Source organism: Perognathus longimembris, chromosome 28 (assembly GCF_023159225.1).
Source record: "Perognathus longimembris pacificus isolate PPM17 chromosome 28, ASM2315922v1, whole genome shotgun sequence".
Taxonomy (NCBI): domain Eukaryota; kingdom Metazoa; phylum Chordata; class Mammalia; order Rodentia; family Heteromyidae; genus Perognathus; species Perognathus longimembris.
In genome coordinates this window covers 2,226,937-2,371,115 of record NC_063188.1, presented here as the reverse complement: position 1 = coordinate 2,371,115, position 144,179 = coordinate 2,226,937, and the positions used below count along the sequence as shown (strand labels likewise).

Below are 144,179 nucleotides of genomic sequence, written 5' to 3'. Positions count from 1 at the left end.
TTGCCCCACATTTTAATTTTTTTATTAAACTGTTTTCTTTATTGTCAAAGTGTGGTACAGAGGGATTACAGATCCATATGCAAGGCAGTGAGTACATTTCTTGTTCAACTTGTATCCTCCTCCCTCATTTCCTACCCTCCCCCCTCTCCTTCTCTCCCCTCAAGAATTGTGCGGTTGATTTACACCAGATGGTTTTGTAAGTATTGTTTTTAGAATGGTTTGTCTTTTGTCCTTTGTCTCTCAATTTTGATATTCCCTTTCCCTTCCCCAGTTCTAATACCCATATAAACAGTTTCCAGGGTATACGGATGAGATATAGTGGTAGCGAGGGTACAACCACAGGAAGGGACTACAAGAGAAACAAACTAAACACAATAATCAAACAGACAAGAAAAAAATTACAAAAGGTACAGTTTTATATGGTATGTTGATAATAATTACAACAGTGGATAACACTCATTTCCATAACATGGAGCTCATTTCACTTGGTGTCATCTTATGTGATCATACGGGTGTAGCTATAGGGGTATTTTGATCTTCTACCATGACTAGCCTAATCATTTACTAGCTATTCTCTATGAGGGACACCATAGGGCTTATGTTTCTTTGGGTCTGGGTCACTTCACAAAATATGATTTTTTCCAAGTCCTTCCATTTCCTTGTAAATGGGGCAGTGTCATTCCTTCTGATAGAGGCATAGAATTCCACTTTGTATATGTGCCACATTTTCCTGATCCACTCATCTACTGAGGGGCATCTAGGTGGGTTCCATGTTTTAGCAATAACAAGTTGTGATGCAATGAACATAGGTGTGTTGGTGGCTTTAGTGTGGTCTTGCTTGTAGTCTTTTGGGTAGATGCCCCAAAGTGGGGCAGCTGGGTCATAGGGGAGCTCTATGTTTATCCTTCTTAAGAACCTCCTCACTGCTTTCCAGAGGGGTTGAACAAGTTTGCATTCCCACCAACAATGTAGTAGGGTTCCCTTTTGGCCACATCCTCTCCAGCATTTGTTATTATTGGATTTCCTGGTAATGGCCATTCTTACTGAAGTAAGGTGGAATCTCAATCTTTTTTTTTGTTGTTGTTTTGTTTTTGGTTTTTTTTGGCCAGTCCTGGGGCTTTTTCCCTCAAGGCTAGCACCCTGCCACTTGAGCCACAGCGCCACTTCTGGCCATTTTATGTATATGTGGTGCTGGGGAATTGAACCCAGGGCCTCATGTATAGGAGGCAAGCACTCTTGCCACTAGGCCATATCCCCAGCCCCTCAATGTTGTTTTGATTTGCATTTCTTTTATGGCCAGTGATGTAGAGCACTTCTTCATGTGTCTCTTGGCCATTCTCATTTCCTCTTCAGAGAAGTCTCTTTTTAGGTCATTAGCCCATTTGTTGAGAAGGCCATTGGTTCTTTGAATATTTGCTTCAGAGGATTTTAACTTTTTGAGTTCTGTGTATATTTTAGATATGAGGCCTTTGTCTGTTGTATGGCTGGTAAAGATCTTCTCCCAATCTGTGGGCTTTCTGTTTATCTTGGAAACTATGTCCTTTGCTCCGCAGAAGATCTGCAGTTTGATACAGTCCCACTTGTGCAACCTTTCTTTGATTTGTTGCATTTCTGGGCCTTTGTTGAGGAAGTTTCTTCCAGTGCCAAGGAGTCCTAGAGTTTCTCCAATTCCTTCTTGTAGTGTTTTCAGGCTATCTGATTTTATTTCTAGGTCTTTGATCCATTTGGAATTGATTTTGGTGCAGGGTGATAAATAGGGATCTAGTTTTATTTTGTCACAGGTGTTGACCCAGTTTTGTCAGCACCATTTGTTGAAGAGGCTGTCTTTGTTCCAACCTGTATTTTTAGCTCCTTTGTCAAAGATTAGGTAGCCGTAGGTCTTATGGGTCTTCAGTTCTGTTCCATTGGTCCTCGGGTCTGTTCTTGTGCCAGTACCAAGCTGTTTTTATTACTATAGTTTTGTAATACATCTTAAAGTTTGGTATTAAGATTCTTCCTGCGCTGTTCTTTCTACTTAGCATTGTGTTTGTTATTCGGGTTTGTTTGTTGTTGTTGTTTTCTGTTCCATATGAATTTCTTAATTGCTTCCTCTATTTCCTTGAAGAATGGTGTTGGGATATTGATGGATATTACATTGAATTTGTAGATAGCTTTTAGTAATATTGCCATTTTCACTATGTTAATCCTCCCAATCCAGAAACATGGGAGGTTTTCCCATTGCTTGAGTTCTGCCTTAATTTCCTTTTTTTCAGGTTTTTAAAGTTCTGATCATAGAGTTCTTTCACTTCTTTGGTTAAGGTTATTCTTGGATATTTTATGTTTTTTGAGGTTATTGCAAAAAGTGTTGCTTTTCTGATTTCATCCTCGCTCTTCTGGTTCTTGGCATATATAAAAGCCATTGATTTTTGAGGATTTATTTTATATCCTGCTACTTTGCCAAGGTTTTGGATCAGCTGTAGTAGCTTGGGAGTAGAGTCTATGGGGTTCTTGAGATATAGGATCATGTCGTCTGCAAAGAGAGAAAGTTTAACTTCATCTTTTCCAATTTGGATCCCCTTTATATTTTCTTCTTGCCTCATTGCTCTGGCTAGGAATTCTAGTACTATGTTGAAGAGAAGGGGAGAGAGTGGACATCCCTGTCTTGCTCCTGATTTTAAAGGGAATGGCTTTAGCTTTTCACCATTTAGTATTATCCTCACTGGTGGTTTGTCATAGACAGCCTTTATTATATTCAGGCATGTTCCCTGGAATCCCAGTTTTTCCAGGGCTTTTATCATAAATGGGTGCTGGATTTTATTGAACGCCTTTTCCACATCTAGGGATATAACCATGTGATTCTTTACCTTGCTCCAGTTGATGTGGTGGATTACATTAATTGACTTGCATATATGAAACCAACTTTGCATCCCTGGAATGAATCCAGTTTGGTCATAATGTATGATTTTTTTTTTGATGACTTGTTGAAGTCGGTTGGCCAGAATTTTGTTCAGAAGCTTTGCAACAATGTTCATCAAGGAGATGGGTCTATAGTTCTCTTTCCTTGATGGGTCCCTGTCTGATTTTGATAATAAGGATATACTAGCATCATAGAATGTGTTTGGTAGTGAGCTTTTACTCTCTATTTCATTCAAGAGTTTGAGGAGTGCTGGTGTAAGATCTGTTTTGAAGGCCTTGTAGAATTCCGTTTTGAATCCATCTGGACCTGGGCTTTTCTTGGAAGGGAGATCTCTTATTACAGTTTCAATTTCATTGCTGAATATGGTTCTGTTCAGTAGGATTTAAATCTTCTTGGTTGAGTTTGGGCATATCAATTTTTGTTAGGAATTTGTCCATTTCTTTCAGGTTCTTGAATTTGTTGGCATACATGTTTGCAAAATAGTCCCTTATTATATTCTGGATCTTTGTTGTTTCTGTGGTGATGTTACCTGTTTTGTCTCTGATCTTGTTTATTTGAGGGTGCTGTCTTCATTTTTTGGTCAAGTTTGCTAGGGGTCTGTCTATCTTGTTAATTTTTTCAAAGAGCCAACTCTTGGTTTTGTTGATTCTATGTTTTTTTTGGGGGGGGGGATTCTAAGTCATTTAATTCTGATTTGATTTTAATTATTTGCTTCCGCTTATTGGCTTGGGGTTTGGTTTGTTGTTCTCTTTCGAGGAGCTTAAGGTGCTTTGTTAAGTTGTTGAATTGAGATTTCTCCAATTTGTTGATGTAGATGCTCAGGGCTATAAATTTTCCTCTGAGTACTGCCTTTCCTGTGTCCCAGAGAAACTGGTAATTTGTGTGTTAATCTTGGTTTAATTCCATAAACATTTGAAATTCTGTTCTTATTTCCTCAATGATCCATTGGTCATTCAGCAATGTATTGTTGGGTCTCCATGAGTTGTGGGATTTTCTTTGGTGGCCTTTGGCATTGAGCTCTAGTTTTATCCCATCCACATTTCTTATTAACCTCTTTAGTGAGATTCTGGCCTTGATGCTATAACAGAGAGCTTCATTACCAATTTATAAGCAACTTCATTGGACAAATGCCAATCTCACACATCCCTTCAGGAGGTGATCCCTTCTCTAACTTGAATTCATTGTGACCCAGTCAAGTTATGAGAATGTCCTCAAAATTGCAGAAATCCTACTGTTTAACAGACAATGCTAGAACTTGCACCCCTTAAGATTTAAAGGAAACATTTTTTTCTACTTGACAAGGCTTTTCAAGTTCCACCTTAAATATTCTGATGTCTTAAGAACTTTGTATTTATATCTTTAGTTTCATCTTTATCCCAAGACTATGTTTTCCTGACAATATTGGATTATCTTGAGAATACATTAATGCCTAGAAATACTTTCCTGGATTCTGTCCTATTTCTTCCAAACTCATCTCTTTTTTTAATTTTAATTTTTTTCCAGTCTTGGGCTTGAGTTCATGGCTTGGGTACTCTCCTTGAGCATCTGTCTGCTCAAGGCTAGTGCTCTATCACTTGAGCAGTAGCACCACTTGTGGCTTTTTTAAAAAAATTATTTTATTGTCAAAGTGAAATACTGAGGGGTTAGAGTTTCATTTGTAATCTAGTGAGTTCATTTGTTATCCAACTTGTTACTTGCTCCCTCATTTTCCTTCACCTCCCCCTTCCCATTTCCCTCTCCCCACCATGAGTTGTACAGCTGTTTTAGAGCATAAAGTTTTGTAAGTATTGCTGTTGCATTGATTTGTCTTTTTATCCTTTGTCTCTTGATTTTGATGCTCTCTTTCCCTTTCCTAATTCCAATACATGTATATACAATATCCAGGGTATTAAAAGCATTTACAGTACTATTAGGGGTAAAACCATGTGAAGGAAATACAGAAAAAGAACAAAAAAAAGAAGGGCACAGTTTCACATGGCACATTGAAAGTAACTACAACAGTGATATACTACTTGTATTTGTAACTTGAAGTTCATTTCACTTAGGGTCATCTTATATGCTCATATGGACATAGGTATTGAGCTATTGTGATCTTCTGCTAGGACTATGCTAGACATGTACTAATTATTCCCTATGAGGGAGACCATAGAGTTCATGTTTCTTTGGGTCTGGCTTATTTAACTTAGTATGATTTTTTTCCAAATCCTTCCATTTCCTTATGAATGGGGCAGTTTCATTCTTTTTTAAGTAGTTCATTGAAGATAAGAGTCTCATAAGGACTTTCCTGCCTGGGCTGGCTTCAAACCACAATGCTCAGATCTCAGACTCCAGAGTAGCTAGGATTACAGTCATGAATCACCAGAACCTGGCTCCAAACTCATCTTTGAAAATGCACAACTGTTACTGTTCCTTATCTAATTGTCTTAATCAAAGCCCAGACTGAAACACTAACTTACTGTAAACTATTGGCCGAGCTTATGGACATACACAAAATATGAGCTCCTCACATAATCATTGCTGCTTGGAAAACTGACAGTAGGGAACAGCAATGAAGACTATGAATCTACTAGGAAAGAGTGGGGCACCCAAGAGAATGAAAATTTAGCAACATTCCCTAAAATAAATCTCATGATAAAAGTATTGTAATCTTCTCCAGTGTCTTTCCCACGTTGCTTCTTGATATTTTAAATGGTGAGCCTTCACACGTGGGACATGGAAAGTGGCACTATACCTATATGTTTCTTTCAAAAAAGAACCTTTCTTTATCATCTGCTGAGGAGTCCACATCCAGCTCTAGCTTAGAAATTTTCAAAGGCTAGGCACTCATCAACTGTGCCATTCTGAGGGGAATACACAAAGATAATGCCAGTGAGGCATCAATGTCTAAATAGTTCCTCTTAGTGCAAAAACCTGTGACGTATCTTTATATTTTTTAATAGTCTCTTCTGGAGGACAAACCTTTAATTTTTCTATGTAGCCTAATTTGCGTATCATTTACATTATAGCTTTAAAATCTTCTCCTACACCAAGGTCCTGTAAATATTCTCTGATCAGATGAATTGTCTTACTTTTCTCATTTACACTTACAATACACCTGGAGTCACTAATTTCAGCTGAGTCAAACTTCATTTTTAAGCAAATATATCCAATGAAACTGGACTAATGCCCTGAAAATATCTGGTTTGCCCTGATTATCAGCACTGTGAGAAATAAGCTCTTCAAATAGAGTCTACTTTCACATTATTTCCCTTATGTTTGTCTGTTTATCTATCTTGTACCAATATTAATATGTAAATTAGAATTGCTTTTGTAATTTTACAAAATTTATTGTTATTGTAAAGGTGTTGTACAGAAGGGCTACAGTTACATAGGTCAGGTAATGAGTACATTTCTTTTTGAACAATGTCACCTCTTCCTTTGTTTTCTCACAATTGTTTTCCTCCTAAATCTCCTTCCCTCCAAGTTATATAGTTCATTTTTTAACATAGTATCTAGAGAATATCACTGTTGAGTTAGTTTACCCTTTGTCCTACTATTTCTCTTCTTCCCCTTACCCTCCCCCAAAGAAATAAACTTGCATACAAGACAAAATGTACTGAAATTAAAAACAGTGACAAAAGGGGAAAAACAAAAAAAATCACAGAAAGTAAAGTAAAAAATCCTTTTGCTTTCATTTTTTGGACTCAATTTTGACAAACACAATTTTATATGAGCATATGCACATAGCTATTGATCTTTGTGATCTTTTCCTAGGAATAGCCTCATTTGGTCTCCCTGTGTGAATATTTAGAGTCCTGTTGTTATCATGTCCAAATGTAATTTTTTTGTCCTTTACCGCCCATTGTGTTTACTTGTAGATTTATAGGCACAGCCTAAAGGAAATGGAAGATTTGGAAAACATTATATTAAGCTAAGTAAGCCAGACTCAAGAAAGATATGGTGAATGGCTTCCCGCATTTATAGTAAATGGACTGTAAGTTAATTAGTACATACTTTATGTGTAACAAAGATTATCCATTTTAAGCATGTAACTTGAGTTTTGACAATTGAATACAGTTGATTAAAATACAATCCCAAACCCAAGCTTATCTATGTGGTCTGCTGTGAGATCTTCTAGAAGGTTTACAATTCTACCCTTTACATTTATGTCTCTGATTCATTTTGCATTTGTTTATGTGCAAAATGTAAGATATATCAAAGGATTCTGGGAGTATTTTACATGTGGATGGCAACACATTCCAGCATCATTTGGTGAAAGTCTATTGTTTTCCCATTGAATTCCCTGTGCTCTTTTGTCATAGATCAATTGAGTACATTTGAGTGGATCTATTTGTAGCTTCTCTATTCTGTTAATTTAATCTACTTGTCTATTTTTCAATAAATACCACACTGTCCTAATTATTGCAGCTGTGTAATAAGCCTTGGCATCAGACAATGTCAATCCTTTCACTTTGTTCTCCCTCAATATCCTGTTGGGCATCTTTGGTATTTGCTTCTCCATATAAACTTTACCTTCAACTTTTCCATAGCTACAAAAAATAACTTGCTGGAATGTTGATGGAGATTACAGTGGATCTACACCACATTACGGAGAACTGAATACAGTGGATCTACACCACATTGTGGAGAACTGAAAATATAAGTATTCGTAAACTTGGAATATTTTCCCACTTGAATATTCTTCAATTTTCTTTTTTAAACTTCTTTAGTTTATGTTCATAGTACCATTGCACATAGTATGGTAGACTTATTCATTAGTATTTTTTCTTTTTAGTACTGTCTTTCAGTAGTTGTACAAAGGATTTGCCACTTAACAAAGCAGGTTATGAATAGAATATGTACATAGTGTTACATTTTAAATTTTGTATTCTAGTCATTTATTGAAGATATATAAGAAATCAATTAACTTTTGCTAAGTTGAATTTTTCAATGATTCTATACATAAACAGTCATGCTACAAAGAAAGACAATTTAATGCCATTCTTCCTAATTTTATTTCCTTCTTTTCTTTTTTTTTTGGCAATACTATGCTTTGACATATGCCTAGGCAGGGGAAAGGTGGGAGGAAAATGGGGGAAGACGTAACAAGTTTAATGAGAAATGTACTTACTGCCTTATGTATGAAAGTGTAACCCCTCTGTACATCACTTTGACAATAAATCAACTTAAATTTTAAAAAATCAGAGCTAGGTATGTGTCCCAGAGGTAAGAGGACCTGCTTACAAGTGTGAGAACCCAAGTTCAGTTCAAGTTCCAGGTCAAAAAAAATTCTTATACTAAAGGTTACCCAAATATCTTAAATAATTGTCATTGCTATTTATGATTAATTATAAGCAACTTAAATAAAAATAACTAAAGCAAGACATAACTAAAGCAAGACTATTGCAAAGAGAGAAAAGAAAGAAATTTCTAAATTTTTCTACAAATTTTCTGCAATCCCAATCAAACCCACCTGTAGCCTTGTATTTTTTCTGTAGACTGCGTGTGTTGATTTTTAAATTCATACGGAAATGTAAATTACCAGAAATTGCCAAATCACATTTGATAAAAATGAAGAAAGTTGAAAGACTAATGTTTTACAATCTCACAATTTACTCTAAGACTACAGTAATCAAGACAGCATTATATAACACCAATATGGAGAAAGATGTTAATGTACTAGAGTCTAGAAATACACACACACACAAACACACACACACAAACACATACACACACACACACACAATGTTCAACTAAGATACACAGGTAAGGTTATAGATAAAAGACAGCCTTTGCAATAAATTTCAGTTTGACTGTCATATCAGTGTGTGATCTGAACTGTGATCTGTACTTCACATCCTGTATAAAAGTTCTGGGCTGGGGATATAGCCTAGTGGCAAGAGTGCCTGCCTCGGATACACGAGGCCCTGGGTTCGATTCCCCAGCACCACATATACAGAAAACGGCCAGAAGCGGCGCTGTGGCTCAAGTGGCAGAGTGCTAGCCTTGAGCGGGAAGAAGCCAGGGACAGTGCTCAGGCCCTGAGTCCAAGGCCCAGGACTGGCCAAAAAAAAAAAAAAAAAAAAAAAAAAAAAAAGTTCTGCAAATTGATATGAGATGTTGAAGGGTTGACCCCTTGACCTATTTATTGCCTCAGGCCCATACAGACACCAGGCAAAACCTAAATATGCAAACCTGCTTTGATGTGCAGACAGGGCAATTCATCTAGGCCCAGCTGTAAACAATCCTTTGTGGGCCAAACTGAAAAGCCACCAACTTCTAGACTTAGTGGCGCTTTCAATAACCTCTGCCTCCTTGCTCAGACCCCATATAAGCCTGGTCTCAAATTTGCCCCTTTGCACAACCTCCAAACCTGCGGGAAGGTCTGTGCCCCTCCTGCTCCTCCATAAACAGTCCTCGCCTGTTGATGATCAAGTCTGGCCTATTCCAGTTCTGTTCTCCTACATTTTCCTAACAGATATAAAACCCCAAACTAAAAATTTTCTAAATGAAAAAGTTTAGTGCATGGTTATTTCTTAGATATTACACAAATCTGTAATCTTTAAAGAAAAAATATATTTGTGATTAGATTTCATTAACATTAAATTTTATAATCTTCAGAAAACATTGTTAAGAGAATTTTTATAAAACAAGTATGAGATCTGGTGAAAATACTTGCAAATCAAATACCTCATAAAAGATTTTATGGAGAGTATATAAATAACTCTTCAAACTCCACAATGAAAGAGATGAATCATCGCATAAAAGGGGGAAATATTTGAACAGACACTTTATCAAAGATGTCAAGATCACGTAAGCATATAAAACAGCACATCATTATTTGTCAGGAAAATGCCAAATAAACTGCAATAATGTGCTATTACTCACCCACTAGATGCATGGAAGGCCCACATCCTGGGAAACGCCTAAGTCTCAGGCAAATCTGAAGGCTGGTTGCAGTAGGTGGTATTTCAGTACTATTTTACAAGATACAAATTAATTGATACTGACAGAAGTTATATGAAGACTACATCACGGGAGGTAATGGGGAAGGGAGAAATCCTAAAGGGCAAGAGCAAACTTTGGACTGTGATGGATATGCTCATTACTTTGACAGTGGTAATGATTTCAGAGGTATAAATATGAAATGAATAATATTATATGCTTTAAACATGCTTAGTTCCTTGTGTGTTGATTTACCTCAGAGTTCTGTTAAAGGTAAATGCCCTGAGTTGGTTGTATTCTTTTTTAAAAATTAATTTATTGTCAAAGTGATGCACAGAGAGGTTACAGTTTCATATGTAAGGCAGTGAGTACATTTCTGATCAAACTTGTTACCTCTTCCCTCATTTTTCTCCCACCTTCCTCCCTTCCCAGTTGCCTCCCCCCTTCCCCAGGTTGTACAGTTGGGTTACAGCATATTGTCTTCTAAGTATTGCTGTTGCATTGGTTGTACTCTTATGACTTCAAAATCGTGTTTTGATTAGGAAGTTACAGGTGTGTTTGCACTATAATTTCTGACTTATTTGAAAGTATGTGGTGAAATTTCTATGTATATGGTCCTGTGTGAATATCTTATTATTAGCTTCTTATTAACTCTGTTGTGATAACTGCTCATTCTGTATGCAAACTAATTCTTTAAAATCTGGTGAGACTTTTATTATACACTAGACTATGGTCATTTTTGCTTGGTAAGTATTCCACAGATAAGAATAATTTGTAGTCTGCAATTATTGGCAGAAATATAGAGGGGCAAAAATGTTGTAAGTTGCACCATTAACACAGGAAATGAGATGCAGACACTAGAACCATGCTAGCCACTGTGATTTCAAAAAATGAGTCTCCTAGCTCTACTGCCACTACTTAAATGGGATCTATTCTGTACAGTTAATACATCTTTTCCTTTCTAGTCTTAGAGTTAGTGTCTGGGCAGTGAAAATGAATGACAAATGTCCATTGAATTTCATCATTTTTGAAGTTTTAATACCTATCGATCAATATACACACATATTTAATTTTTCTCCTAAAACCCTATTCAGCTTAATAATTTTATAGTTGAAAAGACTAGCCAGCTCACCCTAAAAAGAATAAATGCAAAGGCTCATCACTTTAAATATCTAATTCCGAATCTAAGATTTCTAGGTGACATCCATTTCTCCCTTAGTCTCATCAGCCTCCTGTATTAATATAGTCATGTGTGTCTTAAGAGAAATGCTTTCTTTGGAGATTCCATCACTCTGCTGGCACTACAGTGTTTATTCAAGTTCAGTCACTTGGCATGGCCTGTAAAGGCAATCAAGAGACCCTGGAAACACGTATGTGAGGCTGCTGCTTGTATAAGAGTGTGTACTATTTTAAAGTAGACTTCTTTCATAATTAGAAGTATATGTGCAATAATGACAAGAGGATAGTATAATCAATACACAAATTGTTAGTCAAGTTTTTTATTATTATTATTACCTGGTTATATTTTCTGTATGTATTTTTGTGTGGTTTGTTTTTATATGAGTGGCAATGTACTAAAGTTTCTCTACTCCAGGACTCAGAAAGCATTGAGTTTCCCCTAGTTGCTGAAACTTGGATTTCTAAGTAGGTGCTTCATCTGGCTGATGTGCTATCTGAAATCTCACAGTAGAGACCTAGGGCTGAAGATCCCAACCTCTAGGAAGGTGCTCTGGCTATTGCTGGCATCCGTGAGCTCAAAAAGAGAGTGTAGGGATACAATTCAAACATTAGGGAGAAGTATCAGGAGGCTAATTGTGGCGCATGTAAGAAAACACAATGATGCTGGTTGCACAAGTGCTTGAAATGGTGCAATCTGGATTCAATTATTACTATAGAAAGGAACTGTAGCTGGTGAAGGAGCGTTGCTAGGGTGATGCTCATGGATGACATGACAGAACAGAAATCCAGAGGAGGCAGGCAAGAAAGAACAAGTCTCATTTTTTCTCTTTCTGACTTGTAAGCTTCACTGGCAAAGCAGAAATGTGATTTTTCAGTGTCTTAAATCAGCCTTACTATAGTAGGAATGTAAAGGTGTGCTCTTGCAGTTGTGAGACAATTTGTACCTGGAACAGGTTACCACTACCTGCCATTCACACATACCATTAAATCATCCTGTACCTCTAAACCTTCATATAGCAACAAAGCAACCAACTCTCCTTCATACAAAAGAAAACTTCCACACTGCGTGTAGTATTGCAGCTATTAGTGTAAAACGATTACACGATCCATCTTTCAATCACAATAAAGAAGATTCTTTTATGTAAAATTCAAAATTTAAAGTTGACCACAAGTTAAACTTTTATTGACAGATATGAGAAAGGAGAAGAGAAAGAAAAATGTCTTGATAGCCGCTACGGTGCATATTCTCGTCTGTGGTCACAGGACAATCAGGGATATTTTAAATTTCTTCCACTTTTCCTGTGCTACTTCTCTACCTTTCAGCTATGGTTTCAATTGGTTGGGGTTATTCATCTGGAAATATAAGTCAAACTATCGTTCTGCTATCTTAATGGTTCTTTTGGAGACTTTCAATAACTTACTGTTAACTTTCATGTGGGGACATGAAAGTCATTTTGGAAAGTACCAGAGAATCCTCTGAGTTCCAGTTATTCTCATTGTATGGCATTAACCCCAGTCCCCTTTAGAAGGAGGACCGGTCACTACTGCCACTTTAATAATCCCCCTACTTTGTCTCTTGGTGCAGCAAAATGAGGAACCCCAAGGGTCGGGTCATTGCTATACATTACAATTCAATGGAATTACTGAATGATTATTATTATTGGCATTGTTGTTATATCCTTTCATGAAAGAAAACAAGATCATAGAAAACAAGACTTCCAAACTATATTTTAGAGATGAGGCCTTTGTCTGTTGAATGTCCGGTAAAGATCTTCTCCCAGTCTGTGGGCTTTCTGTTTATCTTGCGAGCTATGTCCTTTGCCGTGCAGAAGCTCTGCAGTTTGATGCAGTCCCATTTGTCCAACCTTTCTTTGATTTGTAGCCTTTCTGGGTCTTTGTTAAGGAAGTTCCGTTCTGCGCCAGGAGCCCAAGTGTTTCTCCTACTCCTTCCTTTAGTGTTTTCAGGGTGTCTGTTTTGATTTCTAGGTCTTTAATCCATTTGGAATTGATTTTGGTGCAGGGTGATATATAAGGATCTAGTTTTAGTTTGTTGCATGTGTTGAGCCAGTTTTGCCAGCACCATTTGTTAAAGGAGGCTATCTTTCTTCCGTACTATTGTTTTAGCCCCTTTATCAAAGATTAAGTAGGCGTAGTTCTGTGGGTTCATTTCTGGGTCTTCAATTCTGTTCCATTGGTCTTCAGGCCTGTTCCGGTGCCAATACCAAGCTGTTTTTATTACTATAGCTTTATAATACAGCTTGAAGTTGGGTATTGTAATTCCTACAGCACTGTTCTTTCTGCTTAGGAGTGTTTTTGCTATTCTAGGTCTTTTATTGTTCCATATGAATTTCTGGATTGCTTCCTCTATTTCATTAAAGAATGGTATTGGGATATTAAGGGTATTGCATTGAATTTGTAGATAGTCTTTGGCAATATTGCCATTTTGATTATATTAATCCTCCCAATCCAGGAGCATGGGAGGTTTTTCCATTTCCGTAGTTCTGACTTAATTTCGTTTTTCAAGCTTTTAAAGTTCTCATCAAAGAGGTCTTTCACTTCTTTGGTTAAGGTTATTCCCAGGTATTTTATGTTTTTGGGGGCTAAAATATATGCAGAACTAAAAAAATTGCCCTTTTCCAAAACAAAACCGCAAAGAACCAATAGCCCCCTCATCAAGTGGGCTAAAGACTTACAAAGAGACTTCTCTGATGAGGAAATGAGAATGGCCAAGAGACATATGAAAAAATGCTCTACATCACTGGCCATAAAAGAAATGCAAATCAAAACAACATTGAGATTCCATCTCACCCCAATAAGAATGTCATATATCAAGAAAACTAACAATAACAATAGGTGGAGGGGATGTGGCCAAAAGGGAACCCTACTTCATTGTTGGTGGGAATGTAAACTGGTTCAGCCACTCTGGCAAGCAGTATGGAGATTCCTCAGAAGGCTAAATGTAGAACTCCCCTATGACCCAGCAGCCCCACTTTTGGGTATCTATCCAAAAGACCACAAACAAAATGACAGTAATGCCACCAGCACAACAATGTTCATTGCAGCACAATTTGTCATAGCGAGAATCTGGAACCAGCCCAGATGCCCCTCAGTAGACAAATGGATCAGGAAAATGTGGTACATATAGACAATGGAATTTTATGCCTCTATCAGAAAGAATGACATTGTCCCATTTGTAAGGAAATGGAAGGACTTGGAAAAAATTATACTAAGTGAAGTGAGCCAGACCCAAAGAAACATGGACTCTATGGTCTCCCTCATAGGGAATAATTAGTACAGGTTTAGGCAAGTCATAGCAGAGCATCACAAGGCCCAATAGCTATACCCTTATGAACACATAAGATGATGCTAAGTGAAATGAACTCCATGTTATGTAAACAGTTGTAACTACTTTCAACGTCCTATGTGTATCTGTAGCTTCTATTATTGATGATGTTCTTGTATCACCTTCCTGTGGTTGTACCTACACTATCTCTGTAATCTTATCTGAGTATATTGGAAACTGTATATACTGGTATTGGAAGTAGGAAATTGAAAGGGAATACCAAATTTGAGAGACACAGGGTAAAAAAAGACAAACAACTACAAAAGCAATACTTGCAAAACTGTTTGGTGTAAGTGAACTGAACACCTCCGTGGGGGGGGGGGAAGCGAAAAGGGGAGGAGGGAGGGGGGTATGAGGGACAAGGTAACAAATTGTACAAGAAATGTATCCAGTGCCTAACGTATGAAACTGTAACTTTTCTGTACATCAGTTTGATAATAAAAATTTGAAAAAAAAAGACTTCCAAACTAGAAATGCTTTTAGTTGTGGAGGCCAGTAAGTAAAAATTCTATATGTAGGTTATAGGTAGAAGAGTGTCAGGGAACATCTCCACTTCCACTCTTGACTTACACATCCCTGTGTTCTGCCTACAAGGCAAGTCAGTATCATACACTCACACTATGAACTAAATTACACAATTCCAAAATGCATGTGAACGAACCTTCATGAGACCTCATTAGTGGTAGAGTCTGTAAGGAGGTAAGTTTAAATGAAGTCAATAAGGGAGGAGCTCTGAGCTAATAGAACTGGTGTTTTATTAAAGAGGAATGCCCACCAGAGAGCTTTCTTTGCCCTGTGAGGACACAGTGAAAGGCAAGAAGTAGGCCCTGACTAGAAACTGAAACCAGATAGAACCTTGATTTTCGACTTTCTAGAAATAAGAACTGTGGATAAATATATTGCTGTTGTTTTAACTTCCCAGTCTGTATTATTTGATTAGAGCATCCAAAGTAGACAAAGACAACTGGTCTCTAATTCAAAACATGCACTGCTTTACCTGGTTCCAGTGCTCATTCAGTACCAAGAACCTTATAGGTAAATGGGATAGTCAGCATATTCAAATGTATATATTGCCACAGAAAAATAAGATAAAATAAAAGAATGACTCTCATTGATTTGTAAGTCTGAGAAACTTCTCTAAGGTAGTGGACTTCTTCATTTCATGTTTTTCTCCCAGCATCTGATTCATAAATTTCTTACCAGGGTATCTTAAATAAATGCTATTATCTGCACTCGCTGATCATAATAAATAACTACTCCAATGTTGTATTGCTTTTGTAGTTGTTTGTTTTTTTTTACCCTGCGTCTCTCAATTTTGGTATTCCGTTTCAATTTCCTAGTTCTAATACCAGTATACATGGTTTCCAATATACTCAGATAAGATTACAGAGATAGTGTAGGTACAACCACAGGAAGGTGATACAAGAACATCTTCAGTAATAGAAGCTACAGATACACATGGGAAGTTGAAAGTAGTTACAACTGTGATATAACAATCGTTTCCATAACATGGAGTTCATTTCACTGACCCTTTTAAATAAAGGAAACTTCTTTTCAAATTGATATATAGAGAAAGCACTGTAAAGGTCAGTAGATAAATATAAAATGCATCACTATGTTGCTCTGTTCCAGTAAATATACTGTATCAGGAAGAGCAACTGGAATTGGAGCCATAACAATAATCTGCAATTATTCTCTAAGCCATATGCATAATCAGTATAGGCCAAAAGAATTAGTTAAATGGCAATTTTAAAGCTATCATGGTCCTTAAATCATAGACACTATTCAATTTTGCTTCTAATTATACTGCTTTCTTTTTAGCAGTTTGGAACACAAGGATACAAGAAATATATTACGTTAAGGCCATTATAGCAACTCACTGATTCTCTGAGTGATTGAAAATGAAAATTTATAGACCTGAACTTAGAATTTTCATTCTGGAAAAAAGAATTCATGATAGTATTAAGTATGGTGGTAGTTTTGGCTCCACAGTACACCTGTCAACAAGCATCTCACCACAATCAATGAAAAGCAATACATGGGTTACTACTGTCCCAACTTGCACTGGCTTGGCATTCGTTGCAATGTTCTATAAGGATTTTTCCTCCTTGAAGCCTCCCTCATTCGCAACTTCAGTCTGCACATTTTCATTTCCTTGTGCTCGCAGTCCCACCTGTGCTCAGGGCCCTCAAACACATCGTGACAAGATATTTTGATGGAAGGGATAACATTCACATCACTTTTTATTGCACTGTCTTTTTATAATCATTCTGTTATTATTAGCTATTGTTGTTAGTCTATTTCTGAGCCTAATTGATAAACTAATCTGAATCAAAGATCTGTTATGTACAGAAAAAGCAGAGTGTATATATACAGATTTGGGCCCTATCTGTGCTTTGAAGAATCTACCTTGAATCTTGGATCAAAACTCCCATAGGTATATAAGATTATTGACTACAAAAAAACTTAAGGATAGGGCTGGGAATATGGCCTAGTGGCAAGAGTGCTTGCCTCCTCCACATGAAGCCCTGGGTTCGATTCCCCAGCACCACATATATGGAAAACGCCCAGAAGGGGCGCTGTGGCTCAGATGGCAGAGTGCTAGCCTTGAGCAAAGAGAAGCCAGGGACAGTGCTCAGGCCCTGAGTCCAAGGCCCAGGACTGGCAAAAAACAAACAAACAAACAAACAAAACTTAACGATAAAATAATAGAGCTCTAAGAAATCATGGGAGTAGAACCTATGGAAGTAGTAGGGTTGACAGAACAAAGGGAAGAGGTTATATTTATTAAACATTTTACAAACAGGAACGCAGAGGGGGCACCTTGTGGAGGTGAATGTTAGACCTCAGATGAAACAAGTTTTTCCAATTGTATTGGTGGGTTTTTGTTTGAAGGAGGAACCTGTGAGCCTGAGAGTCAGACTTTTGGACAGTGACCAATGGTTCCCTAGTTTTCTCTAAGCTAATGGGAACTCAAGTGAAACAAGTTCTGAAAACATGGTGAAAATTATAAAAGTATTCAGCTGTTTCTAATGGAAGGAATTTTACCTACCTAGGAGAAGAAACATTGCTAGCAGATTTATCAAAAAAAAAAGCCAGGTCCTTATTTCGTGTTCATACTTATCCCTTTTAATCGTCTTCTACTAACAGAGTTATGTAGGAAGTCAGCACACAATGTAGAAATATTAATTATCTACATTATCTCACAAGGCCATGGGTTATGTTTATGACTTATTTTTTCCCCTGTCTTCGTGTCATGTTCCTATTTTAAAGTATTTAGACTGAAGAGTTGCCCATATACAGAGAAGTAGGCAAGTTTCACACATAAATATCTGAAAACCATTACAATTACAATTACAATTACAATTGCTCACACTACCATCACAAATATCAGGCCAAAGAATGAAATGTGATATGATGAAAATGACAGCCTCTCTGTCTTTCACACAAGTCCTGAGGGACATTCTCCAATACCTTCCCAGTTCTTGGGCTCAAGACTGCCAATGTCATCAAACACAGAGTCTAATGAAGCCCTTCCTCCCTCTCTGTTCTCCAGACCTCCATATATGCCTGCAGGACACAGGAAAACAGCATCTGCTATCATAGAGCAGAAAGGGGCCGGGCCCTCCTGAGAAACCCTAAAGCCATTGCACATTGACTAGCTATACTGATGCTTCATGGATCTCATCTCCTAAAATGAAACCAGGGAGAGGATCTGGCAACCCACTATGGTTAACTACCTCAGCCACGACCTCCCATCAGTTGTATCAGTGAAGAGCTAGTACTTCCATCACTATCTACCCAACCCAGGCCCCTCCATTTCAAACTGTGAGAGAAGCAAGGTGGCATACATCAAGGCCTTGGAATTCCAACTGTGAGCTAATATTGTAATCATTATTCTGACCTTTATTTGTCTGGAGCCTAGGAATTCCACATCCACTAAAGCATTTACTACCAGGCACTGAACTACCTACCATTCTGAGCAGACTTACTTAGGATCCAGCCTTAGTTTCTAGTGGATATCCCTACTGTGGCCTAAGCACCAACATTTTTCCCATCACATAGAATATCTTGGAAATAGGAGTTCTCAGGTCAGCCTTAGATCTTCTGAATAAGAATCTGCATTTTGTCAAGATCCCAGGGGATTCACAGATACTGTTTGGTACTTTACATTTGACATCCAATACTCATTTGTAGTGTATGATGGCAAAGGTAATTTGAGTGGGAAGCAAGTTTTTCAAAAGTATGACTCCATTTTTGCTCTGTCCAGTCATATGCCCACCTGCCTGTAATGTTTTATTTATTATCTTTGCACTCTATAATTATCATAGCAGAAAAAAATTATATAGCCTAATACCATTCTTTCTACCCACTAATGAAATTATTTCTGTTTGTTTTGTATTTTAAATCTACAGCAATGTCATTTACTCTTGATAATTTAGGTTCGATTATATATGTCTAAAACCCTTGCAAAAAGTGACTTCAGAATAATAGGAAGTAAATAGTAATCAGACAGCTAGCCTATGAAACACAGTTTTTGTGTTTTTGGATTTGCAGTTTTCAGAGCCTCTCTAATAAATATTTACAATATGGCTAACTATATGCATGCTCAAAGCAGGAACCCTATCCCCCCTAAAGAATCCGACCTATGAAGGGACAGCTCCATCTTCAAGGGCTCTTCTAATGAGAATACCTATAAGTACTGGCCAGTGGGGGTGAATAGGATTCAGTGGAATTCAAGTCAGAACACTGACCAATCTCAAGGCTAATGTAAGAAATCCCCAGGACTTGATCTTTTTTCTCTAGGAGGTCTTTGGAAATTCTGGAAGCCCCTCTCTCCATCATATTGAGTCTGAAATGGTTCTAAAACCAGAATTGCTTTGAATGGGTCTTGCATTTTTTCTAGATTGACTCATCGATGCATTATTAGTCTACTCATTTATTCATCAACTCATGTGACTCTGGGTCAAACTTTGGGCTAACAAGTGATGATACCCTAATGACTTGAAGCTTTCAGTAATACTAACTTCACCTCAACACTGGTGATTTTAATCTCCTCTTCACTGAAAATCATAGCTCCTGGCTGAAATATCCATGTGAAAATTTAATGTAATGCTTTTGACCTCCTTTGCATCAATGGCTTTTTCCTTCCCAGTTGAAACGACAACTTACTTGTCAATTCCATTGGTTATACTTTAAATTCTCACACTTTATTACTTTAAACCAAGCACTCAATTTCTCTCTCTGTATTACTGTTGCAGTTTTTCATCTATACTGAAAGTACTTCATTTTCAAACTTAACAAGTCCAGTTCTATCCACTTACTACTGCTAACTTCTTTTCCCTATTGTCTTCATGTCCTATTTATCCAAACACCCACTACTCAGTTAAATTCACTCACTTCATACTTACTAGGTAGTAGTGAAAATCCCACCAGTTGGCAAATTGGGTTTATGAAAATTCATACATTTCAACTTCACCTGTCTTGTTGACTAATTGTACTCCACTTTGAAAACTTTTTGATCTCCTCAAACCAGTCTTTCTTTGCTCTCTAGCTATACTTTCACAGCCCTATTCATCAGATCCATCCTCTGCAGATCTGTATCCATGTAAAATTTACCTATAACTTCAGCAAACATGGTCTTTAAAAAGAAAGATTTACCCTATTGCTACTAAAAAAAATAGCACAGCCAATAACTCAAACATCTAAACTAGGATTTTAATTTTCAAACTATAGTACTTGTTCTCCTATGCTATCCTATTTAGAAATAGACCAGGTCCTATGCGTTATGTGTATCATAAATGTTTCCTGGTTGTCCTTATGTAGACTTTTCACAACCTGTCTCAGTTGCTTCAATAGCATCCTACATGGCCTCCCATTTACCACTCTGACTCTTCGCCATTCTGTTCTAGCAGAAACAAAGAGGTCTTTCTACATCTCACTTGTGCATGGTGTTCTCATACATACTCTGCTTCCTGACCAGGGACTCTTCCTTTGAGCTACACATAACTAGTCATAGTTCTTCAATATATACTTACTCCTAAGCAACATGTTACACATGCACTTTCCTGTATGAATAACTCTCTCTTTCTTCCTATTAAAGTCAGAGACTGGGGGCAGGAGAGACAATGAGCCACATTTTGAGAAAATCAACTCAAGTGTTTCCTTGATTTGATAGCTCTGCAAATGGAAGAAAGTGGATATGTCTAGATAGTCCAAAAAGGGCAAAGAGAAGAGTCATCTTCCTTGATCTTTCTCATCACTGAATGTAGCCCCCAAACTCCGTCCCTTATTTTCATTACTGTCATCTTCTCAGGTGATTGACAACTAAATGAAATCCAGTTGAAATGTGGCTTCTGTAGAAAACTTGACCTGTCAGTGCCTGGGACATGGCTTCCAGATGAAGATCTTTCCCCATGGCCCCAGAGAGAAGCTATACCAATCATTTTTCTTATGCTTGCTAAGAATACAGGTCCTCCTGCTAGCCTGAGACCCCAGGGAATAAAGTGAAAATTCTGCTAATGTACAGTCTGAGATCCAGCAAGGGAAGGGAAGGGCAATGAGCAGCTGGGAGGACTGGGTGAGTTTTTCCCTTGCTGTCTTTATTCATTGGCTGATGACAAAGATTTGTTAATACAGAAGCTTTGGCTGATTTGTTGATTTAATCTCACTATAAGAAACAATTAAAAATCCATTCTGTGGCTGGGTGCAGTGGCTCAAGCCTGTAAATCTAGCTGCTTTGAAGAGACACAAAAGACCCAAGTGACTCCATCTTAAAAACCTAACCTTAAAGTTGCTCTCCCCTAAATCGGGAAATTACACAGAAAGCCTGCATAAACATTTTTTTAAAAAACTGCTGAATGTCCCAAACAGAGGGTGTATATGCTAAATGTGAACAGAGATCGAGACAGACAATGGACGAGAGGAAAGACTGCGGTTTAGCCCTGTACTAACAAAGTTAACTATAGATAAAATTAGTCAATTCGCCTTTGCATCCCCCTTTGCTTGCTTAGTGTGATGCAATTGTTAATCAAATATATGGCTGACTGCGTGGAAGTTTCCCCAATTGCTTAAGAGTTGTTTCATGATATAAAAAGACTGCTAAACTTGGACTCGGGCCTCTCAGCGCCACCAGTTGCTGTTGTGTGCGCGGAGGACCGAGCTAGCTCACAATAAACGCCTCTTTGCTGTTTACATCGATCATGGTCTCTGGTGGTGTTTTCAGGGGTCCTGAACTCGAGCAAAACAACTTGAGAGGTGATCAGTTGATCACCCTTCAAGGCCAGTCTGCGTAAAAAAAAAAAAGAAAAAGCAAAGTTCACAAGACAGCATGTTAACCAGTGGCTGAGTGTGGTGTCCCATGCTTGTCATCCTATGTAATTATAGTCCAGAGTAGCTCTAGAACAAAACTAGATATTTAAAAAAAACACCAAAAAAGACTGGGAGAAAATTTCAAGTGGTAAAGTGTAACTTCTACAAATGTGAGGTCCTGAGTTCAAGCCTTAGCACTGCCCCTCCCTCAAATTAGTCTGTGTAAAAACATTTTCATCAGAGGAAAGTTGTACTATGCAAAAAACATTGTTCAGATAGCAGTAATTGGCAACAAGTTGTCGGATTGTCATAAGATTAAGCATTCCCTGGCTCTGAGTTTAAAGTCTTCCTAGAAGTGAACGGAATTAAAGGAGCACTTTAGTCTTTCCTGGGAAATTACTTTCTTTGATATGGAAACATGTGCCTCAGTTCCTGGTTGATCTGGCTTCTACCAAAATGGCAGTTCCTCCGGTCCATTTCTTTTTTATTTTTGAGTCTGCTGTAAAGTAGGAATGTAAGACCCCAAGTGATTGTTAAGAAGTGAGAAAGTTGCTAAGCTGTCCCTGCTCCCACATCCTTAATTGTTGGGATATATTTTCCTTGATGGTTCATTGAAGACATCTTTCAAGTGAGTTTCATTTAGTTGTCAATCCCTCCAGGAGAAAGAAAAGATCAATAATGGAGGAAGCTTGGATGTCTGAAAAAAACAGCAAAAGGTCAAAAGGAATGATCCTTTCTTTCCTTCTTTGCTCACCCCTATTGGTGTTCTCCGCAGCTTCCACAGTTGATGAAACTTCCTGTGAAATTCTTTGCATCATTTGAGTTAGAAACTGGAAGTTATAGATTGATCTGTGCCTGTCATTTACCTTCAAGGAACTCACAGTCTTGTGGTGTTGGGGGTGGAGGGATCCAAGTAAGCTACCACTTAAAACACATGGATGTCCTAGTAGCACCTGTTGGAGAAGCAGGACTAGGTAGAGCCCCTCACATATGCAAACCCTCAATCCTTCCATTTCCTTCCAGTGTGGTATTACCTCCAGACAGTATTTCCCTCTAGGTCCATAGCTCCCCATGTGACTTCCTCTCTAACTGCGCTTCCCCTTATGCATTAGCCTTTGTACTTGCTAAAACCCTCAATTTCTGAGACTTTTCTCTGCTCTAACATGGCCTTCTTGGTAAACCAATCTTTCAGCATGTATCTTGAAGGTACTCTTTGTTCACTCATGAGTACAATATCATTGCTAGAAAAAAATGTTGAATCATGTTAGGATTTTAATAAAGGCACAAAGGTAAGGAATGCATGACTGTGTGTGGTGAAGGTAAAATTGTTGTTGCATGTGACTAGAAGAAACCTTTCTTTGATGGCAATGCTGTTCATTCATGTCTGTTTTATCAGTGGCTTTATTTCTAGCATCTTCCATAGAGATATATGTGCAACCATATTCTAAATGAATTTGAATTGTATTCTGGGGACTTTAAATGTTTCCCAATTTAGTATAGCAGCACTGAATTTTACACTCAATTCTCAATTAGTGGGTCTTGGTTATTCTCTAATGATTAGAACTTTGTGAAAGAATGAATAAATGTAGGAGATGGATTTGTTTTTCATGTTAATCAATTTCTATAAACTTAGTAACTCAACACAACATGAGCTTATCAGCATACAGTTCTGAATGTCAAAAGTCTGAAATGAGTCTCACTGGGCTGTGATGGAAGCTCTATGGAAGAATCTGCTTTCTTGCCCTTTTTTACCTTCTAGTATTTACATACATTTCTTAGCCCTGGCCTCCTTCCTCTATCTTCAAAGAGAACATTTTCCAGAAATTGGGAGGAAGAGTCAGGAAGAACACAAGTTCCAGGCCAGCCTGGGATACCTAGAGAATTTGAAGCCAGGTTGGACTGCATAGTTGTAAAAATGTCTCAAAAAGCAAAACAAATGCAAGGTGGAAGTGGATCATGCCTGTAATTCTAGCTACTTAGAAATATGAGACTTGGAGGATTTCAATTCAAAGCCAGTCTGGGCAGAAAAGTCTGAAAATCTCAATTTCCAGCTAATGAGTACAAAGGTAGAGTGCCAGCTGTGACCAAGAAAGCTCATCAAGAGCATAAGACCCCAGAGTTTAAGCCTTCATACCAAGAGGAGGGAGGAGGGAGGAGGAAGGAGGGAGGAGGAGGAGAAGGAGGAGGAGGAGGAGGGGGAGGAGGAGGAGGGGGAGGAGGAGGGGGAGGAGGAAGAGGAGGAGGAGGGAGGAGGAGGAGGAGGAGGAGGAGGAGGAGGAGGAGGGCAGGAGGTGGAGAAAGAAGAGGTGATGGAAGAGGAGGAAAAGGGGGAAGGGAGATGGGAGGGGGAGTGGGAAGGGGAGATGGGAGGAGGAGGAGGAGGAGGAGGAGGAGGAGGAGGAGGAGGAGGAGGAGGAGGAGGAGGAGAAACAGAGGAGGAGGAGGTGGAGAAAGAAGAGGTGATAGAAGAGGAGGAAAAGGGGGAGGGGAGATGGGAGGAGTACTGGGAGGGGAGATGGGAGGAGGAGGAGGAGGAGGAGGAGGAGGAGGAGGAGGAGGAGGAGGAGGAGGAGGAGGAGGAGGAGGAGGAGAAACAGAGGAGGAGGAGGTGGGGAAAGAAGAGGTGATAGAAGAGGAGGAAAAGGGGGAGGGGGAGATGGCAGGAGGAGGAGAAGGAGAAGAAGCAGCAAAGGAAACAAACCCCACTTGGTTGGCATGGGTCTTTTTCATACTACATTCAATCTAATCATTTTCCTATTTGAAACAGATGAATTAGTGAGACATATTTGAAGGTAATATTGTTCTACCTACCACCAGAAGGATTCTAGGCCCCACACTGTGAACACGTTCCTGATTGACACCCATCCCCTGTCCCTGTGAGCATCCTTGTGCTCTACACCCCTCCTCTTTCATACTTTTGTGCCATTTCCTTTATCCCTTCCTCCATTCTCCTGTCTTTCCTTTTATCGCTCACCCCTTTGCTCTTTTCTCCTCCTTTTCTCTTAGTTTCTCCTACTCATCCTATTAAAGATATAAACTTCTGCCACATAAAAGAGACTAAAGTATTCTTTTTCAAAATCACATTGAGTTATACTTGTCGCTTTGCTACAACTATGTCTTTGTCCATTTCAGCAAGAAAACCTTTGAAGGTGTCTTTCACTTTACTATCTGTTACTTTAGTATCAGCTCATGGCATGTGGCCTCTTCTCTTGTAATTCCCAGAGAGTTTTCTTGAAAATTAACCAAAGATGTTTTTGTCCATAAATCTAAAGAAATTTTCAGTTCTTGAATTACCCAAAGTCAGCAGCAGCAGGTGGCAGCACTGAACATCCTTCCACATTTCAGAAATAATGTCTTCCATCTTTCACCCTCCACCCATAGCAGCATCTCCTTTTGACCTCCCTTGTACTTTTTCCCCCCCAATCCTGGGGTTTGAAGTCAGGGCCTGAGCACTGTCCCTGGCTTCCTTTTTTATTTTTGCTCAAGGCTAGCACTCTACCACTTGAGCCACAGCGCCACTTCTGGCTTTTTCTATATATGTGGTGCTGAGGAATCAAACCCAGGGCTTCATGTATATGAGGCAAGCACTCTACCACTAGGCCATATCCCCAACTCCTGCCTATACTCTTCTTGTACCATTCTCAGTCTCCCTTAACTTGTTGCAAAGACATGCCTCAATTGTTTCTGGGCCTGTTCCTTCCTCTTAAGTATCTGTCTGGGCCACATTTTCTTCTCTGTCTGAACTCATTTTCATGGCTGGACTTGTGAGATATATACAGAGAAATTTCAGGAAAACCTAACATTTTGGTTACAATGTTTTACAAACTGATGGACCTTGATCTTTGATTGTTGTGTTAAGCTCCATACCTAGATAACCAGTTGCCTCCTGTATACTTCCATCAATTATACCGCAAAGATATCTCCATCTTCACATGTCCAGTGATGAACTCATGATCTAACATGAAAACTTGTGGTTTTCCCTACAATCATCACTTCTACACTCTCCTGATAAACATTCCATAGTATCTCTTCTTTGCCTAGAGGATAAGGTATAAAAACCTTCCTCTGAAATTACAAAGATATTTATATGTGACCTGTGCATCCATCCACTCAAAGTATGAGTGTCATCTCATACTTTCTTCCTCTTTTAGTCTCCTCAGTGTTTTCAATTTTAATCCTTGGACATATTTTCCTTTGATCACTCCCACCTCTCCCTTCTCTCTCTTTTCCTCTTCTCCTCCCTCTCCTTCTCCTTCTGTCTTCCTTTCCCCTTTCCCTCTCTCTTCACTATGACTTCCTTCTTTATTATTTTTAATCCCATTTTTTACATAGTATGATGGTTATCTTCAAAGTCTGGAACTGATTCCCAGATGAGGCAACCACTGACTAGAATAGGGAGGAGGTAAGAAACAGTACAAGAAATGTACCCAAGGCCTAAGGTATGAAACTGTAACCTCTGTGTACATCACTTTGACACTAAATAAAAATAAATAAATAAATAAATAAAAAATTTAAAAGTGAAGCTAGACAATTAATGTGCTTGTATCTTGCTAAACGATTACTTGTCATATAGAGCAAAGAAGGATATCATTCACCCCCAGATGTTCTAGTTACAACCCTCTAGTTGCTTAAATCAATTCAACTTTATTGATGTATTGGCATGATTTAAAAAGGGTTGTGTTATGTTGGAGTGGTTTCATGAAAAAAGATATTGGAGTATGCATTAGCTAAAGTATTCGGGATTGATCTAGTCATTCAGGCAAAGTGTGGCAAAGGAAACAAGAACTGATTAAATATTGTCAGGAACCTCAGCCTTTAAGGAAAAGGAGTTGAGTATATAAAACAGTATAAACAGAAAGGTACTCGGGGCTATCAGGAGACTATGGTGTCATGGAAACCAAAGAGTAATTTTCAAGGACAAAGAAGTTGTCCACAGTGTCAAATGCTGCTGACAGGTTAAGTGACATAACTGAAAATACCTTTAGGTTTCAGTATCAGGGGCAGTGGTGACTCAGCAAGAGCAACTCCGCTGAAAACAAATAAGAAAATCAGAAGGTTTGGGAAGAGCAGAGCAGAGGTGAAGAAGAGAGGAGGGGCTGGACTTTAATAAACAGACCAGAGACTACCTTTGACCTATGACAGAAAAGATGGAAGAAGTGGCATACAGTTTCCAAGAGGTCTATTTTGTCATGATGTGGCTTAGGATTTCTGTTCTCTTCTGAGCTAAGATTTTGGAGGGGAAACAAAGGAAGAGGTGTATTTCATATCCATTCTTCATTGTCAAGTTATCTATGATCCCCTGCCTTGTATTAGCAGCACCCTTTTAACCTTCTAAATTTACCATCCACTGGTTTCCATGCTTGGGCTGGAGCTGGAACACGAATAGCCTCGCATCTCATCCCACATGAGACTTTTCTACCTAGACTTCAGGGCAAGGATACAATGGTGTGGTGTGAGGCGGAATTGGGAAGATCACTGTTCCATCTGTAAGATGCTTGTATCCAGAGGTTTAGATTCCAACTATTCTTAATTGTTGCTTAATCTACTCTAATTCTTGGTGATTAATCAAAGCTTTCACAACATCTTAATTGTGTCACTTAGAAGTCAAGAATAGAGTTTGTGGTCCTAAATTGAGCTGGTGTGAGGGTAGCCAAGAGAGCCAGGACAGGACTACTTTGAACTTGATGACACTTGGGAGCAGAGTGTGTAACCAAGTAAGCTGCTGGAAAGGACACCCTGTTCTGATTATAATCTTGGAAATGATGTATCAGCTCCATGGAGGGACTTGAACAACATCACACAGCAACTGTAACGGGATTGTTCTGGGGCATAAATCTCACTGCTCTTGCAACAACAAATTATTGGACTAAGGCAAAAGGAAGGCAGGACAGGTGTAGGTTAACCATTTGTGACAAGAAAGGTGGATCTAAAGGACATTATGTTAAGTGAAATAATCCAAAGAAGAACAAGTGCTCTATGATCTCATTAATATGTGAATTCTAAAACAACAGAACAAAACAAAGTCTAAATAACTCCCAACTTCATATACATAGACTTGTATGTTTAACAAAACAGCATATTGTATATTTTAAATGCATACATTGTTATTGCTTTTATTTTTTAAGGAAAGGCAGGAAGCCCAGAAGGCAGCTTTCCCATCAACAAGGGCAGCCAATAGTGTTCTTGTACTACAAGGAACCTGTATACTTAGAAGCTGTTGAAGTTGAAAAGGAGACATCCTGGTCTCTAGTTCTGGGATTGCTTTGATACAACCTCCTCCAATTGTTTCTGTCATATTATTTCCATGATGTACCAGACATATTCCAAAATTTCAGAGTTATGGGGTATCTCCCTTTTAAGCCCAACCTCTAAAGTTGAATTGTAACACAGATTAATCTTGGATTAGTCAGTTGGTATGTTTGAAGCTTTGCAAGGGGCCGGGCGCACATTTATGTCTTCATCTTCTTCCATCAGTATTCTGCCAAAGGGAACCCATGGATCATTAAACTCCCAGATTTAAAAGCTTAAAGGCGCAAACAATTACTTAATTAGGAAAAACTAAAGGGGCATAAAATCAAGCACATTTATCAGTATGGGCATACCATTGGAACTGCTTCAGAAGGCTGTACATTTTATTTACATGGTTCTACTAGTGTCTCTGATCATGGTTTCACTAGTTTTCTTGAGAACACTACCCTGAAGATATCCTAATGATCTACTGGGACTATGGTTCTCATTCTCTCTCTCTCTCTCTCCCTCTCCTTCTCTCTCTCTCTCTCTCTCTCTCTCTCTCTCTCTCTCTCTCTCCCCCCCACCTTTCTCTCTCTCTCTCTCTCTCTCTCTCTTTCCCCCGCTTCCTTTGTCTCTCACCCCTCTCTCTGCCCTCTCTATTTCTGCCCCTCCCTATGCCACAAAGTACTCAAGGATACTGGTACTATGCAGGGGCCAGGGCAGTGTTTTTTTTTTTATTATTATTATATGGGTACTAAGCAATAGAAATGATGACCAGAAAAAGTAGGGATGTTTCCCTAAAAGTAGAGGACCAGTTTTTCAGAAGCAAAGTGTATTGAAAAGATTCTTAAGGAGATAAACGCCTAAATATTGGTATCCGGACATTTTATTGAGGTGGTTGCCTCCTGTCTCTCGCATAGCTTTATTGGGTATGTGATTAAATGAGCCTCAAACTGTGGGATTGCTGCGTCAGTAGGCATCCCTCAGGTGGTCTCAAGGCTAGGACATACACCTAGGATCAGATTGTTCAAGTCCTTCCTTTTTATTTTGGACAAGAAAATACTTTTATGATATAAAATATTCTCCCAAGGAGATTTTCCCATCATTCAAGAGCCAGGTAATTTCTCAAGCATGTTTTGTGAGATTAGATTTCAGATTTGTTCTAAGTGCAAGATGGGTTATAGTCCATTTTCCAACTCATGGCTCAACTGACTTTATTCCGCTTGATAATTATTGCCCAAGGGAGCTATTGCCTAAGGGGAATAGTCATCAAAGGGAAAGGGAAAACATTTCTATAGAATTACAGTTAATCTATATTTCTGTTTCCTTATATTAAATGAATATAGCAGGGGACCCAGTGCAGCTGTTTCCTTCTGTTTTATATTTTATGATAAGACCCTTCAGTCAACCAAATCAGTTTTCATGTAGGTCCCATTTGGGAACATCGTATGAGATCTTGTGTGCTAGCGATCCTGTGTTTCATCCATGTTCATCAGAATATTCAATGTACACATGTGACCAAGGAAGTGGGAGACATAAAACCAGTCTGGGGGAAGAGGCCAGAGGGATGGGCGAGGATGATGGAAGGTGTAACTCCTAAGCAGTGGACATGTTCAATTGTAACCCTCTTATACAACAGTTGAAGTTTATAAAGAAGTACAAAGGGCTGACATCACTCAAACATAGTGCATCCATTACCTCATTTGTTGAATGGTAACTCCTTTGTACAACTAGTTAAAGATAATAAAATTTATAAGTTTTTCAACAAGAAAGTATAGGTGGCACTAGTCGGGGGGCAGTAAGGGCTGGGTCTGTGTTAGGCAAGGAGTAATCAATAAAAGTTTTCCAACCCAAATACAATTCAGAAAGGGTTTAATAAACAGCCGCTAAACATTGCACCAAAGCATTTAGAAACACAATTTCTACAGAGAGGCAAAGGTCAGGCTTCCATTCTAAATCTCTTAGGACAATCATGAACAGCCCCACCCATCCCACCCCCCATCCCCACATATCCACAAAAGTACACTCTTCTAGTCATAAATTTATCTACAGACACAGTCTTAGGAATAATGGGACTGGCATGCATTATCCCATCAATGGCAAGGAAGCAGGGCATAAGGGAAGGATGGATGGAAAGGCAATCAGCAGCTAATGATATACCCCGTAGGACAGGAGAGGAGATGTGTTTTGTTCCAAGGGTGGAAAGGGAGATTTGCTTGTGGTGCCATGTGTGCCTTTGCCTTGGACTTCTAGGATACTCTGAACTTCTACAAGTATTCACATCCAAAGTGGCTGGGGCTGCTGTCTTAACCTGTCTCATTCCCTCCAGTCAGGACTACTAGAAATGGTCTTCTTGGGTGACACAGTGTAACTTTCTAAAGACCTTTGTGGTGTCCAAACCTCGCTCATGACCTCAAGAAGGCCCCCTGACATTGTGCTGATTCTGAGGTCAAGGTAGACCTGGCTTCTCAGTCTTTCTTCATTTTGGCCTTTGGAAAGGGGTGTGTGATAGATCTTTATTGAAGACACTTGTAATGAGCCCAGATAAATTATTCAAATTTCTGGAACTCAGTTAATCTACCTTATAAAAATTTTGTGTTTATTCCTGTCCCTTTTACTCACACTGAGATCAAATGGCCTCTAAATAATATATTATAAAAGTGGTAATAAAGATAATGATTTAGTCAAGTCCAAAAATGACTAGAGATATTTATATGAATCTGCAATTCCCTCCTTGTAAGAATTGGCATCAGCAGAGGATCAGAGGTACTGGATATGGAGACAAGGTGCTTAGGTGTCAATGAGGGAGAGGGTGTAGTATGAAGGATATGGAAGGAGCAGTCTGACTTCCACCTCCCAGTGGCCCTTTCTTTAGACTCACATTTCAATCTTCATTTACTACTCCCTCTCTTTTCCAATCCACTATTTACCTACTTGTGTTGGTAGAGAGATGAAGCTATTTTCTCTCTCCCTCATCATTTAAGAATTCTTGTATTGACAGCCGACCAGGTCTTTTTGTACTTGTCTGTACATTTTTAGTTTAAGTATTTGGTTTTTTTCTTAAGAGTTTGTAGGCAGTGATGCACCCAAGCTATACAGTGTTCAAACTGGTTACAAAGGGGGTAAAAGGAATTTGGGGGAAAGGACTCTCTTGGAGAATAGATATATCAAGGAGGGTACTTCATTTCTGAGGGGCCGGGACTGTCAAAGCACCACCTATCTTGGTGCCAAGTTGGCCCAATTAGTTTTATTTGTTTGGGCTTCACATGGTTGATAATGGCAAACCTCATTTGTCACTAGTAACTTCCAAGCCAAGATGGGGACTGGGGCTATGTTCAGAGGTTGACACTGGCCTATTGTGCTATCTGTTTTTGTGTCTGGTAGGTAGTACTATTGATGGGCATAGAAGGCAGTGGACAGTACCATATGGGATAGCCCAGCCTGGCTCTATAGTGAGTTTAAATCACCTGATTGGTACAATCGAAACATCATCCTGGAGCTCTCAAACATCCAAGGCCTCCACTATAGGGAGTAGAGTCTTCCTGTTCTTTCTGCAGTTGATCAGAGTGCAATAAAATACATGCAGTACCCTCAGCTGGGGGAGACTGGCAGACTAAATGAGCAACTGGCAGTGTTTAACTTTGACAATATACTAAGCAATGTTCCAGGGACAAGGAATTTTTGTTGTTGTTTTTTTCATTGAGATTCATAAATATGAATTGAGTTTCACAGATTGGAAAAGGGTTAAAAAGAATCCTGAAACAGATGAAGAGGAGCTCTGGGTTTGGGGAGCCTGGATGCTTCATGGGGTATACAGCACTGCCATTACTACCTACTGCTTGCGGATCATGCCCTTGATAGCTGACTCCCGGTTTACATAGGTGGCCCAATAAACCAGATTGAATATGGCAAAGAGCACAGGGAAGATAATGCGGGAAATCTTGTCGACCTTGCTGACACTGTTGTAGGTCTTGGTCTCCGTTGGGCTGTCCTGCACATAGGTGGCCTTGGGTGAGGCAATGATGGTTGGCGTTGAGGAGGCACTGGGAGTGGCTCCCTTGGAGATGGTAGAGAACTCCGTGTCCTTGGCCAGGTTGATGGGATAGGTGGTCCCCACGATGTTGAAAGTAGTGCTAGTTTTCTTTGTCGGGGCTGTTGGTGTTTTCTTCTAGAGACCAGGGAAAAGAGGGAAGGGGGTAGAACAGAACAAAAGCTAGTTAATTCATTCCACAGTGCCTTCGGGACAAAGAGCCAAGAGGGAAGCTCAGAAGCAAGGCCTAGGAAGTCACTAAATAGCCAAGTTTGTGTCTAGTGATACTAATTTGAGATGGAAGATTTCTGTCCATCCTAGGTATCTAGTTAAGTGGCTTTGGTTAATCCTTTTTTTCTCCAGGAGCATCAGTTTGTTTAACTGTAAAATGAAGATCAAACTAATTGGCAGAGTGTTGTGAAGATTGGATGACAGATAGGAAGCCTTGGAGAACTGTGGGATATTCATAATATACATCACATGACTTCATCCTCACAGCAACTCTGTAAGGACAGTAGCTGAGATTATTCCCTTTTGACAGATGAGAAAACAGCCTCAGACTAAATGGCAGAGCCCACACTAGTAATCTGGGCTCTTGGCTTTCATCCAGGGCTGTATCCTGCTGCTTCCTAGAACCATGAGACATCTTTTGGTTACATAAGTAATAACTCCAAAATGCTGTAACCATCACCTCCTGTGAGGAAAAGAGCATGGTAAGTCTGAAGAACCATTTCGCGTTATACTCACAATCTTTACATGCATATTACAACAATCCATCCTTCATGCACTGTAATGTGTTTGGCAAGCTTAGCGACACACTAAAGTTTCTATTCTTGCAAGGCTATATGTAGGAGCCATTGGTTCCCCACAGAGCTATGCAAATGACCCTTTCAGACACAATCAAAAAGGCAAAGACAGCTGTGGGCTTGCTATGATGTAGCACTTATTTTGCAAAACACCACAGACACACAGTAGAAAGGCAGCACACACACGTGTCCATCTATATGTTCTCACATATATGTATTTATTGAACATATGGAGTATCACTGTGGCTCCCATTTTGCAGAATAGAGAAGAGGAGGGTAATTTTAGGTCTGCATTAGAAAAGAGAGGCTGAGCAGCGAGTGGATGGCCAGTAGCTCCTAGTCTATAGACTACTTGCTGTGTCACTCCTCATTTTTCCCTCTAGTCTTTGGTGGCTCTAAGAAGATATAGATGAATCTCATAAATGCCACCATTTCAGATTCTTCATATCCCCATTCTTTTCCCTCCCCTCACTTCTTTTCTGTCTTCCATTTACTGATGATGTTTTGCTTCCCAGCATCAGGGAAGTAAGTCCTAATGTTTTCTTTCCTAGGTTTATCAGTTCCTCTTCTTTATTGTCTGTCCTCCTGATGTCTTCCTATTTCTTTTTTTCTTTACTTTAGAGTTGGCATCCTTTTGCTCTTTCTCCTTTAGAAATCATTCCATTTTTATATTCCTGATCCTAATAATAATTTTGGCTCAATATTTTCTGACTCTCTACTGGGCCAAGAATTATTTAGAATTAAAACGCGGCAAGGGATGACACCGATCCCGAGGCCTTGTATTCACAAACTGACATGCAGAATTGAAACTCCTTTGTAAAACCACTTAAAATAATTTAAACAACAGAAAAGAAAGAAGAAATTATAAAAATAAAACAAATGAGATTTAAAATAAATAAAACATAAATAAATGATGTCAGCTTCAGTCTCTGTTTCCTAGGAGCTCCCAGACCATTGTGGGAGAGCAACTTGTGAACACATCTTGGACATATGATGTGTTTATAGAGATCTAACAGCTCTGAGAAAATATCTACAGCAAGTCAGTGGTGGAAGAGACAAGGTACCTACAAGTTTGGGGGGAAGTGGTTCAAAGAATGCAATCAGATATTTGGCTGAGGTCATGCTGATGATCAGCAAAGGCCACTCCATAGGCCCAAGGCACAGTTTGTCAAGAAGTTTGCTGTGGTGGGATGATAGAGTGCATAGGCAGAAGAAAGTTCTAGAAAGACACTGTATTACATGCTCCTGCTTTGCCTGCTACTGCAGATGTAGGTGTTAGTGTTTTCTGTGAGGCAGGGGAAGTGAGCAAGATGAGGGAGGGTTGGTTTAAGTAAATAAACAGTCTGACTAACAGGACATTGAAAAAACAATACTGTTCTTTGTCCTTGAGGATTGCAGTCACATTACTACAAGTAGGAGGATAGAATCTTAAAGGTTTCTAAGACTGTTGTAAATGCTTTAAATACTACATGAGACTCATTTATAATTACCAATGTCATTGTGTGAATAGAGCCCTGCTGTTAAATGTTCCCACTACTAAATAAAATAGTGCTTTACTTGTTTACCTACTTACTTATTAATTTGCTTAGTAATTTCTTTTTTCCCCATGGGTAAACAAAAAAAGAAACAAAAAAAGAGAACAAAAACAAAATACAAAGAAACAAAGAAAAGCACTACCCTGAATTTACTACATTTCATGTTATTTCATTTAGTCATCTCATAACCCTTTCATGACCAGGTCTCCAAAACAATCATTTGAAACAATAAATACTTTCTTTAGCTCTGCAGATATTTTGTGTTCTACAGATGAGAAGAAATAGCAATTGATTTCATCACAGGTAGTTTTATTAAACAAAGGAAAATTATTTTTAATTGCTCTCACTATTTCCAACAAAACCCATTTTAGTCAGCTGCTATAATTTTTACCTGCATTGTCAAAGAAGGAAATCAGATCAACAGTTGTGATAATGACAAGAGAGAAACATGCGATAGAGACTAATGATGAATAGCTTCCTATTTCTGCACCTAATATATTAACTTCTACTTGCTCAGAAACTTAGTAGCTACACATTGACTTTGACCAAGTTGGCATTTTATTATTACATCCCTTGTCAGATACCTGGCTCAAACCTGCAATGGATGTTTAGTAAATAAAAACTAACCCTCTCTGGAGATTCTCAAGGTGATTGAGTGTAAACCTGTGCTACACACGAAACATATATCTATGTTCATCTTGAGGTAATTTCTATGCTAAAAGGCCAAAATATACTCTTGCAAATTTTTCAAGCAGAGTGATTTCAGAACCAGAATACCTACCTCTTCTAAAACCTATTTTAAGCTCAGGTGATAATTTTTACAGCAAAATATGTATGCAACTCAAGAATCTTCTTCAGATGCACATCTGTCATTTTCTTTTCCAAAAGTGCTAATTACACAGTTATTTTAGACCATAAATATCTTTTAAATCCAGTAAAGACTTACACTGGGCATAAACTTACATCATTTGGTGCCTCTTCTATCAACCCCCTTTATGGGCACTCACATGTATTAAACCTCAATTTCAGAAATTTGTAAAAAATGAAGTATCTATGATATGTGAGACTCAAAGATGAACTAAATCAACAGCAACAAAAGCAACCCAATTTTAAAAATGAACAAAACACTTGAACAGAAATCTTAACACAAATGACTAACAGGCACAGAAAAACATGCTCAACACTAGTAGCCATTGGGAAAATGCAAATCAAAATCAGAATGGCATACAACTTCAAACCTATCAAGATACCTACTATTAAAAAACATTAACGTGGAGTGTTATGGTACAAAGATGTAATTCTAACTACTAAAGAGGTAGAGGTAAGAGGATAGTGAGTGTGAGAGCAGCCCAGGCAAAATCAGTGGTGAGACCCTTTCTCAAAAGCAACATGCAATCAAAAGGACTGGGTAGATGGCTCACATTGTAGACTCCTTGCCAAGCATGTGTGAGGCCTTTGGTTCAACTCCAATTACTACACAAAATACATGAATAAAAAGACTTGGCAAGGATATGGAGAAATTGGAACATTTGTTCACAGTTAGACATACATACTAGCAAAAGTAAGGAAAATGATATAGTGCATTCCCAAGAGATTACAAATAGGACTCGAGTGCTGGTAGTTCATACACGTAATCTTAGCTAAGATCTGAATAATCACAATTTGATGCCAACCTGAGGAAAAATGTAAGAGACTCCTCTCCAAAATAACTAACAAATTAAGGCAGGCTGGAGGCATGGTTCAACTTGTATAATGCTAGCTCATAAGCAAGAAAACTAAGCAAGCAACCAGCCCTGATTTCAAAGCGCAGTAGTGGCCAAAAACAAAACACCAAAAACAGGAAAGAAGGAAAGAAAGAGGGAAGGAATGAGGGAGGGAGGAAAAGAGGGGAGGGAGGGGAACTCTTATGCTTTTACACCTTAGAACTTACTTTTATAACTATATGTAATAATTTATATTTGAACTTACTTTTATAACTATATGAAATAATTTATATTTGACCTACAGAGTGATAATCTTTCAATTTCTGCCTGCCTTTTCAAACTTCAAAAATCTTTTTGATTCCTAATTCTAAAAATACTATTCTCTTGGGCTGGGGATATGGCCTAGTGGCAAGAGAGCTTGCCTCCTATACATGAGGCCCTGGGTTCGATTCCCCAGCACCACATATACAGAAAACGGCCAGAAGCGGCGCTGTGGCTCAAGTGGCAGAGTGCTAGCCTTGAGCAAAAAGAAGCCAGGGACAGTGCTCAGGCCCTGAGTCCAAGGCCCAGGACCGGCCAAAAAAAAAAAAAAATACTATTCTCTTAACTAACATTAATTTGTACTAGGTCACACATTTGAATCTTTCTCACATGGCTTCAACTGAGTCATTGATGACATTTTCAGGCATTAGGGTCAAAGAACAAGCTCCATGTATTATTTCCAGACAACTCCACTCAGGTTGATGTCAATTCATCAGCGAATTCTATATGTTTTCAATTGGGAAACCAAGCACATTATCTTCAACACATTATTTCATCTGCTGGGGGGAATGATAAAAAGTACATCAAAATGTTTTGTAAAGCTAAGACAATACTTGGGATACTAGTTCATTAAACTTTTACAAAAAGTTTGTAAGGCCGGTTTGCCATGTTTTTTTCTTAGCAAACTCAGGCTGTTGTTGCTAATTGCTTTGAAAAATCTCTGTTTAAGTCGGTTGCCACTGGCTCATGCCTATAATCCTAGCTACTCAGGAGGCTGAGATCTGAGGATCATGGTTCAAAGCCAGCCCGGGCAGGAAAGTCCATGACACTCTTAATTGAATTAACCACCAGAAAACCAGAAGTAGTGTTGTGGCTCAAGTGGTAGAGCGGTAGCCTTGAGCTGAAGAGCTCAGGAACAGTGCCCAGACCCAGAGTTCAAGCCCCACGACCGACCAAAAGAAATCTCTGTCTAAATAATATATTCTAGAAACTGTTCAGTTTACTATTGCAGACTAAGGACATTTTTGCTTCCTTCTCTTTGGAACAACTCAAAAACAATAAACAAGATGAACTTTGTGTTTTGTTTTGGCATCATGTTGCTAGGCTTAAAAGCCAGGACTCTGAACATGCTTGGCAAGCATACTATCACTGAAGTACATCCCCAAACCCAAAACCTTATTTTTGCTGGAACCAGAATTCTCCTATAATCTTTTATAATGCCCCAGAGTAAGGCCTTCTGAATAATTGACAATAAGGTCAAGGTCAAGGAGGCACTGAGAATATTGCTTTTCTGCTTTTCATACCAAGAACAAAATTTCAATAAATAGATAAACTAGACTTAAAGAAGCAACAAATGATCCTTGTTTCATTCTGGCAGTGAGAGCATCTTCGAATGTGACCACAATGTAATGGCAAAGGAAGCAGAACTGAAAAATTAAGGGATGTAACAGCAAACATGCAGCAAAGACACATGCACGTACGCCTCTCTTATACACAGAGCACTTTCCTATGAACAAGGAAAACTTCTTACTACTTAGAAGCAGAATACGTACAGGGAGTTTCAGTAAGAGTTGGCAGAGATAACACGTAATGTTCAAATTGTGAACTGTGTACTATTCACTTTCAAGTACTCACCACTGTCCTGCTCACTCTCTAAATTGATGCTTCTGAGTAAATGCACGCCATAGGGCTATTTAAAAATCTTCAGTGCAGCTTCAAGTAATAACCAAAGAAAACTGATCATGGAAGGGATGCAAAAGATGTGGTACACAGGAGGAAAATTTTCACCAGAAGATTATTGTGTAACTCATAAAAGAACATGGAACAGATAAAATACAGTCTGCGATAATAAAAACATAAGACATGATAATCATACTATAGACATCACTGAACATGATCAGGAAACAAGAGACAAGCTTGAGAAAATTGAATGAAACTAAAATGGAAAATTAGGAGTTAAAAATTGTTAGAGGAGGTATAAGTTTGATAAGAAACGTACGCACTGCCTTACGTATGAAATGGTAACCCATGTGTACATCACTGTGACAATAAAGAAATGAAAAAAAATGTTACAGAAGAAATGGTACATATGGAAGACCAAAAATTTTAAAAAAACAAAAAAAGAATACACATGGTCTGTGCTTCTAGGAAGAGGAAAGACCAAATACATATTTTCCTTTTGTTTGTTTGTTTCTTGCTTTTGTTTTTTATTTATTTTTATATTTTATTTTGTTTCAGAATCCTCATATTCTTAATCATTTGTAAATTCTTCAAACTCTATTTCACCAAAATTAAGTTTTCTTTCTTATTATCGTCATCAAATTATTTCACGTTTTTTCCTGAATAGTTATTTATTGTCAAAGTGATGTACAGAGGGGTTACAGTTTCATACATAAGGCAATGGTACATTCCTTATACTATTTGTTACCTCCTCCCTCTTTTCCCCCTCCCCGCCCTCTTTTTCCCTCTCCCCCCATGAGTTGTTCAGTTGGTTTACACCAAATGGTTTTGTAAGTATTGCTTTTGGAGTCGCTTGTCTTTTTATCCTTTGTCTCTCGATTTTGATATTCCCTTTCACTTCCCTAGTTCTAATATCAGTAAATACAATATCTAGGGTACTCAGATGAGATACAGTGATAGTGCGGGGACAACCACAGGAAGGGAATACAAGAGGAACAACAACAGAAAAGCTGTGGTTTCACATGGCATGTTGAAAATAATTACAACAGTGATATAACACTCATTTCCATAACATGGAGTTCATTTCACTTAGCATCATCTTATGTGTTCATAAGGGCATAGCTATTGGGCTCTTATGATCTTCTGCTATGACTAACCTAAACCTGTAATAATTATTCCCACAAAGCTAAAGTAATAAAAACAGCTTGGTATTGGCACAAGAATAAGCCAGAGGACCAATGGAACAGAACTGAAGACCCAAAAATGAACCCGCAGAATTATGCCTACTTAATCTTTCATAAAGGAGCTAAAAAAAATAGGATAAAGGTAAGATAGCCTCTTTAACAAATGGTGCTGGCAAAACTGGCTCAACACCTGCAACAAATTAAAACTAGATCCTTATATATCACCCTGCACCAAAACCAATTCCAAATGGATCAAAGACCTCAAAGTAAAATCAGATACCCTGATAACACTACAAGAAGGAATTGGAGAAACACTTGGGCTCCTTGGCTCAGGATGAAATTTCCTTAATAAAGGTCTAGAAATGCAACAAATCAAAGAAAGGTTGGACAAATGGGACTGCATCAAACTGCAGAGCTTCTGCAGGACAAAGGACATAGCTTGCAAGATAAACAGAAAGCCCACAGATTGGGAGAAGATCTTTACCAGCCATACAACAGACAAAGGCCTCATATCTAAAATATATGCCGAACTATAAAAATTAAATTCCTCCAAAACAAATCCTCAAAGAACCCACAGCCCTCTCAACAGGTCTATTAAAGACCTAAAAAGGGACTTCTCTGAAGAGGAAATGAGAATGGCCAAGAGACACATGAAGAAGTGCTCTACATCACTGGCCATAAAAGAAATGCAAATCAAAACAACATTGAGATTCTTCCTCACCCCAGTAAGAATGTCCATTATCAGGAAAACTAACAATAACAAATGGCGGAGGGGATGTGGCCAAAAGGGTACCCTACTACACTGTTGGTTGGAGTGAAAACTTGTTCAACCTCTCTGGAAAGCAGTATGGAGGTTCCTCAAAAGGCTAAACATAATTCCCCTATGACCCAGCAGTCCCACTCTTGGGCATCTACCCAAAAGACCACAAACAAGAACACACTAAAGCCATCAGCACAACAATGTTCATCACAGCAGAATTTGTCATAGCTAAAATATGGAACCAACCCAGATGCCCCTCAGTAGACAAGTGGATCAGGAAAATGTGGTACATATACACAATGGAATTTTATGCCTCTATCAGAAAGAATGACATTGCCCCATTCATAAGGAAATGGAAGAAGTTGGAAAAAGTCATACTAAGTGAAGTGAGCCAGACCCAAAGAAATTATTTCGCATTTTGAAACTTGTCCTATTATTCTAAGATTATGTCAATACGTTAACTTATTTTTATTTTAAAATATTTTAACACTCAGCTGTCACTTTTCAAAATTTCTCACCACTTCCCTGAAGCATCTGCATGTATTTTGTGTAATGTGAATTAGTGCATTAACCCCTCATTGAGGCCAAAGTGTATACTGTCTTTTCTGTTTCCTGTTTCTTACCAATGTCTATTTAAAAGAAAAATTACTCCTCAAGGTAGTTAACTGTTAAAATGTTTGAAAGTACTTGATTAATACTGAAGGCAGTTCTTCAGATGGAATTTTAGCATTTTTTCTTTGTTTTTGCAAGAAAAAATGCTAAAATTGTACTGGGGAGAAAACTCAATGTCCTATGTTAGCTAAGTAAGGGCTCTACCACATGAGGTATATCCCAGATAAATTTGCCTTAAGTTTGTTATTCAATGAAGATCAAATGCTACTTTGCATAGCTTGGCCTGGAACTCGGATGCTCATACCCCTGCCTTCTAAGTAGCTAGGACCACAAACTTGTAGAAAATCTTCCTCTTGAAATTGTATCTGGTGTACTTTATTTTTACACAAGCTGCCCTGTACCAGAATTCCTCCTAATTTCACACTCCAGAGTAGGTAAAATTACAGGTCAGATGGGCACCAGTGACTCATACCTATAATCCTAGCTACTCAGCAGCCTGAGATCTGAGGATCATGGTTCAAAGCCAGCTGGGGCAGGAAAGTTCAGGAGATCCTTATCTCCAATTAACTACTAGAAAACCAAGTGGTGCTGTGGCTCAAATGGTAGAGTGCTAGTCTTGACCTGAAGAGCTCAGGGACAGCATCCAGGCCCAGACTTCCCAAATGCATATATTCAAGAAACCTTTCTTCAAGTATACAAGGCCATGAATACATATGTCCTAGGAAAACATCCATGTAGACTGATCAGGAAACATCCATGTAAAAATAACTGGCATTTAAAAATGAAATATATATGATGTAGATTTTCACATCATCAAACAGAATTTCTGGTAATGTCCAAAGTTCCCAAGCTAGCGTTATATTTCTTGATGACAACATTCAGTGCCAGAACTGAGTATGCAAATCAGTGTTTACAGAGTCATCAGAAAGGGAATTTGACCCATACATGATACAATCGGTCAACTGTACTTCACATATCACCACAAGGACCAGATATTTTATGTGTGCAGAAAAATAACAAATATGAGATTCCCATGAGAGTTTCTTAAAGAAACTTTTAGAAGATAGCCTTGAGGTAGCTAAGTAATGAATGGAAAATTGTATAAAAGGACTATTTTGAGAAAAGAACCCATTTAAATTTAAAAGTATAAAAACAGCTATAGGCATTGTGGTGGCAGAATGAGAACAGAGAACATAAATGTTACCCAACTTGGCAAGACAAATACTAACATAACAAAATTGGGCTGGAACAAAAAGAGGGTAGAATGTAGGATAAATATACCAATTTCCCTATATCATTTAGTACATGTGTGGAGGCATCAACAGATTCTGATCACAGTTGATAAGTCAAAATATAGAACACTAAAATATTTGAAGTCCAAAAAGTAACAACTAGACTAAGTATCATAAAACACTTTTTCTTAATAATTTATAGCAAAGTTCAGCTCCAATAAGTAGTCACCATATATTTCCAATCTTCCTAATTCACCATTCTGTATCTATGGAATACATCTTTCACCATGTGAAAACCATGTTTGTGAAATCTTTATTACCATTTCTCTTCCCTGTGGTCCTTTGAAGGGTCCTAGAATTATTCTGGAATTATGGCTATCATTTCTTTCCCCTTTAAACAATTAGGATAATGCTCATCTAGATACATATACCTAGACTAATTTTAAGCACCCAGGGAGACATCATATGTTTAATTTTTTGTCTCTTCTTCCTCATTGATCCATCAATTTAATCAACAAAATCCTGTGCAGGAACACAGATAAACACTTGCCCTCAAAATGCTCAGTCTAGTAAGGAGGGAAGAAAGTAACTTTAGTACAAATAAGTCCTACTATTAGGAATGGCAGCCCATAGAAAGCTAAATCTGCCTAGATGATTCTAAGAAAGTTTCTATGGAGAAAATAGCATTCCACTTGGGTCTTGAATAATGAAACCTTCAATAGGCAGGGGGAAAACAAAATAGCATTTCTGGTAGTATACAAAGTATGCAAAGCAGAGAAGGAATGATAGTCATCTGGGCTTGATTGTGAGGTGAATATAAAGCAAAGTGAGGGCAGAGATAGCCCTAGAAGTTAGTGTTCTCTCAGTTTACCAGCATCTAGGCTTCTGTGCAACTTTGTATCAATGGGTTTCCCTTGAGTCTAGAAACATCACACATAATTGATTTCATACTATATGGCATAGACTCTCCATAATGGGTGCCCTCTTTCCTTTGTTCCCAGTGAAAATTCTAGACTGCCAAGAAGCACTCCAGTCAGGAGCTGGATTGATGACTCAGTGACTAGCACACAGCCCTGCTGATTTGCTGCAGGCTGTAGACTGTTCACTCCTGGTCCCAATACAGTTCTCTGAAAAAGTGCTTCTCAGTCCCTCCTTTGCGGGGTCTCACCTTCAGCTCCAGAGCTTCTGGCGCCTTCTTGCCTTCCCAAGCCCAGCTCCTCTTGGTGAAGTAGTTGACAGTGGCAAATTCAATCAGCGCAGAAAATACAAAGGCATAACAGACGGCTATGAACCAGTCCATGGCCGTCGCGTATGCCACTTTAGGTAAGGAGTTTCTGGCACTGATACTCAAGGTGGTCATGGTGAGAACAGTAGTGACACCTGAGAGAGGAAAGATGACAGCCAAATGTGACAAAAAGACATTCAGTATGTACTTAATGAGGTCACCAACTTGCTCCTCAAAAGGAAGAGCTTTATGTTACCCCACTCAGGATGTGTGCTTTATTTATTTATTTTTATTATTTATTGCAAAGGTAATGACCTAGTAATTACCATAGCCCTGTTGGCACAGTGATAGCAATCTGCAGTGTAACACTTGTCATAGTTATCCTCTGGCCTCTGCTGAAAACTTCTGCTGAAGAATAAGTAGCTTATTTCATCCTATGAGAGCTTTTAGGTCAGGAAAGGTCACCTCCCAGCAAATCTGCATTTTCTAACCATCAGCCCACTGATAGCAATGTGGCTTCCGTGACAGCACAGGAAAGAAATATCTGATTCCTGATCTTTGTTACAGGCTTTTGGACACCTGAAAGTTTGGCCGCAAAATTCTGGGAATACTCATTTCTGGTATGAACACGGGAATCTTTGCATCCTCTTGTTCAACCTTTCCCCCATCCTGGTACCTTTCATTCAATATACCAAAACAAAACCTCAAATTCAGGAAGTAATCTAAGCTCAGTAGATTGTTCAGATTTTTAATTGTGGGCTTACTTCTCATAATGCAACAAATTATTATGGAAAATGTTTTGTAGTGACATTACACTCTTGGTTCCTGTTCCAATACATGTAGGTTTTAGAGAATAAGGGACTGATTTTAACTCAATTGATTCTTTTTTTCTTCCTTTAAATTTTACTTCTAACTTGTAGTTAAATTTTAAAACTCTTTTCAAAATTTAAATATGCATATCAGTGATATAAGCTCAATAGAATTCTGGACAATCCCCTTGCTAATAGTATGAGCTTGAGTAAGATGTTTTACTCCATCAGTTCTCACTTTTATCATGTGGAAAGAGAACATAGTAGTACAAGATGATACAAATTTTTGCAGAATTGAATGAGGTATTTATTTATAAAATCTATATCATAATACACAACATGAGTAATTACTCCACATGTATTATCCTCTATAACTAACATTACTGTTACTTTCTGCTTACGATAATTTTATAATTATAGTAGAATGATTGTAACATTGTTAACAATACCATAACAATGATTTTATAGTTGTTTGCAATAATTATATAGTCTTCATGAGCACTACAGTAGAATTTATAAGTTCTAGGTTCTTACTTGTTTTTTATCTTGGCAGTTCTTTTAACATTTCTATGCCTTTGCGCTCTCCATATATGATATCACCTACTATTTCTATATACCAGCATTTTGATAGGGCAGTTGCTGTTTCCAAAGTCATTAGGGTTGAAGGAGGAATGATAAGAATGTCATGCTCAGTGTTAGCAGGCTGAAAAGGATGACAATGTGCGCTTCATGAACTCTGGTCAAGTAGAACAGAGAATGAAATACTAATGGGATGAGAGTTGCTATGTGGCAAAGCAAGCAGAGAAAGCACTGATGCTAATAACTCTACTCCAAGTTAGGCATGTGTGTGGTAGCCTCAGGGGCTTCCTTTCCTGTCTTGCTCTAGAGTTCATTACTTGTGTATTTGTTGTGGATGTAAAAATCTAGACTCGACAAGGGTCAATGTTATTTAAGTAAACCCTAAAGGAGCACCTTTGCACCAACTAGGCAGAGAATAATCAAACATGAATAACAGAAACACACTTTAAACCATATCAAGAATGAGCCAAAAATGTAATCATTGTAAGGGAATGGTCTGAATTTGTAATCTCATAAATTCTGAGAACAGACCCAAGGCTTAGTAATCCTCAGATCATTCCAAGGAAAGACTGATTTATGAGAGAAACAAGTTATCTCACTTGTGGTTATCATCAAATGCAGTTCTGCACCCTGGCACATCCTTATCAGTGTGCTAGTGTTTGGCTGAAGAAAACTACTATGACATAAGTGTTCCTGTGCTTTATTTCAGCAGAGATTTTTACAGCTCTAGCCTCTTGGGCTTAATTAGAGCTGTCATCTTATGGAAAGCTCTTAGCTCCTCAGAGCTAGTAGGACACTCAATCAAGCATTTGGTATACCTCATGGATAGACAAAGAGAATCTCAGCACTTCAAAAGATTTGGCCTGTCTTCCAGTGCTGCTTCTTCAAGATTCTTCTAGAAAGCCTTTCTTAGAACACTTCTAGTGTTATATCCCTAACTGCCCAAAGAAATGTAACAGATAAGATGTATTTGTTTAACCAAACTACGTATCCGTTGAATGTAATCGATTTTAATCTGCAGGCCTCACTGGGTAGAAATCATGGTGTATTTTTTTTCTACTATTGTTAGTTTTGTCAAATATGGAGACTTATTCTAGCCTTTTATTTTGAAATGTTACCAATTGCCTAGTCTGTGCCTTATGGAGGTAAGAACTTGGGATACAAAATTTAAAACATTTCAGAGCACAGTATACAAAATGAGCCCTGTTGATCAGTATTAATCATGTTTCATGTACCAATTCATTTGAGACACTTTTTTTTGGGGGGGGAGGAAGATGCTTGTTAATATATTATTAGTTTTGTTTAGCAAAGTACCTTGCTGAATCTGATCCTATAGCCCATCATTCTTTACAAACTCTTTCTGTCCAATTCTGCTCCTCTGTATTTTTTTTTGTCCGCCATGAGGCTTGAACTTAGGTGCCTGAGTGTTTTCCCTGAGTTTCATTGTGCTCAAGGCTAACACTTGAGTCACAGTCGTCATTTCCTCTGCTGCTCTATGACTGGTTAATCCACTTGGGCACTGTCTCTGAGCTTTTCTGCTCAAGGCTAGCATTCTATCACTTTCAGCCACAGCACCACTTCTGGTTTTCTGGTGTTTAATTGGAGATAAGAGTCTCACAGGGACTTTCCTGCCTGGTCTGACTTTTAACCAGGATCCTCAGATCTCAGCCTCCTGAGTAACTAGGATTTCAGGCATGAGCCACCAGCACCCAGTTTCCAATGATATTTTTATTACTATTTTCAGTAAGTCATATGGTGTTTCATGCATTTTTTGTTTACATTTTTTCTTCCTTTTTAGGTAATCTGACTTATCATCTAGTTCATAGATTTTCCTTTATTAATGTAGAAATATCTGTACTTTCCAGTTCTACAATTTCCAACATCTTTTCTCCTCTCTTTCTTTCTCTCCCTCTCACTTCTTCATTAAATTTCACTTCTATTTGTCACCTTAATTTGCATACTTAAATATATTCACTATAGCTGTTTGAAAGTCTATCCAATAAATCAAATATCTGGAGTTTCAGTAGATTTGTATTTTAAATTGCAGTATAATTTACATACACTAGAAAAAGTTTGTACATTTTGAAGTCCTTGAACAAATGTATACATTTGTACAACTACTACCCAAATCAGGCTATCAAACATGGAGGGCTAAGTTATGATGTTGTAGAGAAAGCTGTGGCTTCCTCCAGGGTGATGGATTGACTGAAAGTGGGCAGAAGGGAACTTGCTGATATACTGAAATTGTTTTACATAAATAATTTTATATAGTGTATAGTATTTTGTGCCTGAATTCTTCAGGTTAAAATATGTCTTTAAATTTTAAATAGAATCATACTCATAGATATTTAAGTGCATATGTACCACATTTTCTTGATCTGTCATCCACTGAGAGCTATCAGGGTTGATTCCATATCTTAGCTTTGGTAAACAATGCTGCCATAAACATGGTTGTTCTGGTGGCTTTAGTTTGGCCTGGTGTGCGGTTGATTGGATAAATGCCTAGAAGTGAGATTGTTGGGTCATAGGGAAGATCTATGTTTAGTCTTTTGAGAAAACCCCATACTGCTTTTCAGAGTGGTTGAAGTTTACATTACTACCAAGTGTGTAGTAGTGTTCCCTTTCAGCCACATCCCTGCCAGCATCTGTTATTATTAGTTTTCTTGATTGTGGCCATTCTAACTGGGGTGAGATGGAATCTGAATTTTGCTTTGATTTACATTTCTTTTTTTAATCAATTACCTTTTTTATTATAGGTCTATTCAGTTTTTTTTTAATAATTACTTATTTATTGTCAAAGTGATGTACTGAAGGGTTACAGTTTCATATGTAAGTCAATGGGTACATTTCTTGTACAATTTGTTACCTCCTCCCTCATTTCCCACCCCTTCTCCCTTTCCCTCTCCCTCCATGAGTTGTTCAGTTGGTTTACAGCAAATGGTTTTGTAAGTAAAAAAAAAAAAAAAAAAATATGTCTTTAAGACTCATCCAAAACATTGTATGAATTAATAATCAATATGTGACACACACATATATATATATATATATACCACACACATTCATTTATGTATGCATTCATTTGTCTATGCATTTAGATGTTTTCTAGTTTGAGGCTGTTATGAGTAAAATTCTTTTCAGAATTCTTTTATAAATCTTTTTTGGAGATTTTTATTTTACACACGCACACACATATCTAGGAAAGGAATATCTAGATTAGAGGGAGCCTATTTTTAACTTTATACAAATCAGTTAAATTGATTTCCAAAGTGGTGGTGTCATTTTAAATCCCTACCAGCAGTCTATGAAATCTCTAATTATTCCGCAAAGTATTCAGTATCTGATAATGTCACTATTAATGATTATTCCAGAGTTAAAAACACGTCTTCATGTTATTTTAGTTTGCATTTCTTTCATAAACATGCTGCTTAGGATATTTTTGTATACTTAGGGGCATTTTTATATTTTCTGGTGAAGTATTTGTGTCTTTTGCTTAATTTAAAATTGGATTCTTTGCATTTTTTACTCAATTGTAACAGCTCTTTTCAATTAAAATGTTACTGTAAAGGTGACATATACAGGGCTTACATTTACTTTAAGTAAGGTAATGATAGCATTTCTTTTTGAACACTGTCACCTCCTCCCTCATTTTCTTCCACTTCCCCACACCGCGAATCCCCTCCCCATTCATTTCAAGCAGCATCTAGTGAGTATCTCTGTTGAACTGGTTCACGCTTCCCCCCCACCATTTCTGTGATTCCTGTTCCCTTTTCAGAATCAGATAAACTTACATACATCATGAATGGGACAGAAATCAACAACACTGACAAAAGGGAATAAACCAAAGGAAAGAAAAAAGAAATAACTGCCAACAGTACAGTAAAAATCTGTGAAGTAAGCTGGGCCCAAAGAAACATAAGCTGCATTTGTAATAACTAGAGTATGTCTATTAAATCTACAAGTTAATCCAATGGAGAGTAAAAGACAATTACATTTGGACATGATTAATTAAACAGCACTATAAGCATTGCATAGTGAGAACATAGGATATTCTTAGGAGATGGTCAGCATGGCTCAATAGCTATGCACATAAAATCATAGAAAATGATGTTTATTAAAATGTAAGAGCTCTTGATATCTGTGAAATGTAGGTCCTTTGTGATGTTTACACATGTGTGCAATATTGTATCCCAGTCCGTGGCTTAGAATTTCATTTTCTTTTTGCCTTAATATTGATTTCTATTTTATTTTTTAGTTTGATTTTATTGTAAAGGCGTTGTACAGAGGGGTTACAGTTACATAAGTAAGACAATGAGTATATTTCTTGTGGAATAATTTTATCCCCTCTCATTTTTCTGCAACTTTCCCTCCCCAGCCCTGGGTTCTTCCCCCAAGATGTAAAATTGTAAAGTTTACTTCGAACATAGTGTCTTGTGAGTATCGCTGTTGCATTGGTTCACCCTTTGTTCTTTGTCTAATTAGCAGACATTAATAATACAAGGCAAATTCTTTGTGATAATTCCATAGATATATATGGTTTACAAAAATGTACCCCTCAACTATACACCAGTACCCATCGCTAATTTTCAATGTGTTTAGTGTATTCTCCTGTCATTAAATATACATATATGCATATGCAAACTACATACATATACAAAGCACATAGATATATGTGTTTTATATATACACATGTGTTTCACATATATGTATATATACATAAATACATACTTTTGATATTCTTCTGAGTGTGTGTGTATGCATGGGGTTTGTGTGTGTGTGTGTGTATGTGTATGTATGTAGGTACACCAATACTGAGGCTTGAACTTAAGGCCTGGGTGCTAGTCCTTAGCTTTTTCTGGCCAAGGCTGGTGCTGTACCATTGAGCTACACAGTCATTTCTGGTTTTTGTGATGATTAATTGGGGATAAGAGCCTCAAAGACCTTCCTGTCCAGTTGAACTGATCCTCCTGTGTCAGCTTCTTGAGTAGCTAGGAGTACAGAATTGAGCCATCAGTTCCTGGTTGATCCTATTTGCTCCTAATTTTTCTCTTTGATAATCAGAAAATTGTAATTCTTATAAACTCTAATTTAAAATTTCTCTTTTCTTTGGTATTAGTGATTTTTATGCACTAAGAATTTTTATCAAAAGTTGCAAGTATATTGTTCTATATTTTCTTCTAAGAGGATTTTATTTTTGTTTTTATGTTTAAGTCCTTAATCAATCTCAGATGAAGTGTCTACAATGCCAACTTTGTGATAAATCAGCTTCCATTTATATGGACCTACTTTTAGGCTCTCTCTAGTGTGTCTTTATTTTTCTTTCCTTTATGCCAATAACACACTGCTTAATTACTCCAGCTTTTTAATCATTTTGACATCCTGTGCGGCAAGTCTCTTGGCCTTGCTCTTCTTCAGGAGAATATTGGCTATTCTTGGCTCTATGTTCTTACATAAATTTTCTTTCAATCACTTTTTAAATTAACATTTCCACTTGGAGGTTTTTGCACCAGTACAGTTACTGTAACTAAGAATTCTAAATTAGTGGGAGGTCAAGTTTCAATTAAGAAAATTTTTTCAAGGAATCTCATATTTCACAAAGAGCCCAGGCCCAAATCGAAATCCTTTCTTCTTATGCTCCTCCATTGTGGAGTATTTTCCCAGCATCTTTTTCCACCGAGGTCATAACTCCTCCATGATACTGGATTTATGGGAAGAGCCCCTATTAATTTTGTATAGCTTATGTAACAAATTACCACAAAATTAGTGACTTAAAAGTGCATAAATCTATTGTTGCAGATGTGGACAGCAGAAATGAGGAATCACTTCACAGGATTAAGATTAATGTGTCAGCATATATGCACAGACTCCCTGCAGAGGTGATAGAGGAACAATCCACTGCTGGGTGCATGGGCTCCTTCCTCTCATTTCAGAGGCAAAATAGGAGCATCTTCCAATGTCCTGTTTCCATTATCACACTGCTTTCTTCTTCATAGTCAAATGCCCTTCTGCACTTTCAGAAGAATACCTGGCATTGCATTTAAGGTCCATCCTGGTCATCTAAACTTCCATGTTAAGGTTTTTAACTTATCACATCTAAATTTACTGTGTTTGTGACTGTGTGCAAATGTGTGTGTGTATCTTTATGCATGTGTAACTGGGGCTTAAAGTAGGGGTGTCTTGCTTAAACAATCATTGAATCCCCTTAGGGCAAATTTCTAGCACTTTTGCTTGTAGATTTTTTCATGTGGTCTTACAAACACACTTGTTTCCAGGCCAGCCTCAGACTGTAAAATAATACGTCTCTTGCCACTCCAAGTTTGTTTCTAGGACGTCTTATTGAATTTTTTTGTCCTTTGTCCAACCTAGCCTTACACTGCTATTATTCTGTCTCTATTTCCCAAGTAGCTGTGATTACATGTGTGCACTACCCTTTCCAGCCCTACAATTACTTTTACAATATAAAATTACATTTCCAAGTTATAGACACTTGGACATACATATCACTGGAAGCGACTGTTCAATATATCATAGTCTTAGCTATAACACTTAACCTTATTCAGGCTCACTGTTTTCTTATATAATTTTAAAAACTACATTCTTCTTGACCAAAACCAGGAATGTATCCACCTGTCCTCCTGCTACAATAGTATCAGTCCTGATGATCAACACCCCCATTTTCACTTCTTTTTTCTACTTAGGCCTCTCAGTGGAAACTCTAATGTTTTAGGGGGCCAGATTTTAATTGAAAAATGTGTTCTGATTGGGCATTGTTACAGTTTTGTAGAGGAATATATTTCAAGTGTCTATTTTGTTCTATTTCAAAGACTGGACAACAAGCAGGCACTCCTGTATAGATTCTGTTCACTTCCCATCTATATAACTGTTCTCCAGATTGCCAGCACCTAGAAACATTACAATGTCCAGTAGGATCACCCTATGATGATGTTCTGCTTCTTACATACTTTCCTCTCTTGACTTCCTGTCTAGAGCATCATTTCCTATTTATTTAATGACATAGTATAGCTTCAAAACAGTGGTAGAAATGCCTTAGTGTAGAAAACTAAATAAATGTGTTACATGGTACACTGAAAAATCTTGCAGCAATATAATATACAATAGGTATATATTATATATAACTGAAGATTATATATAATATATGCATATATATATATATCTTGGGTGTTTAAGTCTCTAAAGAAAAAGCTCTGTTGATATGTGAACTTCTGCATAGATATCAGTAAACATGTGCTAAGTAAATTCCGTTATAGGTATGACTGAGGCAACTTCATGCCTTCAAAAAAAATAGAGGACAAAAAGGAATGTCTCATGTTCATTTGTTAAATGGTTACTTAAAAAGCCCCCAATAACTTCTCTTTTGTCAGCTTGGTTTCCTACCCTTTACTTTGTCTACTCTGTCTACTTCCCAGTTCTTGTAACATTTCAGTAATCTCACTACTTCTGACTTCTTTGCTAAGAATCGAGTTGCTGGTGGACATCGATGCTTTATACCTCAAATCCTGGCTGCTCAGGATGTAAAGTGGGATTACAATAAGATCATAGTTAGAAGCAAACCTGGCAAAATTTTCTACAAGATCTCATCTCAACCAACTAAAAAGTTAGGCATGGTGGAGTACAAGTCTCATTCTAGCTAATCAGGATGCCTAAATAGGAGGATTGCAGTGCAGGCTAGCTTAGCCCTAAATCCACAAAATTCCTTAGAAACATAAATTAAATGGGTATGGAAGCATGGCTCAAGTAGCATATCAGCTGCTTAGCAATTATGAGGCCCTCAGTTCAAACTCCAATATGTTCAAGAAGAAAGAAAAGAGCAGCAGGAGGAGGAGAACTCAGTTGCTTCTGTAGTTCCACAAATGGCATCCTTCATAACTCAGGCGGCACTGCCTACAAGAAAATTGGAAAGTGCATTTCTTCCATTCTGCATAAAGCAGTACTTACCAAAGACCGTGCGGGCAGGGACAGATTCTCGATTTAGCCAGAAAGATACTTGCGACAGGATGACAGTCATGATACATGGCAAATAGGTCTGGATCACAAAGTAGCCAATTTTTCGCTTGAGATGAAAGTGGGTTGTCATGACGACATATTCTCCTTAAGAGAAAGTAAAATCAGGTAGCATATAGTCACATATATATTGTTAAAGTAATTTTGGCCCCAATTCAATGAACAACCTTCCTCAATTTTATATTGAAAACATGCCATTGCAGTGCCTGTGAAGCACAAGTGACTGGATGTCTTTATATTTTCATTGTGAAAAATACGCTGGCAGTGTAGCAATGCAACTTTTTTGAGAAAGTTTGATACAAGTTCATTCAAATAAATTCACATTCTTCCTACAAATAAGGGGAAATTATTTTGTCTTCTAAAACACTATGTTATAGGTTATAAAAAATTTTTAAATACTTGATTCATATAAATAAACACAATGGGTACCAGGAAAGTGCTTACAAATGAATTGACTAACGTAGGACAGAAACTATGGAGAGCTCAAGTAGTACAATTCTTTACAAAGATTTAGTCAAATACCAACAAAATAAACACCAGAAAATGGGTACTTGTAAGAGGAGAGAGTAGGGCCAGTGGGAGAAGGGTAAAGGAACAGAGGGGGGCAGGGAGATAATGCAGGCAAGAATGCATTACATATGCCACAGAACCCAGAAAAACAAAGGAAGGGGCTCATCAAAGGGGGGTAAAATGTTGAAGGTATGACACAGATCAAGATAGATGTGTTGTAGACACAAACTGTTTTGTTAAAAAGAAGTTTAATATCTAACAAAAATTTGAAGAAAAGTTAAGGAAGGGGTAGGTTGGGAGGAGTGGGTGAGCATGTTGAAAAGTGTGTCACTGAGGCACTGTATTCATAAACTGCTTTTTTTTTTTTTGGCCAGTCCTGGGCCTTGGACTCAGGGCCTGAGCACTGTCCCTGGCTTCTTATTGCTCAAGGCTACCACTCTGCCACTTGAGCCACAGCGCCACTTCTGGCCATTTTCTGTATATGTGGTGCTGGGGAATCGAACCCAGAGCCTCATGTATATGAGGCAAGCAATCTTGCCACTAGGCTGTATCCCCAGCTCATAAACTGCTTTCTTGTATGGTGATTCCTTTGTACAACTACTTAAAGATAATGAAAAATATTCAAAATAGTTTTATTTTCACAACAGCCTTGTAAGAGAGGGGAAGAAATTGATAATAAGGTAGAGTTCACAGCATACACAGGGCTAGGTTACCCAGGAAGTAAGTTGCTTCTCAAATTCAAAACAGACAGGTTAGTTTCATGGCTTCTTTTCTTCCCCATTATGTTCTATTTCAATAGACTTCTTTGGTTGGAACAAAAAAATGCATTTCTAACTCCCAGACCTCTCTGGTCTTCAGTGATGGTTCTTTTAATTTCTAAAACTTGACATACATCACAATATAGGATGTATACTTCTTTCTTCTGCCTCTTTCTCTCCCTTCCTTCTTCCCTCTCTCCCTTCCTCCTTTCTCTCAGTATTCAGATCAAGCTTTAGTCTTCAATATCTTAAACTTTGATGATTCCCTAATGTGTATCTTTTGTCTGGTCTCTGTAATTGATATGGGTTGAACTGTGTCTCTCCAAAAGATATGGTAAATCTTTACCCATATTCCCTCATTATATGACCTTATTTGACAGTACGATTATTTCAGATATAATTAGTAAACAGGAGCCTTACTGAAGTAAGGTGCACAGAAATTCAATACTGCTGATGTTTGTCTAAGTTGAAAGAAACACACAAAGGAAGAACACCATGCATGGCAGAGGCACAGCCTGATGAGGTACCGCCAAGCCAGCATCACTAAGGATTTCTGATCACCACTGAGCTGGGAAGAATCATAGAACAGATTGTTAGAGTTCTAGATAGAAATAACCCCTGCCATGTGTTGACTTCAGGTTTCTGGCTTCCAGAACAACACATTTCCATCAATTCGAGCTACCCAGCTTGTAGTAACTTGTTATAGGTGCCCTGGAATTCTCTCCACACCTATAGCTCTATACACTCAGCTATCTATTGGCCATCACTACTTGGGGATAGAGTAGCACATTCCCTACCATGTCCAAATTTGGGCTTTACTGTTCCCACTCTAGTCTCCACACTTCCTCTGCTAATAGTTTTTCCCACTTCAAAAAATTACCTCTAAGTTGCCTGAACTAAAATGAATATGTTCAAAATTCTTTCAGTGCCTCATGGTCTTACTCAGCTTGCTTGTACTCAACCACTTCAGTCATGTCTCCAAGCCTGGCTTTAAAAAAATCTGGAGTTTTTTTTTTTATTATTATTGTCAAGATGATGTACAGAGGGGTTACAGTTACATACTTAAGGGAGTGAATGCATATACATTTCTTGTCATACTTGTTACTCCTTTCTTCATTTTTCTCCCTCCTCCCTTCCCCCCAACAATCCCCTCACTTTCATCATTTAAGAAAATCCTCCCCATGATGGACATCATCATTCTAGTCTACAATCAAGCCTGGCTTTTTGCTAGTCAATTAGTGACAAGAATTTTGGAGGCGGTTTCTGCCTAGAATAGCTTGAAACTGAGATCTTCCAGGTGTTAGATTCTCAATTTACTTGTATTACATGAATGAGCCACCAGCATCTTGCTTCAAATCTCCTAAATTCTAAATTCCTAACATCAACTTTTCTTCTCTTTCTTTGTCCCTCTTTTTTCCTCATTCTCTCTTTCCTTTTGTCTCCCTCTACTCCCTTTCTCTCTTATGTATATCTATTTTTACTCCCCTCCTTTTCCTTCCTTACTCCTACTTTTTTATCACATTGATAAAGAATTGAGGATGTAAAGACTTATTTTTTTTTCTGAGAACAAGACTGTGATTAGCTTGAGCAATATCCTCCTTCTCGGTTTCAGTGTCATACTTCTGAACTCATTATTACTAAACTTATCTCCGATGATGTGGGATATTAAGTATTTAAAATATTATTCATAAAATAGCTGCAGTCTGTGGATCTAAAAAGGAAAGAAATGTACTTTTCAAAAACTTATGAAATCAATCATTTTAAATAACCAATTATATGTTCTTCAATTCTCTCCCTTTCTAGCCTTTCCTTCTCTCTGTCTTGCTGACTCTCTTTCAAAGAGGCAAAGGAAATTCTCCATGGTGAGAACTGAAGGCTTTTCACCATGTTCAGGGGGGGATGTTCCAGTTCTGCATCCAATGGAAAGTGTGAAAAGGACAATGAACTGCTACCTTTTCATCTTTATACTGTAGACGGTCTCTTTTTTTGTGGTATTGGGATTAAAACCCTGGGCCCTTTCCTTGCTAGGCAGGTGCTCTACTACTTAACACATGCCTTTAACAACTGTTCATACAGTTGACAAGCTTAACAAAATAAGTCGTTGTGTCAATTAATTGAATAGGTATTTTAAAGTACAATTGTGATAGCTTCCATCTCTCCACATCTTCTCTGCTAAAGTGAGAAGATTTAATGAGATTCAAAGATTTTTTCCAACTTCTCCCATCCTATTTCTAACCATGTGGTCCAGCTTATTAAACTTGTTAAGGACCATCTGTGTTGTGTGTGAAATATTCAAGGGTACCATATCAAACAGAATGCAAATGGATTCACAAATTAGTCATTTGTATGGGTCACACAAATGCAGAACAGTTTAGCAAATTAGTACTTTATATAAGTGAATATGCTTTTGTAAAGTGGATTGTTATATCACCCCCACTCCTTGCTTCCATTTCTGCCTCTTTTTGTGATTCTTCTTCTTATGAAAGATGACCCTTTAAATGGTTTAGGGAATTTTCCCACTGCCTTTGATCTCCAGCCTATTAAGCTCCATCTGTGTTAAGTGTGAAATATTTGAGTATATAATGTAAAACATTCTCAACTAGTTTCTGGGGTTGTGAGGCCAACAAGAGGATTTTTTAAGTAGCTTTATAAATTAATTCATTATGCAAAGTAAGCGAATATAGTCTCTTAAATCCATTTTTGGTATTTTTCCATCTCTCTAATTCTTGTTTTATATGTTGCTGTTTATACCCTTTTTGTTTCTTTTTTTTTTTTTTTTTTTTTTGCCAGTCCTGGGGCTTGAACTCAGGGCCTGAGCACTGTCGCTGACTTCTTTTTGCTCAAGGCTAGCACTCTGTCACTTGAGCCACAGCACCACTTCTGGCCATTTTCTGTGTATGCGGTGTTGGGGAATTGAACCCAGGGCCTCATGTATACGAGGCAAGCGCTCTTGCCACTAGGCCATATCCCCAGCCCTTTTTGTTTCTATCTCTGGTTTTTCTTTATGTTCTTTCAACTCTGTCTCCCATTTTGTGCTTTGTCTTTTCTTGCCTATGCTATCTATACATGTAGAGGTAACATCTATAATGGCAATTTTATTAAAGCTGTTGCTTTAGCAAATTATCAAATTTCTACAAAAGACAAATGATAAAATACTACACACAAACTATAGTCCCAGAAGATTAGTGCAATAATTTGGCTAATGAGGAAAACTGGAGACAATGCTGAAAATAGGAAATTGTATCAAAAACTACCCATCAATTTTGAAGAAATTCATTTTCTTCCTTTGTATATCTTTTTTTTCTTTTTTCTTCCCTTCCTATCTTTCTTTCTTTTTGTTGGCACTGGAATTTGAAGTCAAATCCTGACACTTTCTAGTTAGGTTCTGTATCCCTTGAGCCATGCCCCAACTTATGCATACATGCACACACAAATACATTATTGTATCTATGCGATGGTCAAGGGATGTGGCAGTGAGAGACAGACAAAAAGATTGATGGAAGAATACAGTGTACTCTATGCCTTTGTATGAAGATGACATAAAGAAACTCACTGAAAAGTGTTGAATAATGGGAGGGGATGGGAACAGGAAACAAAAAGCAAAGGAGGGGATTAAGCTATTTAAAATACAACGTATGTATATGTGAAATGCTATTGTAAAACTCCTTTGTACAATTAATATGTACCAAATATGAGTAATGGGAATGCAAACAGTGAATATGGTCAGAGTACATTTTTATACATGTATGAAAATACAACAACCTGTATTGTAAATATGTAGGAGAGGAGAAAGAGGAAGACTAATAGAGGGGGTAAACTATCAGGGTTACATTGTATGTATATAAGGAAATGTCACAATGAACACTCTCTCGTATAACTAATAGATGCTAACAAAATATTTTAAAATAAAATGGAAACAACTGAGTATTAAAAGAAATGTAGGTGAAATATCAGGAATTCCTGTCCATGACAGTAGACTGAGCACACACATTTAGCTCCATTGCCTGCTAATACTCTATTGAGTGATGGTGAGAATATGAAGGTGTAAAAGAAGAAAGCAGGAGAGTTGCCAGCAGAGAACGATCTCCACAGAACCTTATTCTAATGCACATGATGCCCTGGAAGAAGGCATTGAGGAATCTCTGCGCCTTGACCTCTACCTCAGCATAGATGGGAAGCCAACAGAGTGCTGGGATCACGGAAGATTTTCCTTGATACAACCCAAAGAGAACCCAGAGTGGCACTCTTGCCACTAGGCCATATTCCCAGCCCTCCTCCGTGCACTTTTAACAAGTATATGCCCTTACTCTTCTAGACATTAGAAGTCTAAAATGAGACTCAATGTGGAAAAACTAAGGTACTATATTAATTTTTTTTTTTTTTTTTGCCAGTCCTGGGCCTTGGAACTCAGGGCCTGAGCACTGTCCCGGGCTTCTTCCCGCTCAAGGCTAGCACTCTGCCACTTGAGCCACAGCGCCACTTCTGGCCGTTTTCTGTATGTGTGGTCCTGGGGAATTGAACCCAGGGCCTCATGTATACGAGGCAAGCACTCTTGCCACTAGGCCATATCCCCAGCCCTATATTAAATTTTTTAATGAGGACACAAAATAGTACAGCTCCAGTCTTGAGTGAAAAAGCCAAGCAAGACTGACTGAGAGGCTCTGAATTCAAACCCAAGCACAGAAAAACAAATTAAATGATCCATGAACAGAAAACCATACATGCTGATTTTGTAGTATGCTGCTTTGACAAATGAGTGCATTGCTGATATTGCTGCATTTTTCCTAGTGGGTTTGGGGGAGCAGGCTCTTGCACTTCTTGGCTTGGACCCTATTTCTCTTTCTCCAAGCCAGCAGCAAACTATCTTCTAATCATTTACTCTCTGGTTCTTATCTTCCTGCCTCCCCTTTATGATCACACCAGGCTTACATGGAAAATCCGCGCTAAGTACTCTAAGTTGAAATCACCCGATAAGGAACTGATTCCATCTATGACTGCAATCCCCCTCTGCCATGTAACCTTACACACCAACAGGTTTTGGGATTAAGTATATGGACACCTTTGAAGAGCCTTTATTCTGGCTCTCACAACAACAAAATGCACATTTTAATCTGTTTTGGTAGTGTAAAACAAAGTTTTAGCCCTTAGATATCAGAATCAAGCTGGAGGTGAGGATAGGACGCAAAAGGATTGACAGAACAGGAAATGCAGGCAAGTATGTTATGGAGCTACAAAGACTTAAAATGTGGGTAGTGGACAGAGGAAAAGTAAGGGGTAAATGAGATGAGCTATTTACTCATGTCCTTCAGAATAGGGAGAATGTAATTGACCCTTAAAGGGAAAATAAATAAGAGCATAATTTTATAATTATAGAATAGACCACTTGAGGTAATGTGTCTTGTCCATGATTTCTTTATCTATATGAGTTGACACATCATTACAATGCAATTTATGACCTATGAAATGCTCAAAAACTGATAATTATTCATTTCACCCCTATGTACATGTATTAATTTCATTATCATCAGAAAGTTAAAAAATTACAATATTCTGATACACTGGTTTGCTAGCAGTAACAAAGTAGCACAGCAAAGTACTGCCATAACAACATAATTGGATGGGTTAAGATAGAAAATAATTACCTCAGGTATGTAGTTATCAGAAGTCTGAAATTGTGGTTTCAACAGGGATAGGCTCTATGTAACATATGTAGGAGAATCCTTCTCTGACTATGTGTCTGTCTCTGTGTCTCTCTGTCTTGATCTGTCTCTGACTCTGCGTTTGTCTCTCTCTGTATCTCCTTTCTCTCACTGTATCTGTCTCTCAAATTTTCCCTTTTTATAAGAACAGCAGTCATATTAAATTAGGGATCCACCTTACTTCCGTATGACCTCATCTTCACCAGTATTTATATGGATAATATGTCCAGATAAGGTCACATTCTGAGGGACTTGGATTAAGAATTGCACATATCTTTCCTGGAAGTGTAATTCAATTCATAGTACCAGTATTGCCAAGGGAAGAGGAAACTGGCATGCTCATACTCTGCTAACGGGTGTGTGCCTTGTTCAATCTTACAGACTCACCGTTTGTTAACATGTGTTAATTTTATAAAATGTATAAATATTCTGAAAGAGCAACTCAATATTCCATCTGTATCATAGGTTGATAATTACATAGGAATAAAATAGTACAGAAAGGCTACATCAAAGGGCAATGTGTTGAAGGGACGACACACATCAAGAAGCACTGTATACATAAACTGCTTTGTTAAATGTAAAAACTGTATACATATCCTAAAAAATTAAGAAAAGTGAGAGAAGGGGTGGATTGGGAGGGGTTGGTGAGAACGTTGAAAAGGGTGACATTGATTAAGATGCACTGTATTCATAAACTGCTTTGTTGAATGGCAACTGTTTTGTACACCTACTTAAAGATAATTTTTAAAAAATCAGAAGGAGAGACTTAAAGATAATTTTTAAAAAATCAGAAGGAGAGACTTTACTGTGCTGCTTATAGCATTAATTTACATGCCATATGGTAGGTAATTGATTAAATACATTAGAATCTATATACATGTAGCCATTAAATATGAAAAAAAATTCTGCTGAGTTTCACAATGAAATGCTACAATTTTCAGTGACGGTACATGAAATGTCATTGCCAAAAATGTTCTGGCCTTGGAAACAGGACCATTATTTTTCTACTTTTACTTGAAAATAACCAAAACAGGTAATAATGAATGTCTTCATTGTCACTGGTAATCTGTTGTTACCAAATTTTGTGTATATTTCATTTGGATCATGTACATATAGTCACAGGAAATGTGTCTATAATACACAATTAAGTAAAAAATAGATAAAACTGTATTGATAATATGGCCACATTTATATAAAAATACTTACAGAAAATGCAAAGGGAATTTTTTACATACCAAACCGTACAACCTATGAAACAGCACAACAATTAGTTAATAGAGTGAAATCCTAACAAAAACATTTTAGAAAATGGGATTAAAGAATACTCTTATGGTTACAAAACCCAGGCATGCTCAAGTTCCATGGGGAAAATTGTACAATATTTGCACAAAATCTATGTACATCTTGCCTATACTTTAAATAATATCTACACTACTTACAATACATTATATAATGTAGTGCTGTATAAATATGTTCATGTTATATTGTTTAAAAAACAATGACAAAAATGTCCTTATATGGTAAGAACAGATAAAACTTACTATTTTTACCCAATAGTAGGATCTGTAAATACAGAACTCAGATACAGAGGGTTGACTGTATTTGAATTTGCAATAATGCGTTCTACATGTCCTTTTAATTTTCTTATTATGAATGCATAGTTAACCTTTGAAAAGCTGGAATTGTGGTTTAACCAAAGGTAGTGGGGTCTAGGGATGCTTGGACAACCAATGACATATCTCAACAGTGAAAGTGACACAAGTGAACTGAGGCAGGAATACTCTCTCAGGGTGGCAGACAGGGCAAGCCCTTGGCAATGGCCTGGCTGGCTATGTTATTACACTGCCATTTTGGGTCATGTTCTATCTCACATCTGGTCTTTGACAAGGGGAGCCTTTTACATTTAATTCCAGATGTCTAAATCCTTTTGGTCTTCCAAATACTACCATTTTTTTGATACACTCTTTTGGTCCTGGAGTGGAGGACCACAGGGAAGACAGAACAATAGGTTGTGATATTCTGAAATAACAGCCTATATTCAAATAATGAAACAAAAGATTGGAGTGTTCTACTTCATTTCTAATTGTGAATTCACAAATACAAGTAACGCCTTAAAACAAAATTTTCCATCAAAAGCAAAAAAAAGTGAAAAAAATCATAAATGATATATATATGTAGCCTAGAATGTATTCCATTTTACCAAATGTGCTAAGGATTGTTCGTGTGGTGAATTATTTCATTTCATGTAGATACCCATTTTTATTGTATTGCACTTAGTTGAGATTTTAAGGTATTTCTTTCCTTGGGCTCCTGGAACTGGTATTTAGCAAGTAGACAAAAGTTAAGGCTAGAGAACAAGTTTCTAGTCCATTTGTGCTAGTTCATTTGTTTCTAAGTCCATTTGTTCAATATCCAAGAATTGCTCATTAAGAAATCCTGCAGGTTTGCCAAAGAATGTTTGTTCTCAGGTGGGTGATCTATTTAGGAAAATAATTCCATGGCTGTTCTCTAGACCTCCTAGCTGTATGTTTGAGTCTACTGGGGTCTTTAATTTGCTACATCAACTGTGGAGGAACTACTCAATGAATCCTTTATGATCAAAGCTGAGCTGTCCCACCAGTGTGGCCTCTGTTTTTCCGCTCTTGACCTTCTTCCTCATTATTCACTGGGTAAGAGGGATTTGGAGCTAATTCCTGAGTTGATATTTTGCTTCTGAAATTGCAGAACTATGATGGGTTATGGGACCATATCAATGTACTTCTATATGTCTCAATTTCCTCATTATAATAATTTGTCACTACCATGTTTTCAAGATTAATAAGTTATAAACACTCAGAGCAGTGGTTGGCATGGAGTAGAGGTTACATAAATGTTTCATAAATAAAATAAATAAATACCTGTACTGGACCGGATTATCTCTGTCCCAACAACATGACCCAGCAGGTCATACTGATTCAGGCGAGAGCCATCCTGGGCCACTTCCACAGACTTATTCTTTCCAAGAGTCCAAGAGTAAAGCACTTCAGCTGTTGTATAGGCATCTAAGATAGAGAAAATTCAGGAGGGAAGGTTGATTACCCATGATACCAAACTTGAATGAAATTTAAATACAACTTCTAATCCCCAAAGAGATCTGGGTTCGTATCTGTATTTAACCAAAGTGTTCCATCCACCCATCCACCTATCCATCCAATAAAAGCTCATTGAATAGATATTATACACTAATGGTACAAATATGTCCTTGCCTTTAGGTGTATTGTCAAATGATTCCTTTACCTGGGCCTTGGTATATGATAAACCTCAGGAAAATATGAAGTAAATGCAATTCAGCTACAGTAGGGTCCACCAGAAAGTAGCCTGTTTGATCTTACATTGTCAGAAAAGGATTACACGTTTACCAGATTAGTTCATTCACACTTAACAGATAGAGTCAAACACAGTTAAGACTAGTAAATGGTCCATACAGAAAATGTTCCATATGACCTTGAGAATAATGTTCATTCTGGGTGGAGTGCTATATGGGTGTCTGTTAGCTCCAGTTAATTCATAGAGTTGATCAAATCTTCTATTTCTTTATTGATTTTCCACCCAGTTCTAGCATCCATTATAGAAAATTGAACATTGAAATTACTATTGTTGCATTGCCTATTTCTTTTCTTTCATTACAAAAATATCCTTAATGAGGGAGGAGGTAACAAGTTGAACAAGAAATGTACTCACTGCCTTACATATGAATCTGTAACCCCTCAGTACCACACTTCGAGAATAAAGAAAAAAGTTGAATTAAAAAAAATCCTTAAGTAGTTGTCCAAAGGAGTGGCCATTTAACAAAGCAGTTTACAAAGAGTGCATGTTGATCACTGTCACTCTTTCCAACACTCTCACCTATCCTTCTCAAACCCACCCCTTCCCTCACTCATCCTAATTTTGTAGGATATACACTGGATTCTTCACTGCATTGTCCCCCTCTTCTCTTTCTTGCTTCTGTTATTTCATTGTTCCTTCATGTGTTCCTTCATGTCCTTCCTTGAATGGAAGGCCATAGATCATTTTGATTCTGTGGTTGTTTTCCAGAGCTTCAAAAAAGTTTGTTGTGACAATTTTTGAAAACCACCTCATTATTTTTATACACAAGTGAATTTTCAGATGTCTTTACACCATCATCAGAATTACTCCTCATTGGGGATTTTCAGGTTAATTTTAAGTGTCCACAAAAATAATTTAGATCACTCTCTCCTTGATGTACTAAATTAAGCTTCTGTGACAGTGTTTCCTTAAATTCACCTGCCTTATCCTTCACATTTATTGAATTTTTGTCTTTTCTGTTGTCTCTTGATCAATGTCATCCCTTTGAACATTCTTACCCATCCTTCCCCTACCTACTCCTTCTGTCACTCTTCTTACTTTTGTAAGGTATACATTGAATTCTTGGCTGGATTTCTCAGTAGGATTTTTATGTATAAATTCCTTCCTGGAACAACATTGGGAATTTTATATTTATTTATATAAATGTTTATATTTATTTATATTATATATTCTATTAATAACTTAATTTTATTGTCAGGGTGATGTACAGAGGGGTCAAAATTACATATGTAAGGTAGTGAGTACATTCCTGGTCATACTCATTACCCTTTCCCTCATTTTTCTCTCATCTTCCATCTCCCAATCTACAACCCAAATTGTAGTTAATTCCCAACATATTGTCATGTGAGTATCGCTACTGCATTGGTTCATCCCTTATCTTTTGTCTCTCCATTTTGATGTTCCCCTTCCCTTCCCTAATTCAGGTAAATGTATATACAATACCCAGAGTACTATATTTAAAATATGTTCTTTTGTTTTGTTTTATTAAAATTTTTTCTTTATTGTCAAAGTGTGGTAAAGAGGGGTTACAGATTCATATGTAAGGCAGTGAGTACATTTCTTGTTCATTTTCCCTCACTTCCCCCTCCCCCTTTCCCTCTACTACCTGCCCCCCCACAAGAGTTGTGCAGTTGATTTACAACAAATGGTTTTGTAAGTATTGTTTTGGAATGATTTGTCTTTTTGTCATTTGTCTCTCAATTTTGATATTCCCTTTCACTTCCCCAGTTCTAATACCCATACAAACAGTATCCAGGGTATTCAGATGAGATATAGTGGTAGCAGGGCTTCAACCACAGGAAGAGAATACAAGAGAAACTAAACTAAACCAAACAATCAAACAAACAGACAAGAAAAAAACCAAAAAATTACAAAAGGTACGGTTTCACATGGCATTGTTGATAATTACAACAGTGGTATAACTATTCTTTCTGTAACATGGAGTTCATTTCACTCAGTAATCATATTAAGTGAAGTGATCCAGACCCAAAGAAACATAAATGCTATGGTGTCCCTCATAGGGAATAACTAATAAATGTTTAGGCTAGTCATGGTAGAAGATCAAAATACCCCAATAGCTACACCCATATGATCACATAAGATGATACCAAGGGAAATGAACTCTATGATATGTTGTTAAGCAGAAAGTCCTGAGAAAAGTAATTTCAAAATAGGCAAAAATAATAAAAGGATTTTATTTCCACCACAAGAATTATTATTATTATTATTTTGGCCAGTCCTGGGCCTTGAACTCAGGGCCTGAGCACTGTCCCTGGCTTCTTTTTGCTCAAGGCTAGCACTCTGCCACTTGAGCCACAGCGCCCCCTTTGGCCATTTTCTGTATATGTGATGCTGGGGAATCGAACCCAGGGCTTCATGTATACGAGGCAAGCACTCATGCCACTAGGCCGTATCCCCAGCCCCACAAGAATTAAATTTTGGTGATAGTAATTTGAAAGAATCTTATGATTTGAAGCGAAAAGTAATAACAGAAAAATTGGCACACGGGTGTAAAGTTTGGAAATGTTTAGGTATGAGAAGAAGAGGAAAAAAAGAGAAAAAAATTAGAGAAGAAGAGAATACAGGATTTAAATAGGGACAATCTCAGCTGTTGATTTTGTTTAAAATAAGTGTGTGCTGGTGGCCCTGTATACTCTAATGATAAATCATCCTTGAAAGAACTATATAAATAAGTCTGTATGCACAGTATACTATAGGCTTACGCATATACTATAGCCATACAATATGCCACATTGAAACCCTGAGACTAGCCTTCCAAGTAGTAACAGGTTTGGGAAGTAAAATAAAATGTTTACACTTCTAATTTTGAACTGTGACCTGTGTATTACAGAAGTGAATCTCCATGGAGTAAGCCTTTCAAACAATTTACAGAAAGTTTAACAAAATGAATATAGTGTCAGGAAGCCAAAACAAGTTTAAAAAGGGGGCAGGGGGTGGAAGGAGGTAAATTAAAGGTAACAGAAGACAAATATAGCTAGAATACTCAATGTGCCTATGTGATAAAGGAAGTGGGAAGTGTAAAATGAGTCCAGGGGTAAAGAACAGACAGAATGGGGAAAATGATGGAAGGGATGACACTGATCAAGAAATAATGGACACTTAGATATACATGTGATATTTTACCCCGTTGTACATTCTTTTGAAGTTTAGAAAAGAAAAAAAGTACCTGCAAATTTCAACAGCTTATTTATAAATTCTATAATTTAGTATATGAGGTATTTCAAGACCAATGCTCTGGCACAAACATTAGTAGACACCACAGCCTAATTTTGCCTACTTTCATATACGATAGAAGTTGAGTCACGGTCTATATATACTTAGATATGTGACTTTTGCTCAGCATCATAAGTGTAATCTCATTCAGGTTGATGATGAGTATTATTGCCAATGTGGTATTGAATTTGTGGGAACATGTCACATTTTTAATCCGTCCTGCTATTTGGGTAGCTTCACTATAAGTCTGTGACAGCTTGCTCTGCAATACACATTATTTCTGTTTGGGTAAATACTAAACACTTATATTTGAATATATACTCAAGACTGTAGTCTTCATGAGTAGAGATTTGCTATACAGCCTCAGTCATGTATGGCATTTTCTATATTTTTCATTTTAGTATGTTAATTTGCATTTTTTACTATTGTAATCAGTCAGTGCATGTGTTTGCATGAGAAAGAGAAAAAGAGAGATAGAAGGACACAAATAAACACACACAGGGATAAGAAACTATTTTATAAGTTATAGTTTTAAGACTTTGGCCCATTTTCTGTTATGTTTTCTGACTAGTTCTTAAAACTTGTAGGAGGTTTTACACATTATACTAGAGATTATCGTCTTTTAACATTGTGGTTAGTGATATTCTATAATCTGTTCCAGAGATCTTTACCTTTTCCAAGACTGTGAAGATATTTTTATGTTTTCTTATAAAACTTTTGTTGTTTTAGTGTTTGCATGTGGAATTTATTTTTTGTGTATGGTATAAGTAATCTTCTCTCTCTCTCTTTCTCTCTCTCTCTACCCTTTTATGTCTCTTCCACCTTTCATCTAAGTCCAACAGTATGTATACCACAATATGACTTTGCCTGAATTACTATTCAAAATCAGTGGATAACTGATAATGGATATGATTTGATTGTAAATTTTCTGGCTTTATTCTTCTTCCAGGCTGGACCTTAATATTTCCGTATATATTTTAGAAACAGCATTATTTGCTTTGTATTTAACTTGCTTTGGATTTTTGTTTTTCTTGAGGCTGTGGATTAATAAATTTCATTAGTGTAAAAAGGACTGGCCTTACCTAGCTAATAACTGCTTTAGCTTCATTCACAGCCTGTTCTCCTGACAAATTACCCATGATAATCTCCTGCACTATGTTCTACCTGTTTCTTACTCTTTTCTGTATTTTGTCTCCTGTGCTTCAGCTATGCTATTATCTATTTACCTATTCAGGTAACTAATCTTACCTCTTGCTTGTTATTATCTGTGAAATATAAAATTTAGGTATTATATTTTTCATAAGACATTTTCAATTATTTTTTCTTTGTAGATATCAATTTTTGGTTGAAATGATCTTTGATGTATTAGCTATGGTCACACTACTGTGCTACAACACAAAAATGCATTCTTCTTATGTAACTATATTTTGGTATGGTTATGTACCTATCCACCTATCATGCCTATCCTCTGTCTCTTTTCAATTCCAATGACAATGCATATCCTCTGTCCATGCATGAGTGATTCCTCAATATTTTATTCTTTTCCCAGTGTACTTCTCACTTTATAATTATTTATATTATTGTTTTTCATTTTCTCGTTCAACACTGCTTTCTTCTCTACAATAGAAGTGCCTCAAATGCAATAGAATTTGTTTTACTCCAGCTAATGGCACAGGAGCTTGAACAGTAGAGACAGTTTGTAAATATTTGACAAATTAATGATTAAATAAATGTCTTATGTAATTATTTGAAGCTTTTTAAATGTATGTTCTATTTCAAAATGACAACCTAGACCTTTATAAAGGTGAGATCAACAAAGATCCTAATATATTACTCTTATGAGTGACTCACTATGTAACTTATGCTGAAATTCTTTTTTTTTTTTTTTTTTTTGGCCAGTCCTGGGGCTTGGACTCAGGGCCTGAGCACTGTCCCTGGCTTCTTTTTGCTCAAGGCTAGCACTCTGCCACTTGAGCCACAGCGCCACTTCTGGCCATTTTCTGTATATGTGGTGCTGAGGAATCGAACCTAGGGCTTCATGTATATGAGGTAAGCACTGTACTACTAAGCCATATTTCCAGACCCTGAAATTCTTATATTCATAAAAACTCTCCAATTCTGTTCAATTCTCTTTTTTCTAAGTCATTTGAAATTGATTACAAATGTACTGTCATATCTCAGATTTGCAGCAACTGGGAAAAGAAATACTATAAAAAATGAGCACATCTGTAGAGTCTCTGTCTACTATATACTGTTAAGAAGTAGAGAGAAGTATGTTAAGATGAATGTAAGACGGACAGTTCAAAGAGGTAATCTTATTGTCTCTAAGAGATATGTCCTTAACAAGTTCATATTATACAGTCTATCAGTTTGTCTTTTTATATCTTTATCAGACTAATGACAGAGAAATTTGATGAGAGAGAAATTAACCTGACACAAAAGTAACTCAAGTAAAGGATAAGTTTCCTCTTCACTGTCCTGACTCACTCCCATACTAGCTGAGATTAAAGCATTCAGCTTTAGAAACCTCTAGGAAACAAACTGGGATGGATGGATGTATATACATATATATATCACATTTACAGATATTTATATATGCTATTTTTGGTAGATCATGAAACAGTGGAAAAGACACATACAGCTTCCAAACTTCAGTGGGCAGGCATGCACATCCATGGGAAAATCCTCCAAATGCATTGGACACTCGGCATGTATTGTTAGCCTAAAAGAAAGGAGAGTAGAAAATAAAATAAAGCCAAAAGAAGTGTTATTGAACAAGAGGGTTAGTTTTGACTCATCATCAATAGTTACCCTAAGAACAAGATGGAATTTTGCTTGATTTGTTTTATTGCGAGTTAAGTCTCTAGGAACACAAAGAAAGGGTTAAATGCACCTGGCAGCCTTTGAAAGAAACATTCAGCAATCATACTTTTAAATCAATTATAACTCGCACCTCACCATTTTTCAAAAAGTAAATATAGTTCGTGTAGCCACCCTCCAGAAAGCCTGGAAGCACCAGGTTCTGACTCATTCACTTCTGATCACAGTTTAATTAATTCTGAAAGAATTCTTCTCAGCAGGCCATTATATGAGTTAACCAATTTAAAGACTAAACTGAAGAGGGAGAGATATGTAGGATGAATATCTTTACCTTGTTAATGAACAGACACAAAGATGACTCTGCTCCTCACAGAAACTACTGTTATAGCTTTGTTGAAAGAGATGTCTGTTGGAGACCATTCATTCTCTTTCTCTCTCTCTCTCTCTCTCTCTCTCTCTCTCTCTCTCTCTCTCTCTCTCTCTCTCTCTCTCTCTCTCTCTCTCTCTTTCCCCCTACCTCTCTCTGTCAGCTACCAAAAGTATAAAGGTAATGCAACACACCAGAAACCTCAAAGACCAAATCTGAAGAACTCTTACTTTTAAGTCAATACAAGCAACAAATAGGAGAGATTATGCATTGATTCCTCAACAAAAAGTCTGGAAAGGGGATGATTTGCCATACCTTAAAACTAACCCTGGCATTAATCTGCCAAAATAATCGTTTTTAATGTTTCCTTATGAATTCTTTCAAATCGTTCAGGATTCACTTTTCCTTGGCATAGATATTAGTCTATTGCATAGAAGTGATACTTACATAGTCAAGTTCAGATTTCTGCGGACATAGATCTGAATAGCTATTTCTTTGTAACATTTATACCTTCTGGCTATGTTGAACCCACTATCTGACACCCTCTTAAAGTTCCAATAAGATGATAATATCTTTACAAATTATAGTGCTAGTTATTCATCCAATAACTTCTTCCCTTAGACAAACACTACTGCTTTACCTTTTTAGGACTCAAGTAATTCACTGGGATCAGAAATTGTAGTGTAATAGGATTTCAGGTAGAAATATGTCTCACTTCATATTGAGGCAATAAACAAATGAAGGCTTCTAAAGAGTCCTATGTGTACCATTACCATTTCCCTATCAGATAGATACTGCAAAACCATTGCTGCCTGACAGTGTAGCTTTGCATATTTTTGTGAAGGTGCTAGGGCTTGAACCTCATACTTTTTTGTTTTTTCCACTCAAGGCTGGCGCTCTGCCACTTGAGTCACATTTACACTAGCAGTGCTTCTCTTGGGTTGATATGAGTGCTGTTCCAGAAGATATTCATTGTCAAATTGAAATTACAGATATGCATGTTTCTAAGACAGAGAACTTTCAATGTGCAATTACTATCATTACAATGACCATTGCTAATCACGCATGAGATGTTCCCAGCATGTTACATCTTCTCAAGTGCATTCATATTCACTAATCTCTTTCAGATCTGCCCCTAACATTTATGATATGTGGATCTACCTTGCTTGAGACTGAAGGTGCTATTTACTTGATTTGCTCCCCGTGATGATCTGTGAGGAACACATTTCAAGCATACTTATCCTCCTTATTTCAGATACAAGAATCCACATTTAATGTGATTTGCTCACAGGCATACAGACTTGAGGACGAGAGAGCAAATGCAAAGCTCTTGCTATATCAGCTATCTGCAATTCATGTGAAAACTCCTCCGCTCCTTGGAAATCTTTTACTTGTGCGTGAGATGCTTTAATTATGTATGATTATCATTGAGTAACTGTTTTTTCTATGCCTAAGGTAATTGTAAGAAAATACTAAGAAGAAAGATCCAGACACGCATGAGCCATATGCCCTGTTCTCACAGGGATTATCATTCTAGGAGGAGAAAGGTAACATTTATATATTCAGCAATTCCTTAACACACAGCAGTAGTTGTCTATATGAACTTGAATACCATCTGGATGTTTTCTGTTGCAGAAGATGCTTTAAGGTGTTTAAAAAATCATAGAAAAGTTAAAGGATAAAGGGAGGTGAAAACAGGAAGACAGGAGGTCAGAAAGCATTGCCATCTAAGAACCAATGAACGAGCACAGCATAAATTGGCCCATGAAGTATCCTGCACCCACACACATGCTCTTTCCTCCCTGTTCTGTGCTTAGATGGAAAGGCAGATAAAGTTATTATGAATCAATTCTGTTCATTACCAGAAACCAGTACTTTTGGATCCTGCCTTTATAATCTATCTGTTGTGGTCTTATTCTCCACATTCCAAAGACTGCTGGATAGACATAAAGTAATTTCCCCTTGACATTACTCATAAGAGGCAGTATCTTGGAAATAATAATGCAAGTGGAGGGAGGGAGGGAACACACTTTATTAAACGCTCATGGAGTCTTTCAGTACGAAATACAAGAAGCAGGTTTCTCCATGAAGTACACTTCTCTTGTGTCTAGTTCTCTGACTGATGAAACATCATTTATGCCTTAAGAATAAAGGTCATACTGGTGGGATATTGCAGGCTGGTTTCAGAATTGAGCTTTCATCTGTTTTTGTTAATATCCAAGAGAGTAATGCTTCAAGGACACTTATCATGTAATTCTAACCTATTTAGTGGCTAGCTGGGCATACTGAAAACAAGACATGAGTATGCATTTGCTGAAGGGCACACACTTTAGGAGGAATAGTGCACATGTATGCATGCACAATCTGAACCAAATTAAGCTCTTCTGTAGATATGGAACAGAGAATGGGGAAGAATTATGGTTGAGGTCATCATAGAATATGAAAGGGTAAGCAAGGTGTTGCAAAGAAAGGTGTTGTAAAGAATATGACATATGCTAGAACAAAAAGGCATGCACAAGGCTGGCCTAGTATAACAGTTTGTGATCCAGAGGAAAGGCATAAAGAAGCGCTGGGCAGAAGACTTCAGAGAAGTGATAGGAAATGAGGCTGAAGCCAGACCTCACAAAGCTATGAATACTACAGTAATAAAGATCTTTTTTGGACATTTCGGTGATTTAAAGTCACGGATTTGCATTTTCCCAGCTTTCCTTCTCACAGCTAGCACTTTACCTCCTGAGCTATCACAAATGTGGACTGGAGGTGTGGGTGAAGCAGCAGAGTGAAAGCTATGAGTATAAAAAGTGAGCAAGAGTTTCTTGAGTTCAAGCCACAATACTAGTACAAAGAAACAGAGATAATAAGCGCTATCTCACATAATCCATCCATGTATCCATTCAGCATTTATTTATTCTTGTATCAAGAAAATGTGATAGGTATATGTTTGTGTGTTTGTGCATCCATTATATATATATATATATATATACACACACATACAGATACACATAAACACACAGACAGAAAATCATACTCATCCATTAGTGAGAATGCAAAGAAATGGATATACCTGAAATAAATAGGTTGAATGAAATAACTTAGACCCAGAGAGGCAAAATACACACAATCATATGAATTCACTCATATATAGAACCTAGATCGAATTTGTAAGTACACAAGTAAACACATATGGCATTGTGTGCATGTATACACAAATGTACTAAACAAACTATGGTATTTGTAGGGGAGAATTCAAATGATATAATTTCTTAGAAAACCTAACTCACAGTTCAACAAAATGAATAACAGAAAAGTGGTACTTGAGTGGGGGTATCAAGGGAAGGAGGGGTACAGGGATGGAGTAAGGAAGGGATAGAATACAGTTGTAATATTCAATGTATATCCTATGAAACTAGGAAAAATGAGACGATTGTTGGGGTTGGCAAGGATGGGAAGAACAATGGAAGAGATGGCATTGATCAAGATACATTGTACTCATAGACTTACACATTGAATGGTAAGCTCTATATACAACTACTTAAGGATAAATACAATTTAAAAATGTATACATTCAACATCTAACATGATTTGCAATGAAGGAGCCACAAATAAGAAAAAATAAGTCAAATGCTTTATTTACCAGAGAACTACCATGATTATAACTGTGTTTTTAAGAAAATAATTTGAGAGAAAGCAAAATTCTGGGCAGAATTCAAAGCTTTAGGAACTCCACTAAGCATTGTTTATATTTTTATTAAATATGATCAGAAGACTTTTGAGAACAAGATGAGAAACCTCACAAAATATGATATTCAGATGACAGGACTTGAGTCCATTTTGGATTTGGTTGTTTGGCTTCCTAGTGAAGAACTGGTGGAAAACAAGAAACGATCCAGGAAAGCCTCAGCGTAGGGGAGGAAGCCGCAGATAGTAATCTATACAGTAGACCTATATGGCCCTGATCACACATTGTTCCCTTACATTATCATGCTACACCACATCCTTGTCACCCTATATTGTCATGTTTATATATAAATATAAGTATACATTTTATAAAGAACATAATCTTAGTTTTATGTAAATATAACTTTATATTTAATAGAATTCAATTTCTATAAATTTTAGATATTTAGATGAATTGTTATGTATTATAGTTACATGAAATAAATGTTTTACATTTATGTGAAATTAATAGTGTACATTTTATATGTAAATATAAATATTAAAATTACATAACTGTTAGATTTATATAAAAATATAAATGTAACTATTATCATGGTAGGCCATACTCCTATCAATTATTGTTTTATATTTATTACCTTATTCTTGGCTGTTAAACGTATGGTTGTTTTTTTAATCCTACCACAGTAAGTATTTCATCACGTTAGTATTTTATTCCTTTCACAGCCTAGTGACTTTGTCTCTGGTGGGAGTATATTCTGTATACAAAGCCTTCTAGTAATTTCCCCCTCTCATAGAATAAAAGGCCAAATCCTTGCAGCATCTGCGTGACCTTGTGCTCTGTCCCTCTCTTGCTTATTTCTTCCTGTGTCAGCCCCAGCTGACACTCACTCAATCCCAGTTCTTTCAACATGCCAGGCACTCTGACATCATGGCTTTGGTGCTCACTGTGCTCTCTGCCCAGAGTGATCTTCTTCCAAATATCTGGATGACTAATACTTTACACTAATACTTCACTGCTTTGTAATCTTGGCCTGATTAGCATCTTCAAAATGAAACTTTCCTCAGTTTCCTACCCAGTCTGTGGGTAAGAAACCTTACCGTTCTCTTGTATATAGCACCTACATTTTTTATACGTATCAATTCATTTCTTGATTTCCTTAGTATAAAGTTTGAAATTTTCATCTTGTGTTATGCCTCATGTGTGCCAACACCTTGTGAAACACCTACCACATTGTACGTAATCAGTGACTATCTATTGAATGAAGGAATGACCAGATGGCTTTTCTTTCCTAAAGGCGTATGTGTCTCCTAGAAGCTTGATAGAGGAACTGTGGCTTGTTGGGGGATAGTAGTTAAGTATTCCTGGATTCCAAGAAATATTCTAGTTTAATATAATTCATTAATAACACAATGGTTTAAATTATCCCTTGAGGAACATAGTTATCTCCTCTTGTGTTGATTTAGTTTTTTTGAGACAGGGGTCTCACTATGTAACTCAAGCTGGCCTCAACTCTTAATCTTTTTGTGTCAGCCTTCCGAGTGCAGAGATTCCAAGTGTGCACCACCATACCTAGTGGGAATCTAGTTTCTTCCTACAGCTTCAGGGTTAAGTGAGCCTTGCAAGAAAGCATGCACGGGGGCTGGGGATATGGCCTAGTGGCAAGAGTGCTTGCCTCCTATACATGAAGCCCTGGGTTCGATTCCCCAGCACCACATATACAGAAAATGGCCAGAAGTGGTGCTGTGGCTTAAGTGGCAGAGTGCTAGCCTTGAGCGGGAAGAAGCCAGGGACAGTGCTCAGGCCCTGAGTCCAAGCCCCAGGACTGGCCAAAAATAAATAAATAAATAAAAGGATACAGAATTATTAAAAAAGAAAAAGAAAAAAGAAAAGAAAGCATGCACTTTTATCACCCCGTACACTTTTCCTGAGAAGGGAAGACATTTTACCAATGTTATTCAACATGTCTTAGACAGAGATGACTAGGTTTCTTGACTCACTGCTGTATTCAATTTGTATTTCTTGAGAACCTACTATGTAGCAAGATATTGTTCTAAACAATGGGGGCAAATTAGGAAACTAATGTTGCTTACTTTGAACTTGCATTTGTTAGGGAAAGACAAAAACTTACTAAATAACTGAATTATCAACTTTACTAAAAGGGAGAGAAATAAGACACAACTAGAGAGGAGAAAAGAATTAAGATGTTCAAAAAAGGTATTCAGGGACTATGACAGTGAGTAGGTAACATTTCAACAGTGACGAGGACATAAGAGAATCAACTTGGGGGGAATCCAAAGAAAGAGCATGGAAATAGAAAGAGTAGCTGCCTTTCACATGTGCCTGGGAGTTTCTCTCTGTATGGAATTCATCCTCACACCAGCATGAACATGAATGCATTTGCACATTTACACACTTATGTACATGTTCAAAATGGTGTGCAAGTGGTCATGTTCACAAACACACATATTTGTGCACACTTGCACTGAACAAAGTTTACATAAACTTGTAATATAAAATAATATTAATAACAACCATGAAGAAAAACTAGAAAAGGAGCTACAAAAGGAAAGTGTGCACCTGGACTAAGTGGTGGAAAGCTTTCGAGGACATTTGAGCTTTCACTGAGCGAAGTATGGAGGTTTTGTGAAATGCTTACTATAAACATGACTTGATTAATATCTCAGAATTATTCTGGCAGCTGTGGTGGTAATAAATTGGAAGAGTGCAAGGACAAAAGTAGGAAGATAAATTTTCAACAGTCATCATCATCCAAACTTTAGAAATAAATGGTAACTTTCTGAAGTGATAAAGGGCCTGCAAAAATCTCACATGTAGCATTATATTCACTAGTGCAACTAAGTCACTTACCCTGAAGGTTAAGTGAAAGTATCTGCTCTCTGTATAGAACATTTATTAGATATTCTAGCAAATTCAAACAGGAAAGCAAAAGAGGTAACTGCTATGGGTATGGAGTTCCATTTTTTGAGATTTTGACTCTTTTAAGATAAGATTTTGGTGATGGTTATCAAATTGTACATTCATTTAATATCATTTAATTGTATGTTTAAAAAGTGAAAGAAGGATCCAGTCACTACTTATTCATGCATGTAATCCTAGTGACTCAGGACGGCGAGATCTGAGGACTGCAGTTCAAAGCCAGCATAGGCAGGAAAGTACAGGAGATTCTTATCTCCAATTAATCACCAGAAAGATGAAAGTGGATCTGTGGAATGAAAATTCCCAGAGACAGTGCCCAGGACCTGAATTCAAGCCCTAGAACTGGCAAAAAAAAACCCAACACATTTTTTAAGGTGAGTAGGATGTAGTGCTCTGTGCATGTATAATCTCTGCACTCAGGAGGTAGAGGTAGAAAAACTGCGACTTGAAGGCCTTTCTGAGCTGAATAGTGAGACCTTGTCTCAATAAATAAAGAACAAAGCTGGCAGTATCACACTCCCTGACTTCAAATATATTACTAAAATGATAGTAATAAAAGAATATATCACTGGCATAAAAATAGACATATAGGCCAAAGGAACAGAAGAGAGAGCCCAGAAATAAATTCACAGCTTCATAGCCAATTAGAATTGTATAACCATGCCAAGAACACACAATAGAGAAAGGATAATCTCTTCAATTAATGTTTGAAATCTAAGTATATATCCATCTTCAGAATGAAACTAGGTCCTTACTCCATACCTCATGGAAAAGTTACCTCAACATTGCTTAAAAGCTAATGCATAATACTTAAAGCAGTGCAACTATAGGAAGAAAATATACATAAAAATTTTTGAAATGATCTGAAAGGCACAGGCAACAAGAAACAATAATAGACAAATAGGATTATACTAATTTAAAAAGCCTCTAAGTAGCAAAGCAGAGGGGACTTTCAGCAGCATAAAGAGAACATGCAGATTGGGAGAAAATATCTGTATGTCAGACAACTGACAGGGAGTTGGTATCCAAACAGGCAAAAATACTCAGGGAATCCAATATCAAGTAAAGAGCATAATTTAAAAACATGCAAAGGACTTGACTAGACATTGTACAAAATAATACATATGAATGGCCATCAGGTCGATGAGAAAGTTTTCAACTGTACTAATCATCAATGCTATGAACAAGAAGCACATCATACCTGTTGGAATGTCTATTTTCTTTTTTTATAGTTTTATCATCTTCAAATAGTTGTACCAGGATGTAGAGTGGCTAGTATCAAAAAGAAATATATACCAAGTATTTGCAAAGTTGTAGAGAATGTTTGTATACTGTTGATAGAGATGTAAATTGGTAGCGTCATTACGAAAAGTAGTACAGTTCTTCAACAAATTCAAAATAGAAGTGCTTAAAAACCTACCGATCCCACCAATAGGTGTGTACCTAAAAGGAAGTGAATTAGGTAGACAGACGAATATGTGCAGCAGCAAGTTAGGGAATCAACATCACTGTTAACAACTGAGAATAGAAGAAAAGGTTGTCCACATGCACCATTGAATGTTAAGCAGTCATAAAATAGGATATTCATTTACAACAACATGAAGAGAACTGGAAGAATAGGGTCAAATGAAATAAGCCAGGCACACAAAGACTAACACTACATGGTGTTCTATATGTAGAGTGCAGAAAAGTCAAACTTGTGAATGCAGAGAGTATAATGATGCAAGGCAACAGTATTAGGAGAATGTTAGTTAAAGCCCCAAGACTGAATGACATTATGGGAGTGATGGTAGAATCACCAGATAAGGAATTTAAGGACTGAGATTCAGTCTTTGCACAAACTCCCCAGATACAAGTGACATTCAGTATCGCATCCTTGTCCTCCAGCCTGTACTACCAATGGGAAATATGACTTGCATCCTGGGCAGATGGCATATGTATCAAAAATCTCAAAATTGGAAGGGAGTGTGAGGGTAAGGGGTAAATTATTGAATGAACATGAGGATATTGTACCATCACAGTAGGTTCAGAATTCTTGCTATTAGCTTAAAGCCATTGTGTAAATAATTTTCATACCTCCATAATAATGAAGACAAATTACTAGTTACTGACTTCTTTACTTGATGCCCTCATCTCATGCTTGGAAGTACATAAGTCCATTTTCAGAATGAGCACACCTATCAAGGATTACTCTTACTATAGTATTTGCTGAACATTTTCCTATTTTATCATAACAGTCCTACTAAACTCTTATTTGCACTGTGCTTTGCATTTTAGGACTTTGCTGGTGTGTATATCTTGTCTTCTGAGCCTTTATAGATGGAACAATTTGCTCTGCACTTTGAGGAATGTTCTTTCTAAAGTCCAAAGTACAGACAACAGTATTTCAGAGGCAGTCAAGTTGCTAGGCAGGCTATTTCTATAATCATGGAGTAAAGGTCAGGATCTGGGATTTAGAGTCAAAGAGAAAGAATAGTAAATCACTAATAGCCATTATCAGTACAAGATGAGTCACTTGAAATATACTACCACCAAACACCCCAAGCAATCTGTGCATTAGTCACAAGAATCCCAGTTGTCTGCGACCTTCCCATTAAATTCTCAAGCTATAGACAAGAGGTTCAGTACACAGGAAGGAAGGTCACCATTTACTGCTGAGTTTAGCCTTTGGAGGGAGCACATAAGATTTTTAGCAATTACCTCAGAAGTGTGACTCCATCCACATTTTCCAACACTTGCATTTTCCCTAGTTTCTGTCCACCTGTAAATACTTCTCACAAAAAAAATACTTTTTTCACAAAAGAAAGCTGTCATATGTCTGTCTCTCTTCTTTTTCTTCTACAGGAATCTCTTTTGGTCTTTGTATATGTAACCCATTTCCTTCAAGTCTTTGTTATAATATTGCCTAAGCGGGCTGGGCATGATGGCTCATTCCTACCATGCCAGTTCCTCAGAAGGCAGGAGTCTGGGATAACTGCAGTTTGAGGCAAGTTTGGGCAAATATTAGCTCAACAAATACTGCAAGTGTGATATTCTCCTGTGATCCTAGCTACATTTGGAGGCTTTAGGTAGGAGAATGTAAGTGCAAGACTAAACCTATGCAAAAACATGAAACCGTACCTAAAAAAACAACTAAAGCAAAAAAGTGCTGGAGATTCAAATGGCAGATAGAGCACCTACCTCAAAAGCACATAAACCTGGGTTCAAATTCCAATACTGCCCAATAGCGATGTCAGCTATGATGCTTTCTGTCTAAGAGGGGCTATATATTCTTCCATGTCACAGAATCCCCTGGCCCTTACCACACAGGGTTATCAGTATCTGTGTTCCGCAGAGGACTGTGATCAACTTCGGAGAGGACCGAGGAGGTATTTTCAGTCTCATTTAGAAACTAAAATCCAGAAAGGAAAATCCTTACCCAGGGTTTTATTGCTAATCTGTGCCAGTGAGCTCCTGGGGCCTGTTAAAATGTTCATTACAGCACAACACGAGGTCTCCAGTCTGTCTGGGATTAGCCTGTAAAGTAGCTGGGAACTCTGGAACAAGAAGGGCCCTTCTATAGATCTGTACATCATCATCACCTTCAAATGGACTCTATAACAGATTCAATCAGCCTAGACAGCAGCTTCTTGCTTTTGAAGAGAAAGGCAATAATTACTTCAAGGCTCTTTCTCACTTGGAACTGGAAAAAAAATGGAATAAAAATGAGAAAAGCTTCCAAGACTAATTTTTCTTTCCCTTCCTCCAGTTCAAATGTGTGTTTCTACGTGAAGCCCTCCCATAGTGGGTCCATGGCCTCGTGGGTGAGTGAATCTGGTAATTATAAATACTCCATTGTTAGCTTTTTGTGACACTTCTATTATGCCTTAGAGTGCAGTGAATATTGTGTCATATTTTTTTGTCCTGGGATGTAAGCTGCTGGAAGAAAAGGGTTAATATCACTCTCCTGAGCATACAGAGTAACTTGTGGTTGACTTAAGGCTTCTATTTCTTCCCTCACACTTTAAGTTTCCCTAAAGCCACAAATGTGCTACTCTTTCTTCTATACTCTTCTGTTCATTAGAGTGAGCCTCACCACTTAGGGCTCTATGAGTCACTCACTAGATCAATGCAGAAGAAATGCAGGTAAAGTCCCCTACAGCAAAAAGCCATTACAAGAAAAAGGACTGTGAAAGAAAGCTATCAGTGCTCTGTTGGTCTGATTACATTAAATTCTGTACAACTAACAATCTCGTTCAAATGCTTTCCCAGTTCCTGGTCATTTCAGGGCTACTCTCTATAATCAGATCTCAAGTGAAAGGTATTTGCATCTAAACTAGGAAGAGGGGAGCTTTACTGTAAAAGTTTGGCAAGGGTCGGGAGGATGGAGGCAACAAGCAAAATTTACCCAGGAAATAATTTGTCATTGGAACATGCTAACTATATTAGCAAAATTGATTCAATCATAAAAAGAATAACAGAAGAAACTAGTCTCAATCTGATCAAAACTTTCTCTTTGTTGGTTCAAAACATCCCTTTTGTATTGATGATGCAACTTATTTCTTTTGATTTTCAGCTAAATAGAGGACACTATCACCTGGTAACGTAGACAGTTGATGCCATGTATTCAGTTTTACACAACCCCGTGTCTCAAAGTTCTCCTGCTTTCTAGCCTTGCCTTTAACTGCCGTGGGTACTGCACCAGGTTAAGTGTACCTCAACCTCATTACTGAAGATTGATAGCTCAAACATCCCCTATTACAGATAGTGCTGTCCTGTAGTGCAAGGAAAACATTGGCTTTAATTGAGACTTGGATTTCATACCACTCTTCTACTATTGTTGTGATATTTTCTATTGAAATTTGGGTTTCGGTACATATGACAACCAGAGAGATATTAAAAACAAAACAAAAACCTCCAAAGAGTGGCCATATGCCAAGACATGTTACACAATTCCCAGACTTTATCACATTTATTCCCTACAAAGGCTTTCAAAGGCAGCAAACTCTCATGAGTCATCTCATTCTACAGTGATATGAAGACTCAATAAGACAAATGCATGAGATGCACCTAGTACAGTGCCTGTCACACTGAAAATCCCCAAGCCTAAGTTTTCTAAACTTCTTCCGCAGGAAAAATATCTATTCTCCTATACAGAGGGGCTTTTGTTAATAAGAACCATAATCTACTCACATTCAGGGAGGATGTGCCAAGGATGTTCACAATGCACTTTTTTTCTTTCTTTCTTTGTGGCAATCCTGGGGCTTGAACTCGGGGTATAGGCTTGAATTCAGGGTCTGGGCACTGACCCTGAGCTGTTTTACCAAGGGCTAGTGCTTTACCACTTGAACCACAGCACGACTTCTGGCTTTTTGGTAGTTATTTGGACATAAGAGTCTCATGGACTTTCCTGCTTTTGCCGATTTAGAACAATAATCCTCAGATCTCAGTCTCCAGCTAGGATTACAAGCCTGAGCCAGTGCCTCCTGGATTTCTTTCTTTTTTTTTCTCCTGGATTTCAATGTTCTTTCCTCAATGCTAACACGCTTGGACACCAAATATATTTGACAACCTTTGTCATATTAATTCTTCCTGCGCTAATCTTAGTTTCCAGCACCATTGCTCGGGCCCTTATTGTTATTCCATGAACTATGGAAGTGGTCCACTAGCTGCTATAATTCCTTCAGCTGACCCAGCAACAATACAATTTGAGTGTCTTATTAAAAACAATGCAACACAACACTAGAATTACTAGTGATTCCATTCCCCCCCCCCTCTTTTTTTGACAGAGTGCAGTATTTCTTTTCCCAGCTTGCCTGGTTAGGAATCATATACAAATGACCTCATTAGAGTTAAATGAAAGTGAATAGAATGAGTATCTCACTGAGGCTTGCCCTATAAAAACCTCCACCCCGTCGAATCCATCCTCTTCTGCTCACATGATGCAGACAAGCACAGTGCTCTTGGAAACCATGTGCTGACTAGTGAAAAGTAACGATGAAAAGAGATTGAGTCATTTAAAAGACTACTTGGAAAGGAGGCACATGTCAATGAAGAACATCTGTGTGGAAAATGGACACATGAGCAATAATCAACAATCATCCATCACATTTGAACTCTTAGGCTTTTGAGGGCTCAGCCATTTGCATTAGCACAAAGGATCTCATCGACTTGCTCAGTTTTAAAGAGCAATAATGATTCCATGGAGCTGCAAGACAAATGTATTCTGGATTATTTCCAGATTACTAATCATTTTCATACAGAAATCCTTCCAAATAGGCAAGCTATTTAGTGATATTTCACACTGCTTTCCTTATTACTGCTCTTCTTCATTCAATGCAAATGTTAACATTTGAATCATTTTTCACACAAGACCCAACTATAAAACATCCTGAACTTCTAATCAGGCACTAACTACCATCAATGCCATTTCTTGAACATATTACATACTTCTTAAAAATCATATTTAAGGGTAAATTAACAAGATCTTAAACCTAGACCAACTTGTATTTATTCATCTTAAACAATCTATGTTTATGTTTTACTCTTCATCTTGATTAGTTCAATGAGGACAATGAACCTAAGTATTATATACCTGTATCTAATAGCTATTATGAAAATTTTTGATGGTTTACAGAAATGTCTGGCATCTGCAGGTGTTCAGCACATAGTCGTTAGTTTCACAGTCATTTGATTAACATTTCATTAGTATGACAGTTCTTGTCTTGGCACCTCATATACAACTTTTCTTTCCTCAGTCAGCCCTGTATACTGTTCCCAATGTGATCTAAACTACAAATATGTTTGAGTCCCTTCTTGGAAATAAGTTCTTTAATAGATCCCATCATTTTTATGCTTCCATGCCTTTAAAAGTGCCCCTCACTGAGTAACAATGCTTCAGTGCACCGTTTCCTGGTCATTACACTGGCCTGAATTTAAACCTGCATGAATTATTACACTGTCCCTCTCTTATTCCTCAGGCATACATTGCTGCTGGAATCTGTCTTATTCCCTTCCCTTTTTAAAATCTAATTTTCTTCTACACATCTATTAGCTCTATGTTTAAAGGTGATTTCCTTTGGAATTTTTTGTGTATATCTGCATAACTCATTTCATAGTCCCTGGCAGATAACCCTCTATTATGTTTCACAAGGGATAGATGTTTTGATGGATTAAGGCAATTTGAAAATGCATATCATTATGCATGTCATTTCCTGTTCTGGGAATATACTGCTATATCTCAGCTGCATCCCTTGTCAGCCACACCCCTTGTCTGTTTCATAGTTATGTACATTTCTATCAATCAAGAGACAAAATATGCAACAGCTTGTTTAGCAGTTTTCTTGAACGTTCTTGTGTAGTTTTGCTTGCTGCTTGTGACTCTATAACATCTGGACCTTCCTCAATTTAATGTATTTTATACTTATTAAACAGCTACATGTGATTTGCACATGTGTCTGTAACTATGATGTCATAGGTCATTAACAGTGTGAGCTGTGTCTTATCTCTGAGGCTCAGTACATAATCCCAGAATCTTAAATATGATAACTGCTTGTGTGTTTAATAAGTCAATGAGATGAAATCTAATGAGTATTTGTCTCTCCTAGTCAGATAGTCACTGGGAATTTTACTATATTGTATATCATTCAACATTCATGTACAATAACTCAAACACACAATACATGTTTGTCTGTATGCTCATCAGACTATGATTCTTTGTCTTGGGATGGGCTCTGTTAATTTTCCATGTAGTATTCCAAGTTTAGTATTTGTACTGCTGATGTAAGCAACACGTAATGCATGTTAGTCTGCATTTCTGTGGCTGTTGTGAGGTCACATGATGAGGCACGGCCAGGCTTAGTGAAGAAACTAAGGAGGAAGGCTTACTGTGACTCAGGAGAAAGGAACATTCCCATAGCTTCCTGATCCCCATGATGTGACATGGTCTTCACTTCATTATTCCATGCTTTTATTGTGGTTGACACAAAGAGAGCTCCTGGACTCACCAAGCTCAGATAGCAGAAAATGTGAGTGAGAAATAAATATCTACTGCTCTAAGGCATTAAGAATTTAGGATTGTTTCATACTGTATGCAACTTGATTGCTATACAATGGATCAGTTTAACAAAAAAGAGGAAAATGATCAATAGTTACATTAACTTTTCCTCCTACTTTCTTAACTGCCCTAGTTACATACCTATGTAACTGTTAGAATTTTCTAGGTAGCAATCTTTTGTATTTATCCACTGGATCCAGATAAGATCTAAGAATCCAAATAATAATAGGTTGATACAGGATAACACTTACTGAAAAATTATAAGTGTTCTGTAGACTTTATCCAATTTGTGCCTTTCATGTTCCAGAAAGAGAGGAAGCAGCTACAGTATTAACAGAATGGATAAGAGTAACAGTTTGTGCTTTGGGAAAAAAGTCACAAGATGTAACACTTGTGGAATCATGAAAGAGCCATCCTTTTATCTGGTAGTTTGGAGGACCCACCTTCTTGATCCAAGATGAATTCAATTGAGAAGGAAAAACAATGATTTCATCAAGCTTCTATACTTCTGTACTTCCTCCATTCTTATTGTGAAAAATAAACACAAGGGCATTCCACATAGACTCCTACATCATTTAACTTCAGACTAAAAAATAGAGTGCAATTATTATAATCTTGCTATTCATGCAGCTGTTTCATATTTTAGTATCTTCCATCCTGTTCCATTCTCCCTTTTTAATGTATTCCTACTTCAAAACTCAAACTTATTCTCCATCTTTTTTTCTTTTATTACTCAGTTATCTTCTGCACTGTTTCCCTTATTTAAGATATACTCTTTCTCTTCATTATTCTCAATATACTGGGTTCAATTCTCTTCTTGCCCATCACTCTGCTCTCTAACTTCTTCACCATTGTTTACTGTCATTTACCCTTCAATATATCTTCCTCATCATTCATTTCCTGCATTCATCTCATTCCACAATCCTTTTTTCTCTTCAACTTAGTGTAGTCCATCCTTTACACAACTATGTGAATTGCCTCCTCTCTACATCTACTTTCTGCATGTAAACACATACATACTAGTCATCTATCTATTCTCCTACTAATGCTCTAGTCTTTCCATATTTTCCTTTTACACTGTGTTCCACATTATATCCTTTCAGCACAAGAAAGGAGATCCTGTTTCTTTATAAGTTATATTCTAATTGAAATTTTGATTTGGTCGTTTACTGTGTTACCTGGAAATTCATGGTTAACAAACGAATATTTCTACTATGACTTCAAACTTTACATTTCTACTAGCTCTTTTCTGCTATTGGGAAAATATGTGTAGCCTCTTCCCTGAAAACAAAGGCAACTTTTCCTTTTACTCAGTGCATAGATCTTTTACATCAGTATTTTTGTTTTTTAGTGTTTAAGCTTTCTCATTTGTAGAAATGAGAGGAGACCTATCTTATGATCTTGTTATGGAGACAATAAAATAGAATCATTGAATAGTGTCTTGAACATTGATGTTAATTATGTACTAATTATGCTATTATTGGTGTTACTATTGCTCACTGTCATTTTTTAAACTAATCCTTTGATATAGCACTTTTATTCCACACTTTTTACAACTTTTCACTTTCATTCTCATGGTTTCAAAATTATCTATATATACTAACAATTTCAAAATTTGTATTGTTTGATGGTACTGGTGGTGGTGGTGATGTTCTTTTTAGTCTGAGAAAGAACTCAAACTGGAACATTACTCTCATTGGCAGGCACTTTACCACCTAAGCCATGCCTCCAATCCCTCTATTGTTAGTTTGTATGTCTTTCCTGATCTTTACACTGAATTTCATATCAAATTTCTATTAAACTTCTCTCCTCGAATAATCTACAAAGTTATTTGTCACCTATATGATTTCAGCTGTCTTCTAATAATTGCCCTTAATTCCTTCTAATGCAGTCTTTCCAAAGAACTATATTTCATGCATGTATCAAATATTATATACAGCTATATAGATAAATAGTTGAATAGATTGAATTCAAAAGAGCCTTGTAAATATTTAGCAGATATATACCGAGTTTCACTGTGCAAAAATAAATACACAGTCTTGAAAGAGCCATGAAAGCAGCACTAAAGTATTGTGCTTTTTCATTTCATAAAGGCTCTCTTATACAAAATGTACACTCATTAATATAGGAAGAAGCCTCAGGAAGTGACAACTGAGAGCCAGAGAAGCTACCAGATGTTTAAAAAGTTTTAGTACTAGTTCAAAGAGAAATTGTCCACATTCAAAATGCTGTTAAAGTTCATCTTTTGAAATCAAAATTCACATCATATTTTGATGAGCAAAGGGTTGTAAGTCTGAGTATTTAGGTGTCCTTGAAAATATATGTGCCATGTATTGGTCTCCCTGTGTCCATGCACATATTTACACAACATCAACATATATCAATGCATGTCTCAAAGTGTTCATATGTGTAATTATCTGTCCATATGTATGCATTTTCATAACATAAGTATAAGTAAAAATGTATCAAGTGTGTATATATGTATATGTATATATGTGCATATGCATATATAGACTAATTAAATAATATATAACTATATACATATACATATTTATACTTAAAACAATGTTTTGTATTCTGTAATATACATAAATATGTATGTACTATACAAATCTATAAACCTAAGAGGATACTATGAAGTATTAAAGTACTGCATGCATTAAAGTGCATGTATATATGTACATAAATATGTGTGTGTACAAGCAGAAATTTATCAATATATGAACTTAAAAGAATTTTCAGTAGCTACCTTAAAACTTGCTAGTTCAAATACTAAGCCAATCCTCAATATACTCTGGGTAGGGGCCACCAGTCTCTGACCTCATTGTGTAGAGAAGAGTCCCGTTGTCCACAAGTCTGAGAAGCTTATTGGGTGTGGTCATATTATGAGCCACCGATTTCTTGCCATTGTGAAAGAAAGTATCTGGAGTCCAGATTTTGCTAGCCAGGAGATTGTTCAGTGGAAGGATCTTCATGGGTCCATCAAATTTCAGTCTTTCATCATGCCATGTCTGACGAAAAAATACATCAATAGTGTATTCCTAGGCACAAAATAGAGAGAACAATGTTTCAGAAGAGTTCTACTAATGTCTCACAATTCTCCTAGCAAATATTAATTAACATATAGCATTTATGTAGAATGATAGCAGTCTATTAACAGTAGTTATTGATGAGTAAGGACAATGATGAAAACTGAAAAAAAATCACATTGTACACAATAAGTAAAAAGAAAATATACCTGATAACACTACTTTAGAATGGGCAAAACTTCCCCACAAATAATGCAAGCCAGCCCAAGATTTTATTTCATAAAGCTGAAATTCCCTTCTTGATCCTGTGAATTATTAAGAATAAACCCTGTTGGGTGCCACTGCTTCATGCCTGTAATCCTAGCTACTCAGGAGGCTGAGATTTGAGGAGTGCAGTTGAAAGCTAGCCCAGGCAGAAAAGTCACCGTGAGACACTTATCTCAAATTAACCACTCAAAAACCAGTAGCGGAGCTATGGCTCAAAGTGGTAGAGCACTAGTCTTAAAAATAAAGAGGCTCAGGGACAGAGTGCAGGGTATGAATTCAAGCCCTATAACCAACAACAAAAAAAAAAGAAAAACAAAAACCTTTCCTTGTCTTTACTGCTCAATGATGTCACAGGACTATCAAAGGCCAGTATAACATCAAGCATAAAACATAAGCCTTATATTTTACACAAATTTCATCAAAGGCTCACTATAACAATGTCTGTTGAAGTAACATTTTATTGCCCTTCACAGTAATTAAATCTTACAGATACATTAGACAAAAAAAAACATAAATATAAAGCTAATGAGATAAAATTAGTCACAACTACTTATAAATAATAAGAATAATTTAAAATAAAGATGTAGACAGAAATTACTTCAAGTCATTTGGTTTAAAATCACTCAGTGGCATCTGATCATGTCTGGAACAAACTCTTCCCTGACATAAGCTCTTGTGTTTGTTATGGGATCTTCTCTAAACACTTCTCCCACTATAAATTAGCTAGTCTGGCTTTTCTATTCCTCAAGTATACCAACAAAATTCATGTCTAAGGACTGAAAGATCATATAATTTATTGTCTAAAGTGGAATACTATTAACAAAGAAAGCTTTATGAATAACCAGGACATCAGGTATAAACCAGGTCACTGCCAGCTAAGAGACTGGAACTAGACTACTACATAAAGCCAAGATCCTGAAAGGGTACAACTTTAGCAAAAAGGGGCACTAGCTAAAACCAACTAGACAAACTCATCCCACAACACAAAAGTTCAAGAAGGAAGAGGGAGGTGGAAAAGGGGAAACATTTCTAACAAGATTTAGTAAAGTCAAGCTTTATTGTATGGGAGATTGATGTCCAAATGTACCTTGTCTGCCTGATTTGTCAAACTGAGAAATTCACATAAAAAAAAAAATCTGCCTCTGTCAGGGGTGATCACGAAATTAACTTGCAAAAACAAACACAAAAACACTCTTAAAGGACATAACTACAAATAAATGCTTGCTAAAAATAGATTCACAATCCACCACAACAAAGGAAATTGTCATGAAAAAAGATGACACAACATACAATCCGATTAAACTCCCACCAGGGACTTTATAGCACAATTATCAAATAGAGAATATGGAAAACATGCAATTAAAAATACAACAGTTAAAAAGTAACATAAAAACACAACTGAAAAAATCTATTGTAATTTGAGTTTGTATTAAAGAAAAACAGCTTCTAGAAATAAAATATTGATAGAGAAAGAAAAACAGGTTCTAGAAATAAAATATTGATAGAGAAATAGACATTACTGAAGAGAGATTAACTACTTGGACTATATATATAAGGAAAATTTTCTCAGTTTACATTTCACACAGTTAAATTATGGAAAATATGAGAGAGGCTAAATCTCATCTTTTTATGAAGGATGGAAGGGAAAGGTCTGGCATATATATATGAAGATTTTGAATGTGAGAGAGTAGAGAAAGTGGAGGAAGAACAATAGAAGTGCTAATGGATGAACTATATCAGAAATTGTATTTTATAATTGACATGCAAGGTCACTATATTAGAATAGGTCTAAGCCAAGCCAAAATATAGAGAACTCAAAACTACCAAAGAGACAGATTATGAACAAAATAGAAAAGTAGGATAAATTTGATTGGCAGCAGACTTCTTTAGTAATAATAGAAAAAAACACAGTGAAAGTGCATTTCAAAAATGTTAAGATGAAAATAACTGTCAACCCACAAATCTATAGCTAACTAGATGATCATGTAAGTGCTACAGAAAGACAGATAATTTACCAGTAAGAAGGCTCAATGCTTACCTCAACTTCCTCATACTTGGATTACATCGAAAATGGCTAGGTCTCATTTGATATTCACTAAATCAAGAGGCATACTCTGATCACTACATCATATTTCTTTCTTGCTCTCATCACAGTGGGTTGTTTTTCTTGTTTAAGAGACACACACACAATATATGTATGTGTATATGTTTATGCATATATATGTATGTATGTATATGCATATGTATATGTATATATGTTTATGTATATATATATGTATGTATATACTCTTTTATTCCACTAGCCTGGAAGCCAAGTGTGGACTTTTTGCTGTTCATTGTGATACCTTAAGCATCTAAAATGCTACCAAATATGAAGTAGATCTTCTACAGACATTGCTGAATATATGATTGAATGATTCCTCAATGAAAGGACTGTTAAAGGAATTTGTTCATATAGTTAAAAGTGATGTTAGCAAGTATATGCAAGCATAAATACTAACATAGTTATGGATAAACTAAACAGATCATAGGTATCTACAAATGAAAAATCATATAGAAAAAGTATTTACAATTGTCTAAATGGAATGAGGGAGGAAGAACATTTGAGTTAATACATTCATGTACTACTTGGAAATAGTGTGGAGGTGCCCAGTAACATTCAACAAGGTTAAGTATATATGTCAACAATTAAGGTAATTATTCAAAACTATAATAGAAAAAGAACATAAAAAGCCAAAAATCAAAGCACATTGCAATATATAAAATGTTACAACTTTATAAAAGGCAAGAAAATAGGGGGAAAAAACAGAAAAAAAATGGGGCAAGGAACACATAAGGGGCAGGGTTAGCTTAGTAATATACATGTGCTTAGCATTCATTAAGCGACAGCATGAAAAAGGAGAAAAAATACAAAAATAACATAGTTATATAGCTAAGGATTAATGGTATAACTATATGTTGTAAGCCAGACAGAGCAGAAAAGTCCAAGAAACTCATCCTCAATCGCCTAAAAAAGCCAGAAATGGAGCTCTGCCTCAAGTGGTAGATCACTAGCCTTGAGCAAAAAAATTGACAGCAACCATGTCCTGAGTTCAATTATCGGGATTTGCACACAAAAAAAAGGAAACATGAAAAAAATGTACTGGAGAAAATCTTGGAGAGACTATATGCTGTATAAGTATCATTCTATGACCTTTGGCCAAAAGCAATCAGATTTTGACCTGACCATTCTAGAAATATAATCAATTCCTTCCTTGCAAATTGAACCCTTGTGTACTCTCCAAGGGCGATTGCCTCCAAATTGACAAATGAATTCTGTTGTTTTGTGAGGCATTTAAATCAAATCTTCCAGATAATAAGCCTAAGCCTGCCTCCTGGGAAAGGCGCTGAATACATTTGTAACATAGAGCAGAAATGACACTTAGCTGGTGGTGAAGTATTTCTGCCTTGCACTTGGAGCTTAATGGCTTCAACTCTCCAACAATATTAAGCACATCAAAGGAAGTCTCAGAAAAGACATGCAAGCCTTATGTGTTTCAGTGGGGGGCAGCATAATTGACAACTTTGTTATCTTGTCATTTTCTCATTTTGCAAGCCACTCCCTCTATATGGGCATCTATTCTTCTGTCAGTCCTTTCCTTTATCTCCATCATTCTTCATTAAGGAATCTCATCACCATGCACACCATTGTTTCAAGTGTAGTCAGTCTTATTCACATTGTTTCTCTGTCCTTTCTATGCTGTGTGAAAGTACGTGGAGATTCCTGAAGAAACCCACATGCATGGAAATCGAGTAGCCTATGAATCAAACAACCAAACAAAAACAACTGACACCCTAAGAGGATTTCAAACTAGTCCAATCCATTCTATGCCTCAGACAGTCAGGAACAGAGGACTTGAGGTTGAGAAAAACACTTTTTCTAGCACTAAAGAGAAAACAGACAGAATAGCTTTAAATACATTGTCACCAGGAAAGAGGTCCATATGGTATCTCCTTTTTAATTAGGACAGACTTTTGTGTACACTGTTTGGTTGTTTTGATAACTTTGCATGATTTTCATATGCAGTTTTCAGACCAGAATGTACAGTTGATGAGTCTGTTATAAAGAATTGTGACTATAAATGTCTTGTTTGGGTTCTCATTTCCCATGTGTTCATTTTATTTTTCTCATTAAGCTAGGTGGTCAATTCTTTTATTGCATTATCTGCTGGTATCAGTACTTGATTATCCACTACATTCCTTAGAAGTTTCTCTGCTGACACTTTCTAGCTGTCTCTTGATACCTTAGCACAACTGGAGCAGTTAAAGCATTCCTAGGGAGAGGGTGGGATTAACAAGCACTAAAATTGTCACTTAAAGTTTCTTAGTTGCTATGTCCTTATCCAGTCCCCCATGGTAGTGCAGTGGTTCTTGGGAGACCACAAAAAAATTTCCCTTCATCATGAGCTTTATTTTCACTAGTAAAGGATAAACAAATCAAACTTAGAGAATGGAAGCAAAACTACATTCACATGGAATCTTTTGCAACTTCCCTGTAATTGAAATTTCTCTACCAGCATTTCATGCATCTGATCAAGGAAATGTCTAGGCTTACATAGAAGTAGGTAATTATAGAAGGTCCTTTGGTCTCTATTCACTGGAATAGGGAAATACCTGAAAAACTCACCACTAGCATTTCCCATCACTGCAACAAATACACACTGAGTGACAACCTATCTTAGATTTGGTTATGGGTGCTGGGGATGTATTTGACATGCTTTCTGCCTTTGAGGACCTTTAAGTCAATTTGTCCCTCACATTTAATTTGTTCCATCTCACTCATTCTTGAAATTAACAAATAGTTGGGAGTCTATCACGTGCCAAAATTTGGTACTAAGTTAAATAACATACACCTAGTTCAAAAATTTTATTTCCTTTCTTGTTAAACCAAATAGTTGTGCCTGTGAGGGTCAGTTTTTCATCAATGAAAGTAATAAGTGCAAAGGATTATGGTAGTCCTGAATCTCTGCTCAACCTGGCCTTATAATTTTCCCACTTTGTTAAAAAAAAGACTATTTGCTTAGAAAAGTATTTTGCACAGAAATTTCTAGTTTGGTTAGAAATGAATCAATAACCCAGCAGGACTTAATTTTCATCTACTTTCCTAAGCAATCTATGTCTAAAATAAGCCTTGATCCAAAGTCATCCCTGACCCTGGGGTCAATTGCTGCAAATTACTAAGAACAGGATGAAGAAACTTAAAAACATCATAAATGTGCTTTTCAGCCACAGTAATTGTAGCTATTCTGCCTTGAGAATGGACAGAAATGCAGCTAAAAATAACAGGAAAGTTATTTGACAAAAAATGTATCTTCCCTATCAGGAAAGATCTTTTCTGATGCTTAAGCATGAGGGAGTAATATAAAAACAAGCAAATGGAACATGAATCTTCCAAAGAAAAACAGAGAAATTTGAGATTCTGAAAAACATCTTCCAGATCCTTTGTACATCCATAGGTGGGGAAGGACCAGGGAAGGGAGCTGGTTGGGATAGGGACTGTTTCGTTGCAGTCCTTGGGTTTAAGAACATACTTGTGTGTGTATGTCTACAGAACATTTGGGATAGCATGCAGGCTATCAGTACCCCAGATACACTTGTATATGTGTACATTTGTCTGAATATATTCCTATGTAGTGGTAAGTCAGTGAAAATGAGTGTTTGTGCTTGTTTGTTAAAACAATAGTTTTGGTTAAAAATTCCCAATCCATCATTAATTTTCCAGCAATATAAGGAAAAAGCTGATTACATCTAAGAACTCTGACTATTGTCAATGACTGTCAGCTCTCTGTATATAGATGTCTGTGAGCCATGTCTTTACAGCTGGCCACCTAAGAAACAGTTATCCTTGCAAAGTATGCCTGGATTTGAAACTGTGGATAGATTTAAAGAAGACGGTCCACACGTATAGGCCTCCTGCCTGTGTTCATAAGAGCCATCCTCATGCTCTCTTCAAGAAGCACAGCTCAAGTGGGAAAAGTACCTGCCTAGCAACATGAGGCCTTGAGTTTAATCTCCAGTTGAACTGAAGACACAGAGAGAAGAGGTAAAGAATCCTTCCTATTTCTCATCCATCAAACATGCCCCTTACTGGGCATGCCCTACAAGTCATGAGAAGCCATGGAGCCTTAGCATTTGCCCTCAAGAACTTCACAGGGAATCTACTGTATCCTTCAATTTATTCTACACATAAAAATAATGTTCAATTCTCTCCCTTCCATCTACCAGGCCTTTCAATCATTCACCTACTCATGACTTCCTGTTCTTGAGACATAGCTTTCTCCTTCCTCTGACTCCTAAGCCTTACCTTGACTGAATAGCCATGTAAAATCAACATACCTAAATAAACTCTCAGCCTCCATGTCTCATCTTGCTGTCCATTCTTCAAAAACCATTAGATAAATCATTCTAAAAAACAATCATCTACTTTCATCATCCCATTCAAATTCCCAGCCACAGTGGTCCACTGAAAACAGACATACAGAAAATACCTAAGTATTGAACAAAGACATCCCATACTCTTTTTATTTATTTGCCCAGAAATTGAGCATTTTATTCTCAACACAAAGTAACTCATTCAACTAAAACTTGGTAGGCATCTATTAATTACGAGACATACAAAGCATATAATAACTTTTTACTTCTCTACATAATTCAGTCTAGTATCTGATATTCAGCAGTTATTGATAGGTGCTCTATTAGGGTAGAGATTCCTGTCCTAACTTTCCATTGCATTCTTTGCTTTGAAATCAAAAGAAAACTAGAGAGAGAAGGGGCAATCTTTGCAAATGGCCTTAGATCTCGTCTTTCCTGAAGCTCTCTCGCTGCTCACATCTATAATGGACCAATTTCCAGAAGTTGTTCCAACTCAAAGTCTTTGACTCATTCTTGTCAGTCTACATCCTTAGTGAACAGACTTACTGGATAACAACACCCTTGGATACTTGAGCAAAGAAGTGCCACCGCAATGCTCGCCTCTCTTGGCATATCTGTGTGATACTACTGAAGTGTGAAAGGAGAGGTCAGACAGAGTTTAATAGCATAGAGGGAGCCAAGCAAAGGTTTTAATGATGTGTTGTGGAAGGGTGGGTATGTGGTTACTATAGATTGGAGAGAACGGACAAGATGCATTTATCTAAATATAAGGTACTAAGAAATAAGGAATTCAGATGGCACACAAAGTTTTCCTAGAACACAACTACAAGATCCTGTTGCAGAAAACACCAACTTGCTTTTGCGGGTCAGTTTTATCCCCATATAGTCATTCTACTTACCATGTCTGTGTCTGACACAGGGCCAAAACTGGTCACATAGATGTCAGTTTTCACTTCAGTCACTGTATCTGAGTGGGACAAAGCGGAAAAGCAATGTGTCATAAAAGAATGTTTTCATAGGTCAGAGAAAGCCCAATGCAGTAATCTGAATTGCAGCCTACATGCTACTTGTGAGTGGCAGGAAAACTCTTCAAAAACTTCTCACCTGTACTATTCCTTCACAGAGACTACAGTAAGACTAGCTATAAACTCTGTTCTTCTATCTTTCTTATTTTTTTCCATCGTACTAGGATCCGAACTCAGGGCCTATACTTCCAAGACAGGCACTGCAATACATTAGTCATGCTCCCATACCTGGGTCTGTCCTTTAAGACAGCATGGAGAATGAGAGCAGAATCCCTAATCAGCAAGATTTACAGAGGGTCTTTGGATATCCCTGACATTCACACCTGCTGTGCTCTCATGACTTCTCATGATCTCCAGATGGTTTACAAATATGAAATCCAACTCTCTTCCACTTCTAGAACATACAATGTTCTTAGTCCTCTGCCCATTTAAAGTAGAGAACGTTAGAATGACTGGTTACCATTGTGGGAAGAAATAATATATGTCCCCTCATGTATGGAACAATTCATATCTAATACAATACTCTCTATGCCTTCAATTTTTTTCATTCTAGAATGACAGAACAAATGCCCTTGAGAGTTGTCTAGATCCTCAGTAGACTTAGTATCACTGAGAAATACACTTTGCTTGGGTTGATTAAGATTTGGAGATAACTGATAATACTTGATGAGCATTCTTATTATTTTCTTTTATTTTCCTACAGGTTAGCATTACCTCGCATTTTGTCTCTGAATCTTCAGTCCAGAGAGTAAGGGCTTGATATTCAGAAATGGTGCTCACTAAACATTTTTATACTAATTGATGAATCTTAATACATATTTGCCAAGTTGGAAATTGACAGTAAACCTATATGTACCTATAACAAAATACCTTATACTGGACAACTTGTAAATAATAGGAATTTGTGGCTCACAGTTCTGCAGGATGTGAAATCTAAAATCAAGTTGCCAGTATATTTGATATCTGGTAAGGACTCATTTATTATATTTTCTTTTACAGGAAAGTAGGGAGCACTTACCTATATCATATACACTATATTTATCCCTGAATTCTAGTTCAAACATATTCTATGTTTTTGGTAATTTCTCACATGCACATTGATTTTTCAATTTCCAGAATGATCCCTATGGCCTACTATATTATACTCTTACGAATATACTAATTTATTCAGTATAATCAAGCCTCTGCACAAGCCACAAGCATTCCATTTTGAAAAGAGACTGTATCATTTAATGAAATTCACGAAAAGACACAATTTACTCCCAATGCTAATCATCAAATAACATGTCTCTGAAATTAGAGATGTATGATAAATAGCTTGGATCTTGTCTAGAGACCAGTATGTCTTGAAGCTGTTTTGGTCCTTGACTGAGCTCAGAACCCATAATCTATTCCCTCAATGTGTATACCCTTACACACTAAGGCTCAGCAGCTGGCGAGGAAAATGCCCATATATCTACAGTATGGCATAATGATGTCCAACTATCTAACCTCCAAGTACATAAAACAATAGAGACATAATGTTCCGTTAATGGAAGAGGACAAAATTGCATTGAAATCCAACATTCTAGGCAGGACATTTCAGATATACAACTGTTTTTCTACATGGATACAATTGGAATACAGTTCTGCAGATGTCCAACAGGGGACTCAGTCTCCAGGAACAAAACTGATAGTGAAGAAAGTCTACATATACACAATGGAATTTTATGCCTCTATCAGAAAGAATGACATTGCCCCATTTGTAAGGAAATGGAAAGACTTGGAAAAAATTATACTAAGTGAAGTGAACCAGACCCAAAGAAACATGGACTCTATACTCTCCCTTATTGGGAATAATTAGCACAGGTTTAGGCAAGTCACAGCAGAGGATCACAGGAGCCCAATAGCTATGCCCTTATGAACACATAAGATGATGCTAAGTGAAATGAACTCCATTTTATGGAAACGATTGTTATATCACAGTTGTAACTACTTTCAACATCCCATGTGTATCTGTAGCTTCTACTATTGATGATGTTCTTGTATCACCTTCTTGTGATTGTATCTACACTGTCTCTGTAATCTTATCTGAGTGTATTGGAAACCGTGTATACTGGTATTAGAACTAGGAAATTGAAAGGGAATACCAAAATTGAGAGACACAGGGTAAAAAAGAGAAGCAACTACAAAAGCAATACTTGCAAAACTGTTTGGTGTAAGTGAACTGAACACCTCATGGGGGGAAAGGGAAGGGGGAGGGGGGAGGGGGTACGAGGGAAAAGGTAACAAACAGTACAAGAAATGTATCCAATGCCTAACATATGAAACTGTAACCTCTCTGTACATCAGTTTTATAATAAAAACTTAAAAAAAAAAACTGGTGGATATGGTAGGGCAGGAGAGTTAACTGGAAGGATTGCACAGTGGTAAAAACAAAATGTGAACTAACCAAGGAAGCTCTCCCTAGAACATTCCCTCTACTTAATATTCTCATACTGATCCCAGATCCTGACAGCACAAATTCAAAGTATAAGAGAAAGTGCTTGTTCTAATTCTGAGGAGTAATAGAATTATTGCCGCTATAAAAAGAACAAGTATGAACCAGTACAACAGTGATACTCAAAAGAGACAATGTTGAAAATGAACGTTACAACTTGGAGGGGGGCTACTTGGGGCAGGAGCAAAAGTGGGAGAAAAATGAGGTAGGAGACAACAATGTTCAACAAGAAATGTACTCATTACTTTCTGTATGTAACTGTAACCCTTCTGCTTTTTAAAATAAAGACGTAGTGGCTATATCAGAGTCCTAGGTTAGACTTACAGGCTTGAATTCAGTATGTGATAAAAAGGAAATGACATAGAAAGCAAGCAATAACAACAGCAAGAATTAATTATTTTTTAAAAGGAATGTTACGCCTCTATCAGAAAGAATGACATTGTCCCATTCGTAAGGAAATGGAAGGACTTGGAAAAACTTATACTAAGTGAAGTGAGCCAGACCCAAAGAAACATGGACTCTATGGTCTTCCTCATAGGGAATAATTAGCACAGGTTTAGGCAAGTCACAGCAGAGGATCACAAGAGCCTAATAGCTATACCCTTATGAATGCATAAGATGATGCTAAGCGAAATGAACTCCATGTTATGGAAATGACTCTTATATCACGGTTGTAATTACTTTCAACATGCCATGTGAAACCATAGCTTCTATTATTGATGATCTTCTTGGATCCCCTTCCTGTGGTTGTACCTGCACTATCTCTGTATCTCATCTGAGTACACTGGATACTGTATATACTGGTATTAGAACTAGGGAAGGGAAAGGGAATACCAAAATCAAGAGACAAAGGATAAAAAGACAAACGACTCCAAAAGCAATACTTGCAAAACTGTTTGGTATAAATGAACTGAACAACTCATGGGAGGGAGAGAGGGAAAGGGGGAGGGGGGAGGGGGGAATGAGGGAGGTGTTAACAAACAATATAAGAAATGTATCCAATGCCTAACATATGAAACTAACCCCTCTGTACATCACTTTGAAAATAAACAAATAATTTTTTAAAGAATAGGAAAGACTAGAAAAACAAGAATAAGCAATGCTAAGATAAACAGGGCATGCATGCTTTTGTCAGCAGATGAGCCAGAAATGCTTCATGAAGTCGGGTTTGGAGGACTTTGTACTTGTATCCTGGCAGCAAAAAGAAAAGATTGTTGTAAATTTATGCTAACCATCCTGAGACATCTGGCCCATTACTAGAATCACAAGTAAACACTAGGCTGTTTCATCTTGGGACTGCCTCAGTGTATAGTTTCATGTTCTGGCTAGGAAATTTAGCAGCCTTACATAACAGAGCACAAACACAGTAGCACCCTGAAGAAATACAATCCAGTGCTTAAAATCATGACTGAGTTTGACTTACCCACTATGTGTTTTCTGGCTATTTAACTCCTCTGCACATGCCTTTCATGTGGAAAATTGGGATAATGACAATACCTACCTCATAATTCTTCTCAGGATTTAAAGGGATGATGATAGATCAGATTCAGTGTCAAGTGGTATTAGCTATAGCTGCAACTTAATACTACCACAGAGGGCAGAATACAAGAGTCACTCCTAAGACCACGTGAGCAGACTTCACATGGAAGTCTAAGGCCTGAGACTACAGGACAATATATTCTCAGCACTCCAGTTACTTTGTGTTAAGGGATAATTACAAATGTGAAATTTTATTTACTTTCATGTGAAGTCCAGTGAATTCAATTAAAATTAGCAAGAGCCATAAACAAAAATTTAACCCTTGCTTACACCCTTCTCACTAGATAGAAATGAAACCGACTTTTATTCACCATTGCCTGCACATGCTCATTGGCCCTTTTTATATTTGCTCGGGGGATTTCATTTCTTTCCCATGCAATCCTCTGAAAGGAAACGTGAATAACCTTTGTCTTTTGCAAATTTCTGTCTTTCTGATGACTTTCCTACTATCTTGTGTCATTATTTCTTACTTCCTATATTTATGTATATCTGTTTTTATGTCTTTTCAGCCTTTGTTTTTGTTTTGTGTTTCAATACGTATGTACTGTACATATGCCTTTCTGTTTTTCTGTCCTTTTGCTTATCTTTCTTTCTGTACTTCTTTCTGTCTCCCTTTTTACTGGCTTTTGCTCTGCTTTTCTGTTTACTTGTCAATCACTGTGGTTGTTTTTCAATAGATCCTTTATTTTTGTCTTTTCTTAGTCTTTTGTCTTCTTTATCTGAACATGTATTGTTCATCTTTCCCACCATCTTCCTGTCTTCCTTCTTTCCTTCCTTGTTTCCTTTCAACTTTAGTTAGTTCCTTTTTTATTACTTTCTGTCAGCTTTCTTGACTTTTAACATTCTTCATGTTTTTGTCTTCTGACATTCTGTCTTCCTGTGTCTGTATTTCTTTTTATTTTATTTTTCTTTCTGGTTCTTTCTGTCTTTCTCTCTATATCTGTCTCTGATTATCTCCATCTGCCTCTCTGTCTCTCTTCCATCTATCTGTATCTGTTTTTCTGTCATTTTGACTGTATGACTTTTTGCCTATTTTTTCCTCTTTCTATTACTTATCATTGTTTGTTTTTTTTCTTTTTGCCAGTCCTGGGGCTTTGGGCTCAGGGCCTGAGCACTGTCCCTGGATTCTTATTGTCACTAGGCTAGCACTCTACCTCTTGAGCCACAGCACCACTTCTGGCCTTTTGCTGTTTATGTGGTGCTGAGGAATCGAACCCAGAGCTTCATGCATGCTAGGCAAGTGCTCTACCACTAAGCCACATTCCAGCCCATCTATTAGTTAGCTTTTTATGTGTCCACCTTTTTGTCTTTTTGTCAGTTTGACTGTATTTATATTATTGTGTCTCTCTTTCCATTTGTTTGCCCACTGTCTATTTTTGTCTGTGTATTTTCTCATTTTTCTTTTTGTTTTCCTCTTTTTCTGTCTCCATATTTTTGTCTCTTTGTAGGTATACCTTTCTCTCTCTTTTTCTGTGTCTTTCAGTTTGTGACTTCTTTTTTCCTTTCTGTGTCCTGTTGTGTTTGAAAGTCTTTTGTTTCTGTCTTTCATTCGGTTTCTGTGCTTTTTCTTTTCACCCAGTCTTTTTCTCCATATTTGTTTCTCTGTTTTTCTGTCCCTATATCTGTGTGACCTTTTTACATCTTTTTCCTTTTTATCTCTCCATAAGTCTTTCTGTTTGTGTCTTTTTTTATTTTCCGTATGCATTTCTTCTTCTTTCTTTTGTCTGTGTGTTTCTTATTGTTTTTTTTTTCTATATCCCATTCTACATGTTGCTCCTTTTCTGCCTTTCTGTGTGTAATTTTCTCTTTCTATTTTTCCTTTCTGCCTGTCTTTTTCTTTGTCTTTTTTTCTGTGTCTCTCTATTCTCATCTAACTTTCAGCATGGCCCTCTGACACTTATTCTTTCTTTTTCTCCATGTTTCTATCTTCCTTTCTGTCTCTGTGATTTTGTACTTATTTCTGTCTTTCTTCCTTCCGTGTTTTTGCATGCTCTATGTCTTGTCTTTCTATATGTCTTTTCCTTTCTGTCATTCTTCCAGTCTGCCTTTTTTTCTTTCAGTCTGGTCTTATTTTCTGTTTTTCTTTTTCTCGATATGAGTGTCTTGTTTTTCTTTTCTGTATATTCTTTTTCCTGTCTGTTCTGTCTTTCTATATTTCAGCCCCAGTGGTCCTCCATGCATTATGTGCACATATATAAGAGGAATACATCCTTAATTATCATTGAGACTCCTATTGATGGAGAGCTTATGGACCAAGACCTACGGCATTATTTCTGTTTATTATTCGTCTAAAGGAGTAATTAACACGTGATCATTTTGTGCTGTGTTGATGCTATCAGTCATATAAAGTATATATGTTAGTTTAGCTTGATATATGTGTACGTACTCTGCTGTTTGGTGTGGTTTTAACTACATTCATTGCCTTCCATTCACTGTCCCATTTTACATGTGCTTCTTACTATCTGAAATGTATTTTGTGATAAGGATGCTACAATTCTATAAGACATAGGATCTTGACATTAATAACACAAAGGCTAGTTGTATATCTTTATTTCACTATAAGCCATGGTGGACTCTTTAAATTCCTTATAATACTATTTTTTTCCAGAATAGTGAGGCTTTGAAAAATGGAGCTCTGGATAACTGCTATGTCTTATCACTTCTAGAATTAGGAATAAGCAATCATTAGGAATTTGAGAGAGTAAATAATCATACTTGTGTATAATTGAAGACGGGCTGGGTTTCTGAAAATGAGCTCTCAGGTAACTAGCTATGTGTCTACGAGGTACATAAACTTAGGAAATGGGCCGCAGTGACTTCTGGACAAACTCTTACAGAAATGAGAATTCATATTGTTTTCTCAAGTTTACATCCATTCCATTCACAGATGGATACTTGGTGAATGGGATATTCTGCGAATTTATGGATTTCTCCTCCCCAGTAGGATAACTCACTGGAAGAATAAAAACAGACAACTGTGAAAATAGAAATTACAAAAGAGCAGGCCAGACGTTTGGTTCTCCATTATAAACTATGTAACTGACTTTCATTCTCTTTTGTAGACTGTTTAGATAAACTACACAACTTTTGTCATTTGGTAATCTAGAGCTCTAGTATTGTATTGATAAAGTCTAGTACCTTGAATGTTCAGCAAAATGCTAATAAGCAGCTCTTTTCCTTTGAATACTTTGAGAAGTACCCATGTTATATGCTTATTATACAATGCCTCTCACAAAGGCAAATCTTCATGAGGCTTCATTAAGACTCAGATAACTGAAAATTTGTTATAGCTTACCTTTATAAGAGGGAATATTCTAAAATTGAGCAGTAGTAGTGTTCAAAAGTGGAAGTGTTTATGATTATGGTCTTTCTCCCTAGCACTGTCTTGTTAAACATATAATGTGTGTGCTGTATGTGTACATGAATAAAATGGAGTGGCTTAAATAACATCTACTGTTTCCCAACTATATCTGCACTGATCTTTCAGCCATCAACCTTAGCATTGTAAATCCTTTTTCACTATCCTCAATACAACTGTTAATGCTTACATTGTAAAGCACCAACAAAGATTTCAAATGTCAAATGGTTTCATTTATCTTTAATTTATTCTAGCTTTTGTCGTCCTGGAACCAGTCCCTTTGCTTTTCCCCTATGACTATTACTGGTCACTTGACTCAGTGCTACCCAGAAAGTAGTAGTAAACAGAAAACTAAATCTGATCTTGTAGAATCTTAGTATAAGTGGTAACAGGCCTACTGATAAGCTTCATGGCTTTCATTAAAACACTTCTGTCACATAGAATGCACATTTCTCCATGTATTTACTGATTATTTGTGTTTCTTGATAATTGATAATGGTTTGTTCAACTCACTTGCCTATTAAATGGATTCTGTATTCTGTGCAATTAATATACAGTAAAAAAAAAGAAACCCACTTACCTCCTCGAGCCTTATTTATCTAGAATGTAAAGAATTTCAATAGAGATCTGTAAGCCTCAATTTAAAAATATAAATTCTATATATCTATGGTTTTCAAGACCAAAGTAGATCAGAATCACCAAATAATAATTACAGATGACTCAGTGACGGAAACAAGAAATAAGCACTAACGTAATAAAGAAGTAGGTGGAAAAATAATATTAAAGCATGATATTCTATGGGGAGAAAATAACTCAGGTTTTTTATTTCTCTCAGAATTGGATTGTGTGCTTGATGCTTGAGGTGAGATTAATATAGGTCTACAGAAACAACTTTCTGAAGTATTTTTGCCCTTAGACATTTCTAGTGACATTTCTTCCTTGTGAAAGTGATGTTCACCAGGTGCCAAAGGAAATATTTGGATTTGTAGCTCTAGAGAAAGAAGGAATATGTGTGGAATTACTCATTCATATAGAAATAAATGTCAGTAGCATGTGTGGAAGAAATAAAAACCTCAAAGAACAGCCTTTTGAGCAGTCATACAGACAGTTCCCAAAAGCTAGTAGGACTTCCTTGAAGCAACACTGTAACATTATTTTTAAAAATTAGAGAGAAATGTTGCAGCCATGCCCAAGTGATGACCAAATGTAACTTGGAGGCTCACTGCAGTGTCTTCACTCAAGAAGCAATTACTGAGGCAGAACCTGCCAAGAGCCAAGAGAAAAGCAATAAAACCATAAAACAGCTGAAATATTCCAAAATGTTCCAAAAATGTGCTAGTATTTTTCCAGGGCCTACTGATTTCTTAGCCTAAGTATGGCATTCATTAGAGGAAGTCTGACTACTATATGACTTTGAGGACTCTAGGATAAGCTCAGCCATAGTTCAAGTTAATCATGCATTAGATTTTATGTGTTTTATTTTGTTTTAATGTGTGAAAAGATGGAGGTGATTTTCTTATGACTCTAACATCAAAATATAGTTTCCAGACACATAACAGATTAAGAAAGACTACCAAAAGTAAGCTACACTTCTATTCTTGAGAAACTTTGGAAATTTGTGATAAAATGGCATGGGTAACTTCACATTTCAAATTCCCTCTACTGAGGAATTTGGCTTAATTGTAGAGTACTTGCCTAGCATGCATGAGGTTCTGGGTTCAATTCCTCAGTACCACATTAAAAAAAAAAAAAACAGACCAAAACCCTCTACTCCAACCATGCAATAATGTTGGATAATGTGTATATTTACTTGTCTCAACCAAAATGTTATGTCATGGAACATAAACAAAGGTATAAACAATATTAAAATCAGAGTCTGAAAATAAAAAGTATAGTCAAACAGACTAAATTTTCTCAGGGAAAAAAGAGGAGACTACAAACTATCTGTTGTTCTCCTTGGAAAGAGGCTACAAAAGTCTAGGGTAGGACTGTGTTTGAGAATGAATAGAGGAAAAGGGAAACAACATGACACGGGCATTATGAACTGGTGAACATCGTTTTCTTGATCTTCCAAAGAATTGAGAGTAATCTTCAAAATACTATTTTAAGTTTAATTTCAAATGGAAGTAGTGGAGAAGCAACTACAAAATCATTTAAGTAAAAATAAAACACTCTTGTAATCCTAGCTACTCAAGAGGCTGAGATAAGCCCATGTAGAAAAGTCCTGGAGACTCTAATTGATCATTGACATGCCAGGAGGGAAACATGCCTCAAATAGTAGAGTACCAGCTGTGAACAAGCAAGTTAATCAAGAATATGAGGCCCTGAGTTCAAATTACAATGAAAGAAAGAGAGACAAACAGGCAGAAGAGCAATAAAGATGAGAAAGAAAGAATTTTAAAATAACTGACAGATATTGTGGGATTACAGGGATGTAATTATATGCCTGCAATTACAGCCCTGGGGAGGCAGAAGCAGGAAAAATGTAAGATTGAGGTCAAGCTAGGCAACATACTGTGTTCTGAACCAACACCATGTCTCAAAAAAAATGATAAATAAAACTAAATCAAACTGTTTTCAGCCATGAGGGAAGAAACGCATCACAGTCTTTCTCACTTATTATAAGTAAAATCTCCAAAAATATGATAAACTACCATCACTGAAAGACAGAATGGCAAGTGAATTGTGTAGGAGAGTTAAAGTTAGAAGGGCAAAGAAATAAATCAATTCCTTCATAATTAAATTTGAACAAGCATGGATAGACCTGTCAGGCTGTTTCCGGAGGGTTTAAAGTGTAAACACTACCCCTCTTATATAGTTGTTCGAGCAGTAGCTGGGGAATTACCAATGATGTTTAATAGATTATTCCCTTGCAAAGAGGCTGGTCCAGAAAAAGTTGGAAATTCCTTCAGGAGTCAACATTCTTGGCATAGATATCTCATGATTTGGTAAACACTTCAATTGGAATGTACTTCCAATACAGGGAGTGATGCAATCATGATGTGATGATGTCTGTCCAGAGATAGACAGTAAATCTCAAGTGCTCCACTGAATTTCAGAGCAGCCAACTATTGCTTACTAAGAGGCCAAGTACAGCAATAAGACAATAGATTTACCCTTGGAACTTTAAATGGAAGCATAAAAGAATAGAAAAAGTTCAATTATAGGTCATCAAGTAAAGGCATAGAAATACCAACTTTCAGATGTGACCAAAGTTGACAAGAAAAGTAAAGTTTTTCTACTGAAATTGGGAAAAAGGCAAAGATGTCTAGTTCATCTTCTGTTCTAAATGAAAATAATATGAATGTGTATGTTTAAAGTAACAAAGTAAATGATAGACAAACTATTGCAATTGATAAAAGAGTGCAAGCTCAGTGTGGTGTCTCAAGCATGCAACAACTCTAGGTAGTTAGGATGAAGAGATCAAGGGATTGGAGTTTAAGGCCACCCTAAGCAAAAAGAAGTCCCTGAGCCTCCCTCTCAACCAATGATTCACTTCTCCAAATCACTCTCAACAAATATGCATGTTGGATTGTGTGTAATTTAAGCTAAACCTTTATAGCAATATAACAAAAATAGAAATCACGCAAGCATATTAATTACCAATACATCCTTTGCTAAACAACTATCCTATCTTCTCAGAAGCTTAAAGGTTCCATGTCGATGATCCATGTTTTCCTAAGCCAAAATAACATACACATCTAAAATTAATTACTGCCTATGATTTTGCAATGCTTCTTAGTCCTTAGCAAATTCAGTGACACCAGGAAAGCAACAGTATATAAGGAACTGAACTTTTCAGGAATATAAAGCTAATGAAGAGGAATTTAATTTTTTTAGTTCTGCATATATTTTAGATATGAGGTCTTTGTCCGTTGTATGGCTGGTGAAGATCTTCTCCCAATCTGTGGGCTTTCTGTTTATCTTAGAAGCTATTATACTAAGTGAATTGAGTCAGACCCAAAGAATCTATGGTTTCCCTCATAGGGAATAATTAGCACAGGTTTAGGCTAGTCACAACAGAGGATCACAAAAGCCCCATAGCTATGCCCTTATGAACACATAAGATGATGCTAAGTGAATTGAATTCCATGTAATGGAAACAAGTGTTATATCACTGTTGTAATTACTTTCAACATGCCACGTGAAACTGTAGCTTCTATTGTTGATGATCCTCTTGTATCCCCTTCCTGTGGTTGTCCTTGCACTATCACTGTATCTTATCTGAGTACCCTGGATATTGTATTTACTGGTATTAGAACTAGGGAAGGGAAAGGGAATATCAAAATTGAGAGACAAAGGATAAAAAGACAAGCGACTCCAACAGCAATACTTACAAAAAACATTTGGTGTAAACCAACTGAACAACTCATGGGGGGAGAGATGGAAAGGGGGAGGGGGAGGGGGGAAATGAGGGAGAAGATGACAAATTGTAAAAGAAATGTACCCACTGCCTTACGTATAAAACTGTAACCCCTTTGTACATCACTTTGACAATAAATAATTTTTTTAAAAAAGAAAGCTAATGAAGAAAAAAAGCCCTTAGCCAAACTCCTGGAGTGATCCCAGTTTCACAATTTAGGATCACTAGGGCATGCTGTATTATAATTTCTATAAGCTAGCTTTATAAAGGTTTAATAAAGTGTGATAAGGAAAACAACTTTTAGAATCAGAGAATAATATGTCTCAAAGGGATCCCACTTTTCTAATAAGCATCTTCAGTAAGTCATGTTTTCTACAGAGACAACTCGGGATCACAAATGTCTCTTCATTCCCCTTCCAGATGGACTCATATTTGAGTGATTCCCTCATGAAAAAGAAACAGAGAGAAACTCCAGATTATAGTGACAGAGTCACGTAGTGATATGGACTCCCCAAATAACACTCATGAAATCTAGAAAAAATGTCCTTAAAATCATATGATTGTCACTTGTTTTGGGTAGTGAATCATGACACACTATTCTCTGAGGGATAACCTCATGTTAGCTGTTAAATACTTGGTTGACGTGTGTTGGTATTATTTTTCAAGTCCCATCAGCTTTCATTTCTCAGAAAAAACATTTGACATAATTCAAAATCACCTCAACATTTGTGATATAAATTCTCAACGAATCAGGCATAGAAGGAATGTGCCTTAATATAATAGAATCATATAAAGCCAAGCCCACAGTTAATACTGTACTGAATGAAAACAAGTTAAAAACTTTCTAAGACTTGGAATGAGCTAAGCATGCTAACTTTCACCACTTTTAGTAAATACAGTACTGGAAATATATTCAGGAGTAGTTAAGGAAAAGATAACACACACATTTTCAACAGAATTATCTTTAAGTCCTAAATTCATATAGAACCAAAAAATTATGAGTACTTCAAGTAACTTACACAAACTGAACAGTTAGTACATTGACTATGAAATATACTAATAAGTACATTAGGAAACTAAACCTTTCCTCAGCTTTTCCCCAATCAATATGGCTTGACTAGGGTCTTGTTTTATACGGTCTTTATTAAATTCAAGTACATTTCTCCTATGCTTAGTTCATTTTAGGGCTTTTACTATAAGATGATATTTAATTATATTTGTTAAGTATTATTTTTTCTGGAAAAACAAACACATAGACCTGTGGGGATACAGAGACCCATAGTAAGCCCATGCAACCACAGCCAGCTGATTTTAAAAGGAAAATCCAGAGAACATGTATTGGAGGAAAGACTGTCTTTTCAATAGACAGTGCTAGCGAAATTAGATAATCACATGTGAAGAATTAAATCTGGCTCTTACCAGTTACAAAACACAAATTTAAAAAATCAAAGATTTTTATAAAGCTCCAAGACATTGGAACTGACAACATTTGGGGGGTGGCAAGAGCCCCAAAGCACAGAAAACAAAAGGAAAAATTAAAAATGAGGTTATATAAATTAATTGGCCCTATTAAAGCAAAGAAAGTAAAAAATCCTTATAGAATGGGAGCAAATATTTGTAAACAATAAATCTGACAAGAAATTAATATCTACAATATATAAGGAACTCAATTTAATGGCTAAAACCCCAATAACTCAATTTTTCAAAGGGCAATATTTCTAAATCGATGTTTCTTTTAAAAAGAAACAAATGTCCAACAAGCACATGAAAAAAGATTCAACACCACTAACCATCAAGAAATTGCCAATCAAAACCACAATGAGATATGACTTTACCACAAACAGAATGTGCACTGGTGGTTCACACCTGTAATACTAACTGCGTAGAAGGCTGAGATCTGAGGATTGTGGTTTGAAGCCAGCCAGGGCAGAAAAGTCTGTGAGACTTTTATAACTCCAATTAAACACCAAAAGTTGAAGTGGAGCTGTGGCTCAAATGATAGAGTGCTAACCTTGAGCAAATACAGCTCAGGGACAGTGCCCTGGCCCCAAAATCAAGACCCAGGACTGGTACACACACAAAAAGAATGGCTATTATTAAAAAGAGTACAGATAGATCACATACTGGCCAGGATATGGAGAAAGGAGAACCCTTCTGTCCTGTACAGCTGCTAGAAGCATAAATTAGAACAACCACTGTGAAAACCAGTATGGAGCTTCCTCAAAAAACTAAAAATATGGCTGTCATATGATTCAATAATAATACAGAATATAAAGAAAAATTTAGAAATGCTGTACACTCATGTTTACTTCATCAATATTCATAATTTTCAAGAAATGGAATTAACCTGTGTCCATCAACTGATGAATAGATAAGCAATATGTGCAACACATACACAACAACATACTATTCTGCCATAAAGAAAATGAAAGCCTATGATTTCAAGCAACTTGCATGGAAATGGAGATCATTAGTTTAAGTGAAGTAAGTCAGGCATAGAATTACAAAGACCATATGATCTTACTCATATGTGGAATCTAAAACAGTTAATCTCATAGAAAATGAGAACAGAAATGACCAGAAGTTGGAGAGAGCATGGGGAGGGGGTACAGGGAAAGTCTGATCAGTGGCTCTTAAGTTACAGTTAAGTAGGGCAGGGAGGTTCTGGCGTTGCCCAGCACAGTATCTACAGAAATTTATAAGAAAGAATTTGAGGTGTTTTCAGCACAAAGAAATGGCAAATATTTGACAGCAGAATATGTTTGTGCTGATCCAAATATTACACAATGTATACAAGTATTAAGAAATCACATGGTACCTCAAAAAGATAATGTTGAGTGAATTTAGTATAAATAAATTAAAAGGAAAGTAATAAAAAAAACCACTTAGACATTATGAGTGATATTCCAATGCAGACAAAGGTAAGATTATTTCAGCTAGAAGGGTAGGAATATAAGTTTGAACTTTCTTATTGGCATTAAAATCCTGGTGGAAAATGAGTTAACCATACATACTAATCTATCAATCAATCTATCTATGCACCTATGTATGTGTGAAACTTATACACATAGATATGTAACTATATCTGTTTTACACATACATCTATTATTAACAAGCAGAAACAGCTGGAAAGAGGCATGGCTCAAGTGGAAGAGCACCAGCTGAGCAAGTATGAGGCCCTGAGTTCAATTCTCAGTACTGTTAATAAAAGCAATCTTGTTAAAATTTTATTTGTAATTCAATGAATCTGTAGATAAATAACAAAACCAATATATTAACTAGTTCAATTTTCAACTTAATCATTTTTAGTATGGCAAATTAGTGTCATACAGCGTTTTTTATTTCATTTATTTCATTTAGCAGAATGTGTTTTAAATTTTCCTTTCAATTTCTTCTTTGACTCACAGGTCACATATAAGTATATTATTAAGTTCTTCACTACTTAGAGATGATATAACTATATTTCTGACATTGGTTTCTAATTTAGTTGATATGGCTATAGAACATGCCTTGTACATTGAGAATTCTTATATTATCTTATGAGCCAGAATATGGTTGATTTTGGTAAATATTCCAGGTACACTGGATGAGGACCCCACTATTAATGGTGAAAATATACCATAAATCCCAACTAAATCAAATTGGTTATTAATGTAGTTCTACTTCCTGTATCTATTTCCTGTCTGCTTGTTCTATTTCTAGGAAGTCTGTAACTTCAATTACAGGTTAGTCCTTTCCCATTCTGTTCAGATTTCATTTGTTTACAAGCTCTGGTAATTGCTGCATACATATTTAGGGTTGTTGTATCTTCTTGAACAGCTGGTCCTTTTATTATTGTGGAATGATCTTTACTCCCACCAATATTCTTTATCCTTGTATACACATTTTCTGATTGATGTTAGCATGACACATATTTCCATCATCTTACTTTTAACGTACTTGTGCCTTTATCTTTAAAATGTATTTCTCTCAATGAGCAATTTTGTCCTGATGGGTTTTGAAATTCAGTCTGAACAGTTTTGCCTTTTGATATGGGTATTTAGAGTAAGCATTCAATTGCTGTGACAAATGCCAGAGGTAAAGCAACCTAAATGGAGGAAACATTAGTTTAGCTCACATGTACAAAAATTGGAGTTCATGGTCACCCGGGTCCATTTTGCTTAGGAGGCTATTGTGAGGCAGTAAGTACATCATGGCAGGAGCTTATAGTACAACACAACATTCACCTCACAGTGGGCCAGCAAACAAAGAGGAGGAAATAGGAAGTATTTGGAGTCCCACAATTCCCTCCAAGGATAAACTCATCTACCATCTTTCCATTAGGTCCTACCTCCGAAGTTTCTATCACCTCTCAATGGCATTTGGGGGACATTTCAGATCCAGAGTATAGCAAAACGATTATATGTAATGACATGAATATATGGTTGAATTTACACCTACAAGGTTCTTCATATTGTTTTATTTGTGTTGTCAATATGTTGTTACTGTTTCCTCTTTTTCTGTTTTCTATGGGTTTAGCATTTGCATTATTCCATTTTCATAGGTTTTTTTTTTCTTATTTAGCAGGGAGTTAAGAATCTGTAATTACATGATTTCTTTTCTTTATTTGCTTTAAGGATCAGTAAATTATGTTTAGTTTCTGATAAGATATCAAAAAATATCTTTGTTCATTTCTTGGTTGGTATTTAAAAAAGAGGATAAATATGGTGACTGTAACTTCATGATAGCCAGAAACAAAAGTCTCCACTCATATTTCTATAACTACTGAATTTCTATGGATGTACAACTGAACTAATTTACATCTCTTGCTTTTGCCACCTTGCCCCAATTACACCTGTAAAAGAAAAAAAAATAGAACTGTGTCCTCTAGTGTCTCCTACATTAGAAAATGGCAGTCACACAATGCAGAAGTACAAGTTACCCTTTCCTGTTGTCCTTTCTCTGACACTATAATCTAATGTATCACCAAATTCTGTCCTTTTCAACAGCCTACAACTTCATACTGTACACATTAAATTAATTTGTGATTGGGTTCTTCCTCCAATATTTCCCCACTCCAATTCATTATCTATATCAAAGCAACTATCATCTAGACTTACTCTAAAACAATAAGAAACTGAAAATATATCCTTCACTTTACTTACTTAGTATATGTGTTTATTGTAGTGATATGAGTGTAGTAATACCAGCCTTTTTGTTTTTGGTGTAGTGTAGGATTAAGAAAATACAATAAACACATTTAGTAAGTAAGTAAAGTGAAGGATATGTATGTACATATGTATATTTTTATATATGCATTTATGTATATAAATGTAATGACTATATACAGGTCAATATATGTATGTATGTGTGTATCACATTAAAAGAGAAAGGAAGAGAGGGAGAGGGAGGAAGGAAAGGAAAGAAGAAAGAAAGGAAGGATGAAGGAAAACACACCAGATTATAGGTTCAATTGACATAGGAATAAATACAATATATACTACTTGGTTGAATTCTAAAACAAGGAAATTTTAGGTAGAAAATTTGAATATGTCCAAATTGGAAATGATTATTAGTTTACATTTTATGAGTTCTTATTTGTATCATTTTATAAAATAATTTTGTAGTGATAAACAATGAACTATTTAAGAACAAAGAACCCAATATATGTACCTATAAGATGCAGTTCTCTGGGTAGAATCCAGAACTTTCCAAAACGAGACTGGAAAGATCACCACTGAAACTTAATTTTCAATACTCATAGAAGAACAGAAAACCTTTACTCAAATCTCCTTGGTCAAAATACTGATACCTTTTGACTCTTTTTAATGAAAATGGCAAAGAAAAAGATCTTAAATGACCAACTGACCTCCAAGCCCTGGTCGCAGCCTGTTGTCATAGCCATCCAGAAGGCGATCCAAGATTCTGGTGAAGATAGTGATGTTGTCAGTGCTGTCATCAGGAATATCTGGGGCATGCTTGGGAGAGAGTCTGATGGAAACCATGGAAAATAAAAGGAAAATGATTCTTAATAGGAAATAATCACATATCTGAATACATCAATTCATGGAGCTTCCAAACAACAGTACAGGCCAAATAAGTATTCCTATAGCATAACTCAGAGAAGGATTTCCTATTTTTGAAAAATAGGTAGCTCTTCCTTCAGCATTGGCTTGAGGTTTCCCCAGTTCATGTTCTAAGCTCATTGCAGCAGGAGAGATGCACAAGCAGAAATCCTAGACAGGATGTTGTGAGATCAGTACCTAGCATATAGTTGAGTGATCACATTTTGTTTAATAGACAGGTATCAAAATAAAGAAGGGAAATGTTATTAATAATGTGCCTCCTGTACCAACCCCTAAAACAGGAGTTCAAAGACTAAATAAACACCATTATATAAATCCATGAAGTTCATCTAAGTTATTCCCATTCCCACCATAGAGATAACTTCATCTTTCACGAGTCCCTAATCCCTTTCATTCTGTATATGAGAAAACAAACTCAAAGACAAAACCAAATTTTACCACAATCATATCACCAGTACAGGCAAAAATAGGAGTAGAATCCAAATTCCTGGTTTTCTAGTACCCTAAGCTTCCTTTTACCTCTCTGTTTTGGATTCCTTCCACAAGCCTTTCTGAACATTCTACTCTTCAGTAACTACCTAATTAGGCCCAGGTGTGTGCCTTATACTTTTTTTAAAGAGGAACTTGGTGGGGTTTCACAGGAATAGATTTTTGATGCATTTTAATTATCATACACTAGTATGTAGTAGTGCAAGAGAGACTTCATTGTGACATTGCCACATGTATGTACAATATATCCTGATCAAGTCCACAGATAAAGTGTAATACTACTAAGCAATTTATTGAAATTGCCATGAATCGTGTGTTATAATCTGGAAGAATTCAAGTTGTATTCATATTTTAAAATACTAATTTCTGTGGTCAAGCACTTTAAGCACAAATTCTAACAAGAAAACTTTGAAAATCCCATTTCCAAAAGCCATATGGAAACCTTAGACAGTATACTGAAGAAAGAAATAAAGATACACTATCTTGTGACAAATTAATCCACCAATGTTCAGGATCTATGACATGGATTGTACTGAGAGGTATAGGAAATAAGCTGATTTTGTGCAAACCTTTTCTCATTTCTTAGCTTTCATCATGGGAAATCTTGGACCTTATTAGTCTATTTCAACTCCTAGGTAGAAGGTCTATGAATTGAGTGGAATACATTGCATTACTAGAAAATTATAGAATATATGAAACCACAGGGTTTCATTGATAATCCATTTGGGGTAGATTTATTCAAAAGCCCGTGTGCATAATTCTGTTATCAATACAAGAGTTAATGGGAAAGACAAACTTGATCAATAGTCCCTAATCATAAGATTAATACATTGTGCCATGTCTCCTACTGGTGTTAACTTCCATGAGAATATAATATATTTGCATATCCTATGGTTCTGTTGACTTAAGAACCAGAGTTCACCAACACCACAAGTTCCAACTTAAAGGTTAATGCTAAATATTGTCTCTAAAGTATTGTCTGTTTTTTTGCCAATCCTTGGGCTTGAACTCAGGACCTGGGCACTGTCCCTGAGTTTCTTTTGCTCAAGTTCAGCACTATACCATTTGAGCCACAGTACCGCTTCTGGCTTTCTCTGTTTCTGTGGTACTGAGAAATTGAACTCAGGATGTCATGCATGTTAGGCAAGCTACATTCCCAGCCCTCTAAAGTATTCTTAATATATTTTCCTATGTTTTTATACTTGAATACTCAGTTTTACAGCTTAGAGAACTGAAAGTTAATTTAACCTAGAACTCAGAACTCTGCAATAACTGAAGTATAATGTGCTATACTTGGTGCCTATCAAAGGGAATTTGGGAAAATAAAAAATATATAATGTCAGGATTATTGAGGAAATTACACAACAGACATGATGGTTTCCCTTCATTTTACAAGTGACAGGCCTAAGATATTAACAATGAGAGGAAGGAATCATTCCAAGTCATATGCTTGTTACATTAATGGGATTGGTCCAAATGGAATAGCTATACCACAATAGCAAGTCAGTCATGAAGACAAATAAAATTATATCCTTGCAGGAAATGGATGGAATCAGAGCTCGTCATGGTAAATGAAGTACGATTCAGAAGGAAAATGCCCCAAGTTTTCTCTTATATACAGAATCTATATATGTTTGCAACTACAATTTCCATACTATTGGTGGGGGGGTACAACAGGAACAGGGAGACAGAGAGGTGAAGGGTAACCAATAGAAAATAAGTTGCATCTATGCACAAATAAATTGAATCTATGAAGATGATACAAGGTAGACTATTGAAAGCTACTGGGAAAATATGAGAGTGAAAGAATGGGAAAAACAAAGCAATAGAGAAAGTTGATCTGACCAATGTACAATATGTGCATAAGTGAAATACAACTGTGAAAACTTTGTAAAATTCATACACATTAATAAAAGAAGAGAAAAATAAGAGTGAAAATGAGGAAGTTTATCTATTTTTCTAGTCCCAAAAATGTATTAGTAGTAAATTCACAGGATTAGTCAATTGACTAGAGTATTGGTTCTGGCTCTGCTACTTAGAGGGTGATATATTTGCTTATGTGTAAAATAGGCATAATAATACCTCACATAAGAATGGTTTCAGAAAAGTGTAATTAAAAAAAACACAAAATTGCTCTGCAAATAAGGTTCTTCTGTAATTTCCCCCCAAACATCTGAGAATACAATGAGAAGCCTCTGTAAGACATGCACATTTAAGTTATGAGCCAAAGTCAAGTTCAATGACCATGTAGAGATTAAGTAAGTATAGGATGCTAGCAGTAACAGACTTAAGTCGACCTCCTGAAGAATCATGGTGTGTTTATGTGGAGGGAAACCAAAAATTGCTGATGCAGTTTATACAACAGTCCAAAGAGAAGAGGAATTTACTTCATTAAAAGGAAGCCATTTTCCTAGCGGAAAATAGATTTTTTTAATAATGAAAATTCTAAATTACTGGACTGATCATATCTCTGTAATGCTTCAAGGCCATCCATAATTCATGGCCTACCAAATAAAATTTTAACTCCTTAGTTAGACATTCACATGTTACAAATAAAATTAAACTACTTCACTTGTGTATCAGAGATCAGAACCAAATGAGATTACTCTATTGCTCAGTACTTCCCATATTTTTTTATTCTCTAAGTGCAGTCTTTGTCATAAATGGTTTGGGCTAATGTATTGAAGGCTTGTGCATCATCTGGCAGCCATACTGAGAGGCGTTTGGATCATGAATATGACTAATGGGGACTCTCTCTCTCTCTCTCTTTCTCTCTCTCTCTCTTCCTCTCTCTTCTCTCCCTGTGTCTCTCTCTTTGTTCTACTGCATACTCCTTACCACGTTTTGTCTCTTATAAACAGACTCAAGAGAAAGAGAGCCAAGTGCCTATAGATTCAAACCTGTGAAAGTGTGAGCCTATAAAATAAATCCTCTCTTCTTAAGTTTGTTTTTTCATGTATTTTTTCATGGCAACAAAAAGTGACTAGCACATAATCCATCCAAAAAGGACAACTGTTTTTTGCCTCATCTTGACACACACCCACTCATCATGCTTTCCACCTGTTCACCTTAAGTTTATATGCTGAGTAAAAGACGAAGTCCTCCATGCCTAGTTTTCCAAGCAATTCTACATAGGTCTATTTTTCATAATTCATTTGAATGTTTGGAACCATAGTACTAATTTATGAGTCCTATATCACAAGTATTTCTGTTAAGTAGCATTACATAAGTCAGCCTGAGAACCATATATAATACTGTCTTTTGGGGGGAAAGAATTTTGACATAAAAGAATACATGAAAAATTACAATTCGAGTCTCAATTGTACCATTATTTTGCTATTTGCTCCATACCTCTGAGTATGATCAAAGCAGTGAGCCAGCTACCAGTTCAAAGCATCTCAGTCAATCCTGGTAGCTAATGTCCTTACAGTGGAGAGTCCTGAAAGTTGTCAGGTGAACCAAATGATCCAATTTCATGTGAACAATAAGAAAGAAACCTTGCCTCGTGAAATGATGCAGTAACTCACGGCTTTATCCTGGCCTCATATGTTCAACTTTATTCTATTTTGGAAATTCTACCTTACAGCTTTAAAAGGAAAACTATATTTATTATTCCCTCAGGTCCTACCAAAAAAGCGGGCTTGTGCATCTTAACATAGCTACCCAGTCATGTGACTGACACAGTAAGTATTCAGTCCCCAAATCAATAATGTAGTCCGCATGCTGGTGGCTCACATCTTTAATCCTAGCTACTCAACAGGTTGAGAGCCAAGGATTTCAGTTTGATGCCAGAAACAGCAAGACAGTCCATAAGGGTTTTGTCTCCCATTAACCACTCAAAAATCAGAAGTGACCCTGTGGCTCAAAGAGGTAGAACACTAACTTTGAGCAAAAAAAAAGTCAGGGACAGTGCCAATTCCCTGAGTTCAATCCCTAGGACCGGTGCTCACACTCACATGTACACACACATACACACACACACACACACACAGAAACAGAGAAATGAATTAATTAAATATAATCAAATATAATAAAAAGAAAGATAAGGATTGTCCCCGATCTCAAGGCAGAGACTTCAAAGCATGAAGGGACAGAAGAAATATGAAGCATGAGAGGAACTTCATGTTGTCTTTCTGCTTTAAGATGAAGGGATCCATTTGACAGGGGATATAAAACAAAACAAAAATTAAAAACCCTCTAGTCCACAGGTAGGAATGAAGCCAAGCAAGATTTCTACCCCGAATACTGGTACTTATATTTACACATTGCTACACTCCACTGCTACTAATATTTACACACTGCTACACTCCACTGGCTAAGAGCAAGGACACTGTCACTAGTCTCTGACTTTTAGTCCCTGCTCGTCCACTGCCTGTCTGTGGAAGTTTTGAGATATTACTCGGCCTCTGTATGTCTCTATATTCTATATTACTTTTTTATTTTAGCAATGATTCATTTTAGTATAACAAGAAAAAATAGCAAAAATAGACAAACCTACCCTGCTCTCTATCCAGGAAACAAGAGTTAAACACTCCTCTATATTCTATCATAAAAACACAATAATAGTATCTCTTAGCTATTGAATATCTTATAAGGATTATATACGAATTTATATATGCAAATAAGAACAGTACTTCACATACAGCAGGAGCAATATAAACACAAAGTTTAAACTAACATGATGAAACACGAAAACCATAAAGAAATGTTGTATCACAAATTGATTTTCAATAAATCTAATTAGGATCCAACTATGCTAGGATATATCTGTAATCCTAGCACTCAACAGGCAGAAGAAAGAGAATCCAACTTCAAGGCAGCCTGCACTACTTAGCGACATACTCCCCCTCCCTCCCTCCCTCTCTCTCTCTCTCTCTCTCTCTCTCTCTCTCTCCCATACACACACACACACACACACACACACACACACACACACACACACACACAAATCAAGTTAGAGTACAAAACACAGTATCTACTTTGAAGCAAAGTGGGAAACTATTTCATTGGTGGAATAGTTGAAAGATGTGAAAGTATATGCCTACAAGAACGTGAAGAGGAAATGGGAGAGCTGTCCAACGGAAACGGCAGTGAATGTTGTAGGATCCTCTAGCTGGCAGACAGAAGGCATGCTGGGCTTCAGCCCACCCTTTAAGGTATGCTCTGTAGTACTAATGCAGTTTATTCCAAATTCTCTTTTCTAAATGATTAAACATAATCCAAGAGGGATTCCTATCTGCCTACAGTAAAAGCTGAAAAATTGGCAGTTTCTCAGGGCCCACATTTGATTCTGAAAATTCAAGCTTGATGTTCCAAAGCAAAAACTAATAATGGGTGTTTGGATACTATGATTATTATCATATGGAAAAAAGGAGTTTAGGATTCTAATACTTAGAGTTCAAATAGCAATTAATGCCTGCATGGCTACAGGTACTAGTTTGTTCTGAGATTGAGGACAGAGCAAATAAATTCCAAGATGAATATACTTAGAACTTCGATAGAGTAATATGCAGTCAGGCTGTGGATCTGACAAAGAAACAAGGAACTGGGGAGACTGGGGGAGGAGGTAACATGGTTCAAGAACAAATGTACTCTTTATCTGACCTATGTGACTGTAACGCCTTGCCCTACTATGTAATTGTACCCTTTTTGCACAACACCTTGTCAAAAAAATTTGTCTTTAATTAATAAATAAATTACAAAAAAATGTTTAAAAGAAACAAGGAATCGTCAGCTATCTCTTTCAGTTAACATCAGCCACTGCTCTTTCTATCACCAAACGAATATAATGTCAAAAGTGTGGAAGTCCTATATCCTATAGTCCTATATCTCCCCCAATTCATAGCTTTTATTGTTCTATAAACATTCTGTACTGTTCTCCATCCTAGGCTTTCTTAAAAGACTAAAATGTCCAAATTAAAGTAGTAGGACTCCCATGACATCTGGCTTCAATATGACTATGGCCACCTTGGCTGAAAATTAGAGAAAAGAGGATAAATCTAGGCATGTAATTCCTGGGCTCTCTCCCTCTAAAATTTCCTCTGGCTAGCTGTTTTCTCCACTAAGGGTCTCAGCATCTTGTACAAAAACATGGTTGTCTTAGGGTCTTGCTAGATTTCTTGTGAATCCCCTATAACTACACTATATCTTTCTGATGAATCTCTTCTCAAATTCACCAAAAAACTTATTTGATTGTCTCATTTCTATTATTTTAGAGTCCTACTGATTCAACAAATTGCAGAACCTACATAAAGGATTCATTTGGCACTTACTTGACACTTTGACATGTACTTATCAATCCTTTATAAAATTGCTGAGATCTAGTCATTTGTATCAAGAAAAATACAGTTTCATGATAGTTAAACTTAGCACTGCTCACATATACAGTTTGAACTTTTGGATAAGCAAGATACTGAACAGGGAAACAGAAATATAGCATTTTCTCAAGAATACAAAACAGGGATTTGGAGAGTGATACTATAGACCTGCCTCTCGTATTAATTTTTTGATACAAATCCTTTATCAAGGATATATTTTAATATAACAGAAGAATGTAAGGGAAAATAGAAAAAATACATTCCCTGTAATCTATGTAGGAAATAGAACTTGAAGGAAAATCAGTTTGCCTTCTGGGCCTTAGTTTCTTTACAAATACAAAATGAGAGCTCAGAGTTGTTGTCTGTGGGCTTTTAGAGGTATATCCTTCAAAAGTTGCAGTTTCTTCTTTCTAACTATACTGTTAGTTTCTTGAAAACAGAAATTGTGTCCCTAAAGCACTGACCAAAGATCCTTTATATCAGAATCATTCAGGGCATTTCATAAAACACAGACTGCTAGTCACTATCCTCAGACTCACCAAATCCTGGATACATACACTATATATTTTAGTCAAATTTGTCCCTTTATTTTGGAGTAAATACAAATAGAGTGTCCATCTTAACGTTCTGAGCCAAAATTTTAGTAATCTCGTTCCTCCAAAGCATGAATTATAAAACTTGAAAGAAAATGTTTCTAATTTATGAAGTATGCAGTCATTATGCCCTTGATCTAAAACCAGATAGTTCACTCTTCTTTTCCAGGCAGGATTTTGTTGGGTTTATCCTTAACATAATTGCTAAAATGCTCACCTATCTGTTTTTCTAAGCACTAACAGGATGTAAAATAAAAACAATGTAAACAGGAAAAGTGACAACTAACACTGAGGATGGAGATAAAAATAAAAGAGAAGATGTAAAATAATATAATGAATGTTCTTTATGAGTCAAAAATTATCAAGAGAAAGGTCTATTCTGTTCAAAATACTCATTTAGAATTATAAAAAATAAGGAATGTATTTTTAGAAAACTTTTTCGCAGTTAAAAAAGCTGCAGTCTTTGAATTGTGGTTCATTTGTTTAGAAGCTCTAGCTTATTTAGCATATCTATCATGACCCATAGAATCAGATACATGAGGAATTAATAATACAAGATTGGTTTGCTTTTTCTCTAGGGGAACAAAAAGAGTTGCACATGCCAAGATTCTAAAAACCTATGAGTCCAGTTCTGAAGACCTCAACCTTACAGATAATTGTAAAAGTATTGATAAAAATAGAGTCAGGATGTTGAGGGTTTTTTATAATTCAGAATAAATTGTGCTTGAGATCAGTGCTGGTGGCTCAAGCCTATAGTCCCAGCTTACTCTAGACTTGAAGTTCACAGCTGAACTCCATTCCAGGTAGGAGATTCTAGGAGACTCTTATCTCCAATTAACCAGCAAAATGCTGAAACTGAAGATGTGCCTCAACTACTAAAACACGAGCTGTGAGCAAAGCAAAATGAGAGCACAAAGCCCTCAGTTCAAGTTCCCATATCAGAATGAACAATTTTATTTTGCTTCATGATGCATGTTTTCCAAGGATATGAGACAATAGCCAAATCTAAAACAAAAAAAAGAAATTACCAAGAAATAAAATACCTTGTTTAATACTAAAATATTCCAAGCCCAAGGGTTCATTTCTAGCAATTTTATTCCCTAGATGGCATCAGACCTATGTTTAAAGGAAGTTTAAGAATGCTGAGGCACACCAGGGTTACTGGTAAGAAGATAAAAAATATAAAGCGAAGCCATCCTCCAGCTATGGCAGAGAATTTGGATATGTTTCCATATGTTCTGTAGACTCAAAAGACCCGCAGAAAGTAACGGAGATGAGTGTGAAACCTAGCCTCCTTGTTTCCAGGTAGGACTATTCTCTTGGGCCACTTGTGCTTCCTATTTCCCTATGGGATGAAACTGAGAGTTCATCTCAAGTAAAATATTTCATTTGCTTTACTTTCCCTTTCTGTATTCTGCTGCCTTTGTTTCCTTGTAGTTTTCTCCTGCAAATGTTCTCTCAATGATGTATCTGCTCAAGAATGTTTGTGTCATGCTCTTCTAAGAGAATCTAATCAAAGTACTTGGGAAGCATGTCTTTGCAGTCACAGACAGACATGTAGTATGTAAATGTATTATATATGTATTTCACTATATACATTTCATTTTATGATTATAAAACCGAGGTCAGTCCAGGCTCTGGTGGCTCAGACCTGTAATCCTACCTACTCAGGGAGCTGAGATCTGAGGATCATGGTTCAAAGCCAGGCCAGGCAGGAAAGTCTGTGAGACTCTTACTGTCAGGGCCTCTCTGTGACCCCTCTCCCCACTTCTCCAGGGGAGATGCCTGAATTCTAACTAAGAAAGAGCACTCGGCTTTGTCCCCCGCCTGCAGAAGGCAAAACGTGCTCTCTTGGATTGCGCTAAGTTGAGGAGAAATGCCGAGGCCCCCCCTCCCCGGTCCCCTTACGTGTGGAACAGCGGCGGAAAGAGAGACATCGGGGAGGTGATTCCATGGTCCAGGCACCTCAGCTGCCCAGAGGGCGGGCAAAAGAACTTATTACGATGACAAAGGCGGAAAGGGAAGGACTTGGGGTGGGTGACTGATTGGCTGACTGGGCTGCCCATCAAGTGATGTCATGAAACTTCCTCTGTGGGTGGGGATTACAGCCCCCCAAGAGCTGGGTCTCTGTAGAAGTCCCTGCCATAATGGCATGCACGTGTTTGCCCCCCAGGGGTGGGGGCTTCTCTTCCTGTTAAAGGAGGAAGGGGAGGGGACAAGCTAAAGCCAGCTGTGGCATCTTAAAGGCACAGCTGTCCCCAACATCTTACCTCCAATTAATCACCAGAAAACTGGAAGTTGCACTGTGGCACAAGTGGTAGAGCACTATTCTTTGAGAGAAAAAGCTCAAGAACTGTGCCAGGCCCTGAGTTCAAGCCTTACAACTGATAACATAAAAAACTTAAGGGAAAACCTAGTGACATCCAATACTCTTATGTGCTACTAAAAAAAGGACAGAAAATTGTTTATTTTACTCAGAAACCAGTGTTGGCCATTTTAGCCATATAAGCTGCCTTAGATTTATAGGGTTGAACCTGAGCCACAGGAAGTATAGTAATAGATGAGAGGCAAGTACAGACAATAAAGCAGACCATTCCTCCAACAAGTAAGGATACAAAAGAAAATGAAGTCAAAGGAATATATTTAAGTTAAAGATAAAAGATTCTCAATCATATTTAAATACTAATGATCTAGAGCCAACAAATATGGACAAGTTGAAGATCTAAAGGGACTTGCTATAAAATTGATTGCCAAAGGCTGACAAGACCTGCTCTGAAAATATCACAAAGGGAAGTCAAGCATGGACTAAGAAGTTGCCCAAGAATTTGGAGATTTTCACTTTGAGTCTGAAGGGATGGGTTATTTTCCCTAATGGCAATGCAATGTGTAAGTATCAGAGACCAAAGTTATTTTGTTCCTCTGGGGAAAACTCTGGAGTTTTTAAATTAAGCAAGCATTGTCATAGTTCCCATTAGTTCCATGGATTAAGTATTTCTTACCCGCCAATGTCTTGCTTAACAAAGTCCCCGGGTTCTTGACGTCTTGATTCCCCTTGGCCTACAGTTCCAGGAAGAAAATTAATCAGGAAAAGAAGTCCAAGTCTGATTGTGTAGAAGCGAAACATTTGTGTGATTATCATCTTCTTAGGCACCAACTTGAAAAGACCTGTGAGATACACAGTAGAGGGAAAGGGGTAGAAAAATGGAGGGAAGAGGAAGAGGTAAAAATATTTTAGTCAACTGTGTTTACTTAACTAATTTTTCTAGTATCCATTTATTCAGTTCTTAATTGATAGCCCTCTTCCCCCAGCTTATCAATGCCACCAAACTTCACTACCAACACATGCTTATTTTGAAGACACCAGCAAGAAAGGATGCACAGTCTCTCTGTCTTCCTGTAAAAGCATATAACTTGCAGAAATACTTCAAGCCTGTTACATCTTGTTATCCCAGAGCTTAAAATGGTTTCTGAATGTATTTTTGGGTGCCTTCACCTAAACCCTTTCTTAGATCTTTAGGGTTACAAAGACCTTAACTTTGGTGAACTGATAGAATGATAGAATTTTTAGTATATTAAGATCTGGAGTCTCTATAGCATTTGGGGGGGGGGTTGTTTCTCATCATAAGAGCAAAGTACCTCAGTGTATAGACTATTTTCTCAGGATGAGAAAATAACAAATGAGAACAATTTATAGATTATGAAGAATACAATGTTTTCCCATGAAGAGATACTCAAGAACAAATTCAGCTCTTTTAGATAGGAATCAAAACATAAAGAAAAAATCGAAGGCTAGCCTCTTGGCAGAGAATATCCTAAGTTGGCAAATTATAGCAATATTAAAATTAGTCATTTGGTATTGTCTGTATTCTAGGCTATTTTATAGACTCTGAAATACTACAGATTTACTCCATTCATGGGGTTAAAAAAACAGCCACAAGTTATACTTCCTTGCTGCCTCTAAATTGTGTAACTTCTTTGAGTCTGAGATACTACTTACTCCAGCCAAATTATATTCTTTTTCAATCCTATCAGTAGGTTAAATTTTAGAGGGAATCAGGGTTATAAAATTTTTTTAAGGAAAATATATGTGAAAGACCAACATGTAAGGCAGGTACAGGCTGGGAAACTATTCTGATAAATGAAAAGATTAAAAAGAAAATTTCTTCTAAATGAATCCTGTTCTCAAAAAGCAGTTCCTGGGCTGGGGATATAGCCTAGTGGCAAGAGTGCCTGCCTCGGATACACGAGGCCCTAGGTTCGATTCCCCAGCACCACATATACAGAAAACGGCCAGAAGCGGCGCTGTGGCTCAAGTGGCAGAGTGCTAGCCTTGAGCGGGAAGAAGCCAGGGACAGTGCTCAGGCCCTGAGTCCAAGGCCCAGGACTGGCCAAAAAAAAAAAAAAAAAAAAAAGCAGTTCCTGAATTCTATAGTAGACTTTCTTCAAGAACCTGGCATGCACATATGAAAACACTATGTCACTGGGGAAGATGGACTTCTGACATAATGAAATTTCCCACTGAACCCCTAGCAATGCCCCCACCAAGAAAGGATGTTAAATCCAAATTGTAGAAATAAACTTACAATGTAGCTATGATACATGTTCAGAAAACATGACTGCATGAGTGACAATTCTGAGTGAAAAAGATGGCCATGCTACAAAGCAAAGAAATCCATAGAGTATGTTCAAATGTGATATTTATAACTATGATCAAGTTATATGAATGAAAGAGCAAACCATCATAATAGGAATTGACAAAAATGATGCAGAAATAAATGTTCTTGATTTGGAAGGAAAAAATTATGCTCAGTAGTATGATGCATAAAAGACAACATTATTATATAAAATCAAAACTAAAATACACATTGAAATATCCACTGTTTACTAGAAGACAAGCATCATGCATAGACATTAGACATAATGTGAACCTTCTAATGCTTATAGTATCTTGTCACTAAATGTCACTATAATAACATGTGAGAAGACATGTATGGAATAAACCTATTGGACCATCATATATATCAGAAAACTGTAAACAAGAATGCATTGTATATCCCACAGAACTGAGAAGAATAAGGGAAGGGATAGGTACAAGTAGGAGTGAAGATACTGAAGGGATGACACAGATCAGGAAATACTGCATACATCAATTGCTTTGTTAAATGGCAAAAATGAAGTATATAAAATTAAGAAACATGAGGTAAGGGGTTGGAGAGGTGGGTGAGAATGTTTGATCAAGAGGTACCGTATTCATAAACTGCTCTGTTGAATGACAACTCCTTCATACAGCTTCCTAAAGGAAATAAAAAAGAAAAAGAAAAAGAGAGGGGCTGGGAATATAGCCTAGTCGTAAAGTACCCGCCTTGTATACATGAAGCCCTGGGTTCAATTCCCCAGCACCACATATACAGAAAACGGCCAGAAGGGGCGCTGTGGCTCAAGTGGCAGAGTGCTAGCCTTGAGCAAACAGAAGCCAGGGACAGTGCTCAGGCCCTGAGTCCAAGCCCCAGGACTGGCAACAGAAACAAACAAACAAAAAAAAACAAATAAATCTTTCCATGTCCCTTTAAAAAGAGAAACTCAATACATGAGTACAAAAATCACCAGAAAAAAAAAGAAAAAAATTGGTACATGGGTTCAGAGAACAAGATTGAAAAGAGGCACATATGATGACATCAAACTAATAAATAGGAGACCTAAAAAAGCAGAGCACAAAAATTCCCCAAAATAAATCAATTAAGAAATGGAATAAATAACTAAAAGATATTTCACAAAAGAAGATATATAAATGGCTCAAAATCTTTGAAATATGCTCAATTTTAGCAAACATCAGACTAGTGAAAATGTAATCAAAAATCAGATATCCTCTCATCCTTCTTAGGATGACTACTGTCAAACAGACAAAAACAAACAAAACTGCTGGAAAGGCTTCTGAGGAAAGGGAAACCTTGAATACTGTTGGAGGGAAGGTACATTGTCACTACCATTATTTAAAATATGAATCCATCCAGATACCCTGCGTGGGTAAATGGCTAGAGAAAATGTATATTCACACAAAAAAATACCCAAGGGCACCCAAAATATTTATTATGATAAACAATGGCTTCTCCGTTCATCACAATGTGCAAAGTGAACATTGTGACCATGGAACTAAATGTCTCAAACATGACCAAGTGATTGGGTATCCATCCATGTAGCTAAAGCTAACTGTGCTCTGCAGTAAACATGTACTTCATCTATGTATCCTTTATTATGACATGGGATCAACTTGTGTTTTGTGATAACAATAATACTGTCAGTGATGTGGTTTACAGAGTCAACTACCATGATGCAAAAGCAAAAGGTCATAGTCTGTGAGTAGACAGATACAATCAAAACTTTTCTCACTGAAACAGAAAGCTAAGATAAAGAAGAAAGTGGTCATAGTGAAGAATTGATCAACTTTGGGTAATAATGACTATAATGAATACAGAGTTACCTATACAATGTAAACATACAAATATAATAGACACATGAGTACACAAATATAGTGCATACTTCTGTAGTGAGTAAATTGCAATTTTCAGCAAATGGATATAATAAAAATTATAATGCACCAGAGGAACGTAAAATCAAACACTGGTTTTTAAAGAAGACCAAGTGCACTGCAAATGTAGACACCCATTGGGTGTAAGTGCAGAGCATGAAAGAATATTGATGTCTTCTGCCTTATTAGCAGCCATGGCGCAACAGCAGGTGCCTGTGAAACGAGATGACCATTGTTCAGGCTGAAACAGCGATGGTGTTTAAGTGGGTTATGTGTGATGAATGAACTCAGTATCATGACACATAGTTCAATTCTGAAAATACATGACTACATGGCCAAATTAGCAAATAGCTATGCTATCCATTTACCTCACTCATGAGACAATGAACAGGATTGAAAATAGCAAAAATATCTATAAAGCTGATGATTTGCAAACTAATGTTTCTATTCCACATTTCTCCTAAAATGTATATCTGCAGCTATTTTCCAGAACAAAATATAACCCACATGTTAGAGCCACATGTTCACACTGAAGGTTCTCATATTTATTCACATACATACACACATATCCCTGCTCTTCCATTTATCAGTTGTAGGGAACTTGGGCTATTTCCATATCTTGACTATTGTGAATACTGCTCCTGAAATCTCTCCCAACTCCAATAACAGTAATCCCTCACTTCCACTTGATTGGAGTAAAGACTGATGTTATCCTGGGTCCTCTTTTCATCTCACAATCCATGTTTAATCTTCAGCAAGTCCATGGATATCCTATTCAGAAGGAAATATATCCAGAAGAAAACCACTTCTCATCACTTCCTTTGATACAATCTGGATTATCCTCTCATATCAAGATCATTGTGAAAGCCCCTAAGCGATCTTTCTGCCTCACCCCTTGTTCTGATAAGGACCATTTTCCCCATAGAACAACTAGAGTGAACTTGTAAGGCATTAAATCAGGTTTTGGATTTTATTAATTCAGAGACATACACATGACCTGGGTATCCATGGCAGAGACAGAAATGTTCCAGGAACTCACATAGATAAAACCTGTAACATTCAAGTCCCTTATAAAATAATGCTGTATTTGCATAGATTCAACATACATCTTCCTTTATCCTTAAAGTCACCTCTAGGTTACTTATAATATAAAATACAATGTGAATGCCACACAACAAATGGTTTTATTAGATTGTTGATGGCACATATTCAGTACAGATGATTTTTTAAAAAATATTTTCAATCTCTAGTTGTTGAATTTGTTAATACAGAGCTCACAGATACATGAGAAAACCTGTATGTCTAATGCATATAAGAGGGCCTGGAAAATGATAAGTATTTTTTTTCCATTTTCCTTTCCCAACACCTTTTTTTTCTAAGTAATCACTTTATTGTCAAAGAGATGTACAGAGAGGTTACAGTTTCATACGTTAGGCATTGGATACATTTCTTGTACTGTTTGTTACCTCCTCCCTCATTCCCCCCTCTCCCCTCCCCCTTCCCTTCTCTCCCATGAGTTGTTCAGTTGGTTTACACCAAATGGTTTTGTAAGCATTGCTTTTGGAGTTGTTTGTCCTTTTATCCTTTGTCTCTCAATGAATGAATGCTAGTCTAACAAAGACACAATCCTCAATGAAGTGATAAATTTTGGAACCTGCCAGAACAAAAAGTGAATATTGTCTCTAGCAGACATTGGCTCTTTTAGGTATTAAAGGTCTTCCTGTTCAATGAGAAATACAGAAAATAGTATGATTATTATACTATTATCATCAGTATTATGACATAAGAGCCCAGGGGCTGCTACCTCACACCTGTAAGCTACCCAGGAGCCTGATATCTGAAGATCACAGTTCAAAGCCAACCCAGGTGGGAAGAAACGTTCATAAGACTCATCTTCAATTAACCAACAAAAAGCTGGACCTGGCACTATGCTACCCTTGAACAACAGATGCTAAAGGACAAAACTCAGGGCTTGATTCCCAGCCCCAGGACTGGCATGTAAAATAAGATGAAATAAGATAACATATACAAAATACCTAGCTACTTATTGTCATAATGTCTGTAGATAGAAACTCAATTTATCATGAACATTTGAGGCCCTACCACGCACAAGACATTAATACAGTCAATTTTTCAGTAGGAATTCCTAAAAGTTCGTCAGTATCTACAAACTAGCAAGTATCAGTGGATATTATGCCACAAACACCCCTGTTGGGGCAATGTGTGACTATCTGTCACAACTTTTCTTGAACAAAGGCATCCCAAGTGTTGCTTCCCAGATACTACAAAGCAAAAGAGCATTTCTTTCCCTAAGCTCATTATCAGAGTTTCATCAAAGTCAGATAATTCCTCCTAGCCTCAAAGCACTATCATTTTTAAACATCTTTGGAGTCATTAACATCTTAGTTCCAATCCTTGATATAACTGTAGAAACTGGACACCTTGATATAACTGTAGAAACTGGACAATGGACAGGTTGCTTGAATCAACATTATAATCTTTTAACCGTTGATAATTATAATACTATTTGTAAAGGGCATTATGAGGTTAAATGACATAATTTGAATGTAGAATTAGACATTATGGTTGACATAATCTTTGACAATATTAATCAAATATATTTACTGGTAATCCACTGAAATGAATATTTGTATTCAGTACCAGTACCAGGCACCATTTACGAAATGCTGGCATAAAGTAGTGAACAAACCATGAATAAATGAAGAGAGAAAACAGTAGACCAATATTTATCTCTCACACTCAAACCCACTATTGTCCAAACTACGTTCATGCATTGACTTTTTTCTTCTCCATATCCTATATCCAAACTATCTGCTTATCTATTCACTTAAGAACAGATCATGACTAAGTATTTCTCATCTTTCTTGCCACAAGCCACTCAAAGCCACCTTGCCCCACCCCAAGAGAAGGCTGTTACAGTTTGAACACACTTTGCTAAACCAAATTCTGACCATTCTTACTTTCTCAGGCTTCTATTCCCAAGACATCTTCCCCTTTAAGTCCTTTCCCAGGGCACTTGTAATTCTTCATTTTACAAAATACGAATGTTCCTAATGCCGGCAACCTGCATTTCACCTAAGTCCTGTAGCACAGACCTTTATCACCCTCTGCCCTCAATTGTACTGCAACATCTGTGTAGTCTCTCAGGACTGATTCAAGCCAGCATTCAATTCTATTTTAGCAACCTATACCCGTAGCCATACCCTATATGTGATGCAAGCTCTTTACACATCACAAATCTTAAACTACAATACCAGTCTCAAAACATCTTGGGGTTACATACTATTATCTCCTTTCATTTCAAGGCTGTATCCAATAGTAAATCACTTCATCTACTCTTTCGCTGCCAATTTCATAAATGACCTTCGACTATATTCACCTAGAAAGCATTTCTTGGATCATTCCATAAAAACTATCTGTTCTCTTTGACTGATGAATGCTTTAAGGAAAATCCCACAACTGTCCAAATCAGTAGCACAACAAATTTCTGGTCTACAATGCCAACACTATAAATAATCTTTTTAGCTATAAAAGGAGTTTCATCTTAATAAGTCTATTGATGTGTACAATGCTTCTTGATCATACTCACCCTTCTACTATTCTCCCTCCTCCACCTTCCCATTCACAAAGCAGTCTTATCAAGTTGCTTTGTTCCATTGCCAAACATGTACAGTCAATTTCAATGTTCTTTTGATTTGTCATGAACAAACCTACTTCTCAGTTCCTCACCAGTCCTATAATCTTTGGCATTCAAGTCTCCTTACTTTCTTTTGCAGGAAAAAGCCAAGAAGATCAGGAGAGACCAGCCCCTGGACCCCATTGTAAGTTGCATACACCCAGGGTTCATGATGCTTTCCTACCCAAAGACCACTTCTGCAACTCTTTGTCATAGGGCTGCCATTAGCATGATGAAGGAAAAGTTTTCCATTTCTTATAATAATAAATAATAAATAATAAATAAATAATAAATAATAAATAAGAATTCTGCATTAGGATGCTTTTATACAATGTACATCTTCGGTCCCATCACATCTGGGAGAACACATACAATATTTCTTTTTTTTTTTTTTTTTTGCCAGTCCTGGGCCTTGGACTCAGGGCCTGAGCACTGTCCCTGGCTTCTTCCCGCTCAAGGCTAGCACTCTGCCACTTGAGCCACAGCACTGCTTCTGGCCGTTTTCTGTATATGTGGTGCTGGGGAATCGAACCCAAGGCCTCGTGTATCCGAGGCAGGCACTCTTGCCACTAGGCCATATCCCCAGCCCTACAATATTTCTTTTTGCGAGTCTGGTTTATTTCAATTAGCATGATAATCTCCAGTTCCACCCTACTACTATAACTTTTGCCTGAGCACATGAAGAATTAGCACCGCCTTAGCTGCTAGAATACATGCATATGGCTCTGACTTCAACACCTAGCAATGCAAAAAGAAAAATACTAGTGTCTAAAAGGGAATTTTATTATATACATCAGGATAGAGGATGGAAAATGTGTACATTAGACAACAAAAATCATGTTTTATCCCCTAAAGGAGCATTTATAGACCTAAAGACTTGGAGAAGGAAAAAAAGGAATGCTACATATGTACTATCGCTTAGAAAACTAGGGGCTATAGTCACAGAAATGCCTGTATTTATTCTCTGATATCATGCACTCCATGCTGTACTATTTTTTGAGCCCTATACAGGAGTAATCACTATTGTTATGTATCTCCACTATTTCTAGCAACTCATAAAATTTTCCCCTTAATAACACTACTGAAGATAAATAAAGTACAAATTTATAAATAAAATAAATTAAAGGAATAAAACTAAGTTGTCATTTTAACAATCTCATAGAGAAAAATACGCAGAAAGTAGAGTCTCCAGTTTTCCAACAAGAGGTACTGTGATAACAAATACACATGTAAAACCACAGATTCTCCCAAGTGCTGGAATGAAAACTTACCAATGAATCACAATTAAGCCTGTATCTCTTTTCACTATGACACTAGAAGAGAGTTGCCATCAAAAAAAAATAGAGAAATGATGAAACATGCTCCTAAAACAGTTTCAAACCACAAACAAATCTCTTCTCTCTTTTCCCTCCCTCCTACTCTCTCTACCCCTTTCTCTCCCTCTCTTTTATTTCTTATATGCAACCCAAAAATTTTAGTTCAATAAATCTCAAGTTATAAATTAAGCTAGAAGCTGTGCCCTAAGTGACATGCAAGAGTAGAGAAATCATGTCCAGAAGATGATACCTTCACATTCGGCTTTGTAGAACCTGCACAAATAACTTTTCAGAGGCGTTTATTAGTTCTTGGACAAAGATAACCAAACACAAGGATCTGGGTGCAATGAAACAGAAACAAAAGAGACAATGGGAGTAGAAAGCAAATCCCACACACTTCAAATACTGAATTTATCATATGAAGAGCATGAAAAGGTTTATGACATCCACAAAAAGATTAAATTATTAGCAAAATTACAGAACATTATAAACAAAGGTGAGGTACAATCATTTTTTAAAAATCAACTTCTGGGAATAAAAGGGCTTTGAAAATTGTATAATGTGCTAAATAGAAATAAAAATAGATTATATAACTTTGGTGCTAAAAGACAAGAAAAATAACTGACAAATAATACCAACTTTAAAAAAAAGACAAAAGAAAAATGAAAATAAAGTAGGGGTGCTAAACAGAAATCATTAAAACAAGTTGATAATTTCCATCACAAATATATCAGTAAAAATATTTACATATAAATTAACTAAAGACTCAGTTCAAATGTTCATCTTCAACTTTAAACACAATAGTATAAGCATGTTAATATTGCTAAATTCAGTTTTCATTGATTGATAAAACAGGTTAATTATGGAATTCATGTTGAGATGCAAAAGGTCAAGAATAGTTTCTTTAAACCGCAAAGAAGGGCTACGAATATGGCCTAGTGGCAAGAGTGCTTGCCTCGTCGTATATATGAAGCACCACATATACAGAAAAAGCCAGAAGTGGCACTGAGGCTCAAGTGGCAGAGTGCTAGCCTTGAGCAAAAAGAAGCCAGGGACAGTGCTCAAGCCCTGAGTTCAAGCCCCAACACTGGCACAAAAGAAACCTCAAAGAATAAAGTAACATCATTTTCTATAAGATATGAACACTAATCTTTTGAGTTTCATTAATAATATTTGATTTTATGTTATTTTGGAATAACTTTATCTTCAAAATATTTGTACAAAGGGATTTTAATTTAATTTGCCCATTTATAGAGTCACAAGAATCCTAATTGTGCTGGGGCTGAGGATATGGCCTAGTGGCAAGAGTGCTGGGTTCAATTCCCCAGCACCACATATACAGAAAACGGCCAGACAGGGCGCTGTGGCTCAAATGGCAGAGTGCTAGCCTTGAGCGGGAAGAAGCCAGGGACAGTGCTCAGGCCCTGAGTCCAAGCCCCAGGACTGGCCAAAAAAAAAAAAGAATCCTAATTGTATTTCTTTATGGAGTACAGTGTGATGTACTGATGTAGATAATGTGTAATGATAAAACAGGTGAATAAACATACCTATCACTTTACTTCTGTATTACTTTTATGTTGATACATTTGGCATCAACTTTTACTTTGGAATATATAATGCACTGTTACTATCATCACTCTCTTGTGAAAAATATAAAAGAAAATCCTCCTGTCTGTACAAAACTTTATGTCCTTTGATCATTCATTCTCCCTTCTTCTCTCCCTGCATCATTGTACCTTCTGGTAACTGTCATTCAACTTTCTATTTCTGTGAATTGAATTTTTACATTCCACATGTAAAGTCATGAAGCGTTTATCTTTCTGTATCTTTCAGGTTTATCCATATCTCAGATAGCAGCATTACTGGTTTTTAAAGGCTATCTGATATTCTGTTGTATATATTTGCCACTTTCTCTTTAGTTATTCATCCAATTCACCCAATGATGGACACTTCCAGGGTTTAGCAATTGTGAATAATGTTTTAATGGATGTGAAATAGCATGTTAAGTTTAGTTGCTTGGGGTATACATACTCAAAAATGAGACTCATGTGGTAATTCTAGTTTTGAGGGGGGTTTTAGGAGCTTCCATACAGTTTTCCATAACAGTGATACATTTCCAACAGCAATTTCTTATAGTTTATTTCTCCAAATCCTCATGACACTTGTTATATTTTGTCATTGTCATAGAAGCTCATATAGTATGTATGATAAGATACATTACTGTACTTCTGATTGGCATTTCCCTGCTGAATAATAGCGGTGAGCACTTTTCTTTTTTATCTGCTGACAATTTGTAAATTTCCTTCAAGAAGGTCTGTTTGGGTCTTTTGTCTACTTTTTAATTGGATCATTTGTTTTCTCACTTTGGACTTGTTTGAGGCCCTTGTGTATTTTAGATATTAACACCTTACCAGATGTAATCTTGCTGTGCCCGTTTGTACTGCTTGTGCTTTATGGGTCATATCCAACTATCCATTTCCCATAGCAACCAATGTCCTACGGTTTCCCCCACATTTACTTTAGCACTTTTTAAATCTGGGGTCTAATTTCTTTAAGTCTTCAATTCATTTTGAGCTGTTTTTTTTAATAAGATGTCAGATAAGAATCTAATTTAATTCCTCTGTGATACCCAAATTCCCAAACATCACTTAGGAAGTGGGTTGTCATTTCCCATTGTATGTTCTTAACTTCCGCCGAAGTTCCTATTTGGAGGGGTTGGTACCCAGTTGATGGATCCTGTCTTTGAGATGTGATTTAATCATGAGACTTTTGAGTAAACTGATTAATCCACTGATAGAACCATATAATTGTCCTCCCTTCCTCCCTCCCTCCCTCCCTCTCTCCCCCCCCTCTCTCTCTGCCTGTGTCCTGATCTTTCTCTCTCTTTGTCCTACCAATCTCTCTTAACCATGATATTTCAGCCTCACTTCAAGCACATAGTAATGGAGTTAGCTGACCATGGACAAAACATGCAAAATCATGAGCCAAAATAAATTTTTTGTCCTTTTAAGAGTTGTATATATTGGGAATTTTCTCACAAAAATAAAAAGCTGAGTAAAATATCACCTTTGCAAATTAAATTAACTGGCTATAAACATATGGGTTTATGTTCTAGCTTCTATCCTGTTCTATTGGTCAGCATGTCTGTTTTATGCTTGTACACTTGCTTTAAAATGCTGTATAATCAAGTACTGTGTTGCTTGCTCAAAATTGTTTTGGCTCTTTAGTATATTTTGTCATTTTTTTGAATCTAAGGATTAAAGCTATTTCTGGACAGTATAAGAAGAGAAAAATCAAAAGCCACTATCCCCAGTGAACATAGATATAAAAATCCTCAACAAACAGTAGCAAAACAAGTTCAAACATTAAAAGGGCTAGCCATTCACCATGATCAAATGTTACTTATCCCTGAGATGCAAGGCTTCTTCAACATAATGCAATCCAAATAAAATGTGGTACAACAGAAAGGGAAGTAAACATCATATGACCATCTCAAAGCATGCAGAAAAAAATATTTTACAAAATTGAATACATTGTCATGACAAAAACTCAACAGACTGAATACAGGAAATATTGTTTAATGCAGAGGCCATATATGACAAATCTATAGCAAATACTATTCTCAAGGACAAAACGTTGAAAGCATTTCCTTTAAAGTCAATGACAAGTCAGGAATAAACACATTTATCATTTCATTTCCTAGGTGGAAAGATAGTCCATGACTGTGTATGGAGAGAATTATTATTATGAAAATGTTCATACTACCCTAAATGATTCAATCTACTCTCCATTGAAACTCCACAGCATTTTCTCAGAAGTGGAAAGATGAGCAGTTTTTTAAAGTTGCAATTAGAACATTCGGGCATTTATTGGTGCCAGAAAAGACAAACAAAGACCATAAAATAGAGTGTTCAGAAACAGATACAAGTGTATGTAGACATTGGATTTACAGCTGAGGCAGCACTAAACATGTTTAAGAAAATAAGCAGGATTTGGGATGGTGATCACTTCCAGTGGGGAAAGAAAAGACTGACATTACAAGTGCTCAATTATAATAATTATAAATAATATTTATCTATATAATAATTCTACATACTTCTGAATTTCCTATTTTAAAAATTAAAATCAAGAAAAATGCCTTGTATACATATTGATTGCTTAATTTTTCAGATTGTGGCATATATCAATCCACTTATTCTAAAACTTATTCTCAAGATTAAAGTAATACAATTTAAGCAATTAGGCATTACTCTACCAGTGAAAGCAACAAAACCATTTTTAAGGCTGAACAACTGGAGGTCATTCAAGGAAGGAGTCCCCTATATATAGTGATAAGTGAATAGATGTATGTAATGTTGATCAAAACGACCTGATAGCATGAATTAAAAGCCTATAAGAAGCATCCATGGGTCTGACTCAGGAATGAGGAAAGTATTAAAGAAAAGAATCAGACTCAAAATTTCACATTCAAAGATACTTATAACAACATAATACTGTTTTAGTAAAAGTTTAATTGAAATGAGAATATTAAGATGTGTGACTCAAACAGTGGAATTTCTGCCTGGCAAGTTCAAGTATCTGAGCTCAAACTCCAGCACTTCCTGAGAGAGAGAGAGACAGACAGACAGACAGATGGACAGAGACAGAGAGATACACAGGGAGAGAGACAGAGACAAAGACAGAGAACCAGAGAAAGAAACGGGAGAGACTGGCTAATTAAAGGACCCTCATTGAAATATCTGAATGTTATACAATCAAAATAATATTTTGAAAATACTTTAACATGGAAAATAAATATATGATGTCCCAAAACATGTGAAAATTAGCTTATATAACCCTGAAACATAAATTTTCACTCAATAAAATTGAGGGACTAGCCCAAGGTTGCAATACAGCTAAAAAAAGAGAAACAACTGGAACCCAAAAGTTCTTGGAAGAAAATAACCATAGTACAGGACCCTAAAATCTATATGAGTCCCCCACTTAGTCATTGATTGTCTATGTAAGGTAATCACAGTACTTGAGTAAACTTTACTAAGAGTTTCTCCATAGAATCACATAAAATAATGGTGTGTAATAATAATCAGGCACAAACTAGATATTATCCATTTGCATATTTTTGAGAATCAATGATTATATGTCCACAGTGTATAAGTTGACAAGCTTTGTGTATGAAAAGATATAAATATTCCAAGACCACTCAGACAGGATGCATATTAAAGTGACAATGACAAATAAGTATCCAGTCAAGGTGAAAGGAAGAATCCATGATATTATCACCAATAGCAAAAACTCATTCAGCCATGCAACATGTCATAGTAATGTTATTGACATAATTACAAAATGGTGATTATCCAGGTAAATATTACATACGATTAAAATATTGAAAGGAATATATTTGCATCAGAAACAGATACACTACAGTAATTCATTCTGAGACTTACCCTACAACACATGGTGATGAAGCCCTAGATAATCTGTACATGAAAAATAATCAGAAGAGTGTCAAGAGTTAGCAAACGTAGCACACAAGCTATCCATTTAACTTGTAATGCTTCATTCTTAATATGGAAGAATATAGAAACATAGGCATAGAAGCAACACAAGCTGAATAAGTATAACTCCAATTTAAAGCAAAAAGAGACGGTATAAATGACCTGCTTATTGACATATTCATGTTGCATGACTTACACACACACACACACACACACACACACACACACACATACACACACCGTACATAAAAGTGATTTTAGTACAGCAGCAGAACATAATTGTAAACGAAAACACCATAGCATAGGTCAAGCAAACAATCTCACATACATAATCATCAAGGCTGCTGAGGACTTGACCATGATACATATCAAGCAATGTTAATGTGACTTAAAACTAATGGCTCACACTTAAAAAAAACTGTGGCAAATGTAGCGCATAGGCAGGGAAGCATGCCAAATGATCATTTAGAACTTGCTCATATGCTGTATGAGATAAAAATAGACTCTTGCAGAAACAAAGAGTTGGAGGTGAAAGCAAATGACAATAGGAAAATAACAGTGTATGATTAAATAAACATCAGTGATGATTGAACTTCAAATATAGTCACCGAACTACAAAATGTGTGCTGAGAGGGAGAAGCAAAAGTATGTGACCTAGAAAGTGACCACAGTGATGAGAAACCACAGAATTGATCAAGAAAATGTGGTATATAATCACACTGGAATTTTATTCATGCATTCAAAAGAATGATATCACATCATTTACAAAGAAATGGAAGGGTCTGTTTAGTGAAATTGTCAGGCTCAGAAAGACAAATTATGTATGTTTTCTCTCAGATGTGGAACATAGAATTCATGTATAAATATATAATTAAACATATAAAAATTTAAAAATAATATGAAAGAAACTTGACACATAAACCATTTCCATAACATGGAAAATAGCAACTCCATTACAACAGTAGACAGGATCATATCATATGCAGAAAAAAATATATATGAGCTTGGGGATATATACGCAGTATTTTCGGTAGAGAAACAGGTTGAATGATACTTGCTGAAATGAGCATGATCCAGTATTTTAAAAATTATAAATAAAATCACATGGAATAGTCCAGGAGCAATTATCGAGTAGATAGCACCATGGCAAATACTCAAATTATACTTGTGCATTGGCAATGCTCCCAGCAGGGCTTCACCATTTGATTACAATGTATAGTTGTGTGGTTTGAGAACATAGGTTGGCAATGATGACAGAAAACCAAAGTTCAACCTTAGATGATGATGCTAAAGATTGAAGATGCTGAAAGTGTTGGTGATGATGATGATGATGATGAAAAGATAGTAATAGGATAATTTAGCAGTTATTGTATAACAAAACAGTTTTATATATAACTATGCTCATAACAAGTATATAAAAGTCAGTGTTATTATTTTATTTCCTTTTAGATTTAAAAGGAAAACTAAGGCTGAAAGATAAGTGGATTTTACCCCACTCTGTGCTCCCTCTGACAGGCACAGCAGTAGAGTAAAAGAAACTTTCACATTAGAGCAACTAATGGCCATATTGCTGATACAAACAGCAATCTCTGTTGCATAAGTAAATACATAATCCATTGTCGCATATTCATGGTGCATAAGCAGCCACTACAGAGACAGCACATTTGACCACACGCACACGAAGATGATTTTGCCATATCAGTTGACATCTATAATGATGGAAAAATAGACATTGTAATGTTGTCATAATTAATAAGCTTTGTTCATTAAACAGAAGTGCCCATTCTCCTTTCAAAAACAGAAAATGACTGCATTTTCTCATAATCACCATGTATGAAGACAAGTCCAATATTCAGTCATAAACACATGAACAGCAATATCATATGTGTATTCAGCCTGCAACATACATTTGTAGGGAGAATTAGCCAAGGTAACAAGAACTACATTGTGAAGACTGCACACATGATCACAATGCATGATCAAGAAGCCTCAATGAGAGAAGAATACCTTGGTCCAGGAGCACATGATAATGGTAGAAGACTATGACTCATGAGCAGATGACCATGGGTTAGAAAAACCATCACTGGTGCTTTGAGTATTTGACTGTGACGCATAATAACATATCTTGTAATGTGAACTATCAGCTGTAATAACAGTACAGGTAAAAATGGCACAGCAGTCAAGCGTGGCACTCTTCTTGCCCAAGAAGATGTGATTAGTAATGGAAAACACAATACAGAAATGAATGGCTTTGCAATAGGAGTAGAGAGCATGCATGCAAAATAAACAACGAAGGCATAACATGAGATGACCATGATGAATAGACGGCCACCATCAAAAAAGATGGCATATGATTGAAATGTTCACCAATGTCAGGATCCAACCTGACAAACATAATAAAGACACACAATACAAGTAATTTAAAGGTATCAGCAAACGCTTAACATTTACCATGTGCCAGGCAGTGATCTAAGCATTTACATTTAAGTCTCAGTTTTTGCAACTCCACAAGGTGGGTTAATGCTATTATCATTATTTCACAACTGAAGTAAAGAGACACAGAAGGGGTGAAGTGGCTTGCTTAAAGACATTAAGCTATTAAATGGCAGAAGTGTGATTCTAATTCAAACTGTGTGGCTACAGAGTGAGCAAGTGCAGGTACACTGATACATGTGGTACAAGAATAGTAACACAGAACACAAGAACAAATGGTTTTGATCCAGAAGTAGACAGCAATGCAGGAAAAGTAGACACCATAGCACATGCTCAAACATCCGTGGTGCATGAGCAGCTACCACAAGAGTCTGGGCATTTGACCACGATGCACACTCAGAAGCTTCTGCAACACAAGCTGACATTCCATAGATATGAGGCAACACTGAAGACAAACGAGGAGGCAAACACATTTGAGTCACGAACAATGGAAGCACATGTAATGCTATTTGTGGGACAAAAACGCCCATTTTTCCTATAAAGCAGTGAGGTTGCATTTTCAGACATATCATCATGGGATGAGCACAAGATTAAAGTAAGACTTCACACATAGTAAGGCAGCAGAATGCATTGTGCACGTTTATAAAAGCCATGGAAATGAGCCACCAACATGCACTTCAAGGCAAGAGATGAGGTCTAGCAGAACAGAAACATGAATGGAGAACTCACAGATAGACATGGAACATGACTGACACATCTCAGGAAATGGATGTTCGTTTCAGGAGCATGTGGCAAAAGTGCAGACAGAAACACCACGGAACGTGAGCAGTTGGTGAAAGTCATCAGTAACGATTGTTGTGTCTTTAATCAGGATGTTGAAGAGTACAAAAACATTCCACATGAAAACAGTAGCCCTGCCACAGGAGCAAAGGCACCTGAATATGGTACAAAACTATGGTTTCTAAGCATGCTGTAGTGTCCACTCAGGTTTCATGCCTTACAAAAGACTGATGGCCCAGGAGTAATAGCTTTCTCCAGGAGTACTGGGCAGCTAGCCCAAGACACCTGATGCCCTATGCACAAATGACCATATTGCAGGAAGACCCGCCACTAACCGCTGAGGATTTCATTACAGTGCTTATTTGCACCATTCCATGATGTGAACTGCAGATGATGACATACCTCAGGTAGACATGAAGTGGATGTATGTGTTGTTGTGGAAACCATAATATCCCTTAGTGTAGATAACAATAACCAAATAAGTGAGACCATGTATGTGCTTAAATGTGCCATGGTACATGGGCAGCCACTCTTTGTACTTGAGCATTTGACTATGCTACACAGACATCTCAGAGGCATGAGACAAAAATCTATCATTTTGAAACACATAGACATGTCGCAGGAAAAAGGTACAAGTGATCCAGAAGCAGAGATCCATTAAATTGAAATTATAACCATGAAGTATTAACAAATATATACATGATGCACAAATCACCGTTTTCCTGTAGAGCAGTAGACAATTAAGGTTCCTGCTCAGGAACCATGGCGTATGAGCAGACAAACATGCTGCGTGCTCAGACAACCATGGTGCATGAGCCAAAACCTGCACTGGAAGACAAAAGTAGGTGGGCATAACACAGGCGCAAATAACCTAGTGAGGGCTGTGGACAGCATCTAGGAATAAAGGAAACGTAACACAGGAAGACATTTTCTTTAGGGCAGCAGGATAAGACAAGGGTGTTAAAGGGGATATCATGGCACATACCCAGACAATCGTGGTGCATGAATAACTACCACTGATGTTTGAGTATTTCACCATGATATATACCCAGACATCCTAAGAAAATAAACTGACGATCACAATTTAACAGCAGATAGAGGAGATAGTGATGATAGAAAAGTTAAGAATAAAAGTTAATACAATAATATACATGGTGATGATTCAAAGGGAGATCACAATGGCATATGTTTATATCATGGTATTTAAATACGATCTTAAATGTCAGCATTTGTCCATCATGCAAACTTACAAAATTTTAGAATTTGAGTAAAAAAAATCATGGTAGAGAATCAAAAAACACCACATATTTATCATCATGGTTATTGCCATCATCATCCTCATTCTCATCATCATCACTGTCATCATCACACATATCTTAAAACCTGCCAGCCAATGCTCAAAATACTCTATATGGGAAAACTTATGTAATCTTCACAACAACTTTACAAGATGTTATTTTTGTCATTTGGCAGGAAATTGAAGCATGGACACATCATGGATTGATGTGTTTAAGATCTCACAGCCAAGTCAGTGAATAATCTAAGATTAGTTTCCAGGGATTTTAGCTTCACTACCCATTCTCTTAATTTATGACAGTAAGTGACAGAATGCTGGGATTCTTCTGAGAGAGATAATACACAGTTTAAAAACAGAGTAGTGAGTGGCTTTGTTCCAGAGGCAGATGGCAATGCAGCTAAAGTAGACACCATAGCACATGCTCAAACATCCGTGGTGCATGAGCAGCCACCACAGGAGTCTGGGCATTTGACCACGATGCACACTCTGAAGATCCTGCAATATGAACTAATACCACATTGTATGAGAAGACATTTATAATAAATAAGAGAGAAAATTCACTTTACTAGCAAAAAAAGTGCATAAAGTTATGTACACAATGCAAAACATTCATTACCATTAAAAAGAAGACAACAGTGTATTTTCATATACGTATGGCATTTAAGTGGAAATTCATAAGACAAGTACAAGCACAGTGCAGTAGCAGAAATTCTTTACACATGTGAATATTTTCACAGATAACTGGCTGATTCACATATGAAAGATGGGATAGAGATGATACCACAAAAATCACATGATAAAAATTGTTCAGATGGTAAAGGTAAATGAATGCATTCCATTAGTTCAAGAGCAGATCTCAATGATACAGGGACCAAAAAGGTTGTTAGAACATGCATTCATTACATACACACCTATATAATACAGGCTGTCTATTGTAACAGCATAGATAGTTAGGATAGAAATATCCTATAATATAATCATTATTTAGGGTTGATATTTTATTAAAAAGAAATTGTTCAAAATTTCAATCATGCTATTCAGTAGCTGTGAAAATGACCTATGTAACTTCTGTGCAGGGAAGGGAGGGGTAAACGGCAGGAAAGGAAAGGATGACACTATCCAAAAAAAATAAAAGAAATATACTCATTACTTGACTTATGAAATGATGGCTCCTCTATACAACATATTAATAAGAAAAATAACATTATTTTTAAAACAAGATGAAAACGTGGCTCAAGTGGAAATTGCCAGCCTTGACAGAAAAATAAATGAGAAGGAACAAGAATCCCCGACTTCAAGCCCTAGTACCAGCACAAAGAAAAAAAAATATCTGGAAGTCTGCTATAACCTTATGACTTTTCTACCAGTCCTCTTTGCTGACTCACCCTTCATGTTTTGTCCCTGCTCTGAGAAGAGCACTTGGCACCTGCTAATGCTCAGTGACTATCTGTTGATTCCCTAAATATATAGTTTCATTGCTTTTGCTACTGAAAAAATAATAATTATTCAAGCAATGAATGACTTCCACGCAAGAGAAGATGACAATGGGACATTCACAGGATCCCTTAGGGACAATAACCCTGGTAAACTACTTACACATTTGTGTTGAGCCTGTTATCCACTCAAATTATTCCATTATATCAGTAAGCACCTGTGATATTATTAGTAGTCAGCAAATAGGGAGAAACTACCCCTCATGCTGGAACTAAACACACTAAACACACTGAAGAAGTTATTCTCCATGAAGGAGATCATACTGTTCATTCCATAGTTGAGAAATACCTATCATGTACGTATAAATAACCACAGCCAATGAGTAAACACATACAACATACAAACATCTGGACTATCTATAAGAGTGGTATCTATTCAAATGTGTATCTCAATTCAGTATCTATAATCAAAAACATATAATCAAGTAAATATTCAAAGGGGAAAAAAAATGACATCCAGGTACTGGTGGCTCATTTGTTTAATCCTAGCTACTCGGGAGGATGAGAGCTGAGGATCACAGTTTTTTTTTTTTTCCTTTCTGTTTATGTGGAACTGAGGAATCGAACCCAGGGCTTCATGCATGCTAGGAAAGCACTCTACCACTAAGCCACATTCCCAGCCCTGAGGATCACAGCTTGAAGCCATCCCTGGCATGAAAGTCTGTGAGACTGTTATCTCCAATTAACTAGAAAACCAGAAGTAGAGCTGTGCCTCTAAGTAGTAGAGCTCTAGGCTTGAGTAAAGGAGCTTAGGGACAGCACCCTGCCCTGAGTTCAAGCCAACAACTAAAAAAACAACAAGAGCAACAAAAAAAGTATCCTTTGTTCAGACTACTACTATACTGTACATGAAGAGCAACCTCTTAGGTTTGAGCATGCACTCACAATGTATTAATGCATACCTTAATCTCAAAGTGTAAGGTATAATGCAGGAAGATATATCATAAGGATGTATCTGAAATGCTAAAGCAGTTATAGGTGTTACAGGAGCAAAGATCAATAGAAAAATAGGAGGCAGACACAACTTTTAGATGAATTAATAACATCGGTGGAAAATATGATGACAATAATAAAGAAAATGGGCAATGAAACCAAATCATGACATTCAAATAGACACATGCCTAATTTAAGAGCCGTACTACAATAGTGACAGTCACAAAATGTACATGCTATTATGTGTTGAATTGTGTCTCTCCAAAAAGAGTTGTGGAAGTTGTAATAGTACACTTACAGACCTTATTTGGTAATGGGGGCTTTGTAGATGTCAAGTTAAAATGAAACGTTCTGTACTGTAATTTGAATGCTATTTGTCCCCAACTGAAAGTCACATTGAAATCTGACTGTCATTCTGATGGAGTTGAGAGGTGATTAGTTTGTTAAGAGGAATTCATTCCTTCTGTAGATAGTGAATTCTCCTAGCTTTAGTTAGGTGTTGCCAAGGTCTTGTTCACTTGTTTAATAATGTGAGTCTACCCATGGTATT

General features: G+C 36.9%; 1 protein-coding gene across 1 annotated transcript; it reads right to left on the bottom strand.

Moving 5' to 3' along the window:
- Positions 1-31,439: 31,439 nt before the first annotated feature.
- Gabra3 (gamma-aminobutyric acid type A receptor subunit alpha3) lies at positions 31,440-122,828 on the bottom strand. Its single transcript, XM_048335984.1, has 9 exons — positions 122,659-122,828; positions 112,044-112,165; positions 94,331-94,398; positions 86,545-86,765; positions 68,526-68,608; positions 62,184-62,327; positions 52,254-52,406; positions 42,856-43,067; positions 31,440-32,052 (listed from the first exon to the last, which is right to left on the bottom strand). The coding sequence occupies exons 1-9, from the start codon at positions 122,796-122,798 to the stop codon at positions 31,717-31,719; spliced, it is 1,479 nt and encodes a 492-aa protein (XP_048191941.1). The 5' UTR covers positions 122,799-122,828; the 3' UTR covers positions 31,440-31,716.
- Between the last annotated feature and the right edge of the window lie 21,351 nt (positions 122,829-144,179).

Bases quoted from the DNA above. Each gene is read 5' to 3' on its own strand.
- Gabra3 (XM_048335984.1), bottom strand. From the start codon at position 122,798: ATGATAATCACACAAATGTTTCGCTTCTACACAATCAGACTTGGACTT. The intron at 62,328-68,525 runs GTATGTGTCTTT...TCTCTATCTTAG, and splicing joins CCCACTGAAGTTTGGAAGCT to ATGCCTATACAACAGCTGAA. The intron at 32,053-42,855 runs GTGAGACCCCGC...CCTGGTCTCTAG, and splicing joins CAGAAGCTCTGGAGCTGAAG to AAGAAAACACCAACAGCCCC.